Source organism: Dermacentor andersoni, chromosome 2 (assembly GCF_023375885.2).
Source record: "Dermacentor andersoni chromosome 2, qqDerAnde1_hic_scaffold, whole genome shotgun sequence".
NCBI lineage: Eukaryota > Metazoa > Arthropoda > Arachnida > Ixodida > Ixodidae > Dermacentor > Dermacentor andersoni.
Window position 1 is genome coordinate 130,254,086 of NC_092815.1, and position 144,179 is coordinate 130,398,264.

The 144,179-nt window shown below is 45.4% G+C and overlaps 2 protein-coding genes and 1 non-coding gene across 3 annotated transcripts; 2 read left to right on the forward strand and 1 right to left on the reverse strand.

Annotated features, from left to right (window-relative positions):
* Window positions 1-8,286: 8,286 nt before the first annotated feature.
* Window positions 8,287-76,730, reverse strand: pea (ATP-dependent RNA helicase pea). The gene is made up of 25 exons (XM_050187589.3): window positions 76,437-76,730; window positions 76,215-76,300; window positions 70,501-70,662; window positions 70,349-70,422; window positions 67,951-68,016; window positions 66,115-66,343; window positions 61,654-61,752; window positions 61,358-61,468; window positions 52,055-52,246; window positions 49,171-49,255; window positions 48,975-49,075; window positions 44,013-44,160; window positions 41,721-41,902; window positions 32,687-32,881; window positions 30,539-30,724; window positions 30,149-30,235; window positions 28,500-28,623; window positions 26,622-26,803; window positions 25,606-25,746; window positions 23,340-23,552; window positions 17,549-17,629; window positions 17,323-17,451; window positions 12,582-12,778; window positions 12,021-12,200; window positions 8,287-10,700 (listed from the first exon to the last, which is right to left on the reverse strand). Exons 1-25 carry the CDS (start codon window positions 76,528-76,530, stop codon window positions 10,478-10,480), a joined length of 3,567 nt encoding a protein of 1,188 aa, XP_050043546.2. The 5' UTR covers window positions 76,531-76,730; the 3' UTR covers window positions 8,287-10,477.
* Window positions 73,388-73,460, forward strand: TRNAT-CGU (transfer RNA threonine (anticodon CGU)). The gene has a single exon. It is a non-coding gene; the product is annotated as a tRNA-Thr (tRNA).
* A 104-nt stretch (window positions 76,731-76,834) lies between the features above and the next one.
* LOC126540751 (transmembrane protein 19) lies at window positions 76,835-100,900 on the forward strand. The gene is made up of 6 exons (XM_050187598.3): window positions 76,835-77,133; window positions 77,279-77,389; window positions 77,493-77,630; window positions 78,140-78,394; window positions 84,349-84,564; window positions 90,196-100,900. The coding sequence occupies exons 1-6, from the start codon at window positions 77,046-77,048 to the stop codon at window positions 90,360-90,362; spliced, it is 975 nt and encodes a 324-aa protein (XP_050043555.2). The 5' UTR covers window positions 76,835-77,045; the 3' UTR covers window positions 90,363-100,900.
* The last annotated feature ends 43,279 nt before the right edge of the window (window positions 100,901-144,179 follow it).

Genomic DNA, 144,179 nt, shown 5'->3' on the forward strand with positions numbered 1-144,179 from the left:
AGAATTATCAATAACATTCCAGTAAGTTCCAATCATGCAGGCGCGTCTTGCACTGAGCAATAACCTTAAGTTGTTTGTCGGTGAAATGCAATCCCCGAGAAAAGGATAAATAAGTACATGTGTCAGTATCGTATAACGCAAGTTTCACTCACTTTTGGTGACCTGCTGTCCAGCTTCTTTGAAGAGATGTTCGGAAGTAACTTGCGATAATGGTATTGTAGTCATCACACGATGCATATTGTTATTTGATTGCACTTAGAAATTGATGAGGCAGACAGTCTGAAGCAGGGCTGCTTCCTGTTTAGATGCTTTTGTGGAAACTACAGCATCCTTAGTTCGCAGTAAAATAAAGGCCAGTAGCTCCAAGCGATTTGGAAGTGTCGTGTCTCCTGAAGCCTGTCTATTCTGAAAATTGCTGAGATGTTTAGTTAGGATGGCCTCTCCTCAGCCAGCAGCACATGTTACGATGGGGCAGGTGAGCCTCAGCTAGGCGACTGGCCACGGCCGTCTGGTGTTGTGCAATTGGGTAGTGATGACACGTTCTATGTCCATAATTATGTGCCAGCTTTGTTCTTGATGTCTTTTATGTCCCATCTTTATCTGCGTGTGGAATTTTTAGTGCTGATCCCCCCTCAGCAGTTACGGTTCATACGATCCAGAATGAGGTAGAGGCACGCCGTGAGTGGGGCCACAATGTTCTGTGCATGAGAAAGGGGATCACCCCCATGATGTCCCCTCTCCCCCCCTCCCTGTCTTCAGACCGCCACTAGCCCTCACCTTGCTTTCACATTCAAGCTTTCCTTTCATCCACTTCGCCCTTTCAGAGCTCAACTCCTGAAACTTTGTTCCGTGGGAAAGGGGGGAGGGAGGGTATATTGTCAGAAAATTTGGGCGGGGGGGGGGAGCGACCGCCCAGACTCCCGACTCCTGACTACGCCAATATGTTAGTGTCACTTTCTAAATTTCAACGTTGCTTGAATCGCTGCCTTTTGTAAAATTTCATTTGATGTGCTTGACATGTAAAGTGTTGGCCATTTGTGCTGTTTAAGGTTTCTGTAATTGGAGTCATCACTCAGTATAAAGCTTTACCAAAGTTGATGTAAGGTTTGTGCATCAGTTGCTTGTTCACCATGCCACAGATATGTATAAATTCAGCCATTGTGTATATATATATATATATATATATATATATATATATATATATATATATATATATATATATATATATAATATGTTATTGCAAAGTGCACTCGTGACTTTGTTGTCCACGGGATGTTCAGTGCTTGTGATTTGAATAAGGAAGTTTGGCCCCATCAGTCATGATTTTCTGTGCAACTAAATTTATTTGTAGCATGATGTAGGCATTGCAAGGTTTATAGAAGGATAATTTGACCATCTGCTTGGCACAGTTAAAAAGTAACAATTATTTATTCCTTGTCACTATAATATAATAGAGACTGGAAAACAAGTACTATTATGCCACTTTTTAAGATCATCACCCTCCTCCCCAACTCCATTTTTAATGGAGCAATGTGTAGTGGGATCGTGGATCAGTTACCAGCTGTGAATGCCATGCGAGGAAAAGAAAACTTCTGCCTTACTACCATAATGGGCTACTCCTTACAACCCATCCTCTATACAATGGAACTTCAACAGAGAACTGCTTTAAGGGGCCCGAACAAATGAAAATTACTTGGTACCAGGTCTGATGAATACCAAACTAGAAGGTTCCTTCGTTTTTGGATAAAACCTGATAATTCCAGATTTTCACACTTTGAAAAAGTTTTTCTTTTTTTCAAAATTGTGATAAACCTGATTTCTACCTGTTTTCCCTTTCATAAAGAATAGTAATATATGCAGGTGTTACAAGTCTAATGAACGCTGCCCACCTTGTGTGAGTAAGTGGTCAAGGTACGTCATATTATAGTAATATTATTTACATATAAATATGTATATGGTTCTTTCTTGCGAAACAATTGAGCAAGATCATCATCAGCAGCAGCCTATTTATTTATTTGTTTATACAATACTGCAGGCCCAAATGAGGGCCCAAGCAGGAGGAGCAGAATACATAAATATTTACATATGTACGTATATATATATATATATATATATATATATATATATATATACACACGCACACATGAAAAGGAAATACAAAAGCAATGCAACATATGTAAATATCAGAAGAAAACTAAAATGAAAGCGACGACTAATAAGATTAAGAGAAGGTACACTGAAGGAAGACAACTCTACAAACATTAGAACAGTATCACACGCATGTATGAGCACTTGCAACCACTATCGAGAGGAAAAAAAAAAAAAAAAAACAAATACCAGAAGTTGAACGAGCGACCATTGCAAAATACTGAAAATAATAGAGCAAGGAAGATCAGGAAAGTATCAAAGAAAATTCATGTGTAAAAAAAAAAGAAAAAGAAAACAGTAACAAGGCTTGCCGACATGGCAATACCCCTAGTATTAAAGACACATGCGTTCTATAGAATCGGTGTTTATCAATTCTGATAATGGCAGGCTGTTCCAATCTGTTACAGTGCGCGGGAAGAAGGAAAACTTAAAGAGGTTAGTTCGGGTGTTATAAGGTATTAAAGAATCAGCGTGACGATGCCGTGTTCGGCGCGCTCTACGTGGTTTAACATAAGCCTGTGGGTCGAGAGACAAACAGTTGTTTTTAAGCAAGAAAAGAAACTTCAGTCGTATTTTCCTCCGTAGTTGTAGCGTTTGAATATTATGTTGATTTATTAGGTTAGTAGGACAGTCACTCAGTCTATATTTAGAAAAAATAAACCTGACAGCTTTACGTTGGACCATCTCTAAAGCGTTAATGTTAATTTTCTTATAGGGATCACACACTATGCATGCATATTCTAGTTTCGGTCGGATGAGTGAAGTGTAAGCCAGTAATCTAGTACCAGAGGGAGCGTGCTTTAGTTTGTGCCTAAGGAGACAAAGCTTCCTGAAAGACGAGTTACATAAGTTAGAAATGTGGCTATTCCAGCTGAGATCACTGGTTATTGTGATTCCAAGATATTATGTCCACTGCAGGATGAAGGCCTCTCCCTGCGATCTCCAATTATCCCTAAAAAAGCTGGCATATATAATACAGTCATGGTAATTGGACCCTAACGGGACTGGCAAAATTTATCTGATTATTCTATGGATCAGATTAAATAAGACGCAGAAAAAATGCCAAAACACACCGTTGATTCATTTGGCAGTACTTCCTCTATTCTAACGTACTTCTAAATCAAACATGCACTCACTTCGCGAATGCGAACGCAATTTTTTAGTAAGAAACCTTGTTTGTACAATTGTGGCAGGTTTACAGTTTACAGTTTACAGGCACCACTATACAGTTAAAGCAAAGCTTTTTTTTTTTTTTTTTTTTTTTTGCAAGCCCTCCCAGACTTTCCTGACCATGGCTGCTGGGTACTGCTGTCTTGCCAAATATGTCACACTTAGAAAGAAAACTGAATTCGTGCCCAATGGTGAGATTGAATCTTGGTCCCCTAGCACAGCAGGCCGATGCTCTAATAATTAAACCACAACCACATATATGGTATTTCTATCATACCAACGCCAGCTAGCTCTTTGAGATGATTGCCACATGTGTCACGTTGCGTAGCACCAAGTGCGCGAGAGCACATGCGTGCGTGCCAGTTTCCTTTACATTGAAGATGCAGGAATGAAACAGGCAAACTTATAGAACTTTATTAACCGCTTCATGGAAGCTTTGCTTGACTTAGAGACCAAGAAATGCGTTGCATCTACATAATCTTTATTCCTTTGTTATACAAAGTGCAGAGAAGAAAGTAAATAAGGGATTGCCAAAAGCGTCTCTACTTGTTGTTTTTGTTGATGTGGTTTCTGCTAAAAGCAAAATAATGGCCCGCCAACGAGGATTTCTATAGATGGGTTCACTTACGAGAATTTCTCTTTGCCATTACATGTCAGTGCGATGATGAGTAGTAGTCGAAAAAGGAACGTCGCTTTAAGCCATTTCGACAAGAAGACTTGTCTTCATTCCCGTGTCGAAACTTTGGTTTAAAGCAATGCTTCTTGTTGGACTACTCATTTCATGTTTCCATCTTACTTTGAACTTGGTCTCTTTTTGAACGTTTGTGTCCAGAAAGAGACCATTTGCCTCTGGTAATCGTTTCTGAAAGCTACCAGGAAATTCCCAAGTTTTGGGCTGTCAGACAGCAAGAACCCCGATTTCTCCTTCATTTTCACCCGATTACTACCACCAAGTTTTAAAATATAGAAAGCCTGAAAACAAAGAACCCAATAAATGCAGCAGATGCAGAATGCACTCCAAACACAAATATTTGATTTTTGTCAGTAGTCGTGAAGGCTGCGATGGGGAAAATGTTGTGGTGTAGCAGCACACTAGAGCTGAGCAACTCGCAGTACTTTGACCTGATTGCAGGCTTCAAGTTGTTCACCAGAAAGTTACGATCCAACTAGCTGTTGGTTCTGCAGTCTCTTGTCATGTAATGCATGGCTGTTAATCTGTTATCGTGCCAGGAGACCGTGAGCATTAGCTTGTGCTCTGCTGGAACTACCTGGAACATCTTTGGGTTTGCAGGCATGGTGGCCTTGATTCTCTGCTAACCGGCTTGGTTTCTGGTTTGGTGTGGTGGATACAGCATAAAAGGGGTTGCGACACAAATTTTATAGAGTTGGAGAAACTCTTACCACATGTTTTTTCCACGTAAAATGATGACGCACAGCTAGTGCGAAGATTGGGAAACACTTGCAAGATATCTCAATTTGATACTACAATTGGTTGAAATATGTCAGATGTGGCGTCACCAACATTTACGAAGGCTTCATGACACAGAGCAAACCTGTCGGCATCATGCAGCAAGAAGGCTAGGTATTTTCATATTTATTTATTTACAAATACTGCAAGCCCTATTCGGGCCCAAGCAGGAGTGGTTACATCAATGGTAAGGTATGATGACATTGTTCATAAATTGAACAAAACTGTGGTGCACATTACTTCTAGTTGTGTTTGCATGTGCCAGCCACGTAAATGGTAGCAACAGAGTGAGTCACTGTTTCATGTCAATGAAACCGTAGAAACACATCATAATAAATTCTATGGACTACTCTATCGCTTGCAAGTATTTTTTCTAGTGTTTGGAGAGCTTGGACCTTCAACTAACTAGCCAGTTTATGCAGCCCTGTCTAGTTAAGGGCCAAATAATGTATGAAGCACATTCTTTGGCAGGAGTGTGGGTTTTGTTGCAATATTACAGTTACTTTTTCACTGTGCCTCGTATACTTTGATTGTTAGTTATAAAAAACATCTGCCCTCGGTTTGCGCATTCATGAAACAAAGTGTGTGTGTGTATATATATATATATATATATATCCTTGTTATTTCTTAATAACATTGTGAAAATGTGTACCTGCCGCCACCACATGGCAAGAAAGATTCCTCTATTTCAATAATTCAATGTTTATTTTAGTGTTTCTTTAAACTGTGATTCAATGACTCTTGTAGTTCTCTAGAGAGTTGTGGATGATATAAGTTGTGGATGATTAGATTAATATAATGGGCAAGCTTAGAGTCTTATACTGCTGTTGCAGCCTGTTTCATGTGAGTACCACAGGAACTGGGCACAGGATTTGGAACTGTTAACGTTTTTCTCAGATTGGTGGTAAAGATAAGTGGTGACTACACTGACTTGCATGGTTAGTCACAGACATATTTAGCCACCACAGACTCTGCACGTAAAGCTACTAAAAAAATGTATTTACTTTTGTGCATTCCACTTGCTTTGTTTTAGCAGCATTTGCCTGCACCTTTCCACATGCAATGAGAGAAGAAATTTGCCGTCGTTATGTTTCTTAAGCTCATGCATGTGGAAGCACAAACTGAATTGAAGCATTTCAATTGTGCAGTCATTGCCATCATTTCTACAGGAACCCCCTATCAAATATACCACCTTACAGTACATTACCTGCCAGGGCATTTGAGAAACATACTTTCACAGCTAAAACAAGAAACCATAATAGAATAACTTACTGTTGGGCTTGTTAATAACTCATAATGCTAAAACAAATTAGAGTGCAAGAAACACACCCACGTACATGCACACACCAACACCAGCAATCAGTCCAACTGGGGAGTCCTTTTGGAGTGATTGCATGTGGGTGTATGCGGGTGTTTTTTGCAGTCTTATTCGTTTTACCATAAATAAACAACCAATTAAAGTTTTTAATTGGAAGTGTGGCTTTGTTAAAATTAGATTTCACAGTAAAGCTTTTCCTTAGTACTCTTAGTAATCTTAGTACTAAGCCTCTGCGTGACACATCTGCCTTCATTTTACAGCAGTGTAACGACCAATAAAATTGCGTTTTGTGTGTGATTGCACAGTACCAATAATCCTGAACAGTAGATTTCTTGTGCAAACACGAGCGACAATACAAAACTGCTTAATACGATGACTCTATTGTGTCTATGGCTGGAAAAATTATTGTGATAAAATTAAGAGGCAGGAGGACAGCTCTGCTGATTAGAGAGCAGACGGTTGCAGCTGATATAGTTGAGATAAAGGAATGGAGTTGGACAGGCCATGCCAGTAGTCTAACAGAGTACCACAGCAAGTGCCAAAAAAAAAAAAAATTAAGAAGAGCCAATCCGCGATTGCAATCCAAGAATACGTTTAGCATGCTTTGGGACGCAGTTACTTGTGGTACTATATTGCGCTATGTGTTATGGGAGGCACTCCCCTCACCACTGATCTTTACCCGTACGTGGAAGTCGACCATCACTTTGAGTGCCATGTCTTCAAGGACCAGTTCGGAAGCCTGTGCAGCGTTTGCAACCAGATGGGCAGCGTTTCAAATGACAGTGTCTGTGTCTTCAATCAGAGGAGCAGCATGTGAACAACTGCATCTCACAATGGTAGCTGTCACGACGGAAGAACGCAAGAATGCTCCCCTTGCCACCGTGCAGTTTTTACCACTTTGTTAGACTGTACTACCTCTGGGATTGGCCCACGAGAATGGCTAGACATTAAAGATCACAGTTAGTACTCAAAGAAAGCTAAATGCTTTCAAAGGATAAGGTGTGGTGATAAGATTAGGTAATTCGCAAGCATTGAGTTAGTTTCCGCAAGACAGGGGCAGTTGGAGATGGCTAGAAGAGGCCCTTATACTACAGCAGACATAAAATAGGTTGGTGATGGCTTATGGGCAGTAGTAATGCACATATAACACGTCTCTAGCTGCAAGACTATATGAGCGCAGCCTAAAAGCCTTGCCCTTTCTTTGGATGGTTCCAACTATAGCTGAAATTGCCTTCTCACGGTTCAGGACTCCACTGATAGTAAAGAAAAGTCACGCAACTTTACTACACAGAATGACAGTCAGGCTGATGTTTACCCATCACTGCCTCACTGCATAATACGGGTCATGAAGACAACCCCAACTAGAAGGCACGTCCGGCTCCAGAGATGATCTTGCACATCCTGTGCAACTGCCCTGATTATGGCATAAAACATCAGACAGTTAAGGCCAGCTTGAGGCACTTGCATTTCCTCAACTATGTTCAGGAGGTGTGGCACCTTGCTCTTCATTTCACAAGTGCAGCATGGCAGCATCTGCACATCCTCATTCATTTCACTGAGTGCAAGCTTAATGCCAGAGCAAGTTCACAACATTGCCTGAACCTGTGGGAAAGGTAGAGCGGGGGCTCGTGTAGGAGGTGCCGGGACATTTCAGTAAGAGTTCCAAACTGGCACTGAACTACAAGGAACTAGATCACAATGTGCAGGGCGAATCACATGGACCTTTAATATTCTATGGTCAGAAGATTGTAGGGGTGTTAGCCGTTTGAGGGTCAATGACGTAAATATACGGTGCCGCGAACAAGTCCAAAAATGGTCGATGCCGTATATTTACCGCGCCATCTGTACGTTCAAAGAGCGCCAATTTCCTAACTTTTTCTTTTCTGTCATGTGCTGCCACTATGTGGGAATACAGGAAATTTCTTTTGCATGCCTCCTTCTCTCGGTTTTCGTTGCATGGTTTGTTTTAGCGCTAGTTTGCTCCCGCGCGTCCATATACTACCGCTCGCGCATTGGCGTGCAGGCGCGCGAGAGGCGGTTTGGGTTATCTACCGCGGGCGGTTTCGGCTCCTTGTGCTTGCAAAACTGATGGCTATCTCGTTACTAATCGCTCAAAGGGCGACCGCTTGTTTCTCGCTCGTTTAGTGCTCACAGGGGTGCACACAGGAATGATGGCGCCTTCTTTTCTTTTTTTTTGACACTCGCGAAAACTAATTGCCTCTGGTTGGCGATAAGATGAAGATTAGCGGAAGTTTGTCACACGTTTTGCTTTTTTGACGGGCACCCAACCACAGTTTTCTTAAGTGTGCGCACCTACGCAGTTCGATTACGCTATGGATGTACATATTAGATATTAGTGTAAGAGCAGGAACATTTGAATCTTGCGAAATATTCTCATGTGCGCATATTCAAGGCCTTCAACTATGTGTATAAAAATGCATCAAATTTTTAATTCTTATAAGTTTATTTCCTTTTTTATTGTTGTTATTCAAGAATGAAGAGCACATATATACCAACGCAAAATACTTTTTTTTTTTCACTTTACGGTCACCCTAGAAAAATTGCGGTAAATTTTTTTCTAAATAAGTCCCTAAAAAGAATTGAAATCTGCAATAAAAAATATTGACCCTGGGTGGTCGCATATGGCAAAAGAAATCGACCCTCAAAGTGTTAAACAACACTCAAAGTGCATGCGGTGATAGAGCAACCTCGCATCCTGCTCTAACACCACATAGGTAGCAGACACCTGTGCACTGCGACATGCTGTGCGCAAAGCACGTATATACACATCACAAGTGCGCATAGTTCACTGCGCATTATCACTGTCACCTGCACTCTCTCTTTTCTTTTCCTTCCCTTTTTCCCCCTCTCCTATGTAAAGTAGCAGGACAGACCCAAAACTTCTTTAGTTCACCTCTCAAAACGTGTGAAACTCGAGGCAAACAAGTTGCGAGCGATTAGATTAACGTCTGTGATCAACATGTGCGCTGAAAACCATATATAGACGAACCTCGATGTAACGAAGCAAATCTGAATTGATATAATAAAATTGATATAAGCATGTAATGAATATATGCTAACAACGAAATCAGATATAACAAAGGAATTTTCATTTCAAAGCTCTTTGGCTCTTTGCCAGGCTCCATTCAAAAGTTTGGTCATGCACTGGAAGATGTAAAGCATCAGTACTATCCAGGGAGCATTGCACTGGAAGGCTTATTAAAAATGGCTCTGTAATAACGGAGAGAAAAGATAGTAGTTAAATTGATTACAGTTGTACACACAGCTAAAAGAAATGATGCTCAAGAATGTCAGCCTGGAAATGTGCTGTGGTTGCAAATGGTGTGGAACGCAGTGTAGTCACGAACAATAGCCTCTATAAGCTAAAAAATCATTCAAGAGCTAATACAACTACACCTACCAAAGCTTAGCTCGCTCAGGCATGCAACGGCGAGCAAATCCTGATCAAAACTTTGCTTTGTGTTTGAAAGGCAGCTTTGATGCCATGTCTATATGTCTATTTGAACAGAATATTATACCTTTTGCACTGGTAAGTGAGATAAGGGCCTTTGCTTAAACAGATAGAAATCTGGAAAAAAAGAAACAGCTTGTGGTAGTATATTGCACCTTGCTGCTGCTTATGCAAAAAAAGGGGGAAAAACATTTCAGCAATTTGTTTATTTGAACCTTCATGTTTATTTCAGTATGCTTAATACTAGGACATGAGTGAATGTCACCAGTACCAAAAAAGGGGTCAGGTTTTCACCTTTCAAGTCATATTTACACATTTTTACATTATGCAACATAAAGACAACACTTATGACACAGACTAATATATACATTGTTTTTTACAGGGTGAACAAACTTTTGGGAAGAATTAGTGCGATGTGTTGTACTCGTCCTGCATTTCTATCAGCATTGCAAAATGCAACCCCTGCATGTTCAGGCAGCATTTGTATTGATCAGTCTGTTAGGTGTAAGAACTTGGGAAAATAAAAATTTGGAATATTGTTTCGTGTGTGTGTTCTATTCTTGAGGGCATTTTCTCTGGAAAGCTCTTGGGAGTCAAACGGGTCAAGCTACATAAAGAACACGTGCAACCATAGTGAAAAACAGTCACTCCCAAAAGAGAATGGACAAAGTGTTACAAATACAACTACTTATAACACATCCCAGCGAACATGATTATAAACTGCAGAGTTCCTTCTTCCCAACAAAAAGCATGACACAACAAAGACCGCACCATATTTACACGACACATGGTCTGTGGTTTCAGTACACAACACAAATGAGAACGGCACTATAGTACTGGTCACGAAGCCAAAGATGTTCTTCACGCAGACGTGCAAAGTCTGCTGACGAGTGATGAATGTTCAGTTGCGTCTTCGGCGTACACGGGATATTCTCCATGCGTTCGGCTCCTCGTACTTGTTGTAGAGAGGCTCAAGGCGCAACTGCTTCTTGTGTTTGCTCAGCTTGGTTGGGTCGGCAAACTTGAAAAAGGAAGACGCAAACTCGACTAGCCACTTGGGATCAATGGTGGTCACTTCTCGCATGTACTCCTTGGTTGTCAGCACCAGCTCGTAGTACACCACCCTGGCAAGCAGAAACAAAAAACAGATGCCCGAGTCAGTTTTGTCAAGAGGAAAAATAACATTTGTGGGCACATTCAAGGAACACTAGGTTGATGTAAATATCACAGATCAACTTTTCTTTAAAACAATAATTCGGTCACTTTTACAAAATACAGAGCTCCAATAAGTTAGACAATGATGCAAGAGTGAATGAAACTTTCCTTCTGAAAACATGCTCCCTATGGACTATAATGACATACAATATTAGAGGGAACACTCAAATTATATTTGAAAGATCACAGTGACTCCACTTCCTATATGTTAAACATAAAGGTTTTCTATGAGGCTGTTTAACAGTGAAATCTGATTGACAGACATGTTTGCATTTCAGGTTCAAACTCACAAATTAGGAGTGATCAGTGCTTGAAAAGTAATCCAGTGTTCCCTTTAATGATGCTTATTGGCAAGCGCTATATTGCTCAAATGACAGTTGAACCTCAACATAATGAATTATCAGGTATAACGAAGTAAATACAAAGTTTGTTTCGCCGTGCTTTATTTCAATGGAGCGCTCTACCCCAACAACAAAATAAAAAATGTGATATCCAACTCGCCGTTGGTTATATCACAGCAAATTTTTCTTTGCAGGTGCCTCAAATATATATTCTGGTAAGAAAAATGCAAAATGCAGACGGTGACCGAATTCTTAAATGCAAAATTTTTCTAACTCGTGTGATTATTCAGACTTCACCGTGGCACTGCCACCTACTCCAACACTAGAATAATATAATTGTCAAACCTCATACTAACGATACATGATATAACAAAATAATGGATATACTAACGAAGTAAGTGAAATTCCCCTTGTTATCCCCCTTGGAGTTCAATGTATTTAAATCCTCACTTTCAAGAAGCAAAGTTGTTGTGCCAATGGATATAATGAACTAGATTTATCTACGAAACCAAAAAATACCAGGTCCTTAATGCAAAGAAGGGGCAAGGTGTGCAGACACGGACGCAAAAGAGAAGTGGGCAACACGAACGGCGACTATCAACTGAAGGAAGCACCGAGGCGAAAAAAGAAAGAAGACATAAAACTCATCTGCGCACGCTCTGGAGCATATATGTGAAGCATAAAAGTGTTCTAAGAGGCCAACTGCCGTTGGCCTGACAACAACATAACAACAACGACGGTGTAAGATGGATGGATCAATGGATACAGCAAATTCGGTTTCAAGCTTTTAATTGCTGTTTCAGTAAAAACCCTCAAACATTGAAGAGAAAAGAATTTATCAACCAGCTCCACTCTGATCAAAGGTAGACAAAAAATGACGCATCTCACCACTCCGGCTGGCGGTTGAAGAGAGCGCTGGACGGATGGATGTAGACAACTTGGCCGTCCACAAGTGTCCGGTATCCCTCCTGGGGATCTTTCTTGGCTGCATTCCGGAAGAAGCCACTGCACACGGCCTTTTGCACGCGTGCTGTGTTCTTGCCACAGGAAACTACGTCTAGCTTGTGCCTGAAGTGCAAAGAAAGGCAGTGATGTGAATAGTAGTTCATACCTTCTCATTGCTTGAAGCTGAGACGTTTAGCATGATGCAACAGTACAACCTAGAAAAGTACAGCATTAATGCCAAAGTTTGATGCCACGCAGAAGCACCAATAAGAGCGAAAACGATTAACAACTGCTCCGCCCTAACCCAATCACGTAATGGAACACAGATTCTGTATGACATTTAGAACCACCAGAATATGCATAGTCAATCAATTAAATATGAATGTGTGGTTAGAAAAGTGGTGACCGTAATCAAACAGTCAAATTAAACATTAAAATAGCACAATAGCAAAGTTATAAACAAAGGTAGCAAGACAAGGAGGTGCACAAAAGGGCGACACCTACCTGTCCATGATTCCAAGCAGCTGTTTACGCACGTCCTGTGCCCGCTTGAGTGTCCGAATTTGGACAAAGTTTTCGTAGCACCACGCGTTGGAGAACTTGTTGTTCTTCCAAGAGTTGTAAACAGCTAGCAGTGTCAGGTGGTCACCCTCTGCTTGGTTGAACTTTGCCTTCTTCTGGTCAGCCAGTGCTTGCTTGTCCTGCACATAAACAGTGTTGTGTCATTATATCTTAGTCATTTATTAAATGTGGTACGCTACGACGTAACTGACAGTTTTTCCCTTTAATCCATCCACTAGCTATATCAAGCTACATCAAAGCTTTCTAGTTGGAGCATGACATGAATATCAGTTAAAGAGTGTGAGAATGTAGGAGGAGGAATGAGAAGGCACCAGTATGGTCCAACTATGCAGGAAAATTTGTAATGTCCATACTTCAAAAGTTTTTCAGAAAATTTTAGAATGTACCCCTCTGAAGTTTACCCAAATATATTTAATAGAAGATGCATTAGCTGCTGCAACATTTTTGAAACCTTACTTTCAAAGCCAGAGTGCTGGCTTGTGCTCTGGCTTTGAAAGTTGGCTTTAAAAAATTCGTCAGCATAATACCATATTTTGGCACATATAACCTACACCAAAAACATTAAAAAACGTAACAGTAAAGTTGGGGTACAGGTTATATGCGAATTTCAGCTTCAGACGTGGCTTTGTAGCAGCATGGGATGTGCTGCCGTGAAGCCACACCTTAAGCCAAAGTTCTCTGCCATTTAAAATTTCATTATATCCTAAGGAATCCTATCCTCACTCCACCCCTGCATGTTGAAGCTCCCTTCTACCGTCCTTCATGGTCATCCATTCACCTCCTCTTTACGGGCCATCATTTTGCAGGTAGTAGTTAGCAAATAGTGCACGTGGCGTCGGCAAACTAGAACTCTGATTACGACAAGCTGCGCTCAACGGCTGCCTGAAGCAGCAGAAGCTGATGATAACGCCATATTCATATGGCAAAGCAAATCGTAATTTGAGCTTGCAGATTGCGTATCAAGTGATCATATGTTGCCCATTCCTGCAGCGTTCCCTTGGTCCGCACGAAGCATTTTGCGATATGGTGATCAGCCAAATCACCGTTGGGATTTCCAGCTTGGTTGCCTTTGCTCCATCACCATTACTCATGTGAGGGCTGCTCTGTCCACGCTGTCATACACTGTCATGTGAATGCTAGCTACGAACTGGTTTGATTCCCATCATATGAAACATGACTGATTCATCTGCGATCACATCTGTTGCATGAATACAGCAATCGGCAACGCCACAGAGGAGAGGAACAGAGCTGCTGCCCGAAGATGGACAAGTCAAACATTTACAAATAGAGCCTGTTTTACAAAGGCTTGAGCAGTTGTATGCAGCTGTTTCAGCAGGCTATATGCAGAGATATTTTTTTTCTTCCCGGAATTTTGTAATTGGGGGTGCACGTTATAAGCGATGGCAGCTTATACACGGAAAAATATGGTACTACACCCCCTACATTCGATGGGCCGTGCCATACACCTCATTGCCTGTTTCTTCATTATAAGCTGTTACTGCATAAAGAACAGTGATGCAGTCAAAGCATTAGAACAAATGTTATCTTCTTCCCTTTATAACAGCTACATCACTGCAGCAATACATTTTAAACATTGATTTTGCCCATTTACAAAAACAAACTCTAATCACCTTTTCTGCTAGTTCTTCAGTGACTGTTTCTCCATGAAAAAAAGGAGTGAGCTATGCTATTTGAATTTCCAAAGACAATTCGTTTCACAGGCAAACATGACATTTTGGTAATGCTTAACTAAGGTCAAAAAACGAATGTCGGCATAGCCATTTCAACAAGAGAACTTGTCTACATCAGGACTAGGACAAAATTGAAACGTTGGCTCCAGATACATTTTCTGTTCGACCAAAGTTAATCACTTCAAGCCTCCATTTTCCTGTGGGCTTCCCTCTTTGGATTTTGGTAATTCTGGATTTACGACCGTTCTCTAGGAACATGTGACTCTTCACTTGAAAGTAATTTGCAAGTAATTAGTTACTTTATGCAGCAATTAGTACACTGCTCAAGTACTTTTCAAAATGGAATTTTGGATTTACGACCATTCTCTAGGAATATGTAACCCTTCCCTTGAAAGTAATTTGCAAGTAATTAGTTACTTTATGCAGCAATTAGTATACTGCTCAAGTACTTTTCAAAATGGGATAAATACTAATCTACTTAGTTTTTTAGCCTGGCACTCGGTAAAGTGGTGGAATAGCCATTTGATCTTTTGGTCCAGATCATGGCGCAGGCAGAAAGCTGATACAGTGCAGCGACAAACACTTCTGATTGAGTATTAAAAGTACATCCATACGCCATATGGCCTCAATATTAACTAGAATAGTCAACAAATATATCAGTGCCACATTTAAATGTACCTATGTGGCACTTGACATAATGCAGGTGAGCATGCAGTAATATGATCAAGCACACGCTAGAGGGAAGGAGGCCAGGTGAACGTAGGTGTTAATCTGGCCAAGCATGCACTACGAGGGGGGGCATAGGTGAGCATGGTAACGTGATGAAGTGGGCACTGGGGGCTCCTTCCTGCTCCTTTTTAAGCCGGACAGGATAAGAGCGCACATGCTGCTCTGCTTGCTCCAGTTTGGTCTCAGCACAGCGGCAGAACATTGGAACCTCCACCAGATAAAAATGCAACAAAAGAATGAAAACAACAAACAGAAGGCCAATGGCATCAGCTATATCCGTGGCTATGGCTGCTCGGTTCACACCTACATGATGATGACAGTGCACTTTAGGTTTTGAAGTTTTACTGTCAAAGCAGCTCCGGTGCTTTTTTGATGCAGGCTTGGCGCGATTTTCCACTAAAATGCCCTTTTGGAGCAGGATGACACAAAGGATAGTGCTTGATACAATTTGGTGCACTTGTCGCAGCTGTTCCACCCTTGTCAATAACATCACTTCACAACATTTTTCGAGCAACTTATATGTGTCTGCACTTAATTCACTCACTGAATCCATGGAGGCAAAATAGCGATTAATGATGTTCGTGAAGATGTTCTACAAACTAGGTTTCTACAATGTTGTGAAAAAAAAATATTGATGACTGTCTACATTGATGGGTTTTTGTTAAGACATTGCAACTGGTCTCTAGGTACCTAATATCCAAATGCTGCTATGTTTATAACTTTTGTGGAATAGGATATTGATTTAGGCCAGTTGGTCCATTACAGCAAAAATAAATTATGTGTAGTGGGTAACATGCATGTGGCGCTGTGCGGACTGCCACCGCTGCGGCGCGAGACCCGAGCCCGGGCTGCTGATGCGAACGGCTAGGACTCGCGATCAAGAGCTACTTGCGATCCCTCGTACGAGCTGCAATAAACCCCCTTTCATTTGCAAGAACTCCACTGGAGCTGTCAAAGTATGAGTAAGCATACCCCGAAATTTAACTTGCCCACCCTCAAACTTTAAGTTGGCCCACCTCCATATTTCAAGTTGGCTCAACCCCAAATGTAAGCTGGCCGACCCCCTAATTACAAGTTGGCCCATCCCCAAATTTCATGTTGGCCCACACCCAAATTTCAAGTTAGCCCATTCCCAAATTTCATGTTGGCCCAGCCCCAAATTTCAAGTTAAAGTTATGGGGTTTTACGGGTCAAAACTATGATTTGATTATGAGGTACACCGTAGTGGGAGGCTCCGAAATAATTTGGACCACCTGAGGTTCTTTAATGTGCACCTAAATCTAACTACATGGGTGTACGCCTGTGTGTGTCTGTTTTCTCTTCTGTGTCCTTGTGCTATCTGCACTACAGTAAAAAACGGGTGTTTCTGCATTTAGCCCTCATCGAAATGCGGCCACCGTGGCCGGGATTCAATCCTGCAACCTCATGCTTAGCACACAACACCACAGCCACTAAGCAACCATGGCAGGTCAAATTTCAAGTTGGCCCACCCAAAATCATTCAGTCCACCCTCATATTTCAAATTGGCCCATGGCCGAATTTCAAGTTGGCCCACCCCCAAATTTAAGTCAGCCCACCTAGAATTTTAAGTTGGCCCACCCAAATTTCATTTGGCTCACCCCTAAATTTTAGTTGGCCCACCACTACTAGTCTTCTCTGTGCATTTTCTATGGAGCCCTATGTATCCCTATGGCTATGCATAAATCTGATCATATTGGTATTCTTTCTGATCAATTTCTTTTGTTTCAATTGTTCCTTATCACTTATAAGCTACCAATCATCTAAATTTACCCTATTATAATGATTAAACATTTTAACTTCACAATTTACGCATTTCTGTACAGATACAAGGCATCACATTTCTCGCGTGACGGACAGACTTTGCTTGGGTACTCGCCAAAGAATGCTTACACATTAATATGTAAACCGTGTAAAGTGAACAAGGGCACATAAGCAAGCAACATAAATCAGGAGGACTGGTGCAAACTTCCAACTTTCAGCTTAGCACCTTCCAAGATGGATAACTTTGAACTTGACTGCAGCTCTTGACTCTCCTGCAGTGTCACTGCATAAATGTGCAAGCCATCTCCAACAATAATCCCTTCTTGCCTACCGTACAGTTAAAAAAAAAATTATATATAAACTGCACAGTGATACAGCAGAGCAGTCAAAGCTATTTTACAACAAAAGCCAACAATGTAATGCATGTAACAAACATGGCAGAAGTTCAATCGCTCGCATACCTTCGGCCTGTAGAACACATTTTGCACTGAAAGCATGGAGACCACTGTGAGGATCTCCTCACTGCAGCCCAGGTGAACAGACATGATCAACATCTTGGCCAAGTTGGGACTCAAGGGGAATTCAGCCATCTAGGTAAACAGAAATTACACAGGGAGATTAGGGGACAAGATGCCCACATCACTAAATTGTTGAAAAGACACAGAATCTAAGTACAGTACTGCATACCCTTCGCCCCAGACGTGTGAGGAGTCCCTCGTTGTCCAATGCACTGAGGGAATGCAGCTGCTCCAACGCCATGATGAGAGTCTAGAAAAAGCGAACATGGAAAGATGTAACCATTGTATGTATACCATTAAATAAAGAAACAGCAGGTTTCTTGAATTGGTTGAACAGAATACACAAGCATAAAATGGAAACCTGTGCAAAAAAACACACATCAATATTTATTGTCTTGGCCCGTGTAGCATCTACAATCATACCACAATATGCAGTTTAGGTTGTTCAGCAGTTTGTATTGAATTATATTCACTGATAGAATTTTTGGGCCCTAAAGACACACGAAAAGTCTTTTTAAAAAATGAAGCAGCGTCTCTGCACTTTACTCTGCTAAAAGCTGAAAAACTCATTGACACAATTGTTCATGTGGTGAACTCCAAATGTGAACTTTAATGGTTTTTATGCTCTTTTTGGAGCAACTGTGCTCTAATGATGGAGTGACGGTGCCAGTTGCATGTTCCAATGACACACTGAAAGCAGATTTCTAGCAATGAGCAGATTTTATGGCAATGCCTCGTATGTTATTCCTAGTTCCTGCTTCTTGCGCTTTGTCAGTGGTCTCAGAGTGACAGGCCACAGCAATATCAACGGGATCAGCCGGTCATGAACAGTGGACAATAAGAGTGGCACAGAATCGAGCAGAAGGCATCGCTACGAAACTGCGGCCTGCATCTCAATCATTGTCATGCTGTTGCTACAGATAGACGAAAGTGCAGCCAAAGCATTCACCGAATCTTTATCGGTGCCTACTAGATTGACTAGGCTTCGTTCCGTACAGTTTCAAGGAGGCATTGGCAGCATGGCCGATGACCATTCTGGCGATGTATCAAAACAAAAATATTGCTATTTTTGCAAGACTCGGTGGTCATGGTCATGTAGTCAAAGTCCAAATTATTGCAAAGCATGCTGTAAGGTATCCGAAATTCTGGCCGATCTTATACATTAAGTCTATAGGGCTAGTGGCAGTGCTGCGGCGATGTTCAAATAATCAAGCACGTCCAAATTATCAGTGTCACCATCTGTGGGGATCGAGGTGCCTTCTCGCGCCTCCTCCCCCAGCTCGTGCGTTGTGCTTAGCTCAGTCTCCGGGAACTGCCACTGTAATGGCAACATGGTGCACATGGCTAGCGCGCTGGAGTGAATTTCCCGCACAATCCGTGCTCCTCTCTCCCGGGGTCGAATCGCCACGCAAGCATCACTGACATGCGCCCTGATTGGCCTCTTGAGTGGCGGCCTCCGGGCACCCTCTCCACCCGAGCTCTCTTCCTCTGAGCACTTTATTGCTGCAGCAGATGCTCAAAGGCCCGCAAGGAGTTGGTTATATGGGACCTTTGGTCCCATGACACCTCGTTCTCGTGCTTGGTGGACCACTTCCTGGTTAGCCCTAGTGAAGTGCCGTGACTGTCGCACTGCGCTTGGGTGAATAAACCCGCGTTTGTTGGTGATCTGACTCTGGAGCCTTCTCTGCGCCATGTCGGAGAGTCGGCAAACCCTGCTGTAGCGCCTTCGTGCGTCACGGAGCGGAGGAGTGTCGTGCCCTTTCCTGACTTTCACTCGTAAGGTGAGCCTCGTGAAAACTCATCTCTACAAGTGAAACTTTGATATAACGAAGTTGTACTTGCAGAGGAAAAGTTTGTTAAATCGCAGATTTCATTAACTCAAGGTTGTAAGTTTTTGCGGTAAAAATAATTTCACAAATTACTAGAACATTCCTGATGGATAATATCTTGTCAGTAAGCACTTATCAACAAATCGCAAGGTCGGGCTATAATAGCATGATTATGAGTACCAGTGCGTGGTGCAGATTGTGCCGAGAGCAATGCATCGGTGTGGCTCACGCCGTCCGCGATTTTCGTGTGTGGTGTCACGTGGCGCCACATATGTTGGATGCCATGGCTGACTGTGCTTAGTGCCTGCAGCCATCACCAGATGGCGGCAACAAATTGAAAACAGATACGGATATTTGTCCTGAGAAAAAAAGAGGTTGCAGTTTCGCCAGAGATGATGCACTGATGATGATCGCAAGGAGACAACTACATGAAGTAAGGTTCGTAGTTTTATCAGTGTCACACCGTGCTCAGGCAAACTTAAACAGATCTCACTCATTGACCATGAACACTCACTGTCACAATGTGAGCGAACGCTTCGCACCGTGTCTCGGAAACTTGAGATTACGCGATCAACCGATACTAGAAGCGCAGGAACACAATGTGCATTGAGGCACCAACCACCTTGGCTCAGCCTTTGCACATCGCAGGTCTGTGCATGGCTCAAGTATGGACACCCATGTGCAGGCACGGCAAGGGTAGGGGATGAAATGCATGTGCTAGGGGGAGAGGGCAAACAGGCACGAGCCTCCTGCCCCGTCCTCACCCCTCCCCACTGGTCTAGCACGTGCTTGATAAATAAGCTTTGCCTTGACTGACATCTTTAGTTTTTCACGGGATTTACCAGTCATAAAGACTCCAAAAGGTTTGAAACGGTCGAAAATATTGTTAAATTGAAACAGTGTCATGAAATTACTTTAAATCCCGAAAAAACAAAGATAAACATGGTTTTCAATGGAACTAACATCTGACTAAAATCGGGAGATGGAAATAGTTTGTCATATTGTCAATTTCGTTAACATCGAGGTTCGTTATATCAAGGTTTGACTAAATTGGTTTGTGACTGCACCCAGGAAAACATAGGAATGAGGAACATATCAGCAGAGTTCTACTAAGCATGTGACAGTGCTATGACAAGGTCCGAACACAGTGCAATCCACTTATAACGATATCACATATAACAATATATCGGTTATAACGACGGGTCGACATGAGAGTGTCATTTTATGCATTAGGTCTATGGGGAAAAAAACCATTTATAACGATAGGTTATTCACTTCATATCGGATATAACGATCAAAATTTTGCCGTCCGGATGGCTTTTTCCGTGCAAAATAATCGTAACATTTGCGTTGCTTAGTTCCCTGAAACGAACAATGTCGAGACAAGGCGATGTTTACCTCCGTAAGTTCGTATCTGCCGCCATTAGCACGCTGCGTGTCTCTAACGTTACTAGGCGCGTCCCGCCCCGCCTGCGCACCGGAGAGTACCTGAGTAGGCGCAGCGCGCCACAAGATGGCGCTAGCTGCTTCATGCGCGTCGGCCACAGTCGCTCCGAAAGAGAGAGAGAGAGAGAAAAAAAAGCGACAAGCAAAGCGGCGCGGTGGAGCCTGTCCTGCACTCAGTCTCCCTCTCTCTCGCGATAGCAGGCTGACGCCACCGAAGCAGCGTGCAACCAACGGTACAACCCAGTTCGTAGATGGCGCCGAAAAAGCGCAAAGCTGTGTCGCTTGACACGAAGATGGATATTTTGCAGGACTCTCGACGCGGCTTCAAGGTGAGCGCCCTCATGAAGAAGTATGAGCTCGCCCAGTCGACGATATCAACCATCTTGAAAAACCGGGAGCACCGCGATGGTGAATGCAGGAGCTATCAGCGGCCATGCCGATCAGCGGAAAAGGGTTAGAGACCTTTGGACGCCGATGTTGAAGAGGCGCTTCACCAGTGGTTCATCACAACCCGCGCGCATAATATGCCTATTAGTGGGCCAATATTTGTCACCAAAGCGAAAAACTTCGCTTTTCTTCTGGGACGGCCAAATTTTGAGCCTGGGGGAGGCTGGATTCAGCGCTTTAAAGAATGGCACGGAATCATTTACAAAAACGTGGTAGGGGAAGCGCCGTCTTTGGACACAGAGGCAAAGCAGCAATGGCCACAGACAAAGCTGCGCGGCATGCTGGAGCGCTATGCCGAGAAGGACATATATAATTGCGATGAAACTGCTCTGTTTTTTCAAATGTTGCCGTCGAAGACTCGCGCTCTTAAAGGAGATCGATGCCCCGGCGGGAAGCACTCGAAACTTAGGGTGACCGTGTTGCTGTGCGTTAGCATGGACGGGAGCCATCGTCTCAAGCCTTTCATGATCGAGCGATCAAAGAAGCCAACGTGCTTTAAGAATCAGCACATCCCGGTCCGCTATCGCAGCAATAAGAAGGCATGGATGACCCGCGACCTGTTTGAGAAATGGCTGCTCGAGTTCGACAGTATAATTGAAGGCCAAGGAAGAAAAGTAGTTTTGCTACTTGACAACTGTAGCACACACAGAGTTAACCCAAAGCTAACATCTGTCAAATTGATGTTTCTGCCTCCGAATACTACGGCAGGCATGCAGCCGTTGGACGCCGGCGTGATTGCCAACTTTAAAGTCCTGCATCGGTGGCGCATGCTGGAGTGGCTAATTTTAGCCATTGACCGCGCAGCTCCTGGCACGTCGGGTCATGCAGACGGGCCCCCTGACCTGAAGATCAGTCTTTTGAAAGCCGCGCTTCGTTTATGGTGCATGGTATGAAGCAAAGCAGTCAACCATATACAACTGCTTCAAAAAGGCGGGCTTTGTGTGTCAAGACGAACTTCCCCAACCCACTGAGACCAACACGGTGGAAGCCGCTGACATAACCGAGCTCTGGGAGCTTGTTCCTACTGGTGACACAGGTGGTGCGTCGATGGAGGAGTTTTTGACTGCAGACAGTGCTGCCTCGTTCTGCGATGAGGTCACCGACGAGGCGATCGCCGAAGATGTGCTGTCTCGACAGACGGCAAAGTTGTGCGACGGTGGCGACGGCAGCAGCGACGTGACAACGAGATTGACAGTGGCTCCTTGACCACGACCACGATGTCCACGCAAAGTGCACTGTCATCGATCGACTCCTTAATTGATTTTATGCATGCTAAAGGATTGCCGCCAGTGTTCGTGCAGCAGCTGGAATCCATGCACACTGCAGTTGTGAAGCTGAAGCTGCCGCAAAAGCAAGTGCAGATTTCGGACTATTTCGGCGCGCCTAACCCTTGACACGGTCATGGGCACTAGAAATAAAGTTTGTTTTTCACGGCCTACTTCTTACATCTATTCTTTAGAGCAAGTAGCGAATTCGAGTTCGGAGCTGCAAAGGTATGTTCCGAATTTTTTTTTTTATAATTGCAGTCTAGATATAGCGATCATCGGTTATAACGATCATATCTTTCGTCTTTCTCAATATCGTTATAAGTGGACTGCACTGTAATTAACCGTTCCAGAAACCTTACATACTGAAAAACTAGTTTCATAGTTATTACAGCTAAACCTCATAATAAAGTCACATCCTACATTAAAATACCTTTGTTATAAACAATATTCCTTATAAGCATATATTTGTTACACGTTGATATCGGCAAGAAATATTTTAGATTTATTTTGCTATACGATCAAGGTTCGACTGTACACGAAACTGTTGCAGAGCAGCTTTAAAGACACTGTGCCAAAGTAAGTCAGCCATACAGTGTACACAAGGACACAAGTTACAGCAATCATGACCACTAAACGCCATGATGCCCTACAGGTGACCGCCAGCATAAGACCCTTTCTAAGAGTGGTGGTGGCCTGTGTCATCATCTGTGGTTTGTGTTGAGCTGAGTGGAAAAATTGCAAGTAGAGAGGCGAGGTAGATAGGACAGATGCTCAAAGCGCCAGTCCTTTTTGCTGTGTCTCTCCCCTTGTGCAATTATTCCGCTCAGCACAACATTCAAAATGTGTTACCAGCTAGCCGAACAGTCGACTTTGCTATGCTACGTGTCCTTGCCACATTGGGATTATGGAAAGGGCCCCTCAACACTTTTGTTTGCTTATAAGCAGCAGCCTAGCCAAAGTGCAGGCCTACCTCAGTGGGAGGAGCGTCCATGAAGTCAAACGAGAGGAGATCATTGATGCCCATAGCCTTTAGCTGGAGCACAGTGGAGGCCAGGTTTGTTCGCTGTATCTCTGGCACGGGTGTCGTTAGCATCTCGTCTCGGTAGGCTCGCTCTGTGTACAGACGGTACGTCTTGCCTGGCCCTGTGCGGCCAGCCCGACCAGCCCGCTGCTTGGCCTGGGCCTGTGGGGCATCGACAGAAAGAGAATGCATTGACAGAAAAAGGATGAAACAACAATTTTAGTCATATGGGCACTTAAAGCAGTTGGCTGAAAACATTCAAACATGTGTCTGGTTCTTAATTATTGTGAAAAGAATGATAATTGTGGCAATCTAGTTGCCTCAATTAGGCATGAATAATTAAGCAGTCCCAAAAATAGTAAATGGGGAGCTTGAAGTTTTATACCCATACTGGCACACTATTGCTGGGTTAACACAGGAACAGACAGTAGCTAGAAAACTGATAGCCATCCCCGCCTTGTTTCATGTAGGTGCAAGATGGCTGCGGCTATGAAGCAATGGCCAGATTGATTCTTTGGCTCCATCAGAAAGCATGGAGCTAATGTAATTTCAAAGTAAATGAGTGTGATCAATTGGCTTAACCCTCCTCTGGTCATCTCTGTATACAGTCCATGCACGGTACAATGGATCCATATACAACATAGTTTTGTATAAAACAGACTATTCATCTTACTTAATGTCTGCCTATATTATCAATACAACCAATTCCACTTTTAATGAATCCGGCTACAACAGACAAATGTTTGCATAAATTTTCCCTAATGGTGTAAATACATTGTATTTTGCTGCCATGATGTGTGCATGTTGCAGTGCACTGCACGCAACTATTTCCGGCCGCTTGTGGAACTTACGAAAATGCACCTTTTCTTAAGACATGAATACACTAGCAGCAAGCTTCGCACAACAACGGCGTGCTGTGCAACGCCCTACTGGTGGAGAGTTTTCGTGTCAACCACACAAGTGGACCACTGTTGTCAGCACTGTTGGGCATGGACACATGCCGAGGGTGCCGAGAGGCCTAACAGCTTCGAAGCAAGGCTGTAGCATACCGTGCTAAAAAAAAAGAAAGAAAAAGAAATAGACAAAGTTATTGTTTCGAGAACACTTTGTTTCTGATTACCTCATTTTGCACAAAAAAGACATGCTGCTATTTGCAGCTTCCAGATGGTGAGGCGTATGATGCGGTTGAGCCGTCTCGGCATGCTTTGTAGCTAAGGTCAGATGAGGACACTAAGTTGAAATTGCCTCACAGCACGGCTCTTGTTTATGCTACAGATTTGACAGTGGTCGTCGCATGTTGCGAAAAATAAAATTAAGACATCGGTTTTTACTATCGGCCACTGATTTGTGTGGAGAACAAACTGCAGCCAACGTTTGTGTCATTGTCAGCGGTGATACGCTCGAGCTGGGTGGCCAGCATGGCAGCACTGGCCAGCTGGCTTCCCACCGTTATGCTGGCCGTAAATCTTGCCGTTGTGCAGATGCAAATGTGCTCTAGTACGGGAAAACTGCCATTTGTCAGCAACCAGCATCCAGAAAATGGCGAACAGGAAGATGTCGTGCTCCGTGGTTGCACAATTATCGCATAAACCCATCTATCAATAGTTATTTATTGCAATTTCGATTTTTTTTATCTTTCTTGCGATTGCTTACGTTTTAGACAGCGGCATATGCGAAGTTTTGCCATTTCACAACATACAACAACCCTAATTTTGGATAGAATGGACTCCAGATATGACGAACCTTTCTCGCTGGATTACCACACTCTGTTATAATGAGTATTGACTGCATGTATGGAAGTGGAAACAAGACTCAGTACACGTATGGTGGTGATTGCACATTTGAAGTAATGCACCTTTATGGAAAGTAGTAGTATAACCTTGCATTGACCTGAAAATGCTGCTATGTTTCGTAAAGTTCAGATTTCTTTTTTTTTTTCCCCCCCTGCCGCTGCCTTTCGGCTCCTGACTGCAATGATTTTATGACGGCTACTGCTGTGGTGGCCTAAAAGTATTCACATTACTCCTTCTTTACTGCTGCAAACCCACTCCGAAATGGCCAAATACCTTCAATTCAACTAGTGCTTTGGTGCCACACAATGATATATATTTAAGTTGAGACCTCATGCAAGCCTGAGTTTGACTGTCAGTTATCCTTTCTGGATAACTGACAGTCGAAACAAGGATTTACTGCAGTGTATATGAGACCTTCATACCTGTGAGATTGGTGTGACAACAAGAGAATCCATGCCAGTTTTTGGGTTGTAGACATTTTGCTTGACAAAGCCTGGGTCCACAACATAATAGATTCCATCGATAGTCAGTGATGTCTCGGCAATGTTGGTAGCAATAACGACCTGCAAATGAAAGAAATGAATGCAAACCAAGGAAGTCACACTTCTGCACCAAAGTGCAATGCAGTGGTAGGGAAACCTAGCCAATATTATGTGCAGCAAGACTTGCACTGTTTGGCACAGCATCGGCTGCATGAAATATTCGAAGCAATGCATTAAAATTATGCACACATCTCTTTAGATGAAGTCAGGCACCGTATCTGCCTTAGGAAAATCATGACTTCATGTTTACCTTTAGTGCCCCTTTGACCTGTGACCAATGAGCACAGCTTGTCACGAGAAATTCGATGTTGATATATTTCACCAGTGGAAATACAGATTCAGCTAGAGCACGAAAATAGTTACAAGTGGATGCCATCTTTTCATGTAAACTATAACTCCCTTGCGTACATAACCCACAACTCTAACAATGCAAAGCTCCGAAAATAATTCCGTTTTATATGTTCAATTCATTGCTTCACTCATCACTGCTCGCTATAGACTGTGGCGCAGTTTCATGGCAAAGTGCCGGTGACTGCCATGAAGACGCATCACGCGGCAGAGTTTGCTGTGCTTACACATGGAAATTTATATATTTTTGGTGTGCGTTCATACAGGAAAAGTACCTTATGTTGCTACAATTCACCAATACGAATAAGTCTCGTTCACGGTGCAAAAGTTGACACAATCACAATCAGATAACAAAATCAGCAACATTCCACAACATATATGGGCAGACTGTAGTAAGCAAAATCCTGCCGAAGTCACGTTACTTACCACAGCAACAGTTTTCAAAGAAGTTATCAACTCTTTCCATATTAAAACAACATAAACAAGAAATAAGATTCACAGTACAAAGTTTAACCTGTGCCAAACAAAACTTTCAAATGAAAGATCACCTTTCTGGAGCCTGGAGTTGCAGGTTCAAATATCCTGGTTTGCATTTCACTCGGCAGTGCAGAGTATACAGGCAGAATAATAAGTTCAGGGACGTCAGGTCCAAGGGACTTCATCCGCTCATACAGAATCTCACAGGCCGTGTCGATTTCTTCTTGACCCGTGAGAAAGAGCAAAATGTCACCTGTGGAAAGAAAGTGAGGAAATGAGGGATCAGGGAGTAAAATTCTAAGAAACACGTTCACATCTGAAACCACCGCTTTAGTTCTTTTACACTTACTTGTTCTTGGGTAGTATAAACACTCACCAATGTACAGTGAAACCTCGTTAAACCGTAGTTGGCCGGAGCTCGGAAAAAGCATATACTAAATGCTAGTACTGCTTAACCGAAATAGCATGAGATCGCCAACTCATCTGTCAAAAACGGAACTTGGAGAGAGTGCGATGAAAGGGGAAAAAACGTAGAGTATCTATTTACTTTGTGCAACGAAAGTGTTATTTTCGTTTGATGCCGCTGTGGCCTAGCAGCGATGACAGCAGCCTCAAACTTACTGAAGCTGCGCGCCATCTTTTTTAGCCAGCCCACTCTTCTCGGCAAACACTCGCATGGCAGATTCCTCATTGGCGTTGCATATTCTCCGTGCACAGGCGCGGTAGCATTGCAGAAGTCGCGGGGCACCTTTTAATTGTCGGGTGCTGTTCTCGTTGCGAGGATTGCATTTATGAGGCTGACATAATGCGCAGCTTCTGCCACTGTCGGGCCTGAACCACCCGTGCTGTCGCTTTCCGTGTCATCCTTATCACTGTCGCTAGGCAACACTTTGACAACAACAGAGGCAACAATGATGAAAAGTCAAACCTCGTAGCCGACATCTCTTCGCGGTCGCAGCTGCACTGCCGAGCAACTTCTTCGCATTCCAAATGCCACACACCGTAGTCAACAGTAGACTCATGCTGCGTGCCAGCACCAACTTCTTCGTGTCACGTTCGATAGCCTGAATAATGTCTAATTTTTCTTCTATGCTGAGCACCCAGCGTCTTTTTTATCCGAGCTTCGTCATGACGTGAGTCCTCTCTGGCATGGCGCCAAAATGACGTTGATGTTTATGTGGCTTCACGCACAAATGCACAGGGCGCTTGGACGCCGCTGTTCTGATCTCTGAGGCTTGTTGTTCTGCCAGGCCGCCTGATGGAGACGACGCACTGCCGTGTTTGAGCGGCGAAAAGTGGAAACACTATGTGTTAACCGATACGTATGCATAAGCTGGTACGGTTTATGCGGATACTAAACACATTATGTTCAATGGCCGCTGAGTCAAGGATTTGACTTAACTACTTTTAAAACAAAACTACTGTTTAAGCGGGCACAGTTCAACGAGGTTTTACTGTACTTCAGTAGGCTAATTCAAACGCAACAAATTAGAGCACCTCCAATATCAGTTCCAAATTGGCCAATGTGGCAAAATAAAAATTAATGTATGCATGGGTACTAATGACACTGTACTCACTAACTTCTTCTAACCTTCTGCAACAAATTGGTTTCTACCTAATATGGGGAAGTCCAGGCAATACATATAGTATATATACAACTAAGGTCTACCCTTAAATGTAACAGCTGCCAGTGATATCCCTACTTCAGTTCTGCATTTCGTTGCTTTTGATAACCAACGATACAAGTGCACTGTCGTAGGCTGATTCATGCATCCCTATAATTTCAAATTATGGCGATACCACAAGCTATCACACTGGATTGGAAAGCAGCTTTAAAGCTTTAAGCATACTGGGAGGTGTTAGCTGTAACCAAATAATCCTAGTGACAGATTTAAGCTTTAATTCTGAACGTGACAGGTATGCTAAGCATGCAAATTTTAGACACTAACCAGGAGGTTCTGTCAGATGGATCTGCATTACTGTGATAAGCGAGGCATCCAGGTAGTCAGTCTCTGGCTCCTTTGTGTACAGGATTTCGACAGGAAAGGTCCTTCCCGGAATGGTGAAAATGGGCTGTTTCAAAAGGACATAGATCAAGTTATGATATGAAGAACTCGTTATTCCCCTGCCATATGCTGTCCTTCATAGGGCTTGTGTTTCTTTTATCTTTATTTTTTTTAATATATGATGCTTACGAGATATTGGCACCTTTAGTTGGTGCCGGCTGCTCCTTTTCACTTAGACATGCAAAATATGAAAGGCCACAGACATAAAAAAAATTAACTCAATATCAACTCATAAATCACATAAAGTGAACTCGTACAAATAAATGAATTCACTTTAATACCCTTCATAGCAGAGTGCTGCCTACAGGCAACATACCAGAAACAAATTATTTTCTTGCTGAAATCCGGTACTGAGCACAGTTTCCTTCTAAGTGTCTTTGGCCAACACTGAACAACAGGCAGCATGCACCATTTGTTCGTTTAGAGCAAGAACAAAGGATAAGGAAAAAGTTTAGAACATGCTTCACATTTTTTTTTTAAAAGTGCGGTCAGAGGAGACAGACCAATGCAACATCTCTGGCTGCAGTGGTGTCATGCACATGATGTAAAGCAAGTCAAATGTATGCCTATGGTTCCTCCAGCATAATCTCGTTAATTCGACCTTCAAGGATACTGGAAATTTACTTTGACCAAACGGAGTTCGAACTAAGGAACGCACTCTTTCATTACCGTGCCTACAGAAATCGATCAGCGTAGCAATGTGATCAAGTGCACGCTGGGAGATCCTTCCTACTTCTGGATGGAAAAGAAGGGGTCATGCCACTATACTTGCTTCAGTTCGGTCTCGGCTGCTCGAGCATCTTTCCTAGTGACAAATCTAACCTTTGCCTTTGGCTCAAGTTTGTCCAAACAGCGGTCCATGGGAGTGAGAAATATTGTTCGAAATAACCGTTGCATAGTTTTGGAGTTTGAATTTGCAGGAGTTTCTCTCTATGCCCGAACTAACAGAATAGTTCAAATTATCTGCCAAGTCTTAATCTACAGAAGCTAGGCAATAGCCTTGAGCAAAGCTCTCTCTGTTCACTCAAGCATGGGGACACATGCTGACCCAAGAGTGTGTTTCATTGTGATCCTCTACAATGAATGTTGATTCAAACAAGAACCAATGACAACTGATTACATAAAACTTTAACAAAAATTAAAAAAAGAACGTTTTTCAGATGCCAGCATGAGAAAGAAAGCATGAGTGTTCTGCTCAAATTTTCATTCTTTTTCACAACTGCCTTGCACGCCACTGCATGATCATTATGGCCAGTACACACTATTCAGCACAGACCATGGACAGCTTATTTCAATATGGAAGCAAGCCTGCGGATTTCTGACAGAGGTTGTTGCACCGTTAAAGCAGATCCCTGCACACATGTCCCACTTTCAGAAGCCATGTCAAGTAAAATGACGCATGCTGGACAAAACAAAATCAAAGCTAAAACTCGTGTTTCTTCCAGCCTACTACAAACAGGCAAGCAACAACGTGGCGTTCAACAAATCGTATCTAACAATGCAGCTGAGAAAAATGTAGAAGTGTCACGTACCGCTTCAAAAAAATACTGTGAGAACTTCACGGCATCCAGAGTTGCTGATGTAACGATCAGCTTTAGCTGCGGCCTTTTCTTGACTGCCTGCAATGAGCAAATAAAAATGAAAATGAGAAAGATGAGTGCAAGGCATAGGAAATATGCGAAAAAACATTTTAAGCAGCTGCACTTCCTAATGATGGGTTCTGATCACCATAGAGTGCCATGCGAGTTTCATTTACTCTCACTAAGTGACTTTGTTACATTGCTAATGTCGTGCAAGAACGGGCTAGCAATGTCAACTAATGCATGATTTTTGAACATAACAGCATCTTCCAAAACGACAAGCACATCTTTCTGGAGCAGAGAGGTGACGACACATCGAAGAAACAGACAATTAGCACGTACATTCTTTAGGAGGCCGAACAAGACGTCGGTGTGTATAGTTCTCTCGTGGGCCTCATCCAACATGATGATGGAGTAGGAAAGTAAATCCAGATCGATCAGGCATTCTCGCAGCAGCATACCATCTGTCATGTACTTGATTTGTGTCTCTGGGCTGGTACAGTCTTCAAACCGAATCGTGTAGCCAACCTGAAATAGGAAACGAGGAACCAGATAAGAACATGGTTTCTTGTTGGTTAGTCAGTACATATTGAGGGCAATAAAGAAAAAAGAGAATCGACATGCAAGACGTATACGAGATAAGTGCCAACATGAATAGCACTGAACTATAAATGTCCTTATGAATAATGTAAAACCATACTGCCTTTATTTTTTCCTGTTTGCAACCAGGTGGCGCCCTGATCCAGTAAAACAGTCAAAAATCTCTGATGTAATACATTTGAATGAACAAGCGTTTTCCATGTAATGCACAACTTAAATGAGCAATCTGTCTTTTACAAATCATGCCTGCATTGAAGCGTTCCACGCATATAGAGCTAACCCTGCAAGTTTCATCTTGGTAAAAGATGACAGCATCTTGGAAATTTGTGATTTCCAGTGTAATGGCATGTAGGGAAATTATAATACCAGGCCATTCGGCGTGTACAGTAGAACTTTGTTCATACATTATGGAGAAAAAAGAAAAAAAAAACAGAGGAAAAAGCACACTAACCAGAAAAACGTACAATCCAAGATCACACAAAAAAGTGTGTTTAGTTGTCAGCTACGTAATGTAAGGTGTTGCGTGAATTATTGCAGTACGAGACACTGACGTGTGCCAATCTGGTGGGGGCACGAGCAGTTCCGAGATGCGCGTGGTCTCTTTTTCAGCAGTGGCAAAGTTACATTCGCACTCTTCAAATTCGGCCTGTGTCAGCAGCTTCTTCAGGCGGAACATTTTTGACGGGAAATTTTGACATGCGCACTCGGTGAGAATCATTGTGATGCAAGACACCAATGCACTTCAAACTAGCGGAACCCCAATGATCTGGGACGTGTTTTGTCATTTTAATGCTGCGATGGGAAACCATTACGAAATTGAGCTGGTGGGCAGCGCCAGAATACGATGCCTTGATACCGTCAGAGCGAAACATGACGCTCACTTCACGCCGCCTGCAGCAGGGAACAGCAGCACATTTCTCATTATCGCCTATTATCGAGTACAGTCGCTGACTGATAATTTGGGAGTTGACGGGGACTGCCAAAACATCCAAATTACAGGGAGTCTGAAATTCTAGATTCACATGAAAATAAGTTAATTTATTGCACAAGTGGCCAAAAAGGGGTGTGCCATATTCTCAGATTATCAATTTCGGCAATACCTTCAATTTTGCATGATTGGCGGAATATGCATTGGTGTCTGTGAGCGACGGCATTCTTGGCATAGTGCCAAGCACGCTATCTTATAACTGCGCAGAAATGCTGCCGCCCGTCGACATGTCTGGGGCTAGTCCCGCATCCTGAAAATGAAAGCATCTTTCGAAAGCTTGGGCCGCATTCATGAGCTTGTATAAGCTTGCATTGTCTTCATTCAAGCTAGTCAACGCATGTTGCGGTGAACGCACACACTTGCCCTTTGCCCAGACATCGAGAGGATCTCGTTCACAGCGCCTCTCACTGAACGAGATCCTATCAATGAGGTTCTACTGTATTTAAGGCCTGAAGGAACACAGTGCACGCCAATATACAATGCGTCTCTGGCATGATGCCTCTCTACAAACACACAAGAAGAATAGCAACTCTGAAACCATCGCCCCAGTCCCCATTCGCTGAAAATAACATGTGGCCGAAAACAGGGCATTGCAGGCCAGAGATCAACTCATATTATGAGCAAAACTGTTATTGCTATCTACTTGTATGTACTGCACTTGATATGACAGCAGACAGTGATTTCTAACAACAGCCCTGCCATGTAAAGCTTGTGATGAGACACTTGTCTACGTACATGCCTGGCCCACAGGATGGAAAAGACTAGAAAGTGTACAGTAAAGGTACAGCCGATCTGTAATAACTCCTACAGGGGTAATTAAATATTATGGTTAGTCCAAACAAATCTCAGGTTTTTGGTTGCCCTTGCTTTCTCATGCTCAAGGTAAGGGAACCACAGCTCACCTCCTGTCCCAGCCTGCAGCCAAATTCTTCGGCCACTCTCTTGGCCACCGACATGGCAGCCACACGCCTTGGCTGTGTGCAGCCAATCTTTCCCCTGGTTGTGAAGCCTGCTTCTGCCAAGTACTGGGTGATCTGTGTGGTCTTCCCCGAGCCAGTTTCACCAATGACGATCAGGATCTGGTTATCCATCACGGCCTGTGGGTGGCAACAGAGCACAAACATGAATCAGCATGCAGACATGGCACCTTGTCTGCGGTACAACAAAATTTAATTTGCCTGCTGTCCCGTGAATCTTGGATTTTTTAAAAAGCATAAAACAATTCAATGTGTAACAAGCCAGGGCCTATCATAAGAAGCCAACAAACACTGACACCAAGGATAACACAGGGGAAATTACTTGTGCTTAATAAACGAAATGAATAAACAATAAATTAATGGAAATGAAAGGGAATGAAAAAACAACTTGCCACAAGTGGGGAACGCTCCCACAACCTTCACAAGCAGCACGACAACAACCACGTTGTAGACGATCATATGATAGCAATGGCATGGTTTCTATGCTGGCTGTTCGGTGCAAGCCTACAACATGGCGATTGGTAGGTTCTAGATAGGTAGTGGATGAGCACAAGTGAGAGGAACACAGATTGTGACCTCATTAGCGAATACATGTTATACAACTGTACATACATATGGCTATTTCATGTGGTTAAAACGACGATGGAACTTGCACTTTGGCGATGAAATGTTACAGCTTAATAAAGCTTGGGTGATCATGAAGTCTGTACAGCGTGTAGTGAAAGCTGCCAGGAGGAAAGTAGTGGGCAAAGTAGGCCAGTCCTGGATATAGTGCAGTGTAACAGTCAAAGCACAAGCTCAAGGCAGCTTGTGCCTCAAAGCGCAAGCTGTCGCAAGGGAAGAAGACGACATAGTGGCATGAGGTGCCCGCACAAAGTGTTTCAAGAAGCTGGCTGACTTTGAAAACGAGAGAAGCATGCGTGCTATCGAGGCTAATGGTTAGAGAACCTGGCTACTGTGATCAACGGCAGAGGTTGTTCGATTCCTACAACTTATTTTATCTTTCTTAAATCGAGATAACACAGGAACCTATCTATCGCAAAGTGCCAAGAATAAGGCAAGGAATTACACATTAAAAAAAAAAAAAAGCTTTACCATGCATGACAGCCCACAAATCACATAGTGACCCTGTTGGAAGGCTTTTAAGTAGCTTTACCAGCAGAAGACAGCCACTGGGTCAGTTGTTTCTGTGACAAGAAATTTAGCATAGCGCCATCTACAGAACAACCCCATATTTTGTACATCATACAGTTGACTTTCGTTAATTCGATCCTGACGGGACCGCCGAAACTGGTCGAATTATTCGGCGGGTCGAATTAGACAAACGGAAGAAAAAATGCACTGTTGATTCATTACGCAGTATTTGCCATAGCTGAAAAGTTAGCTGCGCTGCAATACAACTATGTTATGCGGTGGAGCATACTAAACAGGAAAAGGTGCAACTATTACGGGACACAGCACGTGGTTCTCAATTTACGCACCTACATGCGCCATCTCTGGTAACAGTACAAACACCAAGACGCCTAATACGCTTGCTGGCAGGCCTTCAGAGTTTTACATAGACTCCCGCTCTTTTGTTGCATTTAAACATCCCTTCGACTTTCAGAGTTTTTTTCATCTTACCACTTTCCTTTTCGCTAGCTTTCCCAAAACACATATGGTTTTTCTCTGCTTATTGGTACTATGCCTCGTTAACGGTCTCATATACGAGACACGCATGGAGGACGACATAAGGGCTAAAATCGCCGCAGCGATGTCACAAACAGCTCTGAACAGCTACCAGTATGCTGATTAGGCGTCTAGATGCCCATACTGTGATCAGAGATGGCATGTGCTCGCCTTTATAATTGAGGAACGCCTACTATGTCCCGTGACAGTATATTCTTCCTATTCTTGGTACGCTTCACCGCATAGCACGGCTGTGTTGCGGCAAAGTTAATCAGTCAAGTTCGGATTATTCGGCAAAGGCCAATATTGAAATCGAAATAACGGAGGTTCGGGCACATATAAATGTTGGCAGGACGAATGTTTCTTCAACTCTGAGGCTTTTCTTTCAAGGAACCTGTATGGGTTTCCTTTGTAGCAATTGCTACGAACGGGTGGATGTCTGATTTTTCCTTTATTCATTACTTCTCTCCACCTTGCGGGTTTCCGCAGAACTACTACGTCATGTACAGGCACCGGCCGGGACCTTCGGTCGGGATCGAATTAACCGAAATATCAAATTAAATCGAGTCAGATTAACAGAAGTCAGCTGCAGTAAACACAAAACCTGTATTAATAGAGAGGTTTAGTGTGCCCTGCATTTGGGTAAACCCAAATGTACCGGGCGTTTTAAAGGATGAGCGGAGGCACAAACGTGAAGGCCTGCACAGCACAGCTACCTGGTGGCTGCAAAGCTCAAGTGGACAAACACAGAGCTAATATTGTAGTAACCAAGTACTTTGCTGCTGGTGTAAATTTTCAGCAGTGGCGTAATCATGATGCTGCCTAAGATTTACACTAGCAGCGAAGTAAAATACACTTGGTTACTGCAATATTAGCTGTTTATCCGATTGAGCTCTGCACCACCAGGTGGCTATGCTGTGCAGGCCGTTTACATTTGCGCCTATGCTCATCTGGTAAAGCGCCCAATCCACTCGCATTTACTCGAATACCAGACACACTAAAACTCTCTAATGTATACATGTTCCCTACATGCATTCTGCATTCAAACACATAACTTCTTTTTTAAGACAGCCAGCTCCATGAGAAGTACTGATAGACCGTTATCGTATATTTCTTTTTTGCATTATCAGATAGCTGCCAACTACACAGCAGTAGTATGAAGCCTCAATTCCTCTACTTTGCAACAAACCATGAATTTGTATTATCTTCTAATTTGAGAAATTCAAAACAGGCACTATTTATTAGGTGTTTCAGCAAACACTTTCAAAATTTTTTTAAAAATTGCCTGTGGAAGATAGACAATTCTAGTCTTTGAGCTGGTCTACTAGAAGAGGCAGACATTACTTGCACAAGAAATTGAAATGCATAATTGACTAATTAACAAAAAATTCAGTTATTGAGTTTTTAACTAGTGATTCAGCTAAGGTCCTCAACATATCACACATATCAGGGGTTGTGGTCATGTGATGTCACTGACATGTGGGTGCTGCACTGGTTGCCACAGCACTGCGACTGTCCTGCAGAAAGGCCGGATAATAAGGTGAGAGGAGGTGAAAGGGCACGGTGCGTTCTGACAGAAGCAACACAAAAAAGTCAAGCCTACCACCTCGTGTCAGATGTGAAGCACAGAGAGAAAAGAATGGTTGATGTGGCACATGCCCAGCTTTTGGCAACAGGGCCACTGTGTGGTTTGCAACTACTGCAGGACGTGGTGTTGTCACACCAGGATGACTGTGCATGTGTCAACTGTTTTAATACTTCGTGAACCCTGCCTCCAATTTTCGTGGTGTAACGAGACATCCTGGTGAATGCAATTCATTGCACTACAATGAAGCTCTGCTAAACTTGTCGCTTAAAATACGATATTATATTAATGATCTTTAGTGCACTTGAGAAATTCTGGCACCATACCGTCGTTACGAAGTTGGCAGCTATCTAATAAAGCATGAATAGTAAGGGTGGGTGAATATTCAAAGTTTCGAATACGAATCGAATACTACACACTAACAACAGTCGTATCTCGATAATTCGAACTCGAAGGGGGCCGAAAATTTGTTCGAATTAAAAGAAGGACTTGTTTTTTAAGTATTGATGCACCCTAGCATGATGCACGAATGATGCAAATTGTGGTGCGCAGGCACACCGTGACCGATGACCACAAAACTGCCCAAGCTGGCCAACGCTCACTTGCCACCTGATAACGGCAGAAAACAAAACTTCAAGGAGCGGGCTAAGCTGGTGCCAGGCCGGCAGGGCGGGTGGCGCCAGCGCAGAGACCGTCGAAGATGAGGGAGTTACGAGGGACTTCAGAGGAAGGGTGAGGGGAGCATAATTGTGAGGAAGGGCAGGAGGGAAGCGAATTTGTTTTCCCACTAGCTTGCTGGATGGCGTTAATTACCTCTGCCACCTACTGCCACCAAAGCAGCAGAGTTACCGAGGCTGGACTGAGTCTCCCCTGCTGTTTCCTTCTGCGTGCTTGCGTGTTTTTTCCTTTGTCTGTTGACAGATCAGCACTGTGTTTACCTTCTTCATCCTGCATTCTTAATGCGAGTCATGTCTTATCAAGATGACAAAGTCGTTGCTGCTGATCATAATCATGTTGGTGTGTTCCCTTCTGTTGAGGTGTCACCACATTCAAAAGACAAGGAGAATGAGATACTGGGTTTCGCCTTCATGTCCTTGTATTCAGGGTTTGTCTTGTCGTACACAATCGGATACGACGCATCGTCTCCAACAACTTTTCCATTGGAACACCTCGGTTTAGACGCATCATTGTAAAGAAACAAGCGCAAACCAGACCAACCAAGCCAACCAAAACAAGCGAGAGTGAGAGCTGATCCAAACAGATGATAGTGCGAAACAAGTGGTCAGGCTGAACCAGACTCGAGTACGAATAGAGCGATCGGGCGGGTTTGCATGGTACCAGTTTCCCACATGTACATCTCTGTAGAGGCCACTCTTATTGGTCTCCTCCACTCGCAGCTTGCTTGCCGCTGCGGCGAGCCACGAAAAATCGGCCCAGGACCGATTCCTTCCGCACCGCAGTGCACGTCTTGCCGTTAGTGGGGCTGGGGCATTATGGCGCAATGCAGAAACGACGATATTGCCATTCGAGAGAGGGTGGTATTCCTCGCACATTTTTTTTTTCTGCGTGATGTTGAGGGGTTTCTCGAAAGCCTTTCCTTTGTGGCAGGGTCAGGGCAATGCTGGTCGGAAGTGCCACGCATGGTCGGAAATGCTGTGCTGCTGAGAGCATTGTCAAAGCGCGGTATCTTCGAATTAACCACCGGAAATGCTTATGCGTTCGAATTACCAGGTGTATTTGCCCATTGAAATACACATAACTCTGACAGGACCATGGCGCCAGTTCGAATAAACCGGAAGTTCAAATTAGGCGTGTTCGAATTAACGAGATTCGACTGCATTCATATTCATAATTCAACAAGAACTATTCGGTATTTTCGAATATATTATAATACCCAAATATTTCAGAACAGTCGAATGTTGTTCACACACAAACGTCTTTTACCAGCTTAATATTTTTTTCTAGCAATTAATCTTTTTTCGTAAATAACTTAATTTTTTCTAAACTTGGTCACACAGCAGCCATTCTTTATCTAAAGCTCCTTTTCAACAACCTCTAAAGTTGCTGACAAACTATTTGTGCAGCTTCTTAATTATAGTTAGCAATATTGGTTTTAAAAGTGATCCTTTGTCCATCATAGTTAGCTGACACTTTTTTTATACTAGTCAGCACAAGGGTGGTACTAATTATACTGAAATAAAGAGTTCCTGCAGCAAATAATTGTGCATTTGTGCTTGACTATTTGAAGTTCGATTCAATATTCTATCCTTGCTATTCGTATTCAATAAAGTTGGAATTTGCCATCTCTAATAAAAAGGGAGATAGAAAATTTTTCCGTTGATACTCCTTAGGGGGACCTGGCTTTTGCAGACAAAAATGCAGTTAAACCTCGATAAAACGAAGTCGGTAAAATCGGCAAATTACTTCATTATATTGAAATTAGGTTCTACTGAAATGCAACCTTTTATCAGCCGCCGATAGATTTTTCTTGCACGCAAAGGGGCCACAGAGTTTTCCGAATTATCGGGCAATAGAAAAAAGCAAATTTTAATGGGAAAACAATTCATTTTGATAAATTTGGGAGTCGGCAAAAAATGATACGGTTTCATGCCACGCACGTCAACGATATCTTCTCGACGGTATGAATTAAGTGAAGCCAGCCACGCTTTTGCGTGCACTCTGCCCCCGCGGCTGATAGCGTCGCATGCACTGGGACATCGCTATCAGGAAGAGTGCGGGCAGCGGGCAGCGAATGATGTCTGCCTCTTGTTCCAATGGGTCACTGAAATTCGAGATTACGCAACCTCCGATACTAAACACGCGGAAAGAGAGCTTACATGGTACCACGCCGTCTGCACATGCCTACTCTTTGCACACACAGCAGATTACATCTAAAGCAAGGTGCATGGTAGCGTATGTGCTCAGGTGCGCTTACAGCCATGTGTAGCCACGGCCGAGAAGCGCACCAGAAATCAAGACTTGCGCCAACTTAACCTCCCCACTCCTCCCCCCCCCTCACGCGTGCTTGATCGTGTTACCACAAGCTCGGTCCCCTCCCCCTCTTTCCCTTTGCTCGTGTGGGGAGGCGGCATCCGTGTGTGAAGCGACCATCTTTCTTTCTCACCCTCGCACACTTTCACTCGCACCTCAAGCACAAAGTGTGCAGGGGGGGAGGGGGGGGGGGCAACAGGATCTTATCGCACTTGGACTTTACACAGAACATGATGCGGCTCCACTTGGGTGGTCGCTCTTGTTGCGCTGCAGCAGCGTGCGATTTGAGAGGTGCATTTGCAAGCAGCCACTTGTAATTCAATCATTTGACCATCTGCATCCGCTGAAGTGTCTATTTATTGCCTTGGCATTCCTTTGCGGTGGCAGTGAAATTTCGTTATACTGAAATCGCATACAAACACACTTCGTTATATTGGTGTTCTAAATACATGGTGTTCTATGAATAAGAGGTTATACTTCGTTATATCGAGAATTTCGTTATATTGAAGTTTGTTATATCGAGGTTTAACTGTATCACTAAAAAAATCAATTTTTAATATCTGTCATTCTTCTAATCTACACATGATGACACATTTGCTAAAAAAAAAGGAAACTAGCTTAAACTGATGTGTCCTTGAGGAAAAAAAAAGAAGCTATCTTAATCCCTAAGAAATGCTTAAATTTGCCCATAAATGTGCTGAAAATGGCCCATTCTTGCCATTCACTACTCCAAAATCGTTTATCAGAGCCCTGCCATAGTGGTCTCATTCGAAAGAGCATATTTTCTGGCTTGCTTCCCTGCCAAATGTTTCGCACCGAGGAGAATAAAATTCTCACATGGTGATTAGTTTTTCCAACTTTTCAAAAATGTCTCTCCCTGGCCATTTTTGCCAGTCATCCCCAAAATTTGAAATGGAAAGAATTGTACAAGATGGTTTTATTATGTAGAGAAAAACTAACTGCATATTTACAACTAGCACATTAAATTACCTAATACCTGGAAATTTCATTCCTCTAGTACCAATAGCAATAAAAATTTCGCTCGAAGCCCAGGTCCCCCCATTAAAGCAATCTTAGCCTTTAAGCCTATCAAGTGCACTGTGCACGTTAAAGTGGGAAGCTGCGCTGTCCAGCTTGGACCCGTGTGACTGGCAAAAGCTGGCGTGGCAGGTCCAGAAGACGGCCAAGGCTGCAGGGGCCTTGGACTGAGGGCTCCTCCCTGGCGCAGGAGCACCGGCTCCCTGTACAGTAGAATCTCGATGATACGATCACGGCTAATACGAATTTCCGGATGACATTAATTTCTCTGTGGTCCCGGCCGAGCCTTATTACTTTGTGATGTGCTAGAGAACGGTTGTTACGAATCAATTTTCGACCCACGTTGGTTGATACGAAAATTACCGAAGACACTGGAAATTCTAAAGTGTGCTTGGCGAAAGCCAGACGCTGCTGCCGTCTGCGCTCCAGTTCATTCGCTTTGGTGTTCAGCGATATCACTTGTCGCTGCTGCCACTTTCATTCTGCTTCTCTGCCTTTGGTACCCGGCAATCTAATTAGTCGCTGTTAGCGTTTCCGTTCTGCCTCCCTTCCTTTCGCATCTGGTGACATGTTCTGTCGTCGCACATGCATTCGCTCCTTGTTCTTCTGGCGTTTCGTGTTGTGGGAATGCAGCGTGTGCTGCCGCTTCCCCGAACCGGGTGGCGTGGAATAACTGGGCCGCTTTGCAGCCATGCCCCTCACTCACTCGACCACAACGAGACGTCTGGCGAAGGAGCGGCGGTGCAGCCGGTGCAGCCGGTGCAGCTGCCACCGCCGACGCATAGCCGACGCGCGCCCGCTCATTCTACCGCTACTGTGTGACGTCACGGTTGCTATGCACAGCGGCGCCCCCCACTGGCGCACCGGTTGCTAAGGAAGGGAGGAGCTGTTGCGCCGCTGCACGGAGGATAGGCCACAGTTGGCACGATTCCAGCGTACAGACGGACGCGACCGCGAGCATGAGCCAAAGCTTTCGCCTTAATAAATGCCGCCCCACTGACAGCCGTGAAAGAGAACAGTGCACAGTCACACGGTTTCTCCCTTTCTCTTCTGGCGCGGAGGCGCGGGCGTGGCGCCGGACAGCGCAGAGGCTGCGACTGAGCGCGAAGAGTTTGAAGCAGTGGCGCTTTTATTGCTTTTGTGCTTGTCCTCCTTTTCCGCGTGCCATCGGACGGAGTAGCTGCTGTGCTTCGGATCGCTTTCTTTGTGTTAGACGTGGGCGATGGCGAAGGTCCACCACCGGCGGCTGAAACACTGCACGCGCTCGAAGTTCTGAGGCGTGCTATGGCCGCGGATGAAATCAGCGACGACACATGCACGCGTCTTTATGGATTTGAAAAAAGTCTGCAAAGTTACCTGACAAAGAAAAGGAGGCAGAAGGACATTAGAGACTTTTTCTTCAAGAAATACTAAATGCTTTTTACGCACGTGTGCCTGAATGAGTTCACCCCTGACTCTTTAATTTAGCTAGCTTTAATTGTTTCGATGATACGAAATTCGGCTAATACGAATATTTTTCGTGACCCCGCGAGATTCGTATTATCGAGATTCCACTGTATTGACTTTTTCGTTTTAAATAAAGTTATTTCTCTTTTTTTCTCTTTCTCCTGTGAAGATACCTGTTGCTGCAAAATTATTCCGTCTCAAAAGGTCAGTCGACAGTGACTGAAGGCTGACCTTGACAAGTTCGTCCTTGAGCTTGTAGATGGGCAGCGACTGCCTCTGCTCCAGGATGGTAAGCTGTGTCTTCTTGCCATAGGAGGCCTTGGCACCACCGGTCACATGCTTCTTCCACTCTGGCAGCTCCTGGGTTACCAGACCAATGCCCCGCATATTGGCGGCCAGTGTCCGTCCATCCGCTGCGAAGAGGAATAGTAGGCCAAAACACTCTCAGTAAGTCTCCACACGACCCAGCTGAGAAAAAGCAAGATGCTTTTCTTTCCTAACTTTAGGGTGTAGGTTTTTCTTGTTTTATACTAAAAAAAAAAAAAAAATGGACAGCAGAGCAATTATCCCACATAATGACATCCCACAAATCGCACATAATATGTGTTGCTGACGTAGGGTCTGGTGGAAAGATAAATCTTTGCATAGAGTTGGTCTTTAGTATTAAAGTGGGACAAGACGCAAATGTCAACACCGTAAGTTCAGAAACATAGCACCTTCGATGCCACGCTATTATCCTGAACTCTGACAAAAAATGGTCAAATAACTTAACATAGAATCCTTTATGAAAAACAATGTAGATAATATTTTACGTTTATTATAACCGATTGATAAGTGAATTTTAACAGCAGTATACAAGAAAATAAAATGCATTGCTGACAAGAAAATAAGAAAGTGCAAAGAGAACAAAAAGCACTTTCACCAAGCCGAGCTTGTCACAGGCCATTTTTACAATAAACGTGCAGACGAACTCGGCTCGTTCATGGCACCGAAGGGAATAATGTTGCTAGACATACAAGGTACGAAAACACACAGTTTAGTGGTGCAACTTTCTTCACTGTAAGCCCTCACTAATTTGCAGGGTCATTAAGAGCCACTGAATTTGGCCAGGTCCCTTTGACAAGATTGACGCATACATATAGACATTGCGACTGAATCTTCTGCTGGCCCTGCCCATAGGAGAGTCATTTTCCCTGTGTGCCTTCCCTTAAACTCTGCACCTCTTTTCTGCCTGCAGTTATACTGTTGGCTGCCAAAGACAGTCATTCGCCATTGCAGGCGGCAATTAGTTCCCACGATTGGTGTCATGTAATGCTTGTCTGCACAGTGAAAATTCATTCACACGGTCCCTGCAGTTCAAGGAGAGACTAGGGCAGAAAATTTGGTGCAATGCTAGCTGCATCTAGCAATAGGCAGACACATGTGTGATTCGCTCACTCAGCCCCCTACAGCAGCTTACCACAGCTGCACTTAGTTAACGTCTGTCCAATGATGTGGCAAGAATGTCAACTTCTTCTGGAGCAGTATGAATGGCTTGCACAAGAAGACAACATCAGAGAGCGGGCATGGTTTTTATTATTGTATTTGCTTTCATAATGAATGCAACCCCCCCCCCTTTTCCATTTAGAAAGCATGTTTTTTTCGTTTTCCTTACATAACGACTGCACCTCGAACTTGCTGCCACGAAGTAGGAGAAAGACTGTATGATTTGGCATCTCATACGGTGTCTGAGGTGCTGGTACGGGAGCCGGATCCAAAGCTCTTTCTCGTGCCATAGTGCTGAATTGGATGGCAAGCATACATGGCAAAACATCCTGCATCTGGCTCTAATTCTAGCTTCAATTCCAGTGGTTTCAATGCCATATCAGACACTGAATGGTACTGTGTGGCTCCTACTTTTGTCACGCACCGGGCGTCCGATCCGATCCACCGGGCGTCCGATCCGGATCTGAGGCAAAATGCCTCAGATCCGGCTACCGTTCCGGTGCATCGGACACCGAATCGTACAGTGTGTCTCCTATTTTTCTTGCATGCCAGGCATCTGATGCAGTGCTATGGCACAGCAAAACACCTCTGATCTGGCGCGTCAAAAGCCATATCGAATGCCGAATTGTACCATGTGTCTAATACTCTTTACAAGTTGCTGCGGAACAAAAATCGCTCAAAATTTTACTTTGCATAATGAACACCCCCCACAACTTCGCACAAATTTTTGGGGAAAGAAAGTGCGTTCATTATTTAAGTATGGTACTTAAGGGGGGAGGTGTCCTTGCAGCGCACAGCGTTGCCGTGTCCAACAGACATTGTCCCAGCCATGGGCTCTACTTGCTGCACTTGTTCATTAAAGACCTGCTTGGTGAAACCAAATAAGGTGGAATAAGGCTCTCGCTCACATGCTCACCCAGAAACATTAAATGTTTGCCTGAATACCACATATGCTGCACAAATGCTTTGACGTTCCTTCCTCTCATTAGACTGCTTTAAGTGACGGAAAATTGGTTTCCCAGGCAAGGTGACACTAACCATCAGGCATGGGGTCAATCCAGTGTTTGTTTAGGCCTGCAGGAATAGAGTCCATTTCTGCTTCTCTCTGTTGCTGTTTTTGCTCTCGGCGCTCTTTGGCAAGTGCAGACTGCATCATGGCTGCTTGAGCCAGTGAACCATCTGGGTTCTGCGGAAAGAGAAATAAGGCAATTATGAAGATTATCTTACAGATGTAAAATGGGCCAATAAAGTGAATAGCTGCAGAAGACACGGCACTCTAAGTTTTCCTATCTGTTTGCTTTCATTTCGTGTCCAACAGCTTGTACTACAGTCGAACCTACTTATAACGATCCCAGATATAACGATTTGTCAGTTATAATGACCACATTTCACTGCACTTACAATTTTTCAACCCTGCCTAATGAAAGTGCGCCTACATATAATGAATGTTTTCGACAGTGCCATACTATTACAACGAACACTTCAAAACCGATTGCAGTGAAAAGGGAGAGCATGTGAAGTTTTGAAGCACGGAATTGTGACTGAACTGCCCCCTCGCTCCAGTCTAACAGTGACAAAGATACGACCACCGAGACGAGCGAGTGCCATGCGCACATTTCAAAAGCAGCAAGGAAGGTCACTTGCTTTCAACTTCTTAAAGCATAATTACTTTGTTTAGTGCAAAACAATGGACACAAGAAAGACGACAGGACAAGTCGCTTGTCTTTTTTCTTTTTCTTTTTCAGTGAGCACCCATGTGCAGGAACCACCAACATTCGATCACAAGAGTGCACTCATGCGACAGAATTAAAAGAAACCATATTCAGCACTGTACAAGGTTAAAGAAGGCACACTAATGCACTGTGACCACAATGACTGTATGAAGAATGCTTCCGTAACTCTCGGGCGGTGGTATCACGGCTCTTTGTCAAAATCGTAGTATCACAAAACATGGCTTTGCACTTGCATATTCTGCAATGTTGAGCCAAATGGGAACCTGTGCTTGTTGGTATGAATCGCTCATGTTCTCTAAGGTGCTCGTTAACCCAGCGGCCTGACCGCCCTACATACACTTTGCCACATGACAATGGAATCTTATATACCGTACCGACGTTGCAATCTACAAACTTCACGTGGTTCTTTTCACAATATGGTTTTTTACTTGTTTTGGAAATACAGCTGCACAACATTGACAGTTTCTGAGGAGCAGAAAACACTACCGGAATTCGGTATCTGGTGGCAACATTCTTTAGATTGTGAGCCACTCTATCGCAATACGGCACAACTTCAGGCCTCTTCTTTTGTGTAATACAGTTACTTTTGTGCCGCTTCCCTTTCAGTTTCTGAAGCAATACCTCTGAGACTGACGTCACCACCACACTTCGGTAACCCGCAGCCTGAAGCCTATTTAACTGTGCAATGAAACTCTGGTTCGCAGAGTGATAACACGATTTCATTAATGAAGATTCTAGACACATCAAAGCAATGGCGCGTTTCACTATCTTTGAGTGCGCAGATGCATATGGTAAAAGTTTCTTACGTGCACGTGGCGAGTACATCCAACAGGCGTGACCTGTTTGTAAGGATAGCTGCAGATCTAAAAACTTGCAGCACGCCTTGTCCTATCATCTTTCTTGTGTACGTTGTTTTGCGCTAAACAAAGTAATTATGGATTCGCACCAACTAGCACGCCAACACATTGTCCTTAAACCACGCTAGGGTAACAATGCTTTCAAGGTGTGTATCCAGCATGCTTCAGGGCGAGGCAGAATGGCAGCTGTGGCCTCTGCGATAGCACACGCCAGTCCTATCGCAGAGGCCACAACAGCGGCACTTCAGCTTTTGCGCAGTTCTCCGCGCGGCAAGGTGTGCAACATTTCGGTGCATGTGTGGCTGACACTGCAGCCGTAACAGCGAGACCTTTGCAAAACCACGTTCCCCGTTCCCGAATGATGCCGCTTCTCAACTGGGAGCTGGAACATGGCATCTAGTGTTGTCGTCCCCACAGGAGACTGTGACAGGTGATAGTGCAGTATGCTGCTGCTAAAGGGAGGCAAAGATCCCATACTCGAGCAACATGGTCTCTGTTAGCGCTAACAAGAAAAGAAGGTGACTGTGTCTAGCAAAACACATACTGCAGTGATCCCAATTTGTAAAGGCATATTGACTCCACTAAATGTGTTCTTTTTTTTTTTCAGAGGTGATGTACTCCCAGCGTTCGTTTCTTTTTCTTCTGATATTATAAAATGAACACTAATGTTTACTTTTGGTCATGCAGAAGGGAAGAAAACAACATGGTTATCGAAAAATGCACTCTTGGTATCCAAGGTTAGAGAGTGGAAAACAAACGGGTACTTCAGTGACATGGTGGGACAGAAACGCGGAAACGTACCAGTATGACAGCGGCACTGAAAGCCTATGAACCTACGCTGTGTACCCCTGCAGTGTCTCGTATACTCATAGGAGTACCGACGACAGTGGGTTCAGGCTTAGCAAGCCTCAGGGCTGCGTCAGCTGTTGTCTCGCATAACTTAGCATGCAGCTATGCAGATGCGCTCAGCCTGCAATGGGCACCAAGCACTGCACTGCAAGAAACACAATATTGCCCAAAAATAACAAAGACAGGTTTCTTTGGTTCATGCAGCGCCAAACACTGCACAAATGCATGTTCCCAGGGTGATGCGATAAGCAAAGAGGCTCCCATGTCTATGGGCAAAAAGACAGAAAGAGCGTCACTAAGCATGTCACTGCAGGGAGGGAGAGTGTAAAAGGGGTAGAGACACAAAGATGGCAGAATAAGGGAACGTCTGCACAAAGGCTACAAGGTGCGCCTCCATCACACCAGACTAGAAGAGATACTTTGGAATATAACTGTTAAACAGTGTGGGGATGACAGACTCTCACGCATCCCCTGATTGTTCCCGGCATGGCTCTCACATCTCCTGTAATTCGGCTTCCCCCCGTAGCTAAGCGTCGGTGGCGGTCGGTGTGGTTGCAGCATATTACGAGATCGCGTGACTTTTACGCTGCTTACGTCGCACAATGGTGGGCTTAGTCGAGTGCTACAGGGAGTAGGCTCGTCCTCTTTGTCTTGGGGTCGGTGAGCGATGCGGACACTCCGTGCTTGCACCGATCCACGCTTTGCGGGACCATCCCGAAAAAGACTTAGGAATGGCACCGGAATGGATGAACACGATCGTTCGAAAACGCCGCCATTTGCATGACTCTACGTGCAAACGATTAGTTGTCGGTGTCGAGCATGGGAGCGAACATATTCGCTCGCTATCCGGTCATGGTGAGTCGGACTTCCTCAATTAGTCGCATGCCCATCAGCATGTTCTGAGGATAGTAATTCAGCTATAAGGCATTACTGTATGAAAGGCGCAATAAATGCCCTTCTGATTGTTTGCACTACTGTGTTGTTGTTACTTTGTCCCAAGAGCACGTGTGAGACCCCACAACAGGTGACAGAGGAATTGGTGAAGACTAAGATAAATATCTAGACAGATGGAACAAGAGTGGCAATGTTTATAGCAATTCGAAGCTGTGTCCTCGAATACATTGCACAGCCAGTATTCTAGGCTATAGGCTCAAGTTGCTTAATTTTTTTCCTAATAAATTACACAAGTAAACAACAGTGCATTAACCTATTGACTACCAAATATTATATGTGGTGCATGGTCCTTTGTTCCGATTATTCTTGCCCTGTATGTATGCTATGCAACCTTTCACTGTTGCGTTCATTATATAATGCTCTACAGTAATAAACACTGAAGAAAATATGAATAAATAAGTTTTTATTTACAATACGAAGCAGCACTTGTCAGTTCAGAACCATACTGTCAGTCAAATCTTAATTGTTGAGTGGAAATTTTTAAACACTCATACATGTGGAGAGCTATACTGCAATCTTCACTCTCTCACCTGCCGTCTCTTTTGTTCTTTTCTGCACTGCAAACTTTGAACTGTCGTGATCAATTTTTTCTTTTTTTTTCTGCCAGGGTTCCGCAGAATCTGACGTGGGAAATGCCCCCGCAGCACTGCTTAAGGCACATAGGTGCGTGCAGGTGCAAAGCTTCATCTGAGGCATCTGTAACTCTTCCGTCGGAAATCTCCGCTCTCTACCAAGCACTGAAATCGAGCCTCTGATGGGATACGTGCACTTTGATTCACCCTGTGTGTCTGCTTGCTCCTCTGTAACAGGTACCTGGGTGCAGAAGGTACCTCATTGGAGGCCTTGGGCTAAGGTGGCCCTTACACCATCGGTGCCCTGTGCTTGGGTATCAACAAAAGACGACCAAGCAGCCTTCCCCAAGCGCTTGGCTCCCATGACAACATCAGATGCTCGACAACTGCTTTTAATGTGTCCTGGAACACAGGCTATCAGAAAGGCCGATTTAAGAAAGGCTGAACTGAAGTCAGACCTACCTGAAGACTATGACCGCTGGGTGATGGACAACAAGTTCGCAAAGACAGTTGCATTTCTTGAATGATGCAGAGTTGGAAGCTCTTACCTAACTTTCTGTTATTGAACATGCCTTGCAGCAAATCCTCCCAAAAGAAAAAGTGCAATGTGCACTCAGACATTCTTCAAATGCTACCAACAACAAATTTAAAAAATCCAAACAACTGTGAAGTGAATGCCCCCTAGTGCCATCTATCAACAACATTTCTAAACTTGTCCAGCATATAATGGAATAAAGGGGAAAATGAGACATCCACCCAATCGTAGCAATCGCTACAAAAGAAACTCATACGGGTTCCTCGAAAGAAAAGCCTCGCAGTTGAAGAAAAGAAAAGCATATGTACAGCTGTTGTGCCATCTGTGAATACTTCTTTGAACCAACAATACAACCCACCTGACGAATTGCTGGCTTTGGCAATATGGTCCACATCGTTACGCCCGGTCATCACCAACTTTGGCAGCCAATGGGTCAAGTGACAGCAAAACATTTTTGAAAAGAAGGAAAGACACTTTTGTTTAAGTTGGACAGTACTGACCTTTACAATTCTAACAGGGCTCAGATCTTGCAGGTTCGATCTACCATGGCCTCTCAGAAAAGGTGGTTCCTCTTCAACCAATTCAATCTCCAAGTCTTCCTCTGCACAATCAAACCATCAAAATATTGCATTAATTGAAGTTCATGCATTGACAGAAGCTCCGAGTTGCAGTAAGGAGTGGCATTCCATGACATACCATCATCATCTTCCTTGGGCAACAAGCCAGTTGTCTCGTCAAAGTCGGGGAGCTCAGATTTGTCAATACAATTCGCAGACAGCATCTGTAAAGGCAAAAGGCAAGAAGTTAAGTGGCTGCTTTAGGACAGGTATTTTCTTAGAATCTGCATTACACGTAGATAATTAAATGAGAAAAAGCTTTCCTTTATCCAGTGCCAGCACACTGCTGATCAGCCGTGTTGCCTTTTCTGTGGCTCTTATGCAAGACCAAATAATTTTTTTTGAATTGATATTCAATTACCTAATGCCACTAGAATTTCCATGCTTTTCCTTTGTTCTTCACGAGTGTCGAACATTTTATTTGCCACTTATAATAGTTGGCAATGAATTGAAAAAGTGTTGCCACCCTTCTTTGATACAACGCAAGAACCTCTTCGAAGTACATAGAAATTTCCTTCCAACAGGAAGGTGTTCATGTTTTGGTGTGATAGACTCAGTGTGTCCTATCACCTTAAAAACATTGCCATAAATTATTACAAAGAGATTTAACTATACATCAAAGAAATTTCAAAGGGACACTAAAGACAAATATTTATTAAGTCAGCCTTTAGCATGGATTAGGTCTCCGAAGCATCACTTTTACTGACCACCGACTTCTTGAGTGGAAACAATACGTAGATGCAGGACATGGGATCGGTGCACCCACCATGGTAGCTTGGCAGCTATGGCACTACACTGCTGAGCTGAAGGTCACGGGTTCTATCTCAGTTGTGACGGCAACATTTTGGTGTGGGTGAAATGCAAAAATGCTTGTGCACTTAGCTCAGTTGTGACGGCAACATTTTGGTGTGGGTGAAATGCAAAAATGCTTGTGCACTTAGATTGCAGTGCACATTAAAGAACCCTAGGTGGTTAACATTAATTCAGAGTCCCCCGCTACGGCGTGCATTACAATCAGATCGTGCCAATGGTACATGGAACCCCAGAATTTAATTATTTGGTACAGGTACTGTGAAAATACAAATACAATGGAAGCTCGTTGTGCGAAGTATCTAATTTATAATCGGTGAATCATATTCAACTGCTTATTGCTTATAACTTTTAAAAAGGTTAATTATGTTGAATTTTGACAAGAAAGAAGATACAATTTGGTGAATTTTATTGCATTTTTCTAAAAAACTACAATAAAGCCTGGGGAGGCTGGAGGTGAAAAATAAAGGTGAATCCCTTTGTCACACTTGCCTTTGTACCACATGCACCCACCCCCCGCACAACACGCCTTTGTCATATTGCATTGCCGCCCTCGCCCCTCCATCTCCCATCTACTTTTTCCCATCTTGCCAATGGCGAGTTGTGGAAGAGAGACCGGAGAGGGGGCGACCAAGGCATACCGTGCATGGTACAAGCAAAGGTGGGTGGGCCCATGGTGCATGGAACAAAGGTGAGTGTGGTGAAGTGCTTCGCATTCCTTTTTTCTTTCCACGAATTTTGTGTTCTTTTTCCCTTCAGCACACACACTGGCCACGTTTATCACTGTTATAGTTGATAACACGCTGCAGAGGAGCATTGTAATAAGCGCTTTATTTTGCCATAGAACGCACACAGAAGTTCGGTGTTATTGTTATAATGTATTATAGTACAACACATTGTAAGAATCGGTACTGCTTAAGTGGATTCTACTGTAACATTGTTCTAGAATGAGAAGTTTACTAGTTCTATGCTGATTTGCCATAGAAAACGAGTCACATAGACTGTTACTCAAGAAATTCCAAGGGTTTCAAGGGGAAAAAAAATTCCTGGACTTTCAAAGGCCTCGAAAGCATACTTTTTCCATTTCAAAGGTTTTTCAAGGGTTTCATATCCCTGTGCGCACCCTGTCATTGTTACATATGAGTATTCGTAAGGCCAGTAATGCTCTAAGAGGGTTCAACTGCACTTCTTCCTAAATAGTATGTTTGAATGTTTGTCCCCTCTGCTTTTTTCATGCAACCCAATTATAACAATTATCAGTAACAACGTCATTTTCTAGGAACCTAATTAAATATTGTTTTAAGAGCGTTCGACTGTACTCACTGATGCTCATTCATCCCACTGCTCTGTTGGTGCTATTGGCGAACTCTGACTCGGAGCAGGCAGTAGTGCCTGGCCAAAACATGACCTCCAAAATCCCCAGTCAAGCTATGTAAGGGCCCCTTTCATCATGGGCGATTTGAGTTCTACAGCCCCTCAGCTGCAATTTTGTCTTGCTACTAAGCCATCTCTCAGTGCAAAACAGATGTTGTAGGCTTTAAGCAAGGGCAATCTAACAATTCTGGGTGATTCAACCGTTTTCGTTAGTGCTGCTCAACAACAAGCTTTAGACTGCAATACGATGTGCTTCTGCTGCTACCTGCCAACACCACAAAGTGCTACTCCAATAATCTAAAAAAAATGGCAATGGTTCCTCCTGCTTAGCTTAATGCAGTTAAAATGAACAAGCCAACTGTAAGCGACATGGCAGGGCGTGCAACAAGTAGCAGCAGCGGCATACAACCAAACAAGCTGCAGGGAATACCAAAACGTCACGATAACCTGCTCCCTGGTGACCACCTTCTGCCATTGTGACGTCATGACACATACGCCTCCTGGGAAATGAAACAGATACTGGTTTTTAGGAAAGCTCTTATAGGAAATTATTTAGGGCCTTCTGAGGCTTGCCAGTATTTTTTCTGGGATGTTGAGGTCTAGAACCTCAAAGCTGAAAATGTTATGCCAGTACTTCACAAAAAATTCTTGCAGCAGAACGCTCCCTGGGCAGTGCTTTGCAAGTTCTGGCCCATATCCAATATTTCTGATGGGGCCTGGTGAGGCACCTTTTAATTGCAAGTGCAAAACGGACATAATCAAGCAGTCATTGCACCAACCTGTTTAATCTCCCACTTCTCAGGTGAGGAGATCCTTTGAACACGCCGGCGGTTGTCAACGTCGTCGTCATCAGGGCGTGTAAGAAGTGGCAATGAGCAGGGCCGATCTGGGTTGCGGGCCGACTCGGTGCCATCTGTGTCACCTGCTCGCCGCACTGGATTGAGATCCTCCCCAGTGTCCTGGTCTACGTCCTGCATAGAGTGAAAGGCAGTCATCCCTATTTCCTGCCAAACATTACTCAGCAAGTTTGCAGCAACCTGGGCACTCGACGATCCGATAGGCTATACTGCTACTTAGCCATGGCGGCTTGACTTTTTCTGAGCATGCATGAAAATCTCAGTAAGACGATGCTATCAATTTTACTAGCACTAATGGGGAATTGATGTCATGGAAGTTACAGACACAGAAAAGCAGGTAAGCAGGATGGTAAGTGGCCATTAAGTTCAAATATCGAACCTCTTTGCTGGGAAAACTTGTGGCTACAAAGCAGAAACAGCTACAGTTGACTCTCATTCATACGGAACATGATAATCCGACAAAATATGTCCGTTTTATCCGAAGTCCGTAATATCCGAAACGCCTCACTTCTGAAATGTTCGCCGCGATGTCTAACAACTTCATTGCAAAGAGCAAGTGACGAACGTCCAAAGTAAACAACAAACAAAAAAAGTCGCAGTTTCACTCGAAAGACGAAGCATCGATTGTGATAGCAAATCAAGCAAGATAAGTGTAGCGGCAGCAGCGAGCGAATTGACCTTTGTGCTCTCTCTCGCTTCAACACGAACTTAACGTCGAAAGCACAGCACATACAAAGCTACCTGCACTGGGTGCACTTTGTCCACATCGCAGATCACCTTGAAGATGAGGCCCGTGCGGGCGCACACTTTGTTCACATTGCAGATCGCTTTCAAAATACGGCGCCCGTGCAGCTGCATCGTTAACAGCAGCCACCGGAGCAGAACCCCCCATCTTTCCCTCGCCTCACACCCGTGCCTTGCGCGCGGAAGACGGTGCGCTTCCGACTCGCTTTCCTCCCACCCTCGCGCGCAACATATTGAGCCGCGATCATCGGCTCACCCTCGCAAGTCAGTTGCCAGCCCATATCAACACTGCAAAAGCCCGTTTGAAATGCCCGATTTAGACAAAAATTGCTGCCAATTTCGTCCCCTGTAGCCGACAGTCCGTTGCAGCATGGTCCGTTAAAAGGGAACTTCGTTGCATTAATAAAATAGGCAGACCAAACTAAGATTGAGATATGGTCCGTTATATCCGAAAATCTTTTGTACGTGGGTCCATAGTAACGAGTGTAGACTGTACTTGGCTACAACAGTAGCAATATTGACAGCATGGTCAGCAGTCATCAGAATGAACGAGTCGGTGAAAAATCAGCCGATATAATATAAGGCGCTGCTGTGTAGCCTAAAACAACCAGGGGTCCCTGTGGAAACTGTACAATGCACCAAATGAATTTTGTCCGGCAGTTCTTGATGTGGTGGTCACCTGAGGCCACCACATCAAGAACTGCCGGACTATTCTTTACTAAAGTTTCTTCTTCTTCTTCTTTGTGCAAGAATGACAGGACCACTGTGCTATTACACTACAAAAGCAGACTGAAGCCACTTGTGTGTTCTGCAAAGAAATGAAACCATGATAACACAGATAACATCCACAAGTTGACAAGAAGCAAGCAAAAGCATCGCAAAGAACATGCAGCAACATTGGTTTATCAACCAAGCTGATGTAGTGTCCATAAAAGTGGGACATTTTAACCCTTTCGCTGTCGGACCTTTCTGGCCGTGACGCACCCCCAGTGTCGGCTTGGTTTCAGGGAACGAGCATAACAGGGAATGAACATAGCAATTTATTTTTGATTATGATTGGTATACAAATAACACAGTCAATGCAATATGCACATTTAAGTGTTCTGCAGCTGTTGTTAGTAAACATCATCATCATCATCATCAGCCTGACTATAAAATCCGTTCAACATCCCAATCTGACGATGCGGAACCCTCTTCCTCGCATACGATTCTGTCCGAGTCCGAATCCGAGCTCGGCTCGTATTCTCAATCGGAATTGAGCCACCGCTCCAATGAGCAGACGAAGGTCCCGTGCGCTGAGCCATACGAAAGTAACCGCGCGCAGGGAGGATGCGCTTTCAGTCGCCCGCACAACGGAGATAAATGGGACGTTGCGTGATCAAGAAGACAGAGGGAGATGAAACAAGGCTAAACAAAGTTCGAAGGGCTTTACGTTTACTGCTGCAAGTTGGAAGCGAGGGTGCGGCGGGAGAGCGAAAGCAGCAATCTAGTCACTCTTTTCGGAGAGGCAACGGCACGTGCGCCTGAACTTGACGCGCCGTAGCAGGCACACCAACAGAAGTAAACAAAAACCTTCAAACCAGCGGAGAGGGCAGAACAACCCTTGAACCCATAACCACACGCGCGCGACGCATGATCCAGCGAATGCGGAGCCACCGCGCCACTCAGCAAAGAGAAAGTGGGGAGTGGCAGTCGCACCGTATTCTTCAATACATGGATTAACACAGGTCGAGGCGAATATACGAACTTGTAGAAAGAGTCAACAGATGGCGTGGCCAGTTTAGGAGCGCCAGCTTTGCGCTCAGGCGCGAAATTTTTAACGCACAATAGAGAACGTACCGGTACGTCTGTGACAGCGAAAGGGTTAAGGGGCCCTGAAACACTTTTTATTGAAGTCTAGAAATGCATTTGAAGTTGAAATAGACTATTTCAGAAATACTTTGCAGCAATAAGTACTACTTCAATGCATTCAGCAGAAGCGGAGTTATGAGAAATCAAAGATTGTCTTTGATCCCGCTCCTTCTTCAATACCTTGCACTGCGAAGGCTACGGCGAAGCGGGGCTGTGCCCGCAAGCGCACAGTTCCGATGTGATGTTCATGTACATGCCACTAGTACTTCCAATTATGGCGCCTACGACATGCCAAATTCGGAGGCTATTCCTCAACTTACATTTAAGTTCACAGTGCCTCCACAGGTGTCTCATCCCTTAGCTGTGCTACAGTGCATGAGATTGCTACGTGCGGGTGTGATTTCTAGAACTGAGAGGCTTGAGTAGCACATTCGCCTTTTCACTTAGGGATCTCTAAACAGTCACACAGTTTCTGAGGGTCGAATGAAATGTCGTCTTGATATTTGCCTGTGTGAGTACGTCGTCAGCGCACACATTGGCTTAAAAAGCAGAGATGTAGTCCGGCCACGATCAGTGTGGAGTGTGCGTCTCCTGTTTCAGCCGTGATCTGGCATAACGTGGATGCGAGTTATGTGTGGTGCCCTTACGCTCCACCGGCGCAGCCAGCGAAAATTCTACGTTTAACGTCCAGTGCAGTCAGCATGATCGGCAATGCTTCGGTGTGACTGGTGCATGAATAGAACATGTCCTATCTCACACCAGAACCACTCGACAACAGTGCATGGTGCACTTGTTTGGCTAGCTGGCATCATGCTGGCTTACAGTGTGGGTGCACTGAAGTGAGCATGCTGAGTTAGTGCTTTCAGCTAATACAAAAGTGTTCGTTTGCCGTGAACATTTGTTGTAGCAATAGCTGATCACTGCACTGTCACAGGCCACATACAGCGTCAAACTATACCAGAGGCAAATTTACAGTGATCGTGGCATCACTGGCATGATGTATCCGACTTCACTGGCTGCTTGCCTGGCACACTGGAGACGCCGAACTATATCTACACCTTAAGTGACGGATGCCACATTCCAGATGACTCACGTTGAGAGGATTCCAAACGTTACAAGCTTTGACCACGATGGCAACACACTTCGTGTGCACCTCAGGAAGCGGATAACCTGTTAGAGTCAGATGTTTGTCACTGGGGTGAGCTCACCACGCTCCTGGAGTAGTACGCTCTGCCTGTAGCCACGTCACCCACAAAGATCAATCAGGCCATGAGGTTGACCTCAGCGAGCGGGCTCGTCGCGGCACCCTGCGGCAGCCATAGTATCTACGCTAATCAGCAGATGCAGCTACATGGCTACATGCAACTGCAGTGGCCAACTATAGTGTGTATGACAGGGTTGGAGTGCATACTTTCGCTCATGTGCTCCAGTCTGACTGTGCTATGCGGTGCAGATCGGCTTTGTCCTACACCAGCTTGACTGATGAATTGTAGCTACATTCAACTTGAATATTTTGAAGCGCTATCAATAGCTCAGTACGAAGCAATGTTTGCCAAGGCCAGGAACGGAGAGGAGTGAATGCACGCTGGCAAGCATATGTGTGGTGTGACCTTAAGTTTCGAGTGGCTAGACGCTAGTTCAGTATTTAAAACTAATAGAAATTGGCAAGATTCGACAGCTACAACACTGATAAACAGGTGAGGAGAAGGCCTCTGTTGAAAATAGTTGTTGCAAATGACGACAAGCCAACATGCCAGTCGCAGACATTTGCTTTTTTACCGCACTCCATGACTTTTCCACAACGCTGTCTATCTGCGCACACCGCACCACACTTTGCGCCACCTGCACCTTCCTTCCTCTCTCGCCGCCACACTCGCACAACCTGTTCCTTTCCCTAACAACTGTGCACCCGGCCTCCGAGAATTACGCCTTGCCTCGTCTTACCTGGAGCTCAGTCCCCTTTCAGCACCGCTCTTTCCTCCTAACTCCCCCACCCACCGCCCCTCAAAATGTGAAGCAGTATGGGAAGAGAGCTGTGGTTCATGGTAGAGCACCAACTGGTCGGTGTGGGCGATAGTTCGATGATGTCTCATAGTAAGGTCACACAAAACAAAGTCATTTTCGCCTAACCGCTTGACCCTGTGATAAGGTCCATGGTGCCATGGGGCCAACTTGGCTGAGACACCCTTGGCAGCATCACTCAAAGTGTGACTATCTAAGAGCACAAGGTCACCATCTTTAATGGCTCTTGGCTGCTGATAACGTTGGAACTTGACTTCTGCACTTGCCAAGCAGCTGACTAATGTTTCTGAGCATACTTCAAGGCTTCTTCAAGGCATTACTGGAGTTCTGCAGCAAAGGCACAGTGTGCCACTCACAAAGGCTCTATCTTCCTTGTCACCTACGGGTTCCCATGGGGTGTGGAGCTCACAGCGGCAGCACAGCCAGGCTACACTATTCAGTGACTACGCTCTCTGCAGTATGCATGGCGAGGGCGATCTCAGGTATAACCAGCAGCAAGTATTTGTGGTCCTGAGGTGTAGATGGCAAGGGCCTGATAATATCAAGGGCCCGACACTGAGCTCTTCCATGCGAGCTGTGGCCCACTGACTGTTCATGAGGCCCTCAGGCTTCTGGCGTTGAACTTTTGTGCACTGACAGACAGCAGTGCACATACTTTGATATGTCAGCCCTCATGCTCAGCCAGACAAAACGTACTGAGACACGTCTCATGGTTTTCAAAAATCCAGCATGGCCTTCTGTGGGGTGGTCGTGTGCCATCTTCAGTGCCAGGTGTCAGAGGTGATCAGGTAGCCATGGTACCTTCTTGTTGCCTCTTAGCTGAACTAGCAGCCAGCTTGGCTCCAGTTCTGTGTTCTCGGCCAGATCATTAAGAAGGCGGTGATCAGGGTTAAGCTTGGCAGTCTAGTCCCTTGAACCACAGTCTTCAGTCTTGAGAGACGGTAGTCAAGAGCCTGTTATTGGTTGAGCTGTGCTGTGTCATCTAAGAGCGTGGCATCCTCCCCCAAGGCTACTGCTACTTGCTCAAATGTAATTTTCGCTTCAGGTTCTGGAGCAGCAATGGGGAAATGTGTCTCATGCAGACTGTCACTTGGGTGGTTTTCACATTGGAGAGGGGCTCTGCTCAGGGCATCTATGGGTATATCTGCCAGTCCCTGTCTGTGCTTGATTCAGCAATTCAAGCCCTACAGTTGTAGAACCCAACGCTTGACCCTGGGCAAAGCTTGGTCAGTGCTAACATCCATAACAAGGACGAGTGGTCACAGTGGATCTCAAACTCGACAAATTCGAGATAGGCCCTGCACTTGTCCACTGTCCATACTACGGCAAGGAACACCCACTCCTGGACAGTATAATGGCTTTCGGTCTCTGTAAGAAAATGACTAATGAAGGAAACACGTCGCAGTCCATCAGGGCCAGCCTGCAGTAGCAAAGCTGTAATGCTGACACCGTTAGCATCAGTTTCAACCACGAAAGGGAGGCTAAGATGTGGAAAGCCCACAACTGCATCCTGAGCTAAGGATTGCTTGAGTGCAGTGAAAGCCTGCTCTTGACTCTCTGCCCACTGCCATGGCTTATTCTTCTTCAAAAGGTCCGTGAGTGGACATGCTGTCAGTGAGAAGTGTGAGATGAAGTTCCTATAATTGCCAGCAGGCCTCAGGAAGGCTTGCAACTGCTTAATTGTGTTGGGTCTTGGGTAATCTAGCACTGCACGCACCTTTCCTTCATCTGGTCTGCACTACCCAGGGGAAGTGATGTGGCCCAAGAACTTAAGGGACTGACGGCACACCTGTTTTTCGTCCGGGTTGACTGGAAGGCCAGCATCTTCAATCCATTGCAGTACTTCCCTCACCAGCTGAATGTGACTCTCAAGCGTCTCCAAGTAGACGAGAACATCATCTAAAAATGCCATAGTGAAGTAGTGATTGATTCCCTGTAGCACACAGTTCATCAAGGTTTGGAAAGTTGTCGGCCCACCTGCCATCACGAAGGGCATCTTGATGAATTTAAACGTACCCTGATGGCAGGTGAAGGCCGTTTTCATAATGTCAGCATTGCAAACAGGAATGTGAAAAAAAACCCTTGGGAGAGATTGAAGCTTGAGAACCACTAAGCTCAGACAAGCTGTGCTAGCAACCAATCCGTTTAAGGCACTGGGTAGGCAAGTAGCTTGGTTCGTGCATACAACGGTCGGTAATCTACAGCAAGTCGATAGCCTACAGCAAGCTAATAGCCTACAGCAAGCTGGTAGCCTCCAGACTTCGCCACGAGCAGTGGGGTGCTAGTCCAAGGGCTGCTGCTTCTCCTTATAAGACTCTGCTCTAGAAGGTCATGTATGCAACCTTCAATGATTTTCTGCTTCTTAGCATTCCCTGGACAAAGCTTGCATCTCGCAGGTGCACTATCTCCCGTGTCTATGTGGTCTTGAGCAAGGGTAGTACATCCGGGAATTGTAGTGAACAAAGGGCTGAAGTCATCAAGCACTTCCTTCATGCTTGGTCGTAGTTTTGTTGCTTTAGCGTGGGCTTGCCCTCTTCAGTTGGAATGCTGCTCCCTATGCCAGAAGCTGCAAGAACCTCTTCGAAGAAGGTGTGCAAGTGGGAAGTAAGACTCTACATCTTCCTCTATTGTGAGCACTGTGAGTGGACCCTCTTCGTGCTTAGTTAAGGGTACAATGCACTGTGGGTCGGTGCCAATAGTCCATTCACCTAGTGCTACATGTATAGGTCTGGCACACACAGGAAGCGCTGGTTGCGGCTGTTTGTAGGCCACTGAATCTTGCACCTTCAGGATCTGGTAGACTGGAACCAAGCTGTTGCCAGGCGAACTGCACCAACCTGCGTCCCGAGCTTGGCACCTGCCTCCTCTGCTACCTTTGCCCCCGGCATGCCAAGTAAGCTCATGCTTGAGCCTGTATCCAGGAGGGCTTAGAATGTAGTCTGCCCGATCCGCACCTCGAGTAAGGGCTCCTTCCTGCCGGCTGAAACCAGTACCTGCAGTGCAGTCACGCAGCTGCCCACCGGGATGGCACCTACTGCCTCCTGTTTCCCAGACACTGTGATCGGAAATGCCCGATTCCGTAGCGTTCGTAGCAGCCGGGCGGGCTAGTATGCCGGCCCATAGGGCAATTGCAACCTAGGTGACCCACACCTCCGCAGCGACGGCAGGTAAATCCCTCAAAGTTGTGTAGTTGGTATCCCTGTGACAGCGCTGCGAGAGGTGGCAGTGACACAAGCGGTCAGTCCATGCAGCTGGTCTCAATAGTAGGATGACTGCATCGACGCAGGATGCAAAGGCCAGTAGGATGTCGCCGCCGGAGACTGAAAAGGCGTGACAGCTGCAGCCGTCAACATTCTGGGCTTCATTCTGGGCAGGCCAGTCCCGTTCACAGCTGACTGGAAGGCAAGGTCCCTCGCAACTTGGTCAGTTGGAGGCGGTGGCGGCTTGTACTGCAACCGCCTCCAAGCATATTCCATGAGGCCGTCAGCAGCCTTAGCCAACTCTGCAAGATTGGCAAACTGTTTTCCCTGTAGCAAGTCTCAGAGTTGCGGGTGCATTTGCCATAACATGCGGTCAACCTTTTCCGATTCCAAAACTTCGCTGCCAATCCGGTCACAATAAGCCACGATCGTGTAAATTAAGTATTTAAAATTTTATTCTGGGTGCTGCGTGCGGAGCTCGAGTTCTGTTTCAAGAGGTGCTTTGCATAAATACAAGATAATGCCGCAATGAAGGCCTCCGTAAATTCCTCCCATGGTACAAACATGGTCAGGAAGTGCCCCTACAACTTCGTGCCGATCTCTAGAGCAGTGGGCACAATGTGGGTAAGCCTTTTGTCGGTGGTGACACCGTTGACCAAACAAAACGTCTCCAGCCAGTCTAAAAACTCCTCGAGGGACCGGATGTCATTAAATCCGCCGTATTTAGGGTGCTGACTTCCATCAAAGTACAGAGCAGCATCGCCTGACAGTTGAACCACCACCACTGCTGTCACAGAACCTGCCGGCACTGCCTCAGCTGCCATCAGTCTTTGTCGAACTACTGCCACAACTTGCTCATATTGCATGACGGAGCCGCTGATCTGCCCCAACAGATGCTGCAGCAACTCTTCAGGCATGTTCACCGCCTCTATGTCTATGTTGATTCTGTTGATTCTTACGCTGCCCTTTTCTCCTCAGAGTGTTTGACAAAAAGGTAACTTCAAGTTCTACTTGCGAGCCCCATGCATCAAGCAAGAGTGCAAAATTTGGCTGATATGTTCACAGCAGTGTATGCTATCCACGGAATGTGTTTTTTACCAAGCCCTAGGGGTGGTTCAGGGCCCCTTTAAGGCATGTCTTCTATGGCAGCTGCAGAATGAATTCGCACCCTAAGTGAGTAAGATAGAGAATTTCAATACTACCAAGTCTTTGAATGCAAAACTAAACCTGCATGTTTAACAATGAGAAATGAAAAATGTCACCATTATGGTAGAACAGTTGATCATATTGACCCAACATGACTCCAAAGGCCACTGGTGGCAACCTCTTTTACCAGATGGTTCCCGTTCAAAATTATTATGAATTCCATAAGCTATGAATTTGAACCATGAAAAGGGCAGATATTTACCTTCATGGAGAGACTGGTTTTCTGCCCGGTAAAAGACAGCACCTTAACTTTGACACGCTGTCCTCTGGTGACCACATCCCCGACATTGGTGATGCGACCTTCTCTCCTCAGCTGCACAAGAACACACACAGACAAGAGATGCATTGTTAGTAGAATTGTGTAACCAGGTCTATGCGCTATCATCTACACAAGCTCAATTCCTCATCAGAAGGCTTGTAGAAAACAGGTGCTTACATTATACCAATCAGCACAATCACTAGTACAGATTATTACTGGTATAATAATAAATAACATACCTGAGATATGTGAACAAGACCTTCCCATCGCTTAGGCAGCCCTTCTAGCTGAACAAAGCATCCAAACTGCATGATGTTGGTCACTTTCCCATTGTAGATCTGAAAAACAAGAAATAGCACTTGTACTACAAGTACTGAGTAATTTGTAAACTATATGATGCATAAGGAGTCTTGTAAAATGAGGAGTTTCTGTTGGAAGCAATGGAAACAATTAGATAGAACAAGGAAGTCATTTCCATTAATTGCCGACATACAATAGGGACATCTCGCTGGAAAGTTCTTACCGCGGGAAGAAGGCAAAAGTTGTGCCAGTAATGTACAACTTTGGCCAAGCCTACCTTGAGATGTCCAGCTAACATTCTGTCGCTTTCACAGTGCTCACAAGCTTTGGACAGTGAGGCACGATTTCACCGTTGCACTACAAGGATGGCTTGTGCCAGTTCTATATGTCATGCATTCCTTCTGATAAATGAACTACCTGCTCTCATTGACAAACCCACAAGTGCCAGTATATAACATCATAATGATACCACTAACGAAACTAATGAAACATGCAGCAGAAGAGTGAGGAATCCTGTAAATCCTGTAAAGATGGCTTGTGCCAATTCCATGTGTGCTACACGACACAGCCATGACTCAGCAATGCTCAAGCTCTTGGTGGCTGCATTCCTTCTGATAAATGGACTACCTGCTCTCATTGACAAACCCACAAAGTGACAGTATATGACATTGTAATGATACCACTAACGAAACTAAAGAAACATGCAGCAGAAGAGTCAGGAATCCTGTAAAACTAAAGTTTCTAACAACTCTGTTGTGGCAGAATTGCATTATTAGAGGCAGTAATGCAACAAAACAAGATGGCTGGCAAATTCCTAAGAGAGTGTGCAGACAAACGTTCACACAAAAGCCCACTGAGAGTCAACTGCCCGTCATTTCCTCTCTGCTTTGTGAACAGCTTTTACTTGTTATGTTATAAGCCTTCACTTAAGTAAGTCTTCAGTGCCCTACATGTCTTACTGTCACTCTGGAATGTTGAAATTCGACAGGTTTACAAAAGATACACACTGGCACGTGTTGGTTGATTCATCAGGGGAGGCCACAACTCCTAGCAGTTTCTATGGCTTCGCATACCTCCATCCCTGAATCTTAGCAGTACACACCTTCTCCCTGTTCATACTGTGGAGTCGGAATGTGCGCTTTCAAGACTGGTGACTACAGCTGCAGAAAGCAGATGCTTCCACTCTCATAGTGCTCTGAAGCAAGTGCTCAGATGGGGCCACAACTGTTTCGTGTGGATTATGGATGCACTTAAGAAGCCCTTGTTGGAAATGTCCATAGACAGCTAGCTGGAAAAGCCTGGTAAAGCTACAAGTAGATAGCACACAACTTTCTAAAGTACTTGATTAGAAATGTAGGAATTAAATGCATGAGTACACCATGTAGTGCTACCCTTAAATTGACGAGCACACACAGCTTAGACAAAAAAAAAAAATCTGTTCTTCCTAATCACCATTTCTTTGTTTTTTGGTGCTGTATCGTGGATTGATAATGAAGCCCACCACAAATAACTCCTTCAGTCAAACCACCGGTTCATTTGTAATAAAATTCAATGTGGAAGTGGCATTTTGTGATGTATTTTACTTAATACCAAGTGCTCCAGGACCTGTTGCCTTAAGAATCTGCCTGTTGCCTTAAGTAACAGTGCAGAACTAAATGTCTTAGCAATTCTGCACAAAAAGACAAGAGAGAGAGGGAATTTCTCAGTGAATGAATAACTGCATCATCTGCCATAGAAGGTGAAATGACTATCATAGAGATAGTGAAACACAAAGCAGTTAGACCCTCGATGTTGATGATTTATTGGCATCCCTTTGAAAGAGGGTGGGGACAAATAGACACTTGGCCTGCTTGAGTTAATCAGGTATGCTTACATGCTTTTCATTCTAGCATTTTTCTATACATCTCTCTTTTCTCTCCCTCAAAACTTCTGTATCAACAGAGAAGAGGGAACCTCCACGTGATGCAAGTGTTCTCTCTACTGTGAAAATTTACACTTGAAAGAAAACTACAATGTTCCACCTCTGTTTTAATTTCAAACACCAATAACACAGTACATTGGCCAGAAGAGGAGTTTGTTTATATCAAACTTCTTCACTAATGCAACATTCTGCACACGGAGACCAGGTAGTACAAGTTCAATCTGTGGTACTTCATCCCCCCGCCTGTGTGTTCATGTTTAAGAACAAACCAGGGGGCAGTGACCAATAAAGCTGAGAATAGCAGCGAACTGGTTGACCTTGTATTGGTTCACTTTAGAAAAGGCATGTAGAATGAGAGACAAGGCAAAGACGGATGACACCGCGCATGAGCCCGGTATTACTTTTTCACCGTTTCTTTCATTCTATGTGCTTTTTGTTGCAGCATTCCAGACAAATTTCTGCCGTCGTTGTTGCCTTGAGGTTTCGTATAATCTCCATGTACGATAAGACTGTAGCCACGTGCCGTGTGCTACAGGTGCGAGGGAAAGCATGCAAGGGTGAGCCAAGAAGTATGGTGGCTCGATCTATGCAATGTTCTCCCACATACAGGGGAGAGGGGGGCAGGTTAGCACGTATCTCCTCTCCTAGTACGAGGCACAGTTGCAGGCACCCTATCTTGGAGGTAATCTGTGGTGGATACAAAGGCTAGGCGAGATGAGTGGCTGATGGGTTCGTGTGCGCTGTGTTCTCGCGCACTTAGTTGATGTTGAAGTAAGAGGCAGCAAGAAGGGAAATTTGCTCCCTGCTGCTGCAGCTCTTCATCATGCCAGCGTTGTGACAGCGAGTGTTTGTAGTCATCGAGTGAGATCTGTTCATGTTTGCCCATGCGTACATGACCCCATGCTTGTTAACCTAATCAGTAAGTGAACGTATACAGTCGAACCCGACTATATCGAACTCGTTTACATCGAATTATTCCATATATCGAACAATTTCTGGACACAGTATAGTTACAATGAGTATATATAGCAAAAATTACGCTTACATCGAAAAAAACTAGTAGCGACTCCCGATATATCGAACGTCAAGCGGCGGAAAGTGCCCCCGGAAGTTGGCTTTCCCTCGTGGTGTCGGGAAAACCCGGCGGCGCGGCTCCATCCAACCGCTCTCCCTAGGTGACCGCGCTACCTCGGAGCCGCCGACACCCCCCTACAAAAAATGATCCTGGCCCGCCCGCCCGCAGCGCTTGCTCAGACAGCCAATCAGAGGCTCTTGTGCTCTCGTCGTGCAAGATGGCGAAAGTGCGAGTTGTCTCGCTGCTTATCTGATTCATTGTGTGCGCCTTCTCCCGCAGTGTTGCCGTGATGAAGCGGCAGAATTCGCCTTTCGCCGTGAAGCTCGAAATCATAAATCGGGTCGAGCGCGGTGACAAGTCGGATGTCCCCGCAACGTACAAGATTCCGAGGTGCACTCTCGGCACGATTTTGAAGGAGGAAATTAGGGCTAAAGCGGCCTAACTCGCGACCCGGTGCCCGTAGTGCCCGACGCGTACGCACGGCCGTGTACTACGAGCGGTTCATCCAAAATAGCTTCAGCCGTACCGACTTCCGCGTGCTCGGTGATGACTGTAAATTCTGATTATTGCGACGAAGCCGTTGCCGTTGTTGGTGAAGTTTGGAGCGAGCTGTCAGAATTTGCGGAAGCTGTTGACGAATCAACGGTGGACGAGTTTGTGAGCGCAAATGATGGTGTCGCGGCCACGGGAGAGCCCTCAAACGAAGACTACATTGCCGACATCGTGCCGAGCACAAGTGAAAATGGGCACAACGACGAAAGCAACGACCGTCTTTGGCCCACATCCTCCGAAGTGATTGGTGCGCTCGCACTAGTCCGGTGCTTCTGCGCGAATGCGGAATGTTGCGGCCTCAGCTGCTCCGACTCCTTAAACGAAGTGGAAAAGTGCGTGCCTCGCACGCAGCGAAATTGCCCAAGCAGAAGAAAATGCAGGACTATTTCGTGCGAAACTAAGCTAGTTTCATCAATAAAAGTGATATTATAAATGGTATGTGCTTTTATGACATCCAATTATTTAGCAGGCTTATATCGAATTATGCTCTATATCGAACTGATAGGCGTTTTTTGGCGAGTTCGATATAGCCGGGTTCGACTGTACAGCAATTTATACTGCCGATAAAACAAACCTTGCTTCGTGTAGTTGTCTAATAATTTGCTATTGTTGTGAATGCTTCACCTTTCGGGTGAAATTGCAACTTCTTTACTTAACAAACCAGTCACACAGGCACATTCGATCACAATCGGGCTCAATCAGGATAGAATTTATCAAGCGCAATTGGCTCCTTTATGCAGGTTAAGCAAAGGAGGCAATGAAGATTGAGCAATTTGATTCACATTGTGCTTAGTCACAATCAAAAGTGGCTTGTGTGACTGGGGTATAAAATGAAAAGTGAGCATGACGAACCTGTCCCACAACGGGATCGGGAGACACGGGCACTGTGCTCTTCTCCTTGCGACTAGACCCGTGGTGTCGATCTCTCGACCGAGACCTCCTGCGGTCCCGGCTGCGACTGCGTGACCTGTGCTTTGAAAATCGTTTCGAGTAGGGGCTCTTGGAGCGGGATCGAGACCGGTGTCTTGATGACCGTGCAACTGGACTTCGAGACCGTGATCGTGACCTGTGTCTTCGCGACCTGCATGACAGTTTATTAAAGAGCTATTACATAATGATTATAATGATTTGGGTATTGTATGCCACCACATCTGTTCAAATAAAAATGTGCCAAACACCAATTGACCAAAATTAAGAAGACCAGTGTGTGGAGATTGAGGCATGCTGCGGTGCCTTTGTGGGGGCATCCACCTGTTCTGTTGCCTTTCCCTTTTCACTCGTGAAGGTTGCCGGCAGTGGCGCTCCACTCGCGGTGGAGGTGCTCGCGTTGCCGCCTCTTTGGTCATTCAACCCTAAGTTGTTCTTTATGCTTGTGCTGCTTATTACACTATAAGAACTGTCAAAAGGCACCCCTTCGAGGGTCCCTGAAACAGTTTGGACAAATTTTGTAGATGTGTAGGGTACGGCTACAGTAAAACATTCGCGCCACAATTTAGGTGAAGCGTCTCATATTAAGAGAGCTGTGGGCGGTTACAAGTTACCCTCCTACCTAGCCATGCTTTTTCTTTCTCCCTAGCAAGCTCCACCTTCAATGGCTCTGCGTCCTGATGTGATGTCGTGATGTCTACTTCTGGTGCTTTGGAGCCAGCACGTGAAGCCTCTCCGACCTCTCTGCTAGCCGCTAGGCCGTAGGTCCCTAGCGAGAGCTATCCAGGCAGCATGTGTTGTGAGCGTTCTGTCGCAGCACCGAGCATGTCTGGCATTCCGGTAAATGCAGGCGAGCTGGGCGTTTTGACTAATGGGTAGAGGCGCAAACTAAAGCCCCTCCATACTACCACCACTGTGATGAAGGGGCTTTAGCGTAAATGTAAGCGGCCTGAGCAGCCTGCGGAGTGCAGCGACCTGGTGGCGCAGAGCTTAACCAGCCAAACACAGAGCTAATATTGCTGTAACCAAGTGTAAAACATTTTAATTAATTAAAAAGACAATATGTTCACGATTACTATGCTGCCAAAAATTTACACCAGCAGCAAAATAGAATACGCTTGGTTACTGCTATACTAGCTCCGTGTTTGTCTCGTTGAGCTCTGTGCCACCAGGTTACTGCACCCTGCAGGCTGCTCATGTTTGCGGCTCTGCCCATATGGCAAAATGTCGTCCATCTGCACTTACCATAATATCGGACATGCTAGAACTTCCTATTGTGGTAGTAATGCTCCGGCATGAAGCAACGGCAGCAAATGCGTAGATCCTGGCACAGACCAGATACCGACAGCCCGATGCACTACAACCACTCTGCTTGCGTGTTGCCTTGCAGACGTTGACACGATGTTGCCTATCGCTACGTTTGGAGACTGTACAAGCTGAAGCTGGCTGCAATTAAGAAACAGAAATCTGTGTGCATTGTCTAAACCAGCTAAACTAGATACATTTTGCTCTTTTTAAGAGTCTGTCCACTCACGGTTTCGTCAACCACTTTTTGACCAGAGAAGTACTATGCAGACAAAGGCACAAAGTGTGAAATACATCAAAATGTGATTTGTACAGAACTGATTCAAATAAACATACAAAACATTGCACCAATCAAAGTTTGATAATTGTTTGAATTGACAAGAAGCTTGAGACACCCAGAGTTGCCATAACTACAAGTGTGTCGTAATAAGCCTACAACAGTTGAGACTGGCTTACCTGCTTGGTTTTTCACTGGTTCGCTTAGCATCTCTGCTGCATTTTTCACTGTCAGCATCACTTTTCCTGAAACGTGTGCAACATGAGAAAAATTCAACAATCCTATTTTTTTAATAACACCATAGTCATTTGATACCTTTTTTTCTTTTTTCTGGTCATGAAAGCTTCATATTAGCTAAACATACCACTAATGTAGGACACTAATTAGCGAAGTGTCCCTTAAAAGAAAGTCGCTAATAGGGTGTTGAACCGAACCCAAACAATAATTTTAGCTGGAACGAAACCTTAACCAATATTGTCCTTCGAATGTGCCTGAACCTGACCTGAGCCTGAACCAAAAATATAATAATAATGTTTAACTGCTGGACGCGAAATGGTTCAAGCACATAGGATGCTCAATAGTATATATGGGCATTTAATAGATAAACGATTCTTCAAGAGATTTACTTCTTCAGTCGGCGCATCTCACTGGCAGATTCACGAGTTTTGTGTGTGAGAATGGGGATATAGACCTAGGTAGAGTCGGTTGCCCTTCTCAACTTCGCCATGCCAGTTCTGTCCCAAGGCTGAAACTTTGTTTCTGGGGCTCTACTGAATCGCTGTTTCTGTTGAAGCTCCCGATTCGGCCGTTATAGGTCAGCTTGTTACTATTAGTAGATAAACCATAAATTGCATGTCGGGATTCACGATGAGCAAAAATGATAATGTTCTCAAGAAAGCAAAATATGAAAATGAGTGAGTTCGTCACTAAGGCTTCCTGTAACAATATCACTGCGGTCGTTAATACGAATGCCTTTACCATGTCAGTGCGTGGTAACAATGGCGCTTAATGGCACGAGAAATCTGCTTTTGTTGTGTGCCGTGGTTCACTGTACATTTGGTGCCTCCAAGCAGGTTACAACGCTCTTTTCAAATGTTTCTTGGGGCACAATGTGCGTGATTTAGACCTGTTTTGGGGGAGGGGTCCACACTTAGTCAGCTTAAGGCTCAGCACTATGTGCAGTTGAGTAAGGAAGAACATCACGGTATTTAGCACAAACAGTCTGTTTATTGTTACTAAACATCAATGTCCTCACCTGTTTTTATCTTTAATGAAACCAGAAAACTGAGCTAGATGTCAATTGCTAGCTTCTTTCTTTGTAACAGACTAGAAGCTTAGAGCTGTAATTTGTGTAATAAAGAGCAAATTTTGGCCGATAGGTACATGCTAGCGTAATATAATGTTAAGTGCTCTCCAACTCCACAGACCCTACACCACAGTTTGCTCACCACCAGTCATGTAGCACTTACTTAAAGCAAAACAAACATTACTGACCGGGCTTTCTTGAAACTTTTCATCTCACTTTTCTTTTTGTGTGAGTATTCGATATTCTATTTGATACTCCATGGTCGTTTTTCTCGAATATTGGCATTCAATTCGATTAGAAAATTTCACTGTTAAAACAACCCTATAAATTTCTACTGTGCCCATTCCTTCCACTTCCCGACAAAGCCCTCACATGCACAAAGTGGACAAGTCAATAGCCCTGTGCAATGTGTGGCCACCATAGGGCTAAATAAAATTTACCATGCCGAACTGGTTTGTGAATTGGTTCAGTGTTGCAAAACAGTTCGTGAACCAGTATAAAATTTTATTTCTCCTAACCGAAATGAAATCAAAGCACACTGAACCTGCGCTGTACCGCCGCTTTTTTTTTTTTTAATTCAATACCCTGCTTGCTATCAGGATGGGGAGGCAAACTTGTGGCCAAGTTACCACACAGCTCAGTAAGGTTCCCCCAATATGTACAGGGTTGTAGAAGACAGCACAACAAATGACACATTTAGCCAATGAACTCGAACAGCACAATCCCTTAAAATCCAAAACGGCTAAAAACACATTGACCATGGATGTTCCCAATGAGCACTATTCAGAACATCCACTGCATGATTTTCACAAATGTGCCTATTCTTTATGCCAATTGAACTAACTCTCCTGGAGCTGGCCAATTCTTACCTGCAGTTTATAGCTCAATGCAACATCAAGAGTTGCACATACAATTGATGACAGGCGTATCTCATAATCATATTGTGGCTTTGCCCCGCAAAATCCCAGATTTTTTTTTTTTTTTTTACAGTTCACGACTTTAGCAGACTCATACATAGAACCAACAAACATCATTCTTTTTATTCGAAAAAATGGGACAAGTTATACAACAAAGATGGTTATCTTGCAAAATTGTGTTATAACTGGCTTGATGAATCCCCATCAATGAGCACTACCGGTACCTCAATGAAGAGCAGTATGATACTGAGCTTTAGCTAAAGCTCTGTGACCAGTGAAAGAAATATTGAAGGCCTCTCACAACACACAACTAATGTGGCGTGTTAAGAATTCGGTATTATATGACAAGCATACCTGGCAGTGGGAGCCAATGCCTCAAGCTGTGCAAACGCATCTGATGCCACTTTGACATCTTCATCAAGCAATTTCTGAAAGAGGCAAAATTTAATGCAACACATATCTTGGTAGGCACTTCACAGAGCTACATTAAAGAGAGCTGAACTTACCCGAACATTGGGGTCATTTGGGAGAGCTAAAAATGGAAATCGTTCACGTTTCATGTCCAATTCTGTCTTCGGCTTTTCCTCAAAACCGTCTTTAGATGTGGTCGCCGCCTTTTTAGGCCTCATGTGCTGGATGATTCGTAGGAGGTTCGCTATGAACGAATCCTATTAAAAAAAAAAAAAAAAACACAAATGCACTGGCAGCAGCACTGGATAATATGATGTAATGACTATGTACAGCATAATAGGCCATGCAAATAACATAGGCCATCAAAATCAGCGTTATTTCCACTGCCACTATCCCCAATAACTGAGACAGTGACATGGCATTTAGACCTTTCTGTTGTGGTCAGGTGCCACTCCCCATGGCTTATTAAGACTATGCGAGTGTTGCTTCCCAGGTGAGCTGATACTGTTAAGAACGGCTCGCTGACATGCAAGTTTTAGCTGTTAGGAATGGCCTGCCGAGGTGGCAACGTGCAAGTTTTGCCAGCCAGTTGCGACAGCGGCGGCAAACTTTTCTTGGAACGCCACCGCAAACCTCTAGCCACGGCGTCACTAAGTCGACTGTGTGTGGGGAACAATACGCGCGTCCTCGACTCTCCGTCGCTGGAGCCGAGTTTGACGAAGCAGGCTTTGTGCCTGAACCCGTCACCACGGATCTGATCTGCTATGAGCGGGGGAGTTGCCGCGGGAACGTCTACGGAGACCCCTTCCCACGCGCCGTTCAAGAAGCAAGACAATGGACACCACGGCAGCCGCGCTGAGGGGGTCAGCTCCGAGTTCTGCGAAGGCCCTCTGCCATTGGGGGGACCGTGAACCTGTGCGGGTGTGTGTGTTATCCGCAAAAAGGCGGCTCGTCTCCTGGTCGAACGTTTCCCTCACCTTGGGATCGAAGGAGGACCGAGTGGTTATAAACTGCTGTTGTGCGGCTGCTCAGTGCACTTTCTCTCGCAGTCATGCTAGACTGATGAACTGTAACATCCTGATGTAGATACTGTAAATAAACCCATATTCCTCATTCTCGATAAGAAGCAGTCCTTCCCTTCAACAACGTCCTCAGCGTGGATAAGTTGGACGACGGTATGGGCCAGCTACCTTCTAATTCATGCCCGACTCCAATCTTGACAACTGATTACAAGAGATGGGATTGAGCCCCCAATCCTGACAATACTTCTTACTATGCAGGGATGCACTAAAAGACATGACCTGTGGATAAGAAACACAATAATACGGAAGTACGTTATCTTGAAAATGCAAATGCCTTGGAACACACCTTTACATGTACCTTGCTCACAGTCTCTGTCATATAGAGCATCCTTGCAGATAATGACATAAAATGTACACGAGCTCTTCAAATATTTTTTTAACAGCAGGGCACATAATAAAGATCACTCCAGCTTTCAATGCCTTACATAAAAATCAATTGACAGAAAGAAAGGAAACAATTATTTGAGCCACTTCTTTATGGCAAATACTCCACCACTTTGTTCCTGACTTGTGTCCACCTTCCTCTTTAGGCCTTGTTGCTGCTCAACTACAAGGTGCTTGGTGTTATGAAAGTAGCAGGACCATATTCTTGATTAGCTACTTTAGATGACATCACACTTAGTACACTGATTGGACGTGCCAGTTGAAGCAGACATGAAGAAATAGAGTTCCCACATATATGTCAGCATGAGCTTCACACTGTGAAGTTGATTACAAGGACAGTGTGCACAGCTAAAATGGTGCTATGTCAATGAGTTCCTACTATTGGAGTGATATCACTGACACCAAGGACAACATAGGGTAAATTACTTGTGTTAATAAATGAAATAAAGAAACAATAAATTAATCGAAATGAAAGTGGATGAAAAAGCAACTTGCCGCAGGTGGGGAACGATCCCACAACCTTCGCATTACGCGTGCAATGCTCTGCCAATTGAGCTGCCGCGGCGCCGTTTCCCCATCCACTTTCTTGGATAATTATGTTTCCTAGTGGAACCCTGGTAGTGTTAGCCAGCGCCACCACTCACAAACCTTGGCGGCAGATGTGGAACATCCTTTTTGCCGCAGGTGTCACGAGAATGTGATCTTTCTTTGGGTGAAGGCAACCGGTCAATAAACCCACAGATGCTACTTGAAGGCATCAATGTTGCCAAATTCAAGGCCCTCATTATGTAATAAACGAGAAGAAAAGTGGTTAATCGAGGAGCCCGATTTTTATTAGTCATATCATAAGAAGTGGATGAAAAAGACAACTTGCCGCGGGTGGGGAATGATTCCACAACCTTCGCATTACGTGTGCGATGGTCTACCAATTGAGCTACCGTGGCGCCATTTCCCCATCCACTTTCTTGGGTGTTTATGTTTCCTAGTGGAACCCCGGGAGTGTTAGCCAGCTCACAAACCAGTTACTCACACACCTTGGCAGCGGATGTGGAACAACCTTTCTGCCGCAGGCGTCAAGGCAACGTGGCATCGTTCCCCACCTGCTGCAAGTTGTTTTTTTCATCCACTTTCATTTCCATTAATTTATTGTTTCTTTATTTCATTTATTAAGCACAAGTAATTTCCCCTATGTAGTCCTTGGTGTCAGTGTTTGTTGGCTTCTTATGGTACGAATAATAAAAATCTGGCCCCTCGGTTAACCCCCTTTCTTCTCATTTATTTCATTTATTACATAACAAGGGTCTCGAATCCAGCCACATTGATGCTTTCAGGTAGCATGTGTGGATTTATTGACGGGTTGCCTTCACACAAAAAAAGAAAGATCACATTCTCATGACGCCTGCAGCATAAAGGAGATTCCACATCCGCTGCCAAGGTTTGTGAGTGGTGGCGCTGGCTAACACTCCCAGGGTTCTACAAGGAAACAAATATCCAGGAAAGTGGATGGAGAAATGGCGCTGCAGTAGCTCAATTGGTAGAGCATCGCACGCGTAATGCGAAGGTCGTGGGATCGTTCCCCACCTGCGGCAAGTTGCTTTTTCATCCACTTTCATTTCGATTAATTTATTATTTCTTTTCATTTATTAACACAAGTAATTTCCCCTATGTTGTCCTTAGTGTCAGTGTTTGCTGGCTTCTTATATGACTAATAAAAATCGGGCCCTTGGATTAACCCCCTTTCTTCTCGTTTACTATTGGAGTGAGGAACTGCAATGCATCTCAGATGATGTGCAAGTATTGCTCAGACTGATCGACCAAGAATAAGGTCCAAGCATAAGCAAGAACCCCTACAAGGGCTAAAGTGCTGTGGGGGCCATTATCACAATAGTGGCCAGCTACCTGAACAGAGTGGAATACAAGTGCATGTCTGAAGCTTGGCAAGGCCCAGGTTCAAGTCTGCTGTGGCATGTAAATGGGAGCAACACCAGATGATTTAGCTCTTTGGAGTTGCTTGCGATATCATGAGTTTTGTCTTTCGTTCTGTGTCAAGTTACATACCAATACATTGATCTACCCTGTCTTTTTGCTCTTTCATTGCTAGTCTTCAGAATTCAGCTTGAGGACTTGATGCCATAGGACCTAGTAACAGCAGCAGAAGCAGCAACAACTAAAACAGCGCAACATTCCGCACAGCAAGCTAATTTACAACTCTTTAAGTCAAGACAGCTACACCACGCACTTACAAGCTATGACCAGCCATTTGACTGTTTACAAGAAAAATACAACTCCACTTATATAATTCTGCTCACTACCGCAAACCAAGCATACTGCATGTGACCGCCTACACACACGCAATAACGTAGAAGTGTGCTAAACTGGGCTGGCTGTTACATCATTAGGATGGAAACAAATGTCGCTTAAGGCGGGACGGTGAGAGCACAATAAACAACTGTCTGTCGTTCTCTCACAAGCACTGTTTGTTCTCGTCCTAATGCAATAATGTGTAAAAACAAATTGTTCCCTCTACTCGCATGAATAGGCACCCTGCAATGAAGTTTGGCTGTACTGTCGCGCCACCTAGCAGCGGCGGTGAGCACCCATAAGTAGGCCCTCACCGTCATTTCACCATTGTCTGTACTACATTCAGGCCCGCCTGAAAGCCTCCTTTTCCAGTTTTGCAATGGATTCACTGGGGCCTCTCGGCAGCTCCTCCGTGAGAAGTGTGAACAAAAAGAACAAGCACACATACTGCTGCGTTAAGGAATGTCACAACTGCGAAGGGGATGTCAACATCAAATTGCACCGCTTCCCTTTAAAACCATGGGAAGCAACCCGGCAGCCGAAGTGGATCGTTGCGGTTCGTGCCGCTGTTGCAAATTTCTGTTAAACAAACTAAGACGTAAATGCAAAAAGAAGACGAAAAGAAAACAGCAGCAGCAGCATCTATAAAAACACAATAAAGCGAGAACTGCATAAAAGCATATGACCTGACTCCCACTGTTGTAAATTGGTTTAGATAGTTTTTTAGCTGGTCTTGCTCCAAAACAAATGCGCAGTGGATGTTACATGTCAAATCTAGCTTCGTAAGCACTCCGTGCTGTAGCTTTGTACACACTGTGCTTTTTGTTGTGCATTAATAAGACAACATGCAGCTTCTTTCTGTGCCAAGGTCAAGGCGCGACTGCTGGAACCAGGCGCATTCATGCTGATATTTTCTTGCACTTAGAATAACAAAACTAAGGTTGGAGTGCACGGCTGCACACGTTGAGTATTTGGAAATGAGCATTTCTCTAGCGTACACTATCGAACATTTGTTCAGTCTTCACGTTCTTTAGTCTCAGCTGATTGCTCTCTATTATGTTTCAGCGGTGATGACCTCTCACATTCGAGCCCGAACGACAATACCACGATATGCTCGAGGCACTGTCAACGGAGAAAGAAGCACTCACCAGCCAATTCGCAACAACCTCTACAATTGTGGGGTGCAAGGCATGCTCCAAGTAATGAGGTGACAAATGACAGTTGAAAAATGTCTATGGCCGTATTTAATCACTTAAGTGGCATAAAATAATGATTTGTTATATTACTTTGAGTTCGATGTCGTAAGCATATTTGCTTCGTTGTGACAAACACTTCACGACCTGCGGTGGTTGCTTAGGGGCAATGGTGTTGGGTTGCAGGATCAAATCCTGGCCATGGCAGCCGCATTTCAGAGGGGCAAAATGCGAAAACATTCTCTATTTAGGCACACTATAAAAGCATATATTTAGGCGCACGATAAAGAACCCCAGGCGGTCCAAATTATTACGGAGTCCCCCACTACGGCGTGCCTCATAATCAGATCATGGTTCTGGCACCTCAAACCCCAAATTTAATTTAAGCACTTCGCTGCAATGTCCGTGCTGTTTACTTCTTTGACACGATATACATGGTTGTAGTCGTAAATTTGACGTCCTTTCTCAAGCGTCCATCGTCCAAAATGGGCCTCGATGTTTTCAATTGCTTTAAAACCAACGCTTCAAACAAGTGCTCCAAAGCATGCCTCTGTAGCAGTGGACGCCTCGGTGTTTCGCGGAACTGACACAGTGGCGCTGACGGCTGAGACGATAGCTGCGCCGTCTGGTTATTGAAGGTAGCCTATAGAAAGCCACTGGAAATGACTGAGGCAACATGCAGTCATAGCGGCTACATCATTTAGTCGTTCTTCGGTGTGTGACAGACATTTGCAATGTGTCACGTCACAATAATTCAGTCTACAAAAAGTACTTCACACACCGCTTCCGAAGCAGACGGCGCACTTAGAAAACGATGTAAACAGCTGTATTCAGAAAGTGAGCACTCACTGAAAACTCCGCTTCATTTTCTTGCAGAGCCTTCTTGAACGACTCGAACGTGTTGTTCTTGTCTGCCAGGTCGATGATGAACTCGGCTGCACGAAAATAACGGCCCTGAATTTTAGGATCGTTCACTGCACTGAGGAAAGCGATCGCGAGCAAAAAGAAACTCTGCTCTTATTACGATGGGCATAAGCACACAAATTTGGCAGGTGCACCGCAGTCACTCACCCATGTCCTTATCGTTGATTCCTAAATGGTTGTCTAGTTCCGTACAGATTTTTGACACGAGAGACAAATACTCGAGCTTGGCAAGTTCGTTCATCTTGGCTAGAAGGCACGACGTGCTGACTCGGTGACTCTGGCCCAATGATCAGATGGACTGGTTGACCCCTAGATGCTTCTAACAAGCGCAACGGCCCTGAGTCGATGGTTTTTGGCTCGACCTCACCATTTACACAAGCTTGACAAGGTTAGGTTATTGACGCACAAAACAACATGAACCAGTGAGCGCGTCCATCTTGTTTGAGCTGAATAGGTGGCGCTGGGGTGGCCGGGGCGCGCTGAGACTGTTTCCGGTTCCGCTTTATAACCCTGCCAGCAGCCGCCGCTTTTTTTGGTTTGTTTGACTCAGGTTTGACTGGTGTTTTCATGCAGTTTCGTATATGTGTGTGCGGTGTGTGTCTGCGAACGCACGTCGGATCTGTGGCACCGAGCAGCGACTGTGTTTGGTTTCACGACTGTCAGCGCTAGCAGTCGTGCTCGGAGCACTGCGATGAAATTAACGACAATTTTACGAAAAGTCGTGTAACATCTGAGCCTTTTCTTTTTTTCCGTAACATGCTGTTAGTTATCCTGCTCGCTGTGACATTACCGCTGTCACTGGCCATTTGGTCCTTGTCAGTAGTTTCATCTTGGTACACAGAAAGTAAGTGGTGTTGCTCGCTCCTGAAAATTATTGTATGCGTAGTGTGGGCCTTGCGCATTTATTGCCATCAATTCGATGTTAATTCATCCAATATAGTTTGCGTTGCATTGTGGCGTGTGCTAATTCATGTGTGTTATGGTTTCAGGTGTAGCGCCGCCCACGCCTCTCCGGTTCTTTTTTTCCGCATTCATCCCGATTTTAATATCGGCTGGGGGTTACAAGAGGAAAAGTCTCGACCTTTCAGGAGCTTTGTGTGGTTAGTATCGCGATGGTGTCATAGATTTGCTGCTCAGAATTTCGTTTTGTTCGCATATTGCAGGTTGTCGCTTATTAGCGGCTTGTTTTCCTTTCGCTTTCAGGTGTGGTGGTCGGTTTCATATTGACGTTAAGCAGCTACCTGTTCCTAGCGAGCCTCTTCGCTTTCTTTATCTCATCCTCTCGAGCAACGAAGTTTAGGTCCGAGCTGAAACAGAAGTTTGAACCGGATCACAGAGAAGGTGAGCAAAGTCTTGCAGGTTGCTTCGCCGTATATGTATCCTTTAGGTTTTGTACACTGCCAAGAGGATTTCCTTTTTCTATTTTTCCTGCTCGATTTGCTGTTACTAATTTTACGGAGCTTAATTTATTCGCTTCATCTTTTGGTTTCAGCGGATCGCTGCTGTGCATGCATGATTAATGCTGTACAACATATGTTAATTTGGGCATTGTGGAATGTCTCTAGGGCGCAACCGATTTCTCGCAATAAATTTGGAACCGTGTGTAAAATTGTGAACACATAAGTTATTGCATTGGTTATATTCCAGGAAAATATAACTTTAACTTCATCATGCAGACTCAGCTAGCTTTGACCCTAGGCAATTTGTTTCCATGCGGACAATATGTCTGCACCAAAATCACGCTCCTGCCTTACTGCATATTAAACATATCGCGGCATGTCATTCCTCATTCTAAGAAGTAACACTGTATTTGTTCAACTGTATGGGTTACCATTGCACGTTCCTGACAGGAGGGCAGCGCAACTGGGTCCAGGTGCTTTGCAATGGTGGCATTGCGACAGAGTTTGCGCTGCTGTACGTGCTGGAGTGTGGGATGGGCGAGAGGCTGGCCGATCCAAGCAATGCCTGGCAGTGCACCATCCTCTCGCTGGCCGTACTCAGCGCCCTGGCTGAGAGCTGTGGAGACACGTGGGCCTCAGAATTTGGCAGCGTACTCTCCAGGGGAGATCCTTTCCTCATCACGTCATTCCGGAGAGTGCCCAGAGGTGAGCCCCAAACAAAGCTTTGAGTAAATGTTTACATGGTCTGGGAGCTTTATCATTGGTTGGTTGAGCGGACTGCTGAACACTGTTGAGCCAAAGAAGGCGTTACCCCCTTTACCCAACATTTATTCAGCTATCCTTCTGGTTGTATACTGTGTGTGTAGTGCCGGAAAAAATCATGCTTTAAAAATGCAAGTAGAGGAATCTCAAGCAAAACAAGGAAAGGGCTTTGAAAATTGCTCTGTGTGTTCCAACTGCTGCTCTGTGCCCCTGGTGCTACTTTGGCTAATTTATCTGCCCTTTGCAAATTGTTGTAAGGGACTGATGCTGCCTCAGTTGTTTCCTTGTATGTCTTGTACTTTTTGTCAGTTTCATGCTTTACCCCTCCCCCACCCCCTTTTCTTTTCGGAAGGTACAGCCTTCCGTATTTCTTTAACAGGCTGATTGGTCAGCTAGCTCCAGGTTTATTTTGCTAAAAGCAAAGTTAAGCACAAGAATATCATGAGGACACAAAAGATGCATCAGAAACATAGACACAGTGTCCCATTGTGGCAATCCAGTTTGTACTGCTATGTCGAGAGGTTTGCCTTGTTTTAGAGCGCAGCTCTTAGGTGCCCATTCCTGCGCCAAGCATCGGCGGTGTAACCGAGCGAGTGAGAACAGTGAAAGGTGAAAGTGAATGCAGATTGCAGCAGGGGATGAAATATGCGACGAGGAAAGCGGAGAGGAGGGTGCAGCGATGATGGCTACAAGATGGCGCCAAAGTAGTGCTCATTGTCTGATAGATTTGTCAGCCGCGGATGCTGTGAATTGTGCCCACGCGCTGGCTCTCGCATCCTCCAGGTTAGTGAGGCAGTTGCACCACACTTAGCTTCGTTTGCAATGTGCTGCTTGAGACGGATAGCCAGTGCATACAGCTGCATATGCTGTATACAGCTGTGTACTTGTTTTATGCATACACTTAAAACACGTATACAGCTGAGCTCAAATTTCGCATTAGGGAGTATCGTAATTGTTGGTGAATATTTTTCACAAGGCAAACCACCGAGTTCATGTTGCAATCCAAGGTCATATTCTGGGATGCTAATTTTCATGCATGTAACATGCTGATCACCTAAACCAGTTGAAATAGATGTTCCAACAGATGTGAGCAAGCATACCTTCGGTCAGTATTATTTTCGTGTCTTGCGGTTGTTTTTGAGTTCACTGGCAGCACAGGGGGACACATGTGACAAAAATTTTCACTGTAGTCATGCTTTGATTCAGGAAGTGTTTTTTGCATGGTAGTATTGCTAAAAGTGATGATTTCATAGCAAAGCTCCAAACGGATGTTTGCTGCATAGCTTGACATACTGTCACACTAAATAATGTACTTAATTAAGGGAAAATGAGACATTAATTACTTACTTCCACCTTGCGGGTTTCCGCATGACTATTATGTCTAAATAATGTACTAGTAACTGTGGTCTAGTTGCTGCGCTGATGATGAAAAGTTCCCTTGTTGAAACGTTGGGTGAAGCGACATTTCTTGCTTGACCACAGTTGATCACTTCAAGCCTTCATCTTCGTGTGAACCTCTTTTATTTTGAATACCATACAAGGCATGCGTCATGCATTTGAGCTTTTGAATAGTCTGGAACAAAGTATTTCTAGAGAAATGTTGTCTGTTGAAAACTATCAAGTCAAAGGATGGACTGTTGGACTCTTGCAGTTGCGTGCCATGTTGGTGTGCCTTGGATTTTGGTCTTGCCCTCCTTGTCTTTTAAGGTGCCCATACAAGACAACATGCACATGGTAGCCTGAAGCTTTTCATATGTTTTATGCTATAACAACAAAGGAGTAAACTATAAAGCAGGGATTTTTAGAAGGATGCTTTTTTAAATGGCAGTAGATAGTTGTGACTGCATAAAGATTAGTAATCAACACAACCCTATTACAGCAATGTTCTTGTTTACACAAAAAGAGTGTGTTTCGCAGTTGGACCAGAACTCTACAAGTATGCTATCCTTATTTTCGACACGCTTTTATCTCCAGGCATTCTTGACCCCTTGCACCATTAAATTCTGTCATTCATAATCGGCATGTGTACTGCAAAATCTGTAATTTTATTGCCTTGGCATTAATTAATAGGACATTCCAGTTTAATTGGCTATAGTGCGGAGATGTATCCACTATCAGAAACTTTTGAACTAAGGATTGCATTGTCAGTTAAAACGTATTTACAGCACAGGAGCCATTCATCTTGCTGCAAATGAAATCCTCTGGTGGGAACTTTGTGCACAGGTAAATGACTGATTTTGTAATCGGCACCTTTGTTGGCGGCAACTCGAGATAATTGTAGCCAAAGATAGCGGACCGTCAATGGAGTGCAAGTGGAGTGCAAATAGCGGATCGCTTAGATAAGAAGGCTGCTATAATGCCACTTGTACAGGCCTAGGTCAAGTTCATAGAACGTGCATGTTTCTGGCTGTTTGCGTGTGCTCTCAAGTGTGTCTAGAAGACTGATGCTATTCTGAGACTGTTGTTGGTGCTTTGCTGGGTTAGTCAAGGATGTTGAGGCTTTTCTTAAAAGGTTGTCTGGCTCTTTGCAGTGTCTGTGCAGCAATTTCATTCAGTCTTGGCAAGCTACTGTTATCATTTGCAGGCATATTAACTTTTGTTTTGCTTAAGGGAAAGGTGAAAGCCTAGCCTTAGATGTCACGAAACAAGGAAAAGTAACGCTTCCTCTGACGCTCAAGGAAAAGTTGAATGGCCTGCTCCTTTCCTTCCTTGCTCTTTGTTTTTCTGCGGTAGCAGTAAGCACCCTTAGGTTACTTACTTTACCACCGAGATATGTTATAAAAGGGTGCTGGGTATATTTTTGTTGTTTATATACGTGATTACTACACCTGGATTAACATTATTGCAGGGGAGATGTTTAGACAAGCAGCATGCTTGTAAACAAACATGCACAGTGCAGGCAGAATAATTGAACAACTACATTGACACTCTACTTTTTTTGCTCAGCACACTGAAGAACAATTTTTTACAAGGTAACTTTTGGAAACTTGTCAGAGCTGTGACTTTGTCAGCTAGGAAAGTTTACACCAGTAGAATTTCCCAAATAATTTTTTTGCCTGCACGGAATGTGATGTTAGTGTGACTGCATCTATGTCATGTCATGCTCAGTAGTTTCCAAAAAAATAGTTGTAAAGAAATAATACATGTAAACCTCGCACAGATATTTTTTTTAGGGGACACTTGTGCCAGGAACGCTTGCCTAAGTACATGGAAATAGTGAAATTGTTTTGCTCTGCATCCATTGACCCAATTTTGATGAGGTTTGTTGCATTTCAATGTAAGAAATGAAATCTCGTTACTGTTGGCAGCAGGTTGTTTGTTTAGACGTTTGTTTAGATTAAGTTACGTTTTTCTGAAATTGCCGGAAGAGTAAAAAAAGAATTATTGAGTATTATACAGCACTCTGAATTGTACCAATAATTTTGTAGGACTTCTGCAGACCTCACATAAACAATGGGATCATTTCACATCAGCTGTAAGCTAACAGCACTTCATATTTGTGTGCAGTCTTTAGATTAATTTATTGAGCAGGTATAGTTTACAAAATTGTGATATATTTTTATGCATAGTTATGGAGCTGATAACATTGTTTTTGACGTGTATTTTCTTAATTTACTGATTTCTGGCACTAAAAAAAATTGAAACCCTAGATTGAAATTCTGATTGGGACCCTTCCTGGAGTTTAGCTCTCTCTCTTCACTGAAATCTGTTCAGCAGTTGTTAGTGTACTCTACATGTATACGCATGTTGAAACCAGAGTTGGTTGAAAGCTTGAACTTTTTAAGTCCGTACTGTTGTCATTTTTTCCGTCATTCACATTTAGGCACATATTCTGAACACTCGGTGCATGTGGAGACTGGTTAAATCAGTGAACTCCAGAGCTTAGTCATTGGTGGCTTGGGGAGGTCGTGAGGGGGAGATCCCCCACCAATATTTAATGGACGGCTCGGTCCCTTAACTACCTGGTTATTAGCAATACATGCACACATACACCCCTTCCCCCGACGCACACACACACATATAGGCTATGCATGTATGCATAGGAGACCCCTCTCGATCAAAGGGAGACTTTAAGCACTGGTGCATGCTAAGGACGCGCTAATGTCTGCATATTTGAAACAAATATCGTGTTTACTCAATTGTAATGCCACCTCGATGGTAACGTGCATCCCGCTAATTACACGTGAGAAACTGAAAAATTTAATACCCTTGTTTGTCTTTACACTGGATTTTCATTGAATTATAGATTTATTGTCACTCGAAAGAGAAAGCTTTGAAGTCTGAGGCCGCTGGAAGTGGATTTGAACACCAGCTATAGGTGGTGTCCAATGATGATGTTACAGGGCTCTCAGGAGCTTCTGCCACCCGCATTGCGTAAAGGAACGGCTTTTTGGATTCCTTGATGAATCCAAGATTGAGGGGTGAAATTAGGACACCACTTCTTGCACTTCTGATTTCACACTCGATTCTAACAAGTATGTAATATTTGGCTGAACTTTTCCAGAGACAAAATACACGTTACGATTTGAGCAGATATGGTCGTAACATTTCGAATAATTCAGTTCACAAATCCAATATCTACTATTCGGTTTTGCGAACATCTAATCTATTTCATTGAAAGACCCATGGTTTGTTCTGGTTGCTGCATGCAGCCTTTCTGTGATGCATGACCCTCAGCAGTAAATTTAGGGTATTGCAACACATCAGGTGTGAGACACAAATATTGGAATAACACACAGGAAAGCCAAATTAGCATTTGCACACTTAAAGCAACACAGCTCACAAAAGCACCTGAGATTCAAAGCAGCAATGTGCACGTGGGAGCCGGGCATGCTAAGCACTGCGATATCACACATATTCACGTTTGGTAATCTGTGCAAGTTATCAGGAGCCACAGAGACTCTGAAAGCAGTGGTTTCTGTCCGTGTGTACACACTTGCAATTTTTTAACCAGAATGCGCTAGCATTGACCTCGCGGCCTGTGAGTCCCTTTATAACAATGAGAAACAGCGACTGTAAAGGCACCCTCTAGTGCTAGCATCGTCTGTGCTGTTTGCACCAGGAGGACATGTGCCCTGCCATGGTTATCTGTGCAGTCCTTTTGTGCGAGAAGCCGGCGTGAGAATAGATGTTAAGATGTTTCATTTGCGATGCGCTCTCCATTTTTTCTTCATATTACTGAAAACTGCGCATGTGCCAGGGCCTAGAGATAAAAAGAAATACAGGAAATTGATGAGCATGTGCGAAATATTGTCGAAAAAAAAAAAAAGCAGGAGGGATGATTGGAAATACTTATAGCAACGTTGCCTAGCTATTTGTAGCAGTGTGCGATGGGGCCTTGTGGATAAAAAAGGCACGGCGTATGAACTTCTGAAGAGAACAGCATAGTAAACTGCATTCAAATTGAAGATTACTTTGCACACTTGTGTATACTATCACCGATCTTGCCGTTATAAGGCACAGACATGCCACGTGGTTGATGGTTGCGTATTCTGGTTAATATATTGCAAGGATGTTCATTGCAAAGAAATTGTTCTTCAGGAAATGGCAGCATGCACTGTGACACCCAGCTGTTGCAATAAATGAGTTCAGTGCCAGAATAATTGCTGAAGTTTACAACTTCATTTTCTATAATGGGTACAAGACTGATTTCCAGCACTTGAACTTGCTGGGGAAGGTGTGCATTCTGCATAAAACAGTGGGTGTTTTTAGTTTGTGGTGCTATACAATAATCACTCTTTATATCCTTCTTTACCTTCCTTTTTCGTGTCTCTTAGTTTCCACACTACCCTAGTACGGGATAGCAGGCAGGTCATAAGAACCTCTGCACTTTCCGTTTTCTTTTCCTTTGTCTCTCTGGTACTTAAACCTTATTTAGTATCATATTGACCATGCAGGAACTAATGGCGCTGTTTCCCTGGAAGGCCTGTTCTTCAGCGGCCTGGGCGGGGCCTTCATAGGCCTTGTTTACTACATTGCTATGGCTCTGTTTGTGGGCCCAAGCAGCCTACAGGCAGCCTCAGCCCAATGCCTAGTCATTCTGGTTGGCACCCTGGCGGGCTTCCTCGGATCCCTGCTGGACTCTTTCCTCGGAGCCACTCTGCAGTTCTCAGGTGGGACTGAACACCAGCCTATTGTAGGTGTGAATTGTTGCCATTCAAAAGAGCTGTTCTGCAAATGTTTTCAGCTGTTGCTTCAGGTACAAGCCATCAATCAGATGCTTCTTTTGTGTTGTGGTCATTGCTTTTGTTAGCTCAAGAGTCCAACAGAAACATGCAACATTTGTAGGCTTTTGAGTGTCCTGCAGTAAACATAAATGGGCTGGTGCTGATAATGATGGGCCCATTCTTGGCCACTCCTCCAGAATGTGTATGTGCCACTTTGATAAAGGGGGTATAGGATGCTTATAAATATGTTTAGATATGTCGGTCATACTTGCTTTGTGTACATCACTCGTGGCCAATCTGCACTCGACAAGCATCATGTATCGGATTCATCTTTGTGACATTGCTGTGTTGGCATCTCAAACCGCGTACCTTCCTGCCTTGCTGTCTGCATTTTCGTGTAGCTTGTGAATGGTGTGCTGCATAAACACAAACACTGCACCAGAATAATGTTGTGACCAGTGTGGCACAACATCATCGCATATCTTCGGACGAGGACAATGGGTTAGTCATCATGCCATTTCTGCTGTTGTCACACACATGCTTGTGTCACACAGATGCTTGCTCATCTTGTACAAACATGTTTTTCTATCTGGTAACGCTTTGCAAAAACTGAAACAATGCTGGGTCGCCAGCTACAGCCTATGTTTGTTACAACAGAATGCAATTATCCAGCGAGAAAGGTCCGCTATATCTGACGTCCGTTCCATCCAAAATTAAGGCCGCTGTATGTTGTTAAATGGTGGAACTTCACATATGCCTTGGTCTAACCCAAAGGCAATCGCAAAAAGGTTGAAAACAATAAAATAATAAGAGAAAAATAAATTTGCAATTACATAAATGGATTTCTGTGGTTATTGTAGAACCGCACTAGCAGCACGATGTCTTGCTGTGCACCGTTTTTCGAGTCCTTGTTGCTGACAAATGGCAGTTTCCCCGCACAATGCCAGCCCAACAGCAGGGAGCTGCTGTGCGAGCTGCCACGTTCAAGCGCACTGCTGCCAATGACATGAACCTTGGCTGCAGTTATGTTCTTCGCACAGAAAAATAGTTAGAATAAACGGATGTCTTAATTTTATCTTTCGTGATAAGCAGCGACCGCAGTCATACCTGTAGCAGGAAAGGGAGCTTGGATACGAGGCAAGCTCAACTCGGAGCCTATGCCTGGCCACCACTGCACCGCATGTGTTTTTGAAGCACTGCATGCTACGCCTACTAAGTGAAGCGGATTACATTTAGCGGCACCCTCGGCACTTGCTCAGCACCCAGTCGACATTGGCGGGCGGTGGTTAGCCGCCCACGTGGTTGTCTCACGTGGTTGTCTCACGTGGTTAGCTGACGGGACCTTGTGCAACACACCATTGCAATTAGATTGCCACTGTTCCTTTCCTCTTAAAAAAATAAAAAATACTTTATGTATTTTTATTTTATATACCCTTATGTAACACCCTTTGCAGGTCTTTAAAGGGACACTAAAGGCAAATATTAGGTCGATCTGAAGTGACAGGTAGTGCTTGAGGCTCTCGAAGGCGTCAATATTATCACGAACAGAAACCTAATAATCGAGAAGTTGAGGTAAATGCAGGACATGGTTAGAGACTCCCCCGGGACATTCAAGTATACTTGCCTGATGACAACAGCACTCCTCAGTTAAATGCTGTCGCTAGTACTCCACCACTCGTTGCAAAAAACATCCTTGTATTGTATCATAAGAGGAAATGAAATGCTACTTGTCCAGTTCTATTTTATTTTTGGAATAAAGGACCCATTGAAATTACCCTTGGGAATGACGCGGGTGGTAGAAATTTTTCGTTTTCACTCGACTCCGCGCCGCCCACGCTTTCGCGTTTCAGCAGTTTCGTTATCGCGTAGTGCTGCGCTGGTTTTGCTTGCTCGCAAAACTCGCACAAACTGCAAGTAGCAAAGAATTCAACTTCCATGTGATGTCGGGGGATGCCCGAATAGTCTACGCCACTTCACTAAAAAGCAGCTGCAGCGGCGAATCCGCCGCTCTGTCTTGGTTCGGTGTCGGCGTCTGTCAGACGCCGTTTTGCACTCTAGTTTTATTCACCGACAGCAGCAAAGGGTGCTGATGGCATATGCGACGTTGCCACTTCCCCGGTTGGGTGGCGGGTGATTTGAATTTCGAAAAATACATTTGGACCCTTCAGATGCAATTTTCTCGTAAACTCTTTTCTTGGCACGAAACAAGTACTGCGAGATTTCTGGAATGGTATTTAGAGAGTCCATGTCAGCTTAGTATTTGCCTTTAGTGTCCCTTTAAGGTAATAAAATGACATGAAATGAAAAAAACACATTTTTGCACATCCCGCGAGTGGCCAGAAGTAGCTGTGTGCACTGCTGCTTGCACACATCGCCTCTGCAAAGTATGTTGTAATGCAGCGTCTAGACAAAATTTGCCCAAAATATTGTCCATTGTAGCTGATAGGTCATTATGGCCAGGTTCGTTAAAAGTGGAATTCGTTGCTGGAGTAATATAGGCAAACCAAACTAAGAATTGTCTGTTGTATAGGAAAGTACCGTAAAAGCTGGAATGTGGGCAGATTTGTTTTTTTTTTTGTTTTTTTTTTTTTTCACATACAATTTCTGGAAAAGTGCCCCCTCGTCTTTGGCACAATTTCACTTGTCATCTGGCCATTATGGGACAATGGAAAAAAAAAAACGAAGATGGCATCATTTTAGTTGGTTTTGGCGTTGCAAACTTCACAAACGATGTGGAAATACGGCTTACTACTGTTTCAAGGTGCAAAATTTGCAGATCTGGGCTTGATTTTAGTGCTGCGATACAGTATGCAGAAACGCATGGGAGCATGGGGGCACCGCACTGTTCGTTACCGTGAGCAGGAAGTGAAATGTCACCACGGTGGGTGCACTTGCTGACTTTCACTGAAAACTTTGTTCCGTGACCGCTACGCTGTTCGTACTTAACTTAAAGGAAGCTCTAGCTTGGGGGCTCCTATATAAATACATGGGAAAAGAGAAAATTTTTCCCTGCAACCGCTGTGCCTAACTTGATGAGGTTTGTTGCATTTAAAAGAAAGAAAGTTGTGATTGATCGAGCGACTGTTGGAAGTGTATTTTTTATTTAGGCCGTTGAGTCTTGACAAACATTCTCGAAAATTGCAAGTTTTCTAAAAGAAAGAAAAAAATTTGACTTTCAGGTTTACAACCCTGACTCCACAATGCAAAATTATATAGCAGTTCTATAAATTGCATCGAATAGTATATCTAAAGCAGACAAAATTGAAGTATATGTGGGCTCTTAAGTACACCACTGATATGTGAGTAGGACTGCTGCAATACTTTTGTAAACAGTGTAACAAATTCACATGATATAAATTAGTATATCAAACTTGTCCGCTTTGGATGTTCTGACGCATGCAATTTACAGAACTGTGATATCCATTTATGGAGCAGAGCTTTTGTAAACTTAGTGCTTTCATTTTTCTTTCAAACTGATTTTCGGCAATTTTCATAAAATAATTCAGGTGCTAAATCAGAATTTCAATTCCAGCAGTCGCTTGAATTTAACTTTCTCTCACAAATGCGACAAATACCATTAAAATCGGCTCAGGTGTTATCTCAGAAAAGCATTTCTGCATTTTATCTGTATTCGAACAGGCAAAATAGGACAAGAGTTAAAAGCGGACACTGACCACGAAAGTTTATAAAAAGGAAGGATGTTTCTGCCCCGTGCGGGAGCCGGAATGTCTTTGCTTTTTATAAACTTTTGTCGTTAGTGTCCGCTTTTCACTGTTGTCACGTATACTCCCGACCAGACGGCTTGCCATCAAATTCTTGATTTCGGGTTGAATAGGAGTTGGCCCCAAGCTAAAGCATCCTCTTAAAGACACTGTAGTGGAATTTGTTTGTGAGCATCATGCTTTGAGAATGACTATCCGCTGGGACAAATTAGCGGCACGAAGGAGATGTCTCGTAGGCCACCGCACACAGTGCACAACACCTGAAGCTGTTATTGACAGGAGCTAGACCATATCAAAATGAGTGAATAGCAGGCTGTTGTGCGAGGCACACCTGCACTCTGCTGCAAGGAACACCAAGGTGCACCTCGAGTGCCCAGTGCATGTTGCTCATTGCCCGATGAAAGCGTTGCGTGTTTCTAGTCCTGCATTACAAATGCTTTGGACATTGCCAGTGATGTGCTGTAGGGTGTCATGCATAACTAGTGGCCGTCCTCAGATGAGCCCTGACAGGTTGCATCGGGTTTTCACCTGTGACAACGAATGAACGTATTGATCGTATAAATTATGTTCTGTGGTTAACGGCATTGGGGAATTTTTTCAATAGTATTCACCTCAAAGCCAGGGGTTGTCCTGTATTCCACGTCAACCTATATTCCAGCTTTTGCGGTATGTTGTGAGCACATACATTGTAATGGGTGTGGACAGTATATGCAAAATGTTTTGCATATACAGTCCATACACAATTACATTTGTATATACAGGCATATACATAATTTTTTTCCCAAGAAAAATTAGGCTGCACTGCTGGCTGTTCTTAGTGATGGTTCATCATTGATGGTGAAGTCCAGGTGCGTGTTATCATTGATGCCCTGGCCATATGACCATATGCTGGCTATTTTCTAGCTGACCTTCAATACTGACCACGTTGCTACATGTTGCCACTGTCGCATGAAAACTGTCGTATGACTCCCCCACACAGGTTCGGTGTGAAAGTACAATCATTAGACCAGCTTTGTTGCAACAATCACTGTGAGATGGCGCCAGAGTAACACACATAGTCTGTATGGAAACAAAGTGCTGCATAAGCGGATGTCTGTCTGCAGTGGCTGCTGTGAATAACGCCACGTGTCACCCACGCACTGCCTCTCATGATCTCCCGATCAACAAGGCAGTCGCGTCACATTTTGCTTCATTTGCAACATGCCACACGAGACAGATTGTTTGTGCCAGCCAGTATATCATGAAATGAAAACACATATAGAGCTGCACTCAAATTTAGCATTAGGTAGTACCGTAATTGTTGGTGAATTTTTTTCACTAGAAGCTTTACCCCAGGTGGACAAAATTATTTTGGAGCCCCCACTATGGCATTTTGCATAGTCCCTGTGTTACTTTCAGATCTTAAACCCAATCAACCAACCAACCACTCAGTCAGTTTGTTTGATCACTTAGTGGTTTACAAGAAAATATGCATATTACATGAAGAAGAAAGCATCAATGACACTGATATACAGATGTGGGGGCTGTTGGAGCAGTCAAGCTAGACCAGCTAGAAACCAGTGCAAAAGAAGAAAGAATGCCAGTAGGAGTGACTTTATGATGACCACAGTGATCTTGTATGTTATACCTGTTTCTCAAAAGGATGCTTGTCTTGGGTGCTTATCTGCAAGCTATTGAGCTGATTCACAGGTCCAAGCTGAAGTTGTGACGAATTGCACAAAACAGATGTTCACTTTGAAAGAAGGCTCATACGATTGGGACACGTGCAGACTCCCAATGTATGTTTCTTGATTCTGCACAATTTGCTGGATGTAGTGACTTGTAGCTCACGTTGCACATTCACATATTTTTGCAGGTGTGCACACCAAGACAGGCCGGATAGTCGAACGTCCTGGACACAACGTGAAGCACATCTGTGGTGCCAACATACTTGACAATCACTCGGTCAACCTTCTGTCCAATCTGGCTACGGCTTTCACAGTACCATTGATTTCAGTGAAGTTGTTTTCACTCCTTCGCTGATCTGCATTTCTCAGACTCCTTTTGATGCTGCTCTGCCGAACAATGAGCCAAGCAAAATCTCTTGGGTGTTGTTTTATTAATGGTGATAGAGATCGCTTGTTTTGCATGTGTAACATACTTTGTTTTCATATTTATTTTTGTTTTGTCTGCTATTGCCACATGGTGTACTGTGGGGTCGTGCAAAAAAAGAAGGCAGAGGCAGTAGGATATGATTCTTCATTGGGTCAGCCCAGTCCTATGCACACTCTCTTCTTAACGTCGATAGAATCGTTTTGGGGAAATAAAAAATCAAGTTGACAAATTCCTGCTCTCAGACAACCCACTGATAAACTGTGACAACCTGTTGTACTGGAAGTTTTGGAACAGTATGAATATGAAACAAATGTGGACAGTACTGATGTGTTATAGCAGTCATTTGTTTGTGTAATCATGGAGTGTTTTGTTTCGTTCTACTCGCCTCAATGCTTTGAAAGGCTTTTTTTTCTTCTTCCCAAAAAAATCAAAGGAACAAGTAGACACCACTTACTAGCAAGTTTCGTGCAATTTAACAAACTTTTGAGCGGTATGCCCGCTTTTTGCTGCAGACCTCTTGCCATATTTTGGTTGTGTTGTTGTGCCAGGCTAATCTAAATGCAGAAGGCATGGCTCTAGTGAATTATCTGACTGAAAAGCCATAGCTTCGCGAATTCCAAGTACTCGAAAGGTTGAGTTGTATAGCTCCAGTAGCAAAGAAATCTAATTGCTGTTAAAGCAGTGCAGTTGCCAACCGATAATTCGGACTGGATGGGAGCAGATGAAAAGTTGAAAAGATAAAAAGAGTGGTGATTTAGCAGTAAATGCAAGGACATGCATTAGTCATTATGTTACACCTCTTTAAGGTCCCGGGTCCATGAATTAAACCATACTCACCACATTGGAAAGTGTTGTTCAGGAGCTCATTCGACATATGTCCTATCTTTTTGTGGAGTGATATATAAAATATACACGCACACACACATAACACATGTGCTAATAAGCTTTCCGAATCTCCCCCTCTCTACCATGTGACTAGCTTCACACACATTTTGTCCACTTTGACACTCCTAATGCATTAAAATTGACTTGATTTCACAAATGGCCAAAAAAGCCTATGAACATGTCGCTGCATGCACATGAACCTGACTGTGGTATAGTGAACCTGTATTTTGGCCATTGTCATGCTATTGCTGCAGATAGATGGCAGTACAGTCAATGCATGCAACAAATCTCCATTCTCTGGTAACGTAACTAGTCGACTACGCTGTGATAGCTGAATAACCACGGGTTTATTTGTAACATTCACTTTCCTCACTTAATTGCCGCCCTCATCTGCGTAGACATTGTGGGTGGAGTTCGTGCTACTTGAAGCTTGATGATATTGACCGTCAAAAATTCCAGATAGCTATCAAAGAAGTCGCCCAGGACCTTGTCGCTATTTAAGACATAAGTAAATAAAGAATTGCATGGCAGAATTGCTGAATAAAATAAAAAAATTGCTGAAATTGCATGACAAGCTGCAAATGCAGCCTTAGAACCTAGCAGCATGGCTTGGCTTGTTCTATACTCTGGCCCTGGCTGGTGAATACTGGTCCAACTAAGTTTTGCTAGTTTTGGTTTCAAGAAGGTGCTGGCAACAAGGCCAACACCCATGCCGGCCAACATTATATCAGCGATGTGTAGCAAAGTAGAAATGGAGCTCTTGGCCAGATTAGCATGTGGTTGTGCAGGCCAAGTATGAATTATCGAATGGAGTGTAAGGTGTCCGAAATTTCGGTTGCCGTTATGCATTAAGTCTAAGGGGGGCATTGCTGTGAAGCTATCTGAATAATCAAGGACATCCAAATTATTAATGTCTGAATCATCAGTTGGCAACTGTATTTTGATGTTTAATGTTTCCAGTTGATCAGGAGGACTCAATTTGTCAAATGAGTTAAAGTAAGAGACTTGGCAAAACTGGCAAGCAACGATATCAGATCAAGCAAGTTAGCTTGAGTAATTTTTTGTGTAATGCTTTTTATTTTCATTGTTTGTTTCAACTTGAAAGGTTGCTTTTTCTTGTGCTCATACAGATGGTTGTGTAGTGACTTCAATTACATGTTCTAGACAACTCTATTTATGCTTACAAATGCAAAAGTAAAGAGGAACTCGTATTGATATTTTGAGCTCCTCTTATGCTCCATCCAGTAACATTATTGTTGCTACCATTTTACAGGTGTTAACAGCCTGTACCATCGTACACAAATGAAACGTGAATGGGACAATTTAAACACAAGAAAGGCTAAGATTTCATTTATATAATGACATTATAGCATTGTTCTAAGGAAAATTGTTATTTGACAATTTGCCCATACATGGAATAGTATAGTGTATGTCAAAATTTTGATTAGGCTTGTTAATATAGTCGAACCAAGTTGCAGAAAACGTGGATAATAACGAATTCATGATTGCACCACTCTTGTAGAAATTGTACATGATTCACGTGCATTTAAGACTCCTTATAAAGAAATGGTGTGTGCACATTTTGAATTATACCAAACTATGCAGTGCTGGAACTGGTTGAAGATGGGTACATGAGGCAGGCTTAGCCACTGCATACCAATAGTTGTCACTGGCGCTACAGGCACGAATGACTCATTTTCACAAGCATCTACAAAATTTTCGTGTCTAATGTACTGAGAGCGCTGCTCAGCATAACAGTATAAGTACTTGATGGCTTGGTCAACGTCGTAGCATGACCTCTGAGATCTGGTGGCATGCACTGATGGGCTGACGATGTCAGAGGCTGTGTCCACACTTGCCCTAATTTGAGGTCATGCCTGTAAGCATTCCTGGTTCCACGATGCAAGGAGCGCATCAGTGCACATGGGTCAGCATTTGGCACAGCAGAAAGCACTAAAATGCAGAGAGCTCCGACGTATGTGGGGAAGTCGCACTAGTCTTAAATTATTTTCCTGCCTAATTTTATACTATAACAAAAGAAAGGTGAAGGAGGATAGATTACTCAAGCTGTGCCTTGTTGGCCACCCTGCACTTGAGGAAGGTCAAAGGAGGAAAGATAAAGAAAAAAAAAGAAAGATAGAGATAATAAAGTGGCAGTCAATATGAGCACTCTCAGAGAAACATTTGCTGACAGTCACGGGCGTTCACACTGTCCAGTTGCCTTCAAAAGGTGCACTAGGGATTTTGTGGCATTGTGCATAGAAGAGTGCTTATGCTTAGGCTGTGGTTCCAGGATCTTATCCTCTGAGAGTGGTTTGTCATTCAGATGCCTGGGAGTAGATTTTAGAGCACATTGTTGAGCATCGAAGAATGGACATTCTCACCAGAGATGCTCTGTTGTCTTGTTGCACACTCGAAAATTTCACACAGCACTGTCGGCCATTCAGATGAGGAATGAATAAGCATTCGCAAGTGCGATGCCCAACCACATGCGACACAATAGTCGTTTCGGAATGGGAGAGTCCGTTTGGTAGGCAAAGTCTCGAGTAAGGGTCGATCGAGTGAATACAAGGGGGGGTGGAGGGGGGGGGGGGTGAAACGCGATGAATTCCATTGTCAAAATGTGATGTGTGGTGGGCAGGTGATTTAAGTTGCTGCTCGCAGCATTTGTTCTCGAAAGCAGTATAACCACACACAGATCTTGTTGACGAGCTGAGCACGCAGCTTCATCTGCGTTGTTGTTGCCGCCAATCCCACAGTGCCTCAGCAGTCATTAAAATAGAATGTCTGGTCTGTTTTCTGCCATATCGAGCTATGTTGCAGTTTTTGCTATGTTCATTATAATGAGGTTCATGCGTGTGCCCCGCCTCAGGTATATTGTTACATATTTTACTGGGCCTTTTCATTTTTCTGTAAAGTTCTTTTACAGTGTGCGAGTGCTTAAGCGAAGTGACAGCAATTGCTGTTGATAGCATGTGCATTGATTGTAGTTGGCATCATTGTGGTGGCAGTAGTAAATGGGAATGGGGCAAAAGGTAGAGGGTTTATTGAAAGGGCTTCATTTTTTTTTTATTGCTTTGCAACATTGTGCACATTACTTGTTTGGTTAGCTGTACACAAATAAGAACCACATTTGTGAAGTTCCCAATTTTGGATTTGTCACTCGACAATAGCACGACAGCCTCTACCCATTTTAATGCCGTATTTTGCATTTTACAATACAACACCACAGTTAAAACAAGCCATTGCAGCTAATTGAATGCTTGGGACAAGTGAGCTACTTAATTTTTTCTACACTGCTGTGCCACACGTAAGTCAGGTGTAATAACCGTGTTGTCTCACTTCTAGCCTGAATTAGAGAACAAGAACAAAGGATCAGAACTGCCTCCTTGCTCTCCACAATTTGACTTGCAGCCATTAGGATACACGCAGCAAGATAGAGAAGTTCATATTTTTATCTGTGTCCCCAGTCAGTATACTTTCACTTAAGAATGTGTGTTTCTTTCTCTTTTGCTAAGTGGTGCCTGGAATAGATAAGCATGAATGACTTGTGCAAGCAAGTGCAGTTGGCAGTGTGCCCTACTTTCTCCTCTTCATGTGCATGTAAAAAAGGGCAGCAGGAAATGAGGTAGCAATAGGATTCTCGGTGAGGAAGAGGGGAGCATGTGAATTTGTGAATTCAAGCACGAAATGCTAAGGCCAGCTGTTGGTAGCTGAGGAGAGAAATCCTAATCAAATTGAGCTAAAATTTTATAGAAAATGGTGCTTCTCGATGTATAGTACAAGAAGCAAATGACACATTAGACCACTTGAGTGTGTCGTGTGCTTTCTGTCCCATGAAAGTGAGCTCTTTACTTCGTTGTCGAAATTTACGCTTGTTGAAGATGCAAGTGCCGACAAGCTCGGCACATCGACTGTGCGGTGTAGCGAGGTGAAATCATTCAGCCTGGCATGTGTGCATGATTGCACAGTGCTTGATGTGTTTATTTCTCACTTTGGCTCTGGCTTATAACTGGGTAGCTCAGTACTGCAAAACTGGCCTCTTCAATTTGCTGAGGAGCACCACTGTACAATGTGAAGCAAAATGACTATAATGCTATGAATTGGCAAGCAAGCACAGTTGAAAATGTTCTTTCTTGTGCCAACAGGTGCCTATATTTGAGATGTCATTTCAGTCTCTAACATTGTTGCATGTTCTTAAAAAAAGCATAAGTCTTGTGCCATGAATATTTTTCTCAGTGGTTCCTCATGGTTCACTCACAGTGCATGTGTCACCTTGAAATAGCTGCAGAAGAGTACGCATTTGGGCTGGTTGGTTCATAATTACGAGTAGTAAAACAGTGCTAAACAACAGGACGAGGAAAGGGACAGTGCTGTTGTTTGTGTCCCTCTCCTCGTCCTGTTGTTTAGCGCTGTTTTACTGCTCGCACTGCTTGAAATAGCTGCTGCAGAAGCTGGAAAAAAAATAGAAACTGTTTGGACTACTATCATATAAGTTTTTCCTGAGGCTGTAGCCATACCTTGTTGTTGTTTTTGGGGAGGAAAAATTGCTGTGCCACTTCCACACTATTATTGACGTGAAGCAACCACTGTCTTTAGTTATGCTGTCACAGTCTCAAGTGCATAGCTTATACACACGCACGAACATAGACATCCTGCCTGCACAGCGTCCTTACTGCTGCATGTTAACTTGTGGAGAGCAAAGAAGCAGCTCAGATCCTTTGTTTTATTGCGGTAGCAATTATATGGACACTCCAAGGGCACTTTCGCAGTTGGCATTGTCGTCGCTATGAGGTTCTGTATGAAGTCCAAGTACGCTGTACATGCGAGCGAAGGCGTGCAAGGGGAGGTGACGATTGCAGCTCAATTTCCCCGGTGCGAAAGAGTTGAAAGCGGGGAGGAAGCACGCCGTCTTCTGTTGTGCACAAGGCACCCAATGTTACGAGGCACTGGGGAGGAGGGGAGAGAAGGGAGGCGGCATTCTACTCCAGCTGCAACTGCGCACGTGGCAGCTGCGTGCGGTCGCGCGGCCATATCTTGAGAGCGATATGCGTTGGAGGAAGAGTCTAGGTGCGTCGGTGGCTTGTAGCTTTGTGCGTGCTGTGTGTTCTCGGCGCTCACTTTGTGTTGAAGCGATAGACAGCACGAACGTCACTTTGCTCACTGCTGCTGCCGCGTTTCCTCACGCCAGCGTTTTGACAGGCAGCTTCCACAGTCATAGAGTCAGATGTCTTCGTGTTTGCTTGTACACGCGTGACACCGTGCTTGTTAATTTAGTTAGTGTGGCTATGTTCACAAGCTTACACGACCGATAAAACTACTATCCGTACTTCATATAGTTGTCTGCTAATTTGCTATCGCAATCGATGCTCTGCCTTGTGGTCGAAACTGCAACTTTTTTGTTGTTCAAACACATTCATTTTGAGGATCATATTTTGCCTGTCTTATCTAACATGGTGGGAAGACTGACACCTGTTATGCCAGTGCTTATCTTTGTTGTAGTTCCAGTGTAGCAACAAGCTTGGGTTTATCTGTGGCCGTTTTTCAGTTGTGATCCTGTAAATTTCAAACAGGCAGTTGTACAGTCATAATTATCAAAAAAACGAATATGAGGACACTAATGATTAGCTGAGATTACATTTTCCTTCTTTCCCCATGTGGATTTCAGATGTTTCCTTGCTTCAGTGCTGGCTTGCCCAGAAAGGTCTTCAGTGTCTACTATTGCACTTACAAAAACAACTGCAACTATGAGAAAAGGCTATATACTCCTCATCACAGTAGTGATTAACTTGCTGTGTGATGAGCCTGTCACATACTTTTACATGGCACAATCAACTGCAAAACAGTCAAGTATGAAAAACATTGATGACTCACAGTATTCACACTTGCAGCTCAATCACTCATTTCTTCATGAACAAGAAGCTGAACATGCGTTGCTTCCAGTGGCGTTGTTTGCTTTAATGACAATCACAAATGACAACGATATTATGGAAAAGGTTGTTTATCTACTGCATGTTTAGGCATAGATGTGTGACCATTTGTCATTTGTCGTCAGTCTTTACATTTCTGTTAATATTGCTGGAACACTGACACCTGTTATAACACTGCTTATCTTTGTCGGAGTTCCAGTGTAGCGGTCAGGCTTGTTATGTGTGGCCGTTGTTGAGTTGTGAATCTATAACAGTATGAATTTCAAACAGAATTTAGTGACTTTAATAACAGATTTGGTGGCATTGCCAGAATGGCAATGCCACCAGACTATAGTTAACAGATTTCGTGCTCTTGGTTACAGGCAATTTTATTATTTCGATGTTTTATCGCTGTTATGGTTTCTGGTTTGAGGCTGCATGACCTGCCATTGACGGAGAATACTGTATTCACATTGTCTCTCTGTACATTGTTTGAAGCGTTTCGTGGTTACCAATGGTGGTGTAGAATGTGTATAATGTATTGTCCTTGAAATGCAGATTACTTTAATCCACGTTGTTGACGAGCCACATGAAGGCTCCGTGCTCTACATTTCTTGCCTTGAATTTACAGACTTGGCCCATGTACTTGTTGCACACGTCGGTTTTGTGTCACTTGAGTGGTGCTTTTAGCAATATATATATGATAGTGCAATACTTTTCCCAGTGTAAATGCCTTCCAGCACCAGTGCATGGAAAAAAAAAAAGGAGGGCATTCACTGAAAAAGATTCTTCGCCTTTTACATGTACAACAGCATACTGAGACAATCGACTAGTAACTTACTTCTCTTTATTGAATAACAAGTGCAACTGGAAATTTAATGTTTCTTGGGCTGCACTTGTGCTCACATACATGAACAAAGAGTGAGACGCCAAAACTGACTGTCGCATTGGAAGCATAAAATTGATGTGGAGCCAAGGAGACCAGTTTACCAGGTGCGTCTGTTCTTTTTCAGTGAAATGCTGAAACTGCACAGAACATCGACAGGCGCATAAGGTGTACTGCCACGTGCCTTTTTTAAACAGTGGACGCAATCTGTCTTTGCCTGACTTGGCACCGATCCTGTCAGCTTTCTATCTCTGCCTATAAAGCCATCCCTTTAGCCCCTTTACTCTTCAATGAACCCGCTATTTGACCTCTTTTATCCCTCACCAAGTCATACCTAAGTGCACACATGGCAGTCGTAAACTTTCACTCAGGTGAAAGAATCAGGTGTGGCACCTGTTTGCTGTCTATGGTAAAGCTGCTGAAAGTTGTGCCGATTTCCTCACATTTTCCCCCTCTGTGGTTGCATAATTTTTAGTACATTCATTTTGGTAATATCTGTTTTGCCTTGCTAATATTTCGTTGGTGTGATCATTGACTATCTATGGCCAAATACAAGAGCTTTTTTCTTACCTGCACTCGAGCTTCACATTCCTACCAGCTAAACAGGTAATCACCCTAACACAACCCTGTAGGTGAAAACCTTTGGTTTTATGTTTCTGCACCTTAAAACATATGGACATGCTTTGATGTCGCCCTGTCTGTGACACATTAACATGACCTCGTTGATTCACATCCAATATGTGGGCAGCACCTCGTAAACTGGTCTCCTATTATACCCCTGTTAATGCTCCATTTCTAGCTGTGCATTATTCGTAGAAAACCTCTGTACCTCTGTGTTAGCTGAAGCCGCAAAGTACCAGTCTCTTGTGTGAATTTGTGTATAAACATTAGCTTTAATTGTTCAGCATAGAATGTTTAAATACCTTGCAGAATAATAGTGATGATATAAGTAAGTCACAGTAGCATACTGTTTCCTGTTTGTCAGCTAGGCAATAAGCACAATAGCTTATGAAGCACTCAAAGGTAACCTGCACGAACTGAATGCAAGAAGCATTCACCCCACGCAGAAAACTAAACCATGCATTTTGATGGCATCAAGCTGGGGTTGGAAACCTGTCTGTTGGTAATTATTTATTTGTCATGTGCATAGTGGTGAAGACAATTATGCACATGACTGCATGAGCAAAAGTGTAGAGAACTGCTGCATCAGCAAAAAATGTAAATTTATTCTAGCCTGGCCGTGCATTGGGAAATTGTCCTAATGTATTAAATTGGTCGAATATGTGCATGTAGGATGTACCACTTAATTTTCAGCCTGTGTACCTAGGCTGTGATTTAAAAAAAATTTGTTTTGCTACATCTAGGTGGGGTTGGCCCCCCCACCAATATGCCAGCTACATAAATAAATGTTATTTCTCTCTCTCTCTCTTGCTACATCCTGTGGTTTCTAAACTTTTGCTTGTGACTGTACACTACTTGCTGATCTGGCTCTGTTAGGGAAGCTTGTTGGGACCCCAATCATTGCATTAGGCTGGTTGGCCGAGCAAGAAAAAATGTATATATCAAGGATATTCGTTGCAGGCGTATTTTCCCAGCATAGTTGTTAGGTTGTGCCATTCATGAGTGAAGCACTGATGAAAAAAAAAATCGTCAGTAATTCATTTCGGAATTTTATCCCAGGCCCTGCGGAGCTTCTTCTTGTGTGTATGTGTGCATGTCCGTCAGGCACAGAACATTCCCCGGTAGCTTGTTGCTGGCAGACGCAAAGCAGTGTGTTTCACATTTCGCAGAAGGTATACATTGCTAAATCATCTGGCTTCGGTGCACTTGATGTGAGCTGGTGCACCACTTTGCACTGAGGTGTTCACCGTTTGCTCATTCATGTCTTTTACTGTTAACATGCTTGCGTGTTACTGTCAGTGTTTGCCAGTTCTAGAAGCAGTGCACGCTAGAAACGAAAATGAACCCATCGAATGTCTACGAGCCATGACAATCACTGATGTATTTGTACTCGATGCAGTGCAAATATTTTGATATGGCCATATTTGGGCGGATGCCTCTATACGCATATGTCTACACATTGTGGCTTAGTGTTGTTGACTAGAGTAGCATCAGCAAGGGCATGTCTGGCTCTAGCAGTAGTTATTGGCACTGGCATACTCACACTTCAGAAAGCAGAGTATTATTTGCAAATACCTTGCAAATCGCTTGTTAACATAACAAATTCTTGATTGCATATCTTTGAGGAAAAGCACCCAAGAAACCCTTTGTATTCGGTGAATGAGAAGAAGGGGAACTAAGGGGCCCGATTTTTGTTAGTTAAGATCGTATGAAACCAACAGGCAATGAAACCAGGAAAATCATAGCGTAAATTACTTGTTTTCATTGACATGTGCAAGTGATAAAGTAAAGGGAAACAAAAGTGGATGAAAAAAGAACTTGTCACAGGTGGAACTGCATTTTTCCCCCTTGCCCCCACGCAAATTGAAAGAATCGTACAAATTTAGGTTGAGACGAGTGCCTGAGAGTTGCTAGCGTCATTAGCTGATGCAGAGCCAACTTTCTCTTGCACCCTGCATGCTGGCTTGCATGTAGCCTTGTGAAACGTTTGTTACACACAATCAGTATCAGGTGTTTTCCTCTACTGGAGGACCCTTAAAACACCAAGGATATGCTTGTAAACACATGCTCACAAAGCCAGTTAATTTGTCCTGCAGTGCTAAATCTTTACTCATGTTGAAAAATAATCTTGTGATGGGAATAAATAAATGTATGTCTCTGTGTTACTTCTGTGTCTGACTTGTCGACAAAGATGGTGGTGTGGTGCAGTGAACAGTACTGTGCAGCTTGCATTATTTTCTGTCATACCCGTGTGCTCTGCATTGTGCTGATTCAGTACATGCTACAAATGTGCTTCTCGAGAAGTCATTTTGATCATTCTCCAAAAAAGGTTACATGACACATAGAGGGAGCTTTCTGTTTGCCATGTACCTTGGTGCATTTTCCGCAGTTGGAAGGTGAATATACAGGGGATCTGCGAAATGCGGAAACACCCGTGTACTTAGATTTAGGTGCATTGTTAAAGAATCCCAGGTGGTCCAAATTTCCGGAGTCCCACACTGCGGCGTGCCCCATCATCAGAAAGTGGTTATGGCACGTAAAACCCCATAATTTCCTTTAATATACAGGTGATCTCGTATGACCTGAGCGAGAAAAGAAATAGACATGTAGCAATGGTGCCCTGGTAAGTGCTGAGAGTAGTCCCACGCTAGGGCTATCGCTGTTTCAGGTAGATATACGAGCTAGTGCATTTTATGGCTGTAGCAATTATGACATACCAGGCGAACTTTTGTCGTCGCCGTGATGTTCCGTACAAAGTCGAAGAGCGATAAGTTCACACATCGCGCTCCCACACGCTGTATGCTATGGGTGCAAGAGGAAACGTAGGAGTGGGAGCCGAGAAGAATGGTGGCTTGATACGCGCCGTCTTCTCCTGCGCTCAAGGAATGGGGATGTGGGTGAAAGGGGGGGGGGGGGGGGAGGGGGCTGAGCGCGCGGTAGCGTGATCAAGCGCGCTCTAAGGGGGGAGGAGGGAGAATTGGGGCAGGTGAGCCGGCGTCTCCTCCTTTAGCCTGCCGTGCGCCGCCGTACTTGAAGGTAATCTCCGGCGGGGCCAAAGCCTGGGGGAGCCGAAATGGCTTGTATGTGCATATGTGCGCTAAAGCCCCTCAAAAAATGGACCGTCACTTTGCATACGCCAAAGAGGGTGAAGGCGAAAGCCTGCGCGCTCAAGAGACATTCATTAAATTGCTTGGCATTAGAATGCGTTGTTACTTCTTATTTGTTTTCTCCCACCAAAGTTCGTGGGTTCGCGTGCCTTAATTTACGCTACCTTAATTAAGTGCGCCTTATTTAACTTCGCCCTAGTTAACACCGAAGGTCGTGGGTTCGAGTGCCTTAACTCTCTATATATAACAGCGCCTTAAGTTCGCCATAATACCAAACGCCGTGGGCTCGACTTCCACATAAGCTCGAGGGTTCGACTCCCACTTAAGGTCGCGGGTTCGAGCGCCTGAATTAACTCTATCTTAATTAATTCTGCCTTTTTTTTGGCATGACGAGCGGCAGCGGAGCCAGCTGTGGAAGAAGAAGACGAACGCGCGAGCATCGGCACGTCCGCGTGTCTGCGCGAGGCGAGCTCACGTGACTTTCTGTACCGCACGCCGCGTTTTCCAGACCATCGGGCGTATGAGCCACTTAAGGCCTTAGTAAAACTGCGCTATCTTCGCGCGCCTAGTGTTGGAGGTCACGTAATCTAGAGTGTATGGCGGTGTATGACCGCCACCAACTCGGCATTAATTCCCTTGGACTCGTGTCCCTTAAAGGGAAACTCCGCCTTTGGCACGTAGAACCCCAGAATTTAATTTTAACTTTAACAATCGTACAAGCACAGCACGAGAGCGCGCGAACACACACACTCGCGAGAGCACTCAAACAAGCGCGAGACCGTGCGCATATTCGAGGCGGGCGCCGAAGCACAAAGACATCTCAGAACAATCTGGCAAGCACGAGAGAGAGAGTGAGATACAAGCTTTAATGATATGGCGAGCACGACACGTACTGTACATGCGTGCACACATAACACCAGCGCCAGAGCACAAACTCTCGCAATGTCAGGCACGCGCGCGCTCACACACACATAGACAGAGAGGCGCGTGCGCATGCAAGAATGGACTTAGGTTTGTTCATACTTCTATTTGCGAATGCGGCCCGAATTCACGAAGCTTCTAGTTCTTAGGGCTCTTTGCCATGGGCGATCCGGCCTCCTTCGCTATGATGCAGTTGAGCGCCTCAACAACGAACGCCCCTTCAACGAAATTACCTGTATGAAGAAGGAATAATAGAGTGTTTTAGTTGAGCGTCTTTACGGTACGCTCCGCTCCGAGCGGCCCCGCTAAGCCACAGCGGAGCGGCGGGCGATTTTCACGTTTTAGTTGCACGTTTAGCGTAGCCAGCGCCTCCTCTAAGTATAGAGGAGGCGCTGGCGTAGCGGAGCGGACCTTTCGTAGTTGCAGCGCCCCCTGGCTAAATTCAGGGTAATGAAAGAAAATAAAAACACTTTATGATCACTCTTATACCGTAAAACGTATATATGTATATATATAACTTGTTTCTCCATGAAGTATCTAGACGTGCGCTTATAATGCGTTACCGGTCCATTTTATCCAATGGAAAATAAAGCGCCGTCTTGGGGAACGCCACGTATTAGCCAGCGCGCTTGCTTTCGGCATCCAATCCAATCCGTTCGGACGCCAACGCTAGCCAAAGTGCTGCGCGGCACGCTCCGCTCAGGCAGCTTCTAAGCGGATCGTGTTCCTCGCTCCGCTATCCCGCTTACGGCTAAGCGGACGGCGCATGCGCATTCGCGCTTCCGCTCCGCTTAACTGCTTAGCGGAGCGTAAACACGCTCAACTAAAACACTCTAATTCTGTCCCGTTTCTGTTGTCCGCTATGCGGTGCGTGACATTTACAACGAAGTTACCTGTATAACGAATGATTTTGGAGGCCCCAAGAACCTATTCGCAACTTTCACGGCCTTTAGGGGGCGCCACCTTAAATCCAACATGGCTGTCCGAGAGATTAAGAACTAGAGCAGTCGGTGCAGTGCTGCGGTCGTCTTGCTCAGTGACATGTTGTTTCGCGTCGTCATGTTGAAATGTCTCTGCAATTTACACGCCCGCTGTCGTTAGCCAGCGTAATGGCTCACATTGGGCGAGCAGAACGCATGATTCGAAGCCTGCTTGAAGGCGAGCAAGTCCTAAACGCTGGTCATCTTGTGTGCTGCGGCATAAAAGCGTACACGTCGACGTCTGTGACTGTTGAAGGCCTTTGCATACAAACTTCGCGGCTTCGAAGCAAACCACACGAGCTGTGGTTTCAGTTTTACCGCGACGGTGTTATTAAAAGGCGTGACCGTGCTTTCTATTTGCTATTCTATTAATTTGACCTCTTTGAACGGGTACCATGAGATTTAATACGGTGTGGTGCTCTCTGCAAGTTGTTACTTGGACGGTTTGAATAAGCCGCCGTGTCGAGAAAAAAAATATTCCTGGTGTTGCGCAACCCAAGTTCTTTACACCGACGGGGTGAAAAGCAGCCTTAAAGCAGTGTTTTGTGTTCGCAAAGCTTGATGTTGAACACGAGAAGTAAACAAAAACCCATATCTGACCGCTTTTGCGAGTTAATACGATAACCGTCCACCCTTGTAATTTAGTTATTGCACTTTATGCGTGCTGTGCAAGCTACAGTCTTGCGGTAGTTTTACAGCCTGCGTGAGTCCTACCGCGTCTTGCCTATAGACAGATCAAGCGATACATAGCCGATATTTACCGGTCCGTGGCAATGCCCGCTTCATTCTTCCAGTTATCTTTATAAAATAATATACACGCAGATCAGCTGAGGGTTCGCTACGCGAACACTGCACAGTAGTTTAACGTTTGTTGGACTAGGATTTGTTACCTTACGAGAGCAGTAATGCGCGCCTGTGCACACGTTGCAGCCGCGCATCGAAGTAGCAGACGAGGTAAGAATTCCAGGTCCCTCTACGCCTGCGTCACCTTGCTTCGTTGCACAAATGAGAAACTCATCTCTCTGTTCGAAAATGTTGGAATGTCAAGCCGGCGTTGAGGGGACAAATGCATGAATGAGAACAAGAAATTTTGAAGCAGGTACAATGATTCACGGAGAATGTTTTGCGCTCCAACGTCCGCAGAGGCATGAGTGGCAAGAACGCAAGCATCAATCATCCTACAACACATTTGAGTTAAGATTGCGCATTATTTCTTTCCCTGCACATAATATAGTGCTATGCTTGCGTCTTTATGGAGGTGCGTCTATTCGCGATTTCAAGTGCTCGGAATCGTCACTCATCTATCGTATTCCAAAAAAAGTCCTCCGGCATGAAGTGCGCACTGCAAACCTTCATCGCTTGTGTGACAGCTTTGCCTATCCGCAGCGTAATAATCAATTTCTTCCTCATGGACGCAGCCGGTGGGAATTAGTGAAGGCTCACCTCACCTACCGCATAACTACCGCTCGGCACCCATTGCGGCACGCAGCAAATACGGTTACTTCTCTGTTTGCTCATTCTGAACATGTTAAGTGTGCTTCAGGATCCCACGGGAGCTTTGAACGCGTTAAAACATCAACCAAAAGTGAAGGAAAAGCGTACAGAACACCAATACGCTATCCGAACGGGCGGCAGCCAGCGGCGAGTATAATCTTTCGATTGTTTCCGGCCACCGCCGCACGACGGCGCCACCGTACGTGAAAGTTGCGAATAAAGGCATTCGACCGTAATACGTTCAGCATTAGGATTGGCTGGAATTTTACTCTTATACGAACAATTTTGGCACAACAGCTTTATTGCGAACGCAGGCCGACACTTTGTTTTAATTGTTCAATTTACTTCAAATTGAATAACGTGACGTATTGTGTAACACAGATACACAGGTGTATCCACGTTCGAATAAATATTAGTCTACAAAAATTACACGAACGGGTATATACGTCACGGTCGTACGTGACCCGTGGGCGCGGGAGTTTGGTGGTGTCCGTCAACACCACACGTCAGTATGTTTATGACACGCTTGGGCACGTTTTAGCTGTTGGCGTTGTATGGAATATCTTCAGTTCTGTTTGGTCACATTGGCATATATGTGCTTTGGCAAGCAAAAAGAAAATAATAGTAAAAATAAAATGCACGTAGGTCGGGTGCTTGCCTGTCCTGCGTTCTTCCTCTGTCCTCATTAACTTGTGCTCGTTCCTAACGTACCCATTGATGACGGACAGCAAGCGTGCATCTACATATTTCAGGCTTCCGATTGCCGGGATTTAATGTCCTGCAGTCTCGATGCGTTGCTGAGACACTAGCGCATATATGTGTTAAATTCATCACGTTGAATCACAGAGTATGCGTGGAGAATGTACATAATGCTTGAGTGTGTGTATGAGAGAGAGAGAGAGCGTGTGTGTGACTCGCTGAAGCACAGAACCTTTATCTCTTAAGAAACGCAGCTACGTGGTTGCTTAGGTGCAACGCTGGACAACTGCGCAGTTCTGTGCCACTCGGCAGACAGACCGCACATGTGCAGAAAACCAGAAAACCAAGCGTCACGACATCCATGGCCTTGAGAGAGAGTTGGAACGGGGCAGCTTCTGACAGAATCGAGACTCTTCGCTTGTTTGCTGCTCGTATCTCTTTCTCCCTCTCTTTTGTTATTTTATTTTCTTCTTCGGTGCTCACCCGTATCACGCGCTGCCACAGTGTAACCATAAGATGTGTTCCCGCGTTCAGTGTATAAGCATACTCGGCAAACAGCTCCTAGCGGGATCTTTACTTGAGGCCACTCTCGACATTTAATTAAAACACTCTTGTTTTTACGCTTGCTCTACTACGCCGACTTGTCAGTCTGAAACTCAGTATCACTTGAGTCGGTTCGCAGAAGAAACACCAGATGCGCAGAACCTGCATCTGCCGCCTTCACGTCCTCATTTACTCTTTATCGTCATGATTTAAGACAGTATTTTTGCTACGTTTTATCGCTTCTGTACTTCCCACTGAGACGTCGCGTTGCTACCCAACAAAATGGCTTTACTAAGATGGTACAGGCTTAAATAAAGTGAACAGCGCCAAATGACAAGCGACAAAGAAAAGAAGACGCAATAAGGGGAGCTGGCTTGCAACTGAATCGTCTTTTAGAAAATTGGAACACTTCCTCAGCTTTACCAAGCCCAGAGTTGTGCGGTTTGGAATACTATTTGCCGGGTGTTTTTTTTTTTTTTTTTTTTTTTGCGATGACTGCGAAAAATTGTTGCAGATAGAACGATTCTATTTCTTGAACTGTAGTACCCGAAGAGACAGACATTACTTGCACGAAAAATATAAATGCATCATCATCATCATCATCATCATCATCATCATCATCATCATCATCATCATCATCATCATCATCAGCCTAGTTACGCCCACTGCAGGGCAAAGGCCTCTCCCATACTGCTCCAACTACCCTGGTCATGTACTAATTGTGGCCATGTTGTCCCTGCAAACGTCTTAATGTCATCCGCCCACCTAACTTTCTGCCGCCCCCTACTACGCTTCCCTTCCCTTGGAATCCAGTCCGTAACCCTTAATGACCATCGGTTATCTTCCCTCCTCATTACATGTCCGGCCCATGCCCATTTCTTTTTCTTGATTTCAACTAAGATGTCATTTACCCGCGTTTGTTCCCTCACCCAATCTGCTCTTTTCTTATCCCTTAACGTTACACCTATCATTCTTCTTTCCATAGCTCGTTGCGTCGTCCTCAATTTCAGCAGAACCCTTTTCGTAAGCCTCCAGGTTTCTGCCCCGTAGGTGAGTACTGGTAAGACACAGCTGTTATACACTTTCCTCTTGAGGGATAGTGGCAACCTGCTGTTCATGATTTGAGAATGCCTGCCAAACGCACCCCAGCCTATTCTTATTCTTCTGGTTATTTCAGTCTCATGATCCGGATCCGTGGTCACTACCTGCCCTAAGTAGATGTATTCCCTTACCACTTCCAGTGCCTCGCTACCTATCGTAAACTGCTGTTCTCTTCCGAGACTGTTAAACATTACTTTAGTTTTCTGTAGATTAATGTTCAGACCCACCCTTCTGCTTTGCCTCTCCAGGTCAGTGAGCATGCATTGCAATTGGTCTCCTGAGTTACTAAGCAAGGCAATATCATCAGCGAATCGCAAGTTGCTAAGGTATTCTCCATCAACTTTTATCCCCAATTCTTCCCACTCCACGTCTCTGAATACCTCCTGTAAACATGCTGTGAATAGCATTGGAGATATCGTATCTCCCTGTCTGACGCCTTTCTTTATTGGGATTTTGTTGCTTTCTTTGTGGAGGATTACGGTGGCTGTGGAACCGCTATAGATGGCTTCCAGTATCTTTACATATGGCTCATCTACACCCTGATTCCGTAGTGCCTCCATGACTGCTGAGGTTTCGACTGAATCAAATGCTTTTTCGTAATCAATGAAGGCTATATATAAGGGTTGGTTATATTCCGCACATTTCTCTATCACCTGATTGATAGTGTGAATATGGTCTATTGTTGAGTAACCTTTACGGAATCCTGCCTGGTCCTTTGGTTGACAGAAGTCTAATTTATTCCTGATTCTATTTGCGATTACCTTAGTAAATACTTTGTAGGCAACGGACAGTAAGCTGATCGGTCTATAATTTTTCAAGTCTTTGGCGTCCCCTTTCTTATGGATTAGGATTATGTTAGCGTTCTTCCAAGATTCCGGTATGTTCGAGGTCATGAGGCATTGTGTATATAGGGCGGCCAACCTTTCTAGGACAGTGTTCCCACCATCCTTCAACAAATCTGCTGTTACCTGATCCTCCCCAGCTGCCTTCCCCCCTTTGCATAGCTCCCAAGGCGTTCTTTACCTCTTCCGGTGTTACTTGTGGGATTTCAAGTTCCTCTAGACTATTCTCTCTCACCTTATCGTCGTGGGTGTTACTGGTACTGTATAAATCTCTATAAAACTCTTCAGCCACTTGAACTATCTCATCCATATTAGTAACGATATTGCCGGCTTTGTCTCTTAACGCACACATCTGATTCTTGCCTATTCCTAGTTTCTTCTTTACTGCTTTTAGGCTTCCTCCGTTCCTGAGAGCCTGTTCAATTCTATCCATATTATAGTTCCTTATGTCCGCTGTCTTACGCTTGTTGATTAACTTAGAAAGTTCTGCCAGTTCTATTCTAGCTGTAGGGTTAGAGGCTTTCATACATTGGCGTTTCTTGATCAGATCTTTCGTCTCCTGCGATAGCTTACTGGTTTCCTGTTTAACGGCGTTACCACCGACTTCTATTGCGCACTCCTTAATGATGCCCATAAGATTGTCGTTCATTGCTTCAACACTATGGTCCTCTTCCTGGGTTAAAGCCGAATACCTGTTCTGTAGCTTGATCCGGAATTCCTCTAGTTTCCCTCTTACCGCTAACTCATTGATTGGTTTCTTATGTACCAGTTTCTTCCGTTCCCTCCTCAAGTCAAGGCTAATTCGAGTTCTTACCATCCTATGGTCACTGCAGCGCACCTTGCCGAGCACGTCTACATCTTGTATGATGCCAGGGTTCGCGCAGAGTATAAAGTCGATTTCATTTCTAGTCTCACCATTCGGGCTCCTCCACGTCCACTTTCGGCTAACTCGCTTGCGGAAAAAGGTATTCATTATCCGCATATTATTCTGCTCTGCAAACTCTACTAATAACTCTCCTCTGCTATTCCTAGAGCCTATGCCATATTCCCCCACTGACTTGTCTCCGGCCTGCTTCTTGCCTACCCTGGCATTGAAATCGCCCTTCAGTATACTGTATTTTGTTTTGACTTTACCCATCGCCGATTCCACGTCTTCATAGAAGCTTTCGACTTCCTGGTCATCATGACTAGATGTAGGGGCGTAGACCTGTACAACCTTCATTTTGTACCTCTTATTAAGTTTCACAACAAGACATGCCACCCTCTCGTTAATGCTATAGAATTCCTGTATGTTACCAGCTATTTTCTTATTAATCAGGAAAAATATAAATGCATAACTGATTAATTAGCGAAAGCTTACTAATAAAGTTTTAAGTAATTACTTTACGGCAAATATTGCAATTTACGCATTGTAGCCTATGAGAAAAGGCATATCCACTTGGAACAAATTCTGAGCTAGGTTGGCGACGTATTGGAGGGACCTAAATCAATAGTTACCATCTGGAGTTCTTTGAAGTGCGTCTATAATTAAGAGCTTCCGCATCCGGCTAGCTCCCATATGAACACGGGCGGGAGTCGAACGTGCAACCTCGTGCTTAGCAGCAGAACGTCGTAACTACGAAGTCGCGGGCGAATGTAGTGTTATGAACGGCCTGCAATGGTAACGACCTACAAAATTTTCCCAGCCAGCTGCGGCTGTGGAGGTGGCGAGCTTCCCAGAAGCGACCTTGGAATGCTTCCCCACCTGCTGCAGTGACTCGTTCTGTAGGGACGACGATGTGCCGCGTCAACACCCCCTCGGCGCCGCTATGAATAAAGGCGGTCGGCGGGCCAAGTATTGTTAGTGGAATCGCCAACGCCTTCACGGTTCGATTGAAGCAGGGGGGATTCCTGGGAGGAGATGCTTTGCGGTTCCTTCTCACGGGTTTTTGAAGACGCCAGACAATAGACAGCCGCGGCGGCCGCTGTGCGAGGTCAGCTCGCGGATTAAGAGGCGCCTGCTCGGGTCAAGCACCATGTCTGCGAGAACCCACTCATCTCGGCGTGGTCAGTGAAACCTGTGCGGAATTGTGTGTAAACTCTCTCCCCTTTCAAAGGCGGGTCGGCTACCATGACTTTGAACGCTCCGAATTGGTAGCAGGTTGAACGGCCGTTTTTCCCTCACCTAGGGATCTAGGGAGGACAGAGTGTTTATAAGCAGCTGCTGTGCGGCTGCTGAGTGTGCATTCCTCTTTCAGTCATGTTATACTGATGAACTGTAACGTTCTCATATAAATACTGTAAATAAACCCATATACCTCGTTCTCGATGAGAACAAGTCTCTCCCTTCAACAACGTCCTCAGCGTGGATAGGTTGGACGACGGCATGGGCCAGCTACCATCTATTTCGTGCCCGACTCCAACCATTACAGTAGTGCGAAGTTACGCCGGAAACCTTCGTAGCTGCGGATTTGCTGCACGTCCCTACGCAAGAAGCCTCTCGTAATGCAACAAAGCGATCCAGAGGCAGAACCCGCCGTGCTGGTGAGCACGAGTTATGGGGTTGCGCTGCTAAGCACGAGATTGCGGGATCAAACCTGGGCCACGGCGGCCGCATTTCGAAGGGGATGAAAGGGGTCCGATGAGGGCTCGTGTATACCGTGCGTTGTGGGTGCACGGTAAAGAGGCCCAGTTGGTCCAAATTAGTCCGAAGTCCCTCACTACGGCGTGCCTCATAATCAGATCGTGGTTTTGGCACGTAAAACCCCATATATTTTTTTAATCCAGCGGCAGTGCCTACAACGTTTGTACATAGCTGGGTGTTGCGGCGTTTTAAAGCCGCTTTGCGAAGTATAGCTACTCGAAAAATTACACGTGCCAATGACGCTGCGGAGAACATCAGCTGTCACGTTTATCTAAGGCTGCTCCAACAGCTACATTTGTGACGCCGAACTATAGAACGAACGAACATTTCATATTTAGTAGTGTGCGATTAACTATTTGGGTCACGTGGGTTGCCATGTGGGCTTATTGGTAATGCATCTTCAAGGGGTGTACGGTAGCGCGATTAAAAGACGGGACAAAAGACACACAGGGACACATACAGCGCTGTGGTCCCTTCGCATCTTCTTTTGTCCCGTCTTTTAATCGCGCTACCGTACACCCCTTAACTATTAGGAGTGGGACGAAAGCATTCGGTTGTCGGGAACCTTTTCTTTCTTCTTGACCTGTGTCGTCGGCGTCCCGTGCTTCTTGTCGCTTTCTAAGCCAACTGAAAGCAAGCTTTTCCTCATTATGACCAACGTTGTGGTGAAGTATCATGCTGCCACGAATTCTGGCACTTTTTTATATGCGTAAGCATTTCTATGCCTACCCAACGAGGAAACCCGTCCGTCCGTCCATCTGTCACGTAAGACGATTGTTTTCAAGATAGGGACCGCAGCAGTGAGCGAATTGGGCTTCGTGCTACCTCTCGCTTCAACGCGTACTAAGCGACGAGAACGCAGCGTACACGAAGCCATCAGCACTTGGCGCACTCTGTCCCCATCGCAGATCGCTTTCAAGATAGGGCCCGCGCGGCCGCGCCATAAGCAGCCGCCGCCGGAGTACGGTTGATCGCGGTTGATATTGGTTCGACGCGGACTGATAAGGCGCTAAAGAGCGATAACGGCTTACAATGATCAGAACGTCATTATAAGGTGACGGCGAACCTGGCTTAGCCAGCTGCAGTAGTTCGCTTACGTCATCAATTCACCTAGCGCCGCCGTCAGCAGCAGTTCGTGTCACCGCAGCGCTGTCGCTGATACTAGTCGAATCAAGTTTCATAACATTGGTAATGACACAGGACTGCGTGGAGATGAGTATGTGGCACAGTGCTTACGCATACTTAGACAACTATCAAAGGAGTTTCTGCGTGAATTAATTTTTTTTCGTCGTAGCCGAAAAAAAGGCGCCCACTGTTCGTGACAGCTGCTGCTGGTGACAATTTGGTAAGCTTAGTGCGATCGTTCTTTCAACTGAGCTCACGGTAGTGCGTCCTAACGTACTTCGTTGTCGAGGCGCGTCTACCGGCCTCGATGTTCGCACTACAGGCCGCGGGTGGGGCCGGATAGTCATTTTTGGCGGGCTCGGGCCGGGCACGGGTCATTTCACTGATGAGCCTTGGTCGGACATTCGAGAACACGCGGGCGCTCTGCGTAGATCCAAAGCATTCTGTGCGGAGCTCGAGCGACAAGTATGAAAAAAAGAAAAAACTGGCTCTCAATTATCTTAGCAAAGAAAATAAAAAAAGTGCTTTAATTTATTTTAAGATTTTTTTAAAAGGACAACTAATTATGTTTGTAGCTACAAAAACAAACTGTGTTCTCGCGAAAAAGAAAATTCTGCAAACCGCTCTTGATACAGTCTGAATGCTACCGCTTTTGTAACTTGCGCTTTTTCATCGCTCTCGGTACGTATGTCTTATAATAGCGTAATTTTACCGATTTTCTATTTATTGCACCGCATTGTCCATTGTTTTATGGTCACTGCAGTACACACATATGGCTTCCACATCAATATCATTCGCAATGATCTTTGTGGGCCTTAAATTTATGCATGGGAAGGGCATCGTCGTGGGCTCGACAGGGTTTGTGTGGCCGGCAATTTCTCAATTTCGTTATTTTCGATATCGCGGGTCAGACTATACGCATTTGAAATTTTAGCTTCTTGTGCACATGATATAAATTGAAGCTTTTTAGAGCGAAGCTGTTTAGTGTTCGTTCCCCCAGGATCGTGTCCGTGTGTAGGCACAAAATCCCGAAGATAGTGCAATGCTGGGCCGACTCGTGGCGGAGGTGAAGCAGGCGTTAAGCACTCCCCACACGTGGGCCAATCCCGAAGATGGTGCAACACCGGGCCGACCCACGGCGGAGGTGCAGTTCGCCATTAAGGGGCCCACATATACACAGCTTCGCTGGTCATCCGTCTTCACAGAGTGGAAGGGCGCTCAGTTTTTATTTTTCTTGCTGCAAGAACGAATTTGCAAGAGCCAATTTATTTCGATAGCAATTATAGGACACTGGCGGTGGCGCGAGTCGCCGCCGTTGTGCTGTCACGGTATGGAGGGTTACAAGGGGTACACGGAGAGATGCAGAGTGCATCTAGCTGCTGAAGGCGTCGAAGCCAAGTCGCTCCAAGTTACCCCCACGCTGGATATGAGACCGGCAGGCTACAGCTGTTGCTCCGTCCTGTTCCGCGCTCTGTGACAAGCTGGACGGCCCGCCCGCTCCACCTGATCGCGACCTTCGCGGAACCGGGGTAGTACATGATTCTGGCTTCCACTGGTGGCAAGGGCGCCACGAACAGCTGCGCGCTTACCATAACCTGGCCTTTACACTTGTCTCAGCGGAAAGGTCTCAGTGTGAACGTGAAGCTAAATTCATAGCGCTGCCAAATGCCCACAGGTCTATGCCGACAGAAGCACGCTCGCGTGCTGCGTCGCGCTATGTCGACTCCATCTATTTGTTAGAACACCGTGCGTGGAGCTGGAGCCCGACGCTAAGCCTCGTTATCGCTGTCAATGCTTCGGCTTCGGGCGAAATTTTTCTTTTCCTTTCATTTTTTTATGACTGTGCATAATCCTCGGGGTTTACAACGCAAAGTGTGCACAAGAGATTTAAAATAAAATGCCTTGCCAGAAATGTTTAACCCAGCCATGTATTGCTTCTGTCGGCCTTCTCGTATTAGTTAACAAAGACACCAAGGACAACATAGGGGAAATTACTTGTACTGAGTATTTGAATTAAAGAAATGATAAATTAATCGCAATGAAAGAGGATGAAAAAATAACTTGCCGCAGGTGGGGAACGGTCCTACGTCGTCGCATTACGCGTGCGATGATCTACCCAATTGAGCTACCGCGGCGCCGTTTCCCCATCCACTTTCTTGGGTATTTATGTTTTTACTACTAGAACTAATCTTGGGAGTGTTAGCCAGCGCCACCACTCACAAACCTTGGCGGCGGATGCGGCACATCCTTTCTGCCGCAGGCCCCACGAGTACGTGATATTTTTGGCTGAAGGCAACTGGTCAATAAATCCACACATGCTACCTGAAGGTATCAATGTTGCCGGATTCGAGACCTTCGTTATGTAATGAAGGAGAGGAAAGGGGGTTATCCGAGAGGCCCGATTTTTATTAGTCATATCATAAGAAGCCAACAAACAAAGACACCAAGGACAACGCAGGGGAAATTACTTGTACTTAATTAGTAATTTAATTAAATAAATGGTAAATTAATGGAAGGGAAAGTGGACGAAGTGCGTAATGCGAAGACGTGGGATCGTCTCCACCTGCGGCAAGTTGTTTTTTCATCCACTTTCATTTCCATTAATTTATCCTTTCTTTAATTCAATTAGTAAGTACAAGTAATTTCACCTCTGTTGTCCTTGGTGTCTTTGTTTGTTGGCTTCTTACGATATGATTAATAAAACTCGGGCCCCTCGGATAACCCCCTTTCCCTCTCGTTCATCTCATATTAGTTGTTACACATGCTTTGTCGAGGAAAACAATTTTTTTCCCCGCAGTGTTTTGTTGTTGTCACAGCCTGCACTATTATTGTAATGTCTTTGACTACACCAATTATGCAATGGCAGTTTTAAGGCATGTAGACTAAGCTTTAGCGCTGGGTCCGGGCCGGGCCCGTTCTTGCTGTCTCGGGCCCGGGCTTGGCCATGCTGGCACGAGCCCGGGCCGGGGCTGGGCTTTATACGGCGGGCCAGGACTGGGCCGAAGTATATGCGGCTCCCGCAGTGTAGTACGCGCACTGCGCGCGCGCACGCGGCCAGTATTCTGCAAAATAATTACCGAATTCTCGCCTTCTCCTAATTTTTATGCGGGATGCAAGACATGTATGTCGTTACTTTTCCCAGGTCTCCTCGGTGAATTATGCGATGCGTGGTGTTTATATTTCGTTAATGTAGAAAACGTGTTGCGAGTGACCTGAGCGATAAATGTTTAATTTGCCTGGCTTAATTACAGCCTTTGTCAAAAGTTACTTATTCAAACGATTCCCGACTGTCAATACTGCTGTTACTCGCAATGTTTCCGATGCTCTTAAGATTACGACATAAGATACCAACTTTAGGTTCGCTGAAAATAGGGGGACCTTTGAGTGGGATGTGTGGCGAAGCTTTCCCGTTGCTGGCTTGAATAGAAGCGTCTCAGCAAATTACTGAACGTTTGTTTTATTTCTCCATAATTTCAGGTGTCATACACGAGGCTCTTAGTTGGTTTCGCCGCTGTCGTCAGGGGACTAGACAATCCACCTCGCTTATATTTGGCGAAAATAAGGGGGAATTTATGGGTTAATCTGTAGGCAAAGTTCAAAGTGTGGAGGTCAATTACGGCCTTTGCAATATATTACGCATGCAATAATGCTCCAGAGCGTACGAGCAGCGCAAAATTTAGCCCGCTGCTCTGTCGTAACAACTGCCACTGAGGTCGAACTTAGCTTACATGGGGGCAACGGTGCGGAAAATCTCTGTGCGAAGTTAAATGTGGTTGCATTAGAAACAGCCTTTGTAAAAAAAAAAAAAGAATTGTTTCTCAAGTGCTAGAAAGTGTCATACGGCCGCTATCAGCCATGCTTTCCCGATATTACTGTAGGCTTACACCAAGTTTATATTTCGTGGGAAAGGAGGGGATCATGGTTACTGCAATGTTTGATAACATTTTCACGTTTCTGACTTATTTAGAAACGTTGCAAATTAATAATGAATCCTAGTTTTTTTCTTCTCCTATTTTTGTGCGTGATAAGAGCTCTATTTGGCATGTGATGGGTAATGGACGTTTGGTAATCGGCGATGTGCAGGCGACGTTCAAAGTGGGTGAGTGCATTGAGGGCCTTGCCAATAAATTTCGTATGCAAGGTGCTCTGAACCGTTATGAGTGTCTATTACAAGCGACGCAAAAGTTAGCCCGTTGCCCTGACAACGCTGCCCTTCATTCGCATGAATCGCTGAAGTACGCTGAACAAAAAAGGCGGCTGTGGGCATCTGAATTTTTTATCGGCGCATCCGAAAATTCGCACTTTCACCAAAAATTCGAAGCAGTGATAGCAAAGCCTATGACCATAGTTTGTGCAACACCGGATATTTGACTTCCTGATTTTGTTGCCTCTTAAATGTGGAACGTAACCGCGAGGGGGTTTTGGTCAAAGTTCCCATCGCTGACCGCCTGATTCTTTCTTTTTTTTCCTTAGTTCCATATCGTGCTTCAACATTCAACAGTGTTTCCTCTGCTCCTCCCTCTTTACATTTTTTCACCCGTTGCACCCAACAACAACAACAACAACAACGACGACGACGACGACGACGACGACATTCATGCGGTTTGAGGCTGGGTGTCTCAGCAAACCTCAGAACCATGCGAAGCCTCGGCACGGGAGCAGATTCCATAATCATTTATGGTGAATATTAGCAGCAGCAAGTTCCAGCGCACCTAATGCGTTACGAGCGTCTAGCGACGTTGCTTACTACTGTTACTAGTACTACTACGGCTGCTGCTGCTACAACTAAGAACTCACGAGAAACTAGCTTTGAAAAACGTTAACCGTTATGGTGTGCCGCGAAACAGCAGTGACTGTGCATGCGCTGTTTTCATCTCTCTCCCTCTTTCTGTTTCCGTCTTATCTTTCTATATGTCCCCCTCCCCCACATCCAAGCGTACGGCAGCGAACTGGACTTTTATCCTGGTTAGCTTCCCTGGCTTGCCTTTCTTTCCTCCCTGCCTTCCCATCTCCTTTCTGTCTCTCACTGTTACTATTACTACTATCTAGTACTACCACTACTGCTACTGCGCCCTAATACTGCTGCTGCTCCTCTTCCTATTCCTTCTACCGCAACTTCTATTGCTACTGCTGCTGCTACTAGTACTGCTACCGCGTCTACTCGGAGTGAACGCGTGCGCCAGCTCAAAATGCCGAGAAGGAAAAACCGGGCCGGAGTCTTCCGACAGCTACCCACCGGAAGGGGGCACAACGCCTGCCTGCTCTTCCAACGAAGCGCGCCACGAAACGACGAGAAATGTGTAATAGCCGAGCCGTTCTCCGTGGCCGTGTGCATTTACTTTCGCTTTTCTCCATGGCCGATTCTCAATGTTTCGCCGAAAATCGCGTGACGCAGTAGTACGCACGGGGAGCGCGTCTCATGCGGTCACCGGTTCACTGACTGGCGCACTGCACGTGGCCCTCCCGCAGAACTGGGCCAATACGGCCGTCTGTACGCCAACCACGGGAGGCCGGAAATCTCACAACGGCAAAGTGTTAGATTTGTTCGGCGACGCGAGATGACTCGCGTACTCCCGCGGAGAGCCCATTTATTATTAGGCCTATAGGCGATGGCCTGGGTGGTCTTCTCTTTTTTTTTCATCCGTGTCTCTCTTTCTCTCTCTCTCTCTCTGCGCTCTTCTTGACCGAAGATGCGACTCCTTCTTATTAAATACTTTTTTGTCACTCAAAGAAGCTTTTCGTTCTCACACTGACTTCATCATTCTGTTTCGCCCTTTCGATTTTATTTATCAGATTATTTTTTCTGATCTATGCTCCTCCGTAGTGAAGAGCCACAACGCATTCTTGCCTCTTCAACGAAGCGTGCATTAACAAATGCCACCGGCTTCCGACAAGCCAGACGCCAAGAGAACGCTGCAAAATACGTCCTCGGTTGTACTTCTCCGCACCACAGGACGCACTTTCCCTTTCCCACGAAAAGCGAATTTTATGGTTCTCGTTTTCTTCGTTGCTATTCTTGCGGCGTCACTCTCGTCTCTCGCTCCCTCCCTCCCTTATTTTTCCCCCCTCCCGCTGATGACGTTGGTGTCGTCGTTCTTGTAACGTTTTCTCTTCTTTACATCGTGCCTCCTTCCCGCGTGCTCCCTTCAAATCGGTTGAACTTCTTCGTCATGTACGCACGCTTCTTTACTTTCCATTACCCCAATTTCATCTTTTACGCTTTCGAGTCGACTGAAACAAGCCGACGCGCCTCTTCGAAAAATAACTGCGCCGTCTGGCCGCTCTATGCTGCTGTGTTGCTCGTCGCAATTCGACAATCGATGGTTGTCTGGAGAGTAAAATCACTTCTTTTACGCGTTTAATAACGACGTCGAGAAAAAAAAATAGAACAGAAAAGGCAACAACAACAAGAAAAAAACAAAAGAAATGGAGCTAAACGAGAATCCACATAATCTTTACTCTCTCTCTCTCTCTCTCTCTCTCTCTCTCTCTCATTTGCTGCTCCTGGCAACGACGCGAAATAAGTAAACGGATCCAAAAGTAACACAAGATGACTAAAGCACGCGTCGTGCGTCTCCGCTCTGCGTAGTTCGAAGCCGCGGGGGTCGCACGCAAACGATTGTGATCTGCGAACTTAAACTTTTCGTATCGGCATGGGCGGAATAAATCTTCGCTCAGTTCGACTGGTGCCAACGCGAAGGGCGAACCAAAGCCGCGCGAAATTTATGAAGAAAGTCCATCACCTCCGCTTATGCGTCTTGGTGTCCCTCGCTTTTGTGTGTAACGACCGGCTTTCTTTGCTCTCCAGACGCCAGCGCGTCTCGCAAGAAAGCGCATCGTGTCAAACGCGCAAAAAAAAGAGAGGGCGAAAGTGTGTGTGTTTCTGTGTAAACGAGTTCGCTTACCATACGACTTTCGTCCCTGAGAATCGCTGTGAGGAAAGTCTTAACGCATAAACGAATTCACTTGTACCTATACTACAACTACCTCTCTCGCGAATCTCAAAAAAAGGGAGCGACGAAGTGACGTGCGTGTTCGCATTGAAACAACAAAACCTCGGATGCAGCACCGGTGCATGAAATCGCGGCACACTCTCGTCCTGTTCAGACTGCAATTGCTAGAGATGCAGCACAGTTATCACATTGTATCGCTTAGAGTCTATTGTGCGGAATATCCTTGGCGTCGTCGCCTTACAAGGCGCGCGTCCGTAGCGCATACTGCTTTATATTGAGTTCCTTCCCCCTCCTCCCTTTTATTATTTAAAAAAGTAAGCTTTAGCAGAGTAACTGACATGCCCGCATAATTCACTACGCCGCTACAAAAAAAAAAAAAAAGTAAATTGCATCGCAATACCCGACATCTCCATTCATATCGCGAAGGCTTTGCTTTTCTTCTTCCCATGGCCAGCCTACATATACAGGGATTTTCCAGTATACTCTGGCAGTGATGGGAGCACTGGCGTTATTTTAACGCGAACTATAGTAAATAAACTGACGGGCGACGAATTACGTTGCGCCTAACCACACAATCGCTTCGCAGCAAGGCGTGGTACGGCAGTTTCCGCAACAAACGTCAGAAGTATGTTTATCTCTTAGGCATGCAGTATAAGTAAATGACATCAGTTTTGCCTGAGCAACCTATTACGTTGGAAGATACAGCCCGAGTAACGGAATTTCTCTATTTCACATTGCCTAGATTTAAAGTACCACACCGCAATGCTGTTTAGGATGGGGAACGACGCTGCACGTCCATGTGCAGGAACATTGATGAATGCGTGAAGATAGTACAAATACAGCGATTTACAAAATGGCGCTCGGCGGCTGCGTAATTGAACCGCGAATTGCACATGGTAACGGCGGCAAGCGTATTTTTTTGAAGTTATTGAGTAGTGTAAAAAAAAACAAGGGGCGGGCAGATTTTACTTCGTTTGGTGTCCATGCAATGCGAACAGAAAATGTGTCGCGCTTGCCGGTGCTTAAGTAAACGAGCGCACAAGGCGTATATCGTGGCAATAGCCGAGATAAACGGTGTTGGAATCGCACCGCTGGCACGAGTTGTTGGGGTCTCGGTGCTGACGCCCGTTATTGCCAATGGGTCGCAAGCCCCAAGGGTAGCGTTGGCCTGGCGGCCGGGGGCACTGGAAGCATCCGAAGGTCCCGGCAAAGCATGAGAAGACTGGTAACAGAACAACTTGTTTATTCTAACATGGCAAAAGAGCGGCCGGTCAGGTCGACCGAAGTGGAGAGACGGGAGAGCACGCAACTCAACAGTACAAATCGGAGCCTCCCTCTTGGCGTCCGGGGGCAGCTGCTCTTATACTCCCGGCGTCGCGGTCCAAAAGGGAAGGAGGGAAGGTCACGGGATGAAGGTCACGGGACGGCGCAGCAGGAGCCCACGACGGCGCGAACTGTCGGGCCGAGAGACCTGCTGAACCGAGTGTAGTGACGCATCGCCAATCCTCACCCGCACGACGGCGCGAACAGTTGAGCCGAGAGACGTCCAGGCTCCTCATTCGGGGAACTCCGCTCCCCGGCTGCCGCGCTTTGACAAGCGAGGGCACACACACACACACGCACACACGAAGACACGTGGCACTGAAACACGCCTGGACACGCTTGGCGGGTAGGCGTTGCGGCGGCGTCGAACAGGCCAAAATGTCCGCCGCTTTGAACAAAGCCCCGGCGTCCGTTGCATCCGCGCCGGCATTACCGCGCGTTGTAGGCGAAACGTAACAGACCGCCCCGCCGGGGGAAGGAGATCCCGAAGGTCAGGGGACTGCATCCGCTGTCCGGAGGGATGTCGCTCGATGATGCTCATAACCGAAGTCGGGCGTCCTTTGGCGTTTCTTGAGCGCAGCGCACAGAGAAGGCCTCGTTCTCACGTTCAGGTGCACACAGGACACTGCAAAGTGACTTCGGGAGAGTTGACATTTTTGTTCTCGTTTCCGGCAAGCGTTAGAACCACGCCTGAAAGTCAACCGCTCAGTCAGCAAGCACGGCACAACCCTCACTAAGCCCTGCCAGGCTCTTTCCCCTTTTATACTGCTGCCTAGTTCCTTACAGTAGTTTAGCAGCACTCAGAACGCGTCCACAAATCGGAAAAATTGCACTAAAAAGCACATCATCACTTTGAAACACTACACAAAAGCAATAGGTTAAAAATCCTGCCTCAGGAAGAAAAACATCAGTAACAAGCAATTTTGAGGCTGATTCCCACGTTAGGGGCTTCGACTTAAGCCATCGGCGTTACCGTTGAGACTCCCCTTTTTGTAACGCACCTCAAAGGAATATTGTTGCAAAGCGAGGCTCCAGCGCAGGAGGCGGCCATTTTTGGGAGAGATGGTCTGCAGCCATTGGAGAGGGCAGTGATCCGTCTCAATGATAAACCTCGAGCCAGCTAGGTAACATGACAATTTCTGAACGGCCCACACGATACACGCACACTCTTTCTCGGTGGCGCTATACGCCTACTCACGACTGGTCAGCTTACGACTAGCATACAGGACGGGGTGTTCTACTTCTCCATTTTCCCATTGGCACAGTACAACGCCCATGCCTCGCTCACTAGCATCACACTGAACAACGAACCTTTTTGTGTAGTCGGGCGATCGTAGCACCGGCTGGCTTGTTAGGGCGCTCTTTAGGGCGCTAAAAGCCCTTTCCTTCGTCTCCTCCCAGACGACTGTTTGCGGCTCTGTCTTTCTTAGAGCATCCGTCAAGGGAGCCGCGATATCAGAGTACCTGGGGATGTACCTCTGATAGTAGTCGGCGACACCTAAGAACGACCGAATATCGGTCTTCGTGCGCGGTCGCGGGAAGTCTCGCACAGCGGCCACCTTTATTTCAGAGGGGCGGCGACGACCCCGACCAATCACGTGTCCGAGGTAGACAACCTCGGCCTGTGCTAACTGGCACTTGGGAGCCTTGACTGTCAAGCCCGCATCGCGCAGGCGGGTTAGCACTGCCCGCAAGTGCGCCATATGTTCCGGCCAGGATGCGGAGAATATCGCTACGTCGTCTAGATACGGTAAAGCGAATTCTTGCTGTCCCCGCAACACTTTATCCATGAGGCTTGAAAAGCAGTATGGCGCGTTCTTCAAACCAAAACTCAAAACTTTAGGACGGAATGTCCCCATTGGTGAAATGAACGCCGCATACCTACTAGCCTCTTCTGTAAGTGGAACCTGCCAATAACCCCTGACAAGATCTAGGGTGGAAATAAACTGAGCGCTACTCACTCTCTCAAGGCGCTCCTCGATGTTAGGGATCGGATAAATTTGATCCTTAGTGATGGAATTAAGCCTGCGGTAGTCGACGCAAGGACGAGGTTCCTTGCCCGGTACCTCAACTAAAATCAAAGGGGAGGTATAATCACTCTCACCCGCTTCAATAACACCGAGCTGTAGCATTTTCTTTACCTCAGCCTCCATAATATCGCTCTGGCGGGGTGACACCCGGTACGCCTTGGATCGTACTGGCTCTGGGGAGGTAAGTTCTATGTCATGAGTAAGGACAGAAGTCCTACCAGGCCTCTCAGAGAACAGACCTTGAAACTCTTGTAAGAGCTGGTGTAGTTCGGTTTTCTGCTCAGGCGACAGCGATGCTTTACTTATTAAGTCACTAATGACTTGATCGGTGTCTTTCCTGTTCGTCACTGAGCCTAGTCCCGGAAGCTCGACCGAAAGCTCTTCTAACTTTCCCGCATCGGGAATTTCCTCTCCAGTATCTGGTGCCTTTAACGCTACAGGCTCAATTTTATCCCGTTCGGGCGTGCTCTGAATACTAGCTTGCTGCGCCTCTGACCCTTTCTCATCGTTCAACAACGTCGGCCCCGCAACTACCGCCTTTGCAGCGAGCTCCCGAACCTTCGATCTGGTTAAGGCCTGAACGCTAGCCTCACCAAACAAAAGCCCCTTCTCGCGCAGGAGGTGATCGGACCTGTTTGAAAATAAGTATGGGTACTGGGGGGGCAGCATAGATGACACTGCGGCCTCCGTCTCAAGTGCTCCGAAAGGTCCTTCAATAAGCACTTTTGCTACCGGCAGACACACGCTATGAGCTTCCACTGCTTGCTTGATCCATGCGCACTCGCCCGTGAACATATCGGGTTCTACGTAAGAGGGATGAACTACATCCATCGTAGCTGCGGAATCGCGAAGCACTCGGCACTCTTTCCCGTTCACGAGGAGGTCTCGCATGTAAGGCTCGAGAAGCTTCATGTTCTCGTCAGTGCTGCATATAGACAAAAACACGACTTGTGTTTTTGTTTCTGGACACTGCGCCGAAAAGTGACCCGGCTTCTGGCACGTATAACAAACGCGCGCTTGCCTCGTCTCGAACCGCTTTCTGCGTTCGGCTTCGGTTGCCGCCGTCTCCTTACGTTCGGTCGGACTGCTTTCACTCGCATCCGCACTACGTGTATCCCCCTTTGCTCTCATGGGTGTGAACTTCGGCCTCTCAAACTTGGAGCCAAATTCACCCTTTTGACCGTCCTTAGCTCCGCGAGTCCGACGCGTCACAAACTCCTCGGCTAACTCAGCGGCTCTAGCCACCGTACTAACGTCTGGCCTATCCAAGACCCAATACCGCACGTTCTCAGGTAACCGACTATAAAACTGTTCTAGCCCGAAACACTGCAGAACTTTCTCGTGGTCACCAAACGCTTTCTCTTCTTTGAGCCACTCCTGCATGTTTGACATAAGCCTGTACGCAAACTCTGTATATGACTCACTTCTGCCTTTCTCATTTTCCCGAAACTTCCGACGGAACGCCTCCGCTGACAGCCGGTACTTTTTTAGCAGACTCGATTTCACTTTGTCGAAATCCTCTGCCTCCTCTCTCTCCAAGCGAGCGACTACGTCGGCCGCCTCGCCGGGTAGCAAAGTGAGCAAGCGCTGTGGCCACGTTTCCCGAGAGAACCCCTGCTTCTCGCACGTTCGCTCAAAGTTAACCAGGAACAAACCAATGTCCTCTCCAAGCTTAAACGGCCGCATCAGGTCAGTCATTTTGAACAATACTCGTTCTCCTGCACCGTGTGCCTGACTTCCATTACGAGCGCGTTCTATTTCTACCTCGAGACGCTTCATTTCCAAAGCGTGTTGACGGTCGCGCTCTTCTTTTTCTTTCTCTTTTTGTTCTTTAAGTTCACGCTCATCTTTCTCTTTCTGTTCTTTACGTTCGCGCTCATCTTTCTCTTTCTGTTCTTTAAGTTCGCGCTCCTGTTTCTCTTTTTGTTCTTTACGTTCGCGCTCCTGTTTCTCTTTTTGCTCCTCCCTCTCCTCAATGGTCTCAAGGCATTCCGACAGCTCGTCATCCTCAGCTTCTAACTCAAGAATAGCCCTTAGCAGTTCTGGTTTTCTGAGTTTGTCTGAGACATCCAGACCCAACTCTCTCGCAAGCTCCAGCAATTTCGGTTTGCGCAACGACTTCAAATCCATGGCTGCTCTGAATGCTGCTTTCTCTACTGCCTACTATTGTCTTGCCGCAAACTAACCCGGCAGCAACGACAACCCCAATTACCAGCTCTGTTTCTAACTCTAACAAAAGCCTGGCAAAACCCAGAAGAAGAAAGTCCCGCACTCACCAAACCTCGCAGCCAAGACTTCAGCGCAGTCGTTCCGCTGCAGGCAACCAGTCATCACACAGGGCTCGTTGCGCTGCTCCCAGATGGTCGTTGTGCTGCTCAGCATACAGTCAACCGCATCTCTTCGCTGCTGGCCTCCGTTGTCGCGATCTCACCGCTGGCAACCAGATGTTGGAATCGCACCGCTGGCACGAGTTGTTGGGGTCTCGGTGCTGACGCCCGTTATTGCCAATGGGTCGCAAGCCCCAAGGGTAGCGTTGGCCTGGCGGCCGGGGGCACTGGAAGCATCCGAAGGTCCCGGCAAAGCATGAGAAGACTGGTAACAGAACAACTTGTTTATTCTAACATGGCAAAAGAGCGGCCGGTCAGGTCGACCGAAGTGGAGAGACGGGAGAGCACGCAACTCAACAGTACAAATCGGAGCCTCCCTCTTGGCGTCCGGGGGCAGCTGCTCTTATACTCCCGGCGTCGCGGTCCAAAAGGGAAGGAGGGAAGGTCACGGGATGAAGGTCACGGGACGGCGCAGCAGGAGCCCACGACGGCGCGAACTGTCGGGCCGAGAGACCTGCTGAACCGAGTGTAGTGACGCATCGCCAATCCTCACCCGCACGACGGCGCGAACAGTTGAGCCGAGAGACGTCCAGGCTCCTCATTCGGGGAACTCCGCTCCCCGGCTGCCGCGCTTTGACAAGCGAGGGCACACACACACACACGCACACACGAAGACACGTGGCACTGAAACACGCCTGGACACGCTTGGCGGGTAGGCGTTGCGGCGGCGTCGAACAGGCCAAAATGTCCGCCGCTTTGAACAAAGCCCCGGCGTCCGTTGCATCCGCGCCGGCATTACCGCGCGTTGTAGGCGAAACGTAACAACGGAAACGAAATGCGCGTGTCCCTTCACGCGTGAGCAATGGAGAGACAAGCGGCAGACATGGTACAAGACGCTGGCAATGCCGGAGTGTCGGGGAAGTCTCTCGATTGGACGAAAAGAGCGGGAGGTGAGGAGGGGGAAGAATGACTCTTTGCTAACTCGTGCCGCATGCAAAGCACAAGAATACGAATCTGGGCGAGTTGGATTACATTCCTAATGCAGTTCTGCGCAAAGAAGAGACACAGACAGTCATATGTTTGTCTCTTCTTTGCACTGCTATACATCATGCTTGTCATCGTGTCTGTCATAGCAATGCAGAAAAGAGACACAGACATTCGTGTCTGTGTCTGGTCTTTGCACTGTTACACCGTGTCTGTCATCACGCACGTGTCTGTGATCTATGTATAGAGGATTCCGTGATTGCGCAACATGTTTAATTGCCTTGTGTGACGCATTATATAAAGTGACTTTTGCTTAGGTACGAAGATTTATTGAATACTTATGCGTATATCTAAATATCTTGTTGCGGGGTTTTGTGTTTACGTGCAGTGAACTTTGTTTCCAGTGATACTTCTTTTCCCCTTTATCAAACTGCACCTTCGCATACAGGGGCAGAAACTTGGAGACTGACAAAGAAGCTTGAGAACAAGTTAAGGACCGCGCAAAGAGCGATGGAACGAAGATAGCTAGGCATAACGTTAATAGACAGAAAGAGAGCGGTTTGGATCAGAGAGCAAACTGGTATAGACGATATTCTAATTGACATCAAGAGGAAAAAATGGAGCTGGGCAGGTCATTTAATGCGCCGGTTAGAAAACCGTTGGACCATTAGGGTTACAGAATGGGTATCAAGAGAAGGAAAACGCCATCGAGGACGACAAAAGACTTGGTGAAGCGATGAAATTAGGAAATTCGCGGGCGCTAGTTGGAATCGGTTGGCGCAGGACAGGGGTAATTGGAGATCGCAGGGAGAGGCCTTCGTCCTGCAGTGTACATAAAACAGGATGATGATGATGACAACGACGACGACAACGATGACGATGGTGATGATGATGATAATGATCTTCGCATTTGGACATTCCATTGTGTCTTCGCATTTCTAATGTATATTTTGCAGAACTCCTGCTTTTTACATGCGCTCTCTGTTGCGACTATAATTTCGGTGCAATTACTCACAATGCACGACCGGTGACAGCTGCTCCTGCGCAATACATTGGAACGAAGGACAGCGTCATTGAGATTTTTCCCTGGCCGTTGCATATGTACAAAACTGTAAACAAGGTTCTTGAATGAAAAAAATTCACTAAAATATTTGTCCGCAACTTGTCCATTTCATGGCCTTTCATCATAATCATCATCATCACCAGCATCATCATCATCATCATCATCGTCGTCGTCGTCGTCAGCCTATTTTATGTCCACTGCAGGACGAAGGCCTCTCCCTACAACCTCCCTGCCCTGCGCCGATACGTTTTTCATATCAGCGGAATGCAATGCTTCGGCGGTTTCGAACTGATATAGTTCTAAAGTTCGTGTGATATTTTCTTTACCTATTAAATAGACAAAATACATGGAAGCATTGATATCAGTTATTTCTGGCACAATTTTTGGGACATACGAATGTATTGTTTTATGAAAAAATACATATTTTACTTGTCTTGACAGTGCTTAGCGTTCAAGAATTCGTTTGAAGCGCCTTTGGCAATGGCAATGCAGTTATTGTTCATGTGTTTGATCCCTCGACAAATTTTATATGGAGGAGGCCAAGCTTCGCAGCAAAACCACATAAGCCACCATGGGCTACCGCGACGGGTGACACGTTGCTTATAAGATTTTTTTTACTTCGGTCGAACACGTGCCAACCTGCTCGGGGATTCATCTGCAAGTTTGTGGGGGGACGATTACAAAACCGCGTACAATCTAACTCGCTGACCCGCTTCAGCATTGGCCCGCAGACCAACGCCTTGTACGCGTGCCTATTATAAAAGCGGCAAGGAAAAAAAATCGTCGATTACGCAGCATGCCTGCGTCGATCTGATGCAAGTCCTACTAAGTACTTAGACTGTTGGGATCCTTTAACGCCGGAGCTCTTATCTAAACACAGGCAACGGAGAAAACGTTTTCCCTCGGCTTCCGGTGTGCAAATTTGATGAGGTTTCTTGCATTAAAAAATAAAAGGCTAAAATCAATCGACTGGAGGGAGCTATATTTAAAGCGAGGCTTTTTCTGCGAACCCTCCTTGAGTTTCCTGACCGTGGCTGCTGGCTGGGTAACGTTGTCTTTCCGAATATATACAAAATATATACAAAACAAAAGTTATACGAAGGTACCCACGATTCGGCTAATGAAATCCTTGTATGCTGACCACGTATGTCCATCGCTCATCTGCGTAAAAAAAAAAGGTCGTATATAAAACGTGCACATATAATTTCGGCTCACAATGTGTGACGGATTCATAGGTTACTTTATTTGCTTTAACAGTTCGGTATGTGCTACTACTGGATTCTCGTCCACTGCAACAGAATGGGCATGTCTCACTACCGCACAATTCCCGCATAAATAATAAAGATATAATATGTCGGCTCACATATATCTGTAAAGCAAACTGATCTGTTCATAGAATGGGTAATATTGTCACGAGCGGTGCTAGGCACCGGTAATTAGAGAACACAAGCGTGCGGTAAGACGAACATTTATTGAGGTGAACTTGTGCCCCGCAGCACCAAAAAGCCACTATCCCAGAAGCAGCAACATGTGCAAGCACGGACGGCGACCTAGAGAGAGAGAGAGAGAGAGAGAAGACACGAAAGGCAGGGACGTTAACCAGACGCACGTCCGGTTTGCTACCCTGCACTGGGGGAAGGGGGTATGTGGATAAAGAGAGCACGAGAGAGATCACAGTTTCGCGTGCATTTAAAGGTTCGCACAGAGTCTACACACGGTTGCCAAGACCTGTCGGCTTGAGGTATTTCAACAGCGCTTTCGTGGCTTTCTGTGCCATCGAGGCGTACGGCCATGGTCCAAGGATAAAACGGAGTACATCACCTATGTGCGGGCAGTATTTAAAGGCTGTGAGGGAACATGCGTAGAACTATCGCGAGGGATAGCGCGAGTGGCCCTGCCTGATACGATGGGCCCATCGAAGGTACGAAAATGGTATCGCGGTAGGTTTGCGCGAGTGCTTACACGCGATAACACCCGTTATATGAAAGTCACCGACTCAGGTGCGAAGCCCGAAAGGCACGTGGCAATATTATATTTCACAATTTTGTTAATTTACTTCACTTTCTTTGATTTAGCCGTTCAGTATGTGCCACTGGCGGTGTACCCGTTCTTGGCCAATACTCCAGAATGGATGCGTCTCATTGTGACACAAGAGGTACGCAATCCCTAAATGCTGTTTGATACGTGTCGTACTTTTCTGGGCGTGCACCTGTCATCACCCAATTGTATGCATAGCGGTTAGCTGCAAAGAATTTAATTACCTGCTGAAGTTAAACTTCGTTTCGCATACATTCCAACATGTGCGTTGGATATGTGCGAGTTTTACTTTGATGCGTTACCGTTCATAGGGCACTTCACGCACTTTCCAGGGGCTATGAATCTATGTTTGCATCTAACCGTTTTCCCGCCTCCCTCACTGGGTCACTGGGTAGTCCGTGGTCGAACGAGTAGCGCATCGGGCTGCTGTGCTGAGGTAACAGGGTTCAAGACCAGCCGTCAGTCTAACTTGGGTCACTGAGAATGTTTCAAGGTGTGCATGCATGCTACGAAGGACCCTGGTGCTACTCGTCTTCGACGAAACTCTTTCTCGCCGACATGGGTCGCTGTAGATGCGGGACCGTGTAGGCACCGCTGTTCTGAGAACCTCTTTCACGCCGACTTGGGTCACCGGGTATCCGCCCGTAAGTGTGTGCCGCTCTTCAACAAAACGTCTCGCAATATGTGTCACTAAGTACGCGCCAATGAGTGCGCGAGAAGTGAGAGAACTGTCCCGCCATCCTGTACACACAGCGGACGTCGCGGGTGCTGACTCGGGCATCTGCATTCCGTCCATCTCCGACTCGCTCCATATCGGTGACGGACAACGCCGCGACCCTTTCTTTTGTGTATACAGAGTCCGCGCCTGCGCTGCGTTTTCGCGGCTCAGTCCTCCGTCGGCGGGCGCCGGCGCACCACGCTGCTCGTCTCGGAGGCCAGTCGCGGACTTCTCGGCAGCGCCACTGGGTGGCGCGGCGTGTCCGGAAAGAAGCGCGAGAGAGGAGCCCGGTTGCCGCATCACGCGTCGTTCGCACACACTGGCGCGCCGTGCATTTCGGATGCCAAGCGCAACCTTCGTGGTGGCGGCGCTAGATGGCACTGAGTGTTCTTGGGAAGCGCATGAGAGGAATCCCGCTGCAATACACGCCTCAAAGGAAACTTGTTTCGGCGGTGACAGTACGATGTGCCGCTATATTCATTCAATGCGAACGCATAACCGTCCACAGTCATCGTGAGATTGGTTCTGCCGTGTTTTTTTTTATTTAGGCCATCAATTCTTTCCAAAATTTATTGGAATTCGCAATATCCAAGGAAATTGAAGCATGGCGTTTACGCTTCTGTAGCTCGTCAATAAAGCAATATGGTATCACAATTCTGTAAACTACAGAAATTGGGATATCTAAAATGAACAAAAAGGGTATATCAATAACCGCTTTTCAACTGTACCAATAATTTTTCAGTAGATCTTTTGCACAACTATCGTACACATTGTAATCATTTTAAGTACGCTGACTTTAACCTCATAGGCCACACGTCCGCTTGAGGTATTCTAAGAGATGCCTTTAACAGAACTGCGATATCGGTTTCGTACTTCAATCACCATCATGCTTTAATTTTCAAAACTAATTTTGGAAACTTTCATAACAGCGATGAAGCTATAAATCCTAATTCGGCTAACTGCGATTGCTAGGATTTATATTTTTCTCCTGAATGGAACAAATTTCATTCACATCAGTTCAGCGGTTGTCCGATGACAGTATTTGTACGTTTCAGATGCATATAGAAGCTTTTCCCGAGGTAACGTTTCATTTCAATGGCAATATAGTATCCTATTAGACTGCAGACCGAAATGTTTCCTTTTAACAGAGGAAATTGAAAAGGGGCGCGATCGACTGGCAGGAGTGACGAACTTTTACAAGCCAACTGGGGCAATGCAGCGGCCCCGACAGTGGAGCTACGATGAGTAATTAACTGATGTATGAAAGTATCTCGAGACACAGATTACGAGTGTTGTATCAAATAAAATTAAGCCTTTAGTATCTTGTATTTGTATCTGGCATGCCTATCGCCTCAGAATGTCGTATCTCTATCATGATGTAATTTCAAGGTATCTTTGCACAGCCCTTGATTTGCCGGCGTTGACAAGTTGCGCCATTGGTTATGTGCAACTGGGGCACGTGACACTACAGGCATGCGCCCATTCTCGGCCAGTCCTCCGGAATGGGTGTGTGACACTGGTTAGGTGCCCAGACGGCCAAGCAGAACAAGAAGCAAGAAGTGAAGGCGTCGGCAACAGAATGTTGAAGAAGCCAGCTGCAGAGAATTGTGGAAATGGAGCCCAGCGGCGCCCACGGCGCGCGCCTTCCTCTGAGATTGGTCGAGTTTTTTGGTGACGGAGATGAAGAAATCCCGGGGTCCCAGTCAAATACAGCTTCGCTGTAAAAGCCGGCTACAAAAGCAGCCGAGTTTGGAGGAAAAAGTGACGTGAACATACCGGGACCAGAGCGTTCATCGAGCTAGGAGCTTTGAGCCACAGATAAGTCAAGAAAACCTCGCTAACAGAAATTCAAGGATTCGGCCACACATAAGTAAAGAATTTGGCAATGCGGTGTGCCGCTACATTGATTCAATGTTAATCGGTTTAACCTCAACATTCGTCATGACGTGGTTTCTCAAGCAATCTTTGCGTTCACTGGCGGTGTTTTGTATTTTTAGTTCCCTCCCTCCATTGCAACTATACGCCCTAATGTTTGCGCATGCTGAAGTGTCATTTCTATATTTTTTACGTTATTACTATTATTACAATCGACTGCCGTTATTTCGTCCTCGGTTACTTCGACTATTCGCTTAATTCGAACGCGAAAGCGTGCAGTTACGGTTAATTCGACCACAACCGCGCAACACATGAAATTCAGTGAACGACGCTACCGCTTCACTAGGCAACGACGCGGTTATGGCAGCAATCTGTCCCGCAGCGACAATGCCGAGTTTCGCTGAGCCCTGGGCGATGCCTGTTTTGGGGATCCTGTCAGTTCTAACGACAGTGTTGAGGTTTTTGGGCCACTGACCGACGAAGACATCTAAAGTTACTGTAATACAGTATTGAAATAGGCTGTCGACGGCGACAGGCTACTTAATGATAACGTATGGTGTTTAGGGGCTGTTAAGAATGGCCATACGGGGTGGCAACGTGCCAGCTTTCAGCCCGCTGCACGTGTTCCAAGCCCACCAGTCGGGGCGCCCTTCCGAGAACTGCAGTCGGCCGGCGGCCACGTGGCGCGCGATCAGCTCAGGAAATTGGTACTTGGCGGAGCCATCCGGGACAAAGCAGTTCTACGAAGCCCTCTGACGTCGGCACTGAAAGCTGGGCAGTACCGAGAACTGCGGATGACCGGCAGCCACGTGGCGCGCGGTCAGTTCAGGAATGTGGCACTCGATCCGCCGCGCCACACCAGACGGAGCACAGTTCTACGAAGCCCTCGGTCGTCGACTCCGGAGCCTTTGTGTGTATGGGTTCGCACCTGTGTGTTTGCGTGTGTTTGGGCGTAAACGATAGTGCGGGGCGGCGGCAAGTTTACAATGCTTGGACGAACCTTCCCGACCATTCGTGCTCCGTCCACGACCGAACGATGACGTCGAACTATGACGTCAAGCGGAGAGCTTATAAGCAGCGTTTGCCGGCTGCTAGAGTGTGCTCGTGTCGTGATCGTTGTCGGGAGCTGAGTGCTCTGTCATGCTAGAAATGAACTAGTGAGCTGTGTGCTCGTAAACTGTTTGCTGTATGTTAGTTTTGCGGGCTCCATATGGGAGTCGCGCTAGTCTTTTGCTTAAACTGTTAATATGTAAATAAATCCTGTTCACCGAGTTCCTGTCTACGAACTTCATCTCCTTCAAATGGTGGCAGCGGCGAGATAGTCCGACGACTCCTACATCTGGTTGACAGCGGTAGGATCGTCCGACGAATCTAATAACTGAATGGCAGCGGAGGGATCGGCCTGCGGCTCGTAAATCGGCCTACGACTCGGGAGACAGCAACGGCAGCTGACGGACGTTGGCACATGGTGACCGACCGGCATCCTGATCAAGTTGGAGGCGACTTGAGATTGACCACCTCTTGCAACTGACTGGATACGGCGGGGAAGGACTGGTGATATGGTGCTGCTTCAGTGGGTAAGCGTTTGGTTTTGGCTGTAAGATTTACCAGGCTTCAATTTCACTGTGTTTTTGGATTTGATTCGCTGGGATCTGTTACTTGTATTCTGATTTGCGTGGGTATCGCAGCAAGTATTGTGTGACAGCAGAGCCAAAGCTTAAAGTAGCGACCATGGTCCTAATGTGTTTGACGGGAGCTGACTTGTTGTGGTTGTGTGAGGAGATCGAGGTAAACGTAGATGAGGACTTCTAGAAAGTAACAATGATTTGAAATTCATAGAACAAATGGGCAAACGAATTCTAAGTAAAAAACGAGAACAGGAAGCAATTAGGCAAGAACAGGATGAATTTAGGCAAAAACAGGAAGAAGCTAGGCAGAAACTGAAAGGGGTTTCGCAGGAAGAAGGCCTAACAGAAGTAACGAGGCAGTACATTGATGCATTGAACAATGAGATTCAAGGTTTTGAGCAGTCGATCGAGCGAAGTCAACAGCGGCTGGAGAAATCTGTAGGCTGGACGCAGCGAAAGTGGCAGGAAGTAAATAGCAGATTTTGTTCAAAAGCTGAGGAAAGTAGTAGTACCTGTGAGCGTAGCAGCACGTTCACAAGTGAACTCGAAGTGCTAGCAGCTAACGAAGCCTTAGTGGCAGCAGAGGCCGGTAAAGGCCAGAGTGAGAGCGACGAGGTGCTGTGCCAACAGAGGACTGTAGAGACAGCTAGGCCAGCTGCGAACAAATTCGCACAGTTACCGCGCGTGTGCGTCGCATCTCATGGTAGCGAGGTCGTTAGCGAGGTACAGAATACTGCGGACTTGACAGACGCGAGCACCCATGTCGAGTCAGATCTGCGTGCAGAAGTGAAGTGCGAACTGGACGATGCAGTTGAGAGTAGTTCTCGGGATGGCGAGCTCCGTAGCTCACGAGAGAACAACTGCATTGTTCAGGGATCGGTGCAGCTCTCCGCCAGTCTAGATAGCCTAGATAGGGATGATTCAGTTGTTAATCATTCGGACTGTGCGCGTGAGGCAGCGATCGATACCGACGGGCTGTGTGCAGATGCACAGCGTGAGCTGGGCAATGTAGTAGAGGGCAGTTCGCAAGAGTGCGAGTTGCATAACTCGAGTAAAGCCTGCTGCATTGTTCCAGAGTCGGTTGAGCTGTCCGCCAGTCGAGGCAAAGTGAGAGTAGATTTAAATGTAAATCACTCAGACTGTGCGGGTAAGAGACCGATCCGGGCCAACGAAATGTGTACCGGCCAGCACGAGGCGCGAGATGACGGCATGAAAGAGAGTTCGAGGAGAAAGCGCCGCAGAAAGAAGCGCCGAAAAAATCGGAATGCGGTGACTAATGTAGCGCCGCCAAAGACGGCGAGAGACCCAGAAGGGCAGGGCGCGGAGAAAAGACAGGTGCGGTCGTCAGGGACGATGTTGACGCATCAAACACGTTCGAGCCACCGGTCAAAGGGGGACCGAGAAGCTTGTTCTGCACGGACGCGGACAAAGGGCACGGGGCAGTCAAATTCCTCGTCGTTCCGTCGTTCTCTTCGAAGCTCAGCGTGCAGTACAAAGAAGCGCAAGGTGGCAAGACGAGACCAGGTGGGGAGTAGCGACGCGGTCAATCGAGTTCGTGTTGAAAGCGGGGCGCCAGGACGCAAATTGGCAGGGGACTGTAACGTCTTGGGGGAGCTGATAGTTAGTTAGTCAGCCCTTTTGTTGTTCCTCGGCAGCCAGAGTAGCTTTTAAACCGCGACCACCTCGGGTTCGGCTGAAAGTATGAGTCAGTCGTAAGCAATCGGGAACGGGAGGCCAGGAGAGCTTCCGTAGTAGGAAAACGTGTTGTTTTGTTTTATTTTTGAACATTTGCAAATTTTCGCGATTTGAGACTATGATTTCTTTCAATATGTAAGGTATGAGCTCTGTTTATGATTTGTTTGAGAAGCTCGAGATTTGAAAGACACGTTTTAAGTAAACCTGTAGTCTCGCGATGTGTTCATTAATAAGTATATAGGCTTTCTTTTTGTGTATGCGTGAGTAACCTGAAGGTCAAGGTTATCGTTGAGAGGCCTATCGTAACGCGCGTGTGTGTTATTTAACCTTCTTTCTTTTTAAGTGTTTTTGAATTTTCTAAGGTTAAGCGCGTAGATTTTCAGTAAGTGCACGATTTGCACTGAGAAGAGCTCTTAAGTCCATTAACGCGTGTCCTGTGTGGACGGAAGGAAGCAGATTTATGACTGGGTTGCTCGTGTGTTGAGGGCAGCCGTATTCTGACTTCTCTGATAAGTATGCGTGGAACGAGTTATTAGAAGACACATTTGTTCGAAGGTTCCTCTGTGTTGCGTAAGTTACGCAAATTTGGTTGTTTATTTAAGGAACGTGTCCTGTGTGGACTAAAGGAACAAATGTGAGTCAGCGTGATGAAAACTTTGTATGATGCAAGCACGTGTTCGGAATAGGGACCACAAAGCTAGCGCGATTGTGATTGCGTACCTGTGGAGTTGGCCAGACTGTTCAGTGGCAACAGTACGTGAGATAAGTACGCCACTGCGATAGGGTAAGAACAGGCTGTTCGTGAAGTTAGGCTGCTTATGTTATGTTTGGGTATTGGTGTTTGAGAGCCTTCGGTTTAATTTTGCGTAAACCTTTACTCTTGTGCAGCACGACAGTCAGGTTTGGTCGAACTGAAAGGGGAACGTGAACGCTCGCTTTGGCGGCACGAAATTTTGGGGCAAAATTTGGGATTCCCAGTTGAGTGACTTGCATTGCAATTGTGATGGGAGGCCTGGTGGGTTAGCAGCTAATTCCGGGCGTTTGAACGCTGAGCGGTATTGTGTTGCCGGGTCGACTCTTCTGTGCCAGTTGTTGTAAGATGGTTGAAGGCATTCTGAGTACGCAGGGGTTGCAGAGAGCAAAGCCGTCATCTTGCTCGCCAGCCATTCTCTTCCTGCCCAGCGGTTGCCAGCACTGGCCAGGCGAGATTTTCCGTGCCATGGAGGAGCTGTTAAGAATGGCCATACGGGGTGGCAACGTGCCAGCTTTCAGCCCACTGCACGTGTTCCAAGCCCACCAGTCTGGGCGCCCTTCCGAGTACTGCGGTCGGCCGGCGGCCACGTGGCGCGCGATCAGCTCAGGAAATTGGTACTTGGCGGAGCCATCCGGGACAAAGCAGTTCTACGAAGCCCTCTGACGTCGGCACTGAAAGCTGTGCAGTACCGAGAACTGCGGATGACCGGCAGCCACGTGGCGCGCGGTCAGTTCAGGAATGTGGCACTCCGCCGCGCCACACCAGACGGAGCACAGTTCTACGAAGCCCTCGGTCGTCGACTCCGGAGCCTTTGTGTGTATGGGTTCGCACCTGTGTGTTTGCGTGTGTTTGGGCGTAAACAATAGTGCGGGGCGGCGGCAAGTTTACAATGCTTGGACGAACCTTCCCGACCATTCGTGCTCCGTCCACGACCGAACGATGACGTCGAACTATGACGTCAAGCGGAGAGCTTATAAGCAGCGTTTGCTGGCTGCTAGAGTGTGGTCGTGTCGTGCTCGTTGTCGGGAGCTGAGTGCTCTGTCATGCTAGAAATGAACTAGTGAGCTGTGTGCTCGTAAACTGTTTGCTGTATGTTAGTTTTGCGGGCTCCATATGGGAGTCGCGCTAGTCTGCCAATGTATCTTGCTTAAACTGTTAATATGTAAATAAATCCTGTTCACCGAGTTCCTGTCTACGAACTTCAACTCCTTCAAATGGTGGCAGCGGTGAGATAGTCCGACGACTCCTACATCTGGTTGACAGCGGTAGGATCGTCCGACGAATCTAATAGCGCACAGGGGGCAGATATGGCCACAAAGTGCCAAGAAATGCTATTGAGCGATCGAAAGATTGGTATATGTAAACGTGACTGGGGGCTACGGAGGCCTAAAATTGATCGCTGTATAAATTCGTAAAACATATGCTTGCAATAAAACTGTGGTAATGACTACTGCGAGGTGTGATAAGTATATAGATGACATATAAACTTAAATATTTCTGTTACAATAATTTTACAGCACCAGTACAACCTCACGAGGGCCCTATAACGCAATGGCCTGGAGACGTGTGCTATAATTACTACTGCCGCAACTTAGGCCTCTATGGGGAAACCGTGCTACGAATCGACCGAGTGTGTAACATCTAACACGAACATCATTAAAAAAAATCGAAGACTGAGTTCACGTCAAAGAGCGGGTTTCTGCCGGGAAAGAAAAATGCCGGGTGTAATAGGATACGCTTGTCTGCATGCTATAGGAAAGTGTCTTTTTTTTTTCTCCTTCATCTTATACTTTTTGACATTTTGACACGGGGAACACTGTTAGCGTATCGCCACATTTCCCACAGACAGGAGCATCACCGTTAGTCAACCGATAAGCGTGTGTACCACATGTGGGGGCCTATTCGAAGTCGACAGGAAGGGTGCTTCTTGTCCCTGGCGGCCAACTGCCCTAAATGCGAATTGATTAAATGGAGCTTCGTCGCACAAGTGTTGCAGCAGGCTACTTCGAGCAATAAAGAATATTTCAATCCTTTCATTTTGCCATCATTTGTTAGTTACACCTGTCGGATAATTCGGCCAGATCTCACGGCCCCGCCAGGGTCCAATTAATTGGAGTCGACTGTGTTGTCGTTATTATTATTATTATTATTATTATTATTATTATTATTATTATTATTATTATTATTATTATTATTATTATTATTATTATTGCTGTTGTCGTTGTACGTCTACTTTAGAGCAAACTTCCATCTTTTCGATAGGTGAAACTTATTGAGCAACCGGAAGCACGTTGCTTTTAACCTCGCTACCTCCAAGTCGGACCCCAGTTAACTTTGCTCACCAGCCTCACTCGATCATAGCAGGCAGATCCATGGTGTGTATGCCTAAGGGGGGTGGGGGGCGGGAAGTGTTTGACTGGAATAGCCTAACAGAACCTTATGACGCACTATATGACGAGATGTTTATGTATTTTTGTGTTCTTTCCTCTGCTACTGCCATGCTTCTTTTCTTGTTGTTCTCCTTTTGTGTAAAACAGATATTCTGTAAATTGTGTTGCCCGTCCTGCTTGGACCACATTGGTCTGCAGTATGTAGTGAGTAAAATAAAAATAAAAATAAACATGACAGCCTTCACAGGGCACAATCCGCAAGTGCCGGTGGTTGGGGCATCCAGCAGACTGGCGCAGCGCTACTTCGGCACTTCGGCGCTGGCTGTTGCACTGAAGTCATTGCAGAAGGTAGGACGCCATGTAATCTCAGCAGGATAATTGAGATTCAGTTGTATTGTTTCTTTAGTGGTGCATATATAGTGTGTCCAAGCTAACGTTAGCCAAAGTGCTGAAAGCCAAAAAGAAAAGAAAGGTTTAAACAACTCGGTGCGAGATAAGGTATTAAGACTGACGATGTTCGGTCGTCAGACCTCTGACGACCCAACGCCGTAGGTCATATAATCCTACCTTTCAGCGGGATTTTTTAATATTCTTTTTTCTTTGGAAAGGTTAGCTGGGACACGCGGTATACAGGAGAGGTTATACAGAAAGGGCGGGTTCCACAGTTGGAAACTGCAGCGGGACATCTTGTTCGCAGTTGCATAGGAATGCATTAATAAAAAAGCGTCAATGGCAAGCATAAATAAGCGAGAAACGGTTACAGAAGTTCTGCAGTGCTGAAGCAGTAAGGCTTAACACAACACGTTGTAACACAACAGCTGTATTTAATGAGTAATATGCGAAAAAGGAAGAGTCTATACAGTTTACAAAGTTGAAATATAAGTTCTAAGCAAACGCTAGAACGATGGTAACGTGTGTGTGGAGATGTTATTTGAGCGGACAAACTATTCCAAATTTTCACACCAGCAAAACCAACTCTTTGTTTGCCGTAGTTGCCGCGTGATACTAAGCGTAAAAGGTTATTCTGTAAAGAAAATATAGTAGTGCTGCGATGACATAATTTAAATATCGATTTTTAAGTATGTGGCATACAGCGATGTTATGGTTCCACCAGATAATTTTATTTAGTGAGAGGAGGATTTTAAATCAATGAAGGGGGGGGGGGGTAGCATGACCGTTATAAGGAGATGATGTAATGATACGAACAGCTTTACTTTGTATGTGCTGCAATATAGCTATATGGCAGCGGCATGTCAGGCTCTATTAGCTGATGCAGTAACTAAATGACTATAAATGAAGGCATAATACAATGTCATGATAGTATACTGTGTCATGAAAGTAGTGTCTAGCCTTTAAAAATACTCTGATGTCGTAGGCGGTCTTCTTTTAATGCAAAAACATTATACGCCTTATTACGCGAAAATCCGGCGTTGTAGTCGGCAGCGTGACCGAATGATGGTACCAAAAATGACCGGCGGCAAAGAAAACTCCCATCAGAACATACTCGAATTGACGTCAAATTTCTCAGGGAGGTTTTTGTAAACAAAAAAATTAATGCCTTTGAAAAGAAGATTGGGTAAATTTTGGTCTGAGTGGAAATCGAACCGGGGCCTCCGGGGTGGCGAGACACGCACGCTTCACCGACGCCACGATGGCTCCACGGTTCTGGTTGACTAAATGTGGGCATAGTGCGTGCGTCATTGAGCCCGTCCCGTTTAGTCAGCCAGATGGCCGACTAAACGTGTGGCCTAGTGCTTGCGTCGTTGGGCAGGTGACGGCGTAGCCAATGGGTAGGAGTTGGCGCCACGTCATGAGTGTATAAAATGAATGTATAAAATAAAAAAAAAGCATTGATGTTCAATCGAATGCCGCTGAGCGGTCCTTCGAGTTATGAATTCCTCGCGGGCAAGCCAGCGCGTTGAGACGCTTGGCGCGTCTTCATTTGGCCTCACCGAGAGACTTTTATGCCGAGCAAGCGCAGTTTGCGCCCCAGCTGGGCGGCCTCCTTATTCCAGATAGCCTCAGGCCATGGCCATCTCCCGTGCCCGTTCGACGAGGTTGCGCTGTCTCTTCGGGTCCGGGTCTGATAGCTTGACCTGCCACTGCTCTTCGGTTAGTGTTTGGGTGTCTACGGTGCCATTGTTTCCGACACATCCTCATACCATATGGCATAGGGTGTCTGGGACATTACAGTACGTGTAGAAGTATGAATACTGAGTAGGTGAGATTCGGTGCAATAGGATACCGTGGACGTAGCTGTTGGTTTGTAATTTCCTGAAGGTTACTGCCTCTTCCCTAGTTAGGCTAGGGTAACGTGGCGGGTAAGTTCTTCTGTGTAGTATTGCAGAATATCGCCGTACCTCTTTCGGGACTTCTTCCATTCTACTGGGAGCGACATGTGGGAAAGCCTGGTGAACGTGAGCTCAGGCGGAGGCGTCGGCTGCCTCATTCCCCAGCAGGGACTCGTGCCCCGCGGAGTCCAAACGATGTATATTTCTGGTAGGTTCTTCTTTGCCGTTTCCGTGAGGGTTTCTGGGGCTTGCCTGGAGATTATCTCTTTCTGAAAATTCCGGCAGGCCACTTGTGAATGTGTGAGTACTATTGCTCCCTCCCCACAAGTTGAGATGGCCAAGGCAATTGCTGTTTCTTCTGCCGTATCTGTTTCTCCCGTTAAGATGCTAGCTGCCGTTCTCTCTTTACTCTTCTTGTCGACGACACTGATCGCACGGGCCGGAGTTCCTGTACACTTCGCCGCATCGGTGTATCCTGTGTCCGAATTTCGGCCATAGGTATTTCGGAGAGTCTCTATTTTGCCTTTTCTTCTTCCTTCATGGTTGGTTGGATGCATATTTCTTGGAATGGGTGCTACAGAGATGTGCTGTCGAATTGTCTCTGGGATTATCTTTTTCTCCTCGCGCCCGGTTGCATAATATCAGCATATCCTAATCTTCTGAGTGTTGCCCTTCCTGTTTCAGTAAAGTTGTGTAGGAAGGAGGTTTCTCGCCTTCTTTTAAATTACCTGCAGGACACGGATTTGGCCTCCACATGGTGACCTTAGGATTGACTATATGTACTTGTGAGGTCTGTGTCTGATTTATACGATTTATGTATTTTAAGTGTCGCTACGGCGGAGCAATTGCCGGCAGCAACTGCAAGGCTAATCCCACCAGTAGCCTACAACCACTCAACTCAGCTCAACTCAGTAAGTTTGAGATGTCCCTTCTACTATGCGAGTTTCGTATCCCCTGATTTTGATTTTGTCTGTATGGATTTCTTGCAGGGATGTGATGTGCAGATTCTCTTGAGTAGTTAGTTTAACAGGTTCCGTCTTTTGGTTCGGATGGATCTACAGTTCCATTGCTATATCTTGATTCTTGTTTGCTTTTGTTCTTTATTATCCTGGGTTGTTATGTACATTTTGGGCTTCCATGGTTTCGCTCATGCATGCTTATCTGGCTGGGTACTTTGGCTTCTTTCGGCTTTGCTCAGAGGTTTTCTCCAAAGCTGCAGCGCATTCCCTCGTTTCGGTGAAAGTCTTGTTTACATGAGCGATGAACGGGTCAAGGGTTGCCTTGAGTTGGCTGGCTGTTGCCGTGAGGGTGTCAATGGCCTGTTGGTGTTGCCGCTGCAGGTATACACAGGTACCGGCTAAGGGCGACTCCGGGGCCAGCCCCTTCCGGAGTTGTCCGGAGGGGGCAGGCTATGCCGAAGCCTACACACCTCCCCCCCCCCCCCCCCCCCACACACACACCTAAAATGTAATTACCAGAGTTTTATCACCCTCATCATTTGAGGTTTCTTTTGACTTGCCTCTACCTTTTCACTTAAAATGTTATTGTGGCTGATAGCTTACTGCATCACTGTCGGCGCCGACGCGCACGGCTTTTAAACCATACTTTCGCTTTATTTCTGCAAATCCTGACAATAGGAGTACATGCGCATTAGAAGCACTAGCGGCGGCTGCCTCATCCGTATTTTTTTGCTTCAACATTGTTTGAAATTTCCACTGTAAACACCATGCACATACACAATATATTTAAATATACACACAGGACAAAGTTTATTATATTTTTGAAGGAGAAGGAACTAGCCAATTAAAAATTACTTCTAAAGGTATGCATGGTCTATGCCAAGAGAATTAATATGTTGCTGTATGTTCACCTCGCTTCAAATTGCTTTGCGCGCTTTTTTGACCCTGAAAAAAACCTGCAGACTTCAGAGACCCCTTCGGCAGAGTCTTTCATTAACGGCGTGTGAGAGGAGCGGGAATTATATGCGTCTCAGTATTGCTTCTTTTTCCAGTAAAATGCTAACGACTCAAGAAAAGAATGAACACTTCTAATAATTTACAACATTTATTAGGGATGGAAACATCGTCACTTGCACGCAAAGGTCCCAAATATATACGGGGTTTCCAAAATAACTATCATTAACACAGATTTAAAGAATGAGCAATAGCGTTACTCGAAGAAAACCTAGTACATATTGTTTTTGATGCAGTGGAGTAGCTAACAGTAATTTTTTCATTACAGAGATTTATTTAGGTAATTGTAAATAATTATCTAACTCGAGACGGGCTATCCAAATTATCAAAGTGTCAATGAGGCACAGTCAAGGGACATCTAAGTGCGGTATTTTCAGAGACGTACTAATTACGTACTAAGTTTTTCCGACTTATAATTAAACGCCGCGAAATATTAAAAAAATACCATCTGGCTGCGCTCCCACCCGCATCATAAAGCAACGCCCTCGAACAAGCTCCCTCTTAGTTAGCGAGAACGAAATAAAGAAATAAAGAACAACTTCGTGATAGAGCTAGTTCCTTATCTGCCGTACCTCGGCTGAAGTAACGCGTCGCGTTTGGTGTTAGTTGGAAAGAAGCTGTGATATTTGTTGTCTTAGCGTAGATAAAGTGCACGGATGTTCTTTTTTTCTTTTTTCTTATTTACATAAAACCAATCATCCCAAAAGTGAATTGACAACGTCAGTACAAAGCTTTAAAGGTGCGTTTTGTTTCGTCCCAGTCGCCATGTCTTTCTCTAAGGAGCAGAAGGAAAACATGATTCTTGCCTTGGGAGATGCAAATGGCAAGAGGAAGACGGCCGCAAATGTATATCAGTCATGGAAGTGCGGCGGTAGACCAAACGCATCGACTATCAGCAGAAATTATGAAAACCTGAGACAACCCGCCAGCTTCCAGGGACAGCGGCGGAGGACTCCAACTTTGAGTCCTATAGCATAAGCACGAACGCTAGCATATATGGTCTCAACCCCTCACGCTAGCGCGCGGGACGTGGCCACCAAAGTACCGATTTCCAAGTCATCAGTTTGGAGGATTCTAAATGACTCACCCTTTCACCCGTACCACCTTAACCTGCACCAATGCTCGGAAGATAGGGACCTGTAGAATCGTCTATATTTCTCGAATTGGGTCCTTACGAAAGCAAATGTGCCACCGGGCTTTTTGAGCAACATCATGTGCACAGATGAATCCAATTTTAGCAGAAACGGAGAGTTAAATGAGCATAATGCACACTATTCGAGTGACTCCAATCCAGACTGGGTAAAGCGCACTCGGCACCAGTACCAGTGGTCATCCAATGTGGGGTGCGGGATTTACGCCGGTGCTATAGTCAGTCCCATTTTCTTCGATCACACACTGACTGGACAGAGTTACGTGGATGAAATCCTTGAAAGAGTGGTGGATGAGTTTCTCAGCGAAGTCCCGCTGTCACGTCTTCCACTTCTGTGGTATCATCAAGATGGAACATCAGCACACAGCAGCAGCCGAGCACGAAACTGGCTGGATGCGACTTTCATGCGCAATAGATTGGAAGGCACGGGCCTGTAAGTTGGCCGGCTAGGTCTCCTGACCTTTCTCCACTCGATTTCTTTAGTTGAGGTTATGTGAAAGATCGTGTTTACGTGGTCGAAACGGACGTCAGGTTAGCTCAAGACAAGGATAACGGATGCCTGCCGTAGAATTCGAGTGACGGTCATCAAGTAAGCCACTGAAGGTATGATAAAGTGGACTAAGTACTGCGTAGCTGCAAAAGGAGACCTATTCCAACATTCCTTCTAGGCAGCAGCTGGTGTTCAACGGCGCTTCCGAATTCATAGATAATAAGGGCACGCTGAAATCTGACGCTTTCTTATTTGCAGACGTCCCGATTGCCATTTCGACTCATTTAGAAGTGGTTATGACCTGCCGTTCTTGCTTAGTGGCTATGGT

Coding starts and splice junctions, on each gene's coding strand:
- pea (XM_050187589.3), bottom strand. CDS start 76,530: ATGAACGAACTTGCCAAGCTCGAGTATTTGTCTCTCGTGTCAAAAATC. Junction 61,469..61,653: donor GTCTTGTTCACATATCTCAG/GTATGTTATTTA, acceptor GTTCTTGTGCAG/CTGAGGAGAGAAGGTCGCAT. Junction 49,076..49,170: donor GCCCAAGGAAGATGATGATG/GTATGTCATGGA, acceptor TTGATTGTGCAG/AGGAAGACTTGGAGATTGAA.
- LOC126540751 (XM_050187598.3), top strand. CDS start 77,046: ATGCTGTTAGTTATCCTGCTCGCTGTGACATTACCGCTGTCACTGGCC. Junction 77,134..77,278: donor TTCATCTTGGTACACAGAAA/GTAAGTGGTGTT, acceptor TTATGGTTTCAG/GTGTAGCGCCGCCCACGCCT. Junction 77,390..77,492: donor CCTTTCAGGAGCTTTGTGTG/GTTAGTATCGCG, acceptor TTTCGCTTTCAG/GTGTGGTGGTCGGTTTCATA.